Source organism: Pogona vitticeps, chromosome 1, assembly GCF_051106095.1.
Source record: "Pogona vitticeps strain Pit_001003342236 chromosome 1, PviZW2.1, whole genome shotgun sequence".
Classification (NCBI taxonomy): domain Eukaryota; kingdom Metazoa; phylum Chordata; class Lepidosauria; order Squamata; family Agamidae; genus Pogona; species Pogona vitticeps.
Genome location: NC_135783.1, coordinates 245,328,498 through 245,472,676, shown reverse-complemented (window position 1 = coordinate 245,472,676; position 144,179 = coordinate 245,328,498). Strand labels below are relative to the sequence as shown.

At 41.5% G+C, this 144,179-nt stretch overlaps 9 protein-coding genes and 2 pseudogenes across 12 annotated transcripts; 6 read left to right on the top strand and 5 right to left on the bottom strand.

Annotated features, from left to right (window-relative positions):
• Window positions 1-1,932: 1,932 nt before the first annotated feature.
• LOC110078306 (olfactory receptor 5G29-like) lies at window positions 1,933-3,331 on the bottom strand. Its single transcript, XM_020792308.3, has one exon. It carries the CDS (start codon window positions 2,827-2,829, stop codon window positions 1,933-1,935), a length of 897 nt encoding a protein of 298 aa, XP_020647967.3. The 5' UTR covers window positions 2,830-3,331.
• Window positions 3,332-3,405: 74 nt separating this feature from the next.
• Window positions 3,406-12,001, bottom strand: LOC110078305 (olfactory receptor 5AP2-like). The gene has a single exon (XM_078383511.1). The coding sequence runs from the start codon at window positions 11,622-11,624 to the stop codon at window positions 10,632-10,634; it is 993 nt and encodes a 330-aa protein (XP_078239637.1). The 5' UTR covers window positions 11,625-12,001; the 3' UTR covers window positions 3,406-10,631.
• Window positions 12,002-38,350: 26,349 nt separating this feature from the next.
• Window positions 38,351-42,572, bottom strand: LOC110078304 (olfactory receptor 9G19-like). The gene is made up of 2 exons (XM_078383509.1): window positions 41,821-42,572; window positions 38,351-40,443 (listed from the first exon to the last, which is right to left on the bottom strand). Exons 1-2 carry the CDS (start codon window positions 42,537-42,539, stop codon window positions 40,218-40,220), a joined length of 945 nt encoding a protein of 314 aa, XP_078239635.1. The 5' UTR covers window positions 42,540-42,572; the 3' UTR covers window positions 38,351-40,217.
• Window positions 42,573-45,679: 3,107 nt separating this feature from the next.
• LOC110078303 (olfactory receptor 2G3-like) lies at window positions 45,680-51,628 on the bottom strand. The gene has a single exon (XM_078383510.1). It carries the CDS (start codon window positions 47,674-47,676, stop codon window positions 46,738-46,740), a length of 939 nt encoding a protein of 312 aa, XP_078239636.1. The 5' UTR covers window positions 47,677-51,628; the 3' UTR covers window positions 45,680-46,737.
• Window positions 51,629-52,524: 896 nt separating this feature from the next.
• Window positions 52,525-57,284, top strand: LOC110078302 (olfactory receptor OR9H1-like). The gene has a single exon (XM_020792304.3). The coding sequence runs from the start codon at window positions 56,334-56,336 to the stop codon at window positions 57,282-57,284; it is 951 nt and encodes a 316-aa protein (XP_020647963.1). The 5' UTR covers window positions 52,525-56,333.
• Window positions 57,285-71,165: 13,881 nt separating this feature from the next.
• LOC110078340 (olfactory receptor 8U9) lies at window positions 71,166-75,884 on the top strand. 2 transcript variants are annotated; one of them, XM_020792368.3, is made up of 3 exons: window positions 71,166-72,446; window positions 72,832-72,895; window positions 74,901-75,884. In XM_020792368.3, the coding sequence occupies exon 3, from the start codon at window positions 74,917-74,919 to the stop codon at window positions 75,850-75,852; it is 936 nt and encodes a 311-aa protein (XP_020648027.3). In that variant the 5' UTR covers window positions 71,166-72,446; window positions 72,832-72,895; window positions 74,901-74,916; the 3' UTR covers window positions 75,853-75,884. The 2 variants fall into 2 exon arrangements, with proteins under 2 accessions (XP_020648027.3, XP_078239634.1); XM_078383508.1 differs by lacking the exon at window positions 71,166-72,446 and having other exon boundaries at window positions 72,461-72,895.
• Window positions 75,885-84,730: 8,846 nt separating this feature from the next.
• On the top strand, window positions 84,731-86,785 carry LOC110078301 (olfactory receptor 5T9-like; annotated as a pseudogene). Its single transcript, XR_013540687.1, has one exon. The product of XR_013540687.1 is annotated as an olfactory receptor 5T9-like (transcript).
• Window positions 86,786-87,487: 702 nt separating this feature from the next.
• On the top strand, window positions 87,488-93,284 carry LOC144586011 (olfactory receptor 5G3-like). Its single transcript, XM_078383507.1, has one exon. The coding sequence runs from the start codon at window positions 91,069-91,071 to the stop codon at window positions 92,029-92,031; it is 963 nt and encodes a 320-aa protein (XP_078239633.1). The 5' UTR covers window positions 87,488-91,068; the 3' UTR covers window positions 92,032-93,284.
• A 1,745-nt stretch (window positions 93,285-95,029) lies between these two features.
• On the top strand, window positions 95,030-104,225 carry LOC110071736 (olfactory receptor 5G9-like). The gene has a single exon (XM_078383506.1). The coding sequence runs from the start codon at window positions 102,272-102,274 to the stop codon at window positions 103,256-103,258; it is 987 nt and encodes a 328-aa protein (XP_078239632.1). The 5' UTR covers window positions 95,030-102,271; the 3' UTR covers window positions 103,259-104,225.
• A 10,425-nt stretch (window positions 104,226-114,650) lies between these two features.
• On the bottom strand, window positions 114,651-123,329 carry LOC110078343 (olfactory receptor 5L2). Of its 2 annotated transcripts, none has more exons than XM_078383505.1 (3): window positions 119,030-123,329; window positions 117,192-117,306; window positions 114,651-116,232 (listed from the first exon to the last, which is right to left on the bottom strand). In XM_078383505.1, the coding sequence occupies exon 3, from the start codon at window positions 116,201-116,203 to the stop codon at window positions 115,256-115,258; it is 948 nt and encodes a 315-aa protein (XP_078239631.1). In that variant the 5' UTR covers window positions 116,204-116,232; window positions 117,192-117,306; window positions 119,030-123,329; the 3' UTR covers window positions 114,651-115,255. The 2 variants fall into 2 exon arrangements, with proteins under 2 accessions (XP_078239631.1, XP_072841510.2); XM_072985409.2 differs by lacking the exon at window positions 119,030-123,329 and adding an exon at window positions 118,540-118,837.
• Window positions 123,330-132,007: 8,678 nt separating this feature from the next.
• LOC110078298 (olfactory receptor 5F1-like) lies at window positions 132,008-135,019 on the top strand (annotated as a pseudogene).
• Window positions 135,020-144,179: the final 9,160 nt, after the last annotated feature.

Here is a 144,179-nt window from a genome sequence, read left to right as displayed (position 1 = left end):
GGACTGTGACCCTGTTCCTGCATGTTGTCTGGCCATCCCAACACTGGATTTATGCCTATTCTCCTGTTTCTTAAATAAGTACTGTATTGATTGCTCTTGAACTTCCTGCCATCCATACAGAGTCAATAATCCTAGGACCCGATCATCCACATTTTACAATTTTATTCTAAGCATAGTCCTGTTTTGGGCTAAATTTTGGTGGTCTCTGAAGGGCCACTCTAAGAAAGGATCACAATAGCAGAATTTATGCTTCTTCCTGTAAAATTAAAATCACAGGAAATATCCTCCTTCTGATTCCTTGGAGCGGTAACTTTAGTCACTAGGTAATTCTATCCCATTTGGCCTTGGCTGCCACTTTGCTACTTTCTGTGACTTCTTAAATGTTAACATGAAGTCTGCCTAGCATGTGTCTGATCTCTTTGAAATGCAAGACTTTCAAAGAAGACATAGAGAGCCTAAAACTTAAACTGGACTTTATGTTGACAACACTGACAGGTCAAAACTCAAAACTTCTCTCCTTTTGGGGTTGTCAGTGAAATCACTGTCCACTTCCTGCTGCAATTCAACACTAGTACTTCAACTCAGGGCACAGTTACACTATAAAAATGAATTAATAGCTGGATTATAGTTTTTGAAATTGGCTTAAAGTCACACAATATTTGTGTGACATTTATGTCAGTGTGTGCATCCCCTTGAGACAACTTTTTATCTGGGTGTAAGATGTGTTGTATATCAATGGAGGGAGCTCCATTGGCTTTTAAAAATAATTGCATTTGAGACTTTGTCCTGTACCTAGCCACCCTCTCGCTGGCATGTGTGCTTGACTGTGAGATTTGTAGATACCAGGATCACGAGTGTTGGGCTAAAAGGAAACCTTGCAACTTCATCTGTTATATTTTTTCTATCTGTATTACTAAGCAACACTATCCTACTTTGAAAGGAATAGAATAATTAAAAATAACACTGGCAGTGGCAGTGGTGATGGTGAGTGGCATTGAGAGGCAGCCAGCATGAGGGAGGGCAGGTGCTGCAAATGTATTGCATTTGAGGTTTTATCCTGTACTCGCCTGTCAGCTCTCGCACTGGCTGCCTCTCACAGCCACTCACCACTACCAATGTTATCTTTAATTTTTCTTATTATTTCTTGAAAACTATGGCAGCACTCTTTAAATATTACAGATGGGAAAATTATAATAGTTTGGACTGCAAGTTTTCCCTGCAGCTCAAACCCATGATCCTGCTATCCATTACTTGATAAACCTCACAGACACAATTTACTCCAGCAGAGATGTTCTCAGATGCTGAAACCATTGAAAATAAGTTCACATTCAAGTTAAAACAATCTCCTCACTGCTGTTTTAAAATACCTTACAAAAACAAGAACAGAGATGACCATGTGGTCCAGAATAGAAGAGGTAATACCTTTATTTAGACGACTAATAATAAAACTTTTAAAGTAAGCTTTCATGAATGAAATTTACTTCTTCAGACATAAGGTAGAAGAATTATGAATGCAAGTTTCAAAAGGTTCATGGCAGAAATCTGTCAGGCATGCTGCTTGTTATTTAAGTTGAGCTGATATCTGACTTCAACTAGTTTGAGGGTGGATGTTTTGAGATGCCTTACCCCTGGTGCCATTTGGTTTAAGGAGGTTGGCTTAATAAAAGTAACACTATAAAATGAAATTTTGGTTTTTGGCCTCTTTCTAATCATTTCCAAAATGTATTTGCGAAGGCTTTCACGGCTGGTATCTAATGTTTGTTGTGGATTTTTTGGGCTCTTTGGCCGTGTTCTGAAGGTTGTTCTTCCTAACGTTTCGCCAGTCTCTGTGGCCGGCATCTTCAGAGGACAGCACTCTGTGCATTTCCAAAATCATTTCCAAGAGTCCTATCATGCAGGGCATGCCCCAAATAGAACTTGTGGATAATCTATTTACTGTCCTGCAGCAGAACAAGATATACACCAGAAGAAACGTTTCCTCCTGAACACTCGCTTTGCTGCATCCTTCACCTCCTTGTTTCTTAGGCTGTAGATCAAGGGGTTTAACATGGGAATCATCACAGTATAGAACAGGGAGACCATCTTGTCTTCATTTATTGCAGGAGCAGAGCTGGGTCGCACATAGATGAAGAAAAGAGTTCCAAAGAAAACAGAAACAGCAGTGAGGTGAGAAGAGCAAGTAGAGAAAGCTTTGCATCTTCCCTCTCTAGAGCGGATCCTGAGGGTGGCAATAAAAATGTAGATGTAAGAGATGATGACAATAGAGCTGCTAAGAGTACCAAGGGTACAGGAGAGACCCGAAAGCACAATCATGTTGAAGCTTGTGTCAGAACAGGAGAGTGATAGCACTGCAGGGATGTCACAGAAGAAATGATTGATTGTGGACTTGCAGAAAGTTGACTGGAAGGTTAAACTTGTGTGCAGAGTGCCATTTAGGAGCCCTACAAAATATGGTCCAATAATCAGTAAGGCACAAACTTTCTTAGACATAATGACTGTATAGAGAAGGGGCTTGGAGATGGCTACATACCGATCATAAGCCATTGCAGCCAAGAGGTAGCACTCTGTGGCAACAAATAGGCCAAAAAGCCACATCTGAGCTGCACATCCAGCCAAGGAAATAATGTTGCTTCCCACCAAAAAGCCCATTAACATTTTGGGTGTGATGACGGAAGAATAGCAGAGATCAACAAAGGACAGCTTGCAGAGGAAAAAGTACATGGGAGTATGAAGTTGAGAGTCACTCCAGATTAACAAGATCATTCCAAAGTTCCCCATAAGGGTGGTAAGGTAGACCACTAGGACACCGATGAAGAGCAGGAACTGCATCTCTGCTGAGTCAGTGAAGCCCAAAAGGACAAACTCATGCACTATAGTGTAGTTTCCCTTTGGTAGATCTCCTAGTTCTGCAGAGGAAATACAGACGGCATAATGTAAGGCATTACTGTAATGTAACTGTTAACACGGATTATATAAATCTTTGAGTGCTTCAGCCTATCATGACTAGTACAATGCCATACAAATATTACGTTGGGATATCTTCTAGAATGATAACTCATTCAGTACTTTAAATAGCCACCATAGGTCCCTTTCTGGGAGAGAGAATTATTGTAAATAACTTCTTACTTTGTTCCTTGGGGAAGATAGAGTTTCCTTTATCTGATACAGAACTCAGTCAATAAGGACATGCACTTACTTTTGACAAAGCGTGACATGAAATGACTCACTGTTGAGATTTTTGGACATAAGGGAACTGGATCTTTTCTGAAATAATATAAACTAGCAATCAGGCTTCTTGGAGTAATCACAGAGGGAGAAGGTAAATTTTTTGAAATGCAGCTCTGAGAACAGCACAGCCATCGTGGCTGATGGTGTAAATGGGAGTGCTTTATTACAGATTTCGATCATGGGTGGCTTTAAGTGATGTGGAACTCAGACATAGCCATGGTGACCAATAAACAAAGTTCATACAGTAGATTGTATAACCAAAATAGGCCAACTTTATTTTTTAAAAAGGTACAAAATTATGCAGGAGTCTCCATCCCTTCTTCAGGTATAGATTCATAAATGGTGGTAGGAGAAGAGAGGAATGGGGAAAGGGTTTCTAGTCATGATTGTTACATAAAGGATGAAAATGGTTTTTCAGGAAGAGCTAAATATCTAAGCTGTTGAGTCACGCACAGGCTTAAGGTTTCTTCCACAAAGTGGGTAATCCACTTCACTTCTTCCACTTAATCGGGAGAAAAACAGTTTTAATAGATGACCTGACTCTCAAGTTCGTCACACTTCCAGGTAATTGCTACTAATTACAAAGGGAAGTGATGAGTGCTAATAAGGTTGGGTTAATGAAAAACAGAATCAGCATTTCATCTTGAGAGGAATCTTGAGATATGCAGAAGTACAAATATGTATTTGAAGTGGGGGCAGGGAAATGCATACCCCCAATCAGCCCAAATTATTCTAATTGAAAATGGAATCCTGCTTAGAAGCAACCTGTTAGGAGACAAGGAGGATGCACTGCAACATTTTGTTGCAGACCCCCTCATGAATTTCTGTAGAGAAAGTACATCATATTCACCCATAGTACTCGAGCACCTTCCACATTCACTGCAACTACATGTTCACATCCTGAAAATTAATTTCTGCCCTCCACCTGGCAACTGCAGTACTACACAAAGTCCTTACTGCCCACATGCAGAACAAAGGAGACATTGTCTATAGCCTACCTAAGTTGTGATGGTTTTGCAATGTCATTTTTTGGCCCATCTTTTATTCCAAAGCTTTCCCATCATTGCATACAAAAAGTATGACATTCATGCTGAAACGTGGAAGTATGCTGCTGCTTTGTCACAGAAGAAGCATCCAGAAATGGCACAAGACTTGTGTTAAATATAAGCAATATCCATCCCTGGAGAGAGACGACCTGGGAATTTGCAAAGTGATCTCCAAAGGGTTGGAAACTTCTGTTGGAAACTGTAATCCTCAGTGCGTTTTATTACATGGCATAATGATACAAAAAAAGAGTTATCTTTTATTTCAACCTTGAAACATGCCAACAAGCAAATATATATTTGCCACCCTCTTCTCCTTGGCATGTTTCAAGGTTGAACACACACACTTTAGAAGAAATAAAAGATAACTCTTATATATATATATATCATAGTCATTTAGGTAGTTCCATGAAAATCTGATCTGCCACCTGAAAAACAATTATGAGAAGTGGCAATGAGCACAAGAGAGAGAACAAAACAAGATCAAAAACCTTGCCACTCTAACCTCCCTTAAATTTGGTCATGGTCAGTTTAGACTCTCCTTGAACTGCCCCATTATCTTCAGTTTCCAAATTATACTGCCCGAGAAACTTTTCAAGGACTAAGTTTTGGATCAGCTGAGATCAGTCTCTTTTTGACATTGAAAATAATTTATGGTGGGGGCAAGAGAAGAATCATAACAGTAAACACCACCCATGTATGTTCATTTGGTTCTCCTTCCATGCACATGGGACGTTCCTTTGATGAACTATTCTCAGAGCTAACATGAGTGGATATTCTGTGAAGCATGTTGTACACTAAGATGGCAGGGAGAGGATAGCGAAGTTATGACAAAGGCAGGAGCGAATATTTGTTCCTATGTGCTAAGCAAGGGTTAAAATGGGCATTGAGCATGAAATACATTTGATAGCTGGTCTGTTAGTTATTCTTTAATGTGTTTGGGGATGTACTAAAATGGTTATCAAAGAATGGCCAGTGAAATACATTGGTTCTTTCCCAGCGAGAGTCTATCATGGCTGATTCTGTCATAAGGTAGAGTCAGGGAGTGGTTCAGCACAACTCCTCCAATCTTCTCTGCTGCTGTTGGATGTTTGGTTCTTTGCTTTAGGCAGCAAAGAGTCTATGGCTGTTCTCTGAGTCTATCCTTCTTTCCCTTTGGAGGCAGAAAACACTTTTTACTCAAGAGACAAAGTCAGTGGAACTATGCATTCAGTTCTTTAATGATTAGCTCTTTATTAAAGAATTCTCTGTAGTTTAGAAAGGGGTGTTTGTTCCCAGGTGCCACTTGGACCTCTTTTGGAGTGGTCTACTGGTATTGGGCTTCCACTGTTTGGAGCTGGGCTGGAAGGGTTCCCAGGCAGATGGAAGGGTTGCTTTAAGGGAAATCGCTCTTGTTAAAGCAACCACACACACCCCTCCCTATTTCTGATATCAAAGGTCTAGTCAGCAAATCAGAAAACTGTTTAGGAGGTAAATCCTCCCTCATAATGACTATAAAATTGGATTTCAAAAGGATCAGCTACCTTGAGCCAAACAGACTGCTGGCCAAAAGAGCTTAAGCTTTAGATGTGAGCTAAAGAAGAAAGTGAAATAAGCTATTTGGATTTTCCAGCAATGTGCTCACTTAACAGATGCACTAAGATGACTTGCTGAGCCATACCAGAAGCTGAGGTTTGTCATAAGTGATGGCTTCTGGTTTGTTCTATGGTTTTTCCATTTGACCCTCAGCTCTTGACTCAAACCACTGCCCATAGCCTAGTTTACTCAGGCTATTGATAATGAGCAGGCCAACACAAAAATTTATCTAGATCTATAGGGTTCCATCCATGAAGATCCAAACTGTAGTCAGCCAGCATTACTGTTCCCTTCAGATGAAGCTCCTACGTATGTTTCTAAAGTTATGGGTCCCAGACTAATGCCAATGTCCAGCATGGCATTAGTCTGGGACATATATTGGCACCTAAAGGCTGAGACGCGTCCAATCAATTCTTAATAGCTCCCTTTAGTGTTCATTCCAAAAATGCCCAAAGAGGGTTAAAATGTTCATGGAGAATTTCTTTTGACAATAACATTTTTGTCCTATCAATCCCCAAACTGTAATGCAGCTCACTGATGTGCTGAATTAATTTAAAATCTAAATATGCTGCTCTGAAATATACGTCAGCCTCCTTCCTGATTCAACAGCTACCCTTTCCATTTCCTTTTGTATGGCAAGGCATTTTAATTAGCTGGTTCTGCCTGATCTATTGTGTCTGCTCTCCACTTTTGTTTTCATGATTTCCTTTTCCTTTTCTTCTGCTTTCACTTCATTTTTAGAACTTTGTTTGTTTTGCTTTAATTATATTTGTTTATGGCCTTTGTATGCATAGGGACAACAGACAATTTCAAATGTTTTAATAAATAGATACCTGATATAAATATGATATACAACAGAAACACACACTGTTTATTTGCAGACTGTTATCCTTGTCTGAAATCAAAGCACGCCTTGTGTTTTAACATGAAGGCTGATCTATTTATAGCCTCACTGTGAGCACCACCAGCCCCCCCATCCCCTGATGTTACTGGCTGCAGTGTCCCTCAGCAATAATTCCACCAACTCCAAGTTGTTAGTATAAGCAGTAACAATCTTTATTGGAGTGAGCTTCGGTTTTGTTACAGTAACTAGGTTTTCAGTCCCCTATGTGGGGTTTATTGGGGGCTTGAGTTCCCTGCATTAACTCCTCAACTAGTGTCTTTTAAAGAGGGACCCTAATTAATCTGGTGAACCTGGCATGGAGAAACAAGAGAGGAGTATGAGTCATGGACCAGGTTGCAGTCCTTTCAAGGATGGCTGATACAGTTGAGCTATAGACACCTGGCCACATTCCTTTGCTCATCCCTGAGTCTCCTCCGTCTCTCACACTGGCATTTGCTGCTCCAGTTGGCCAACTTGGACAACTGGAGGTTGTAGGTGATGATGGTACTTTTGAAGCAGAATGGACAGGAGCTCCTCTTCCAACCAGTATGGGTTCATAGAGTTCCTGCCTGGAGTCCTCTTCCCAGTCCCAGTCCATCTTCCCAGAGGTACAAAACAAGGGGTCCCAAGCTTCCAGTACTTCCCCCCCCCCAAGTTTCCTCCTTGCCCAAAGTTTCCACACCTGGTTCTGTTTCTCCCGGAGCCCTTATGACTCCTCCCATTCCCCCTCCTTCATTCCCTCAAATGCTCTCTCCTTCACCTTCTGCAGGTGCCTCCCATACGTTGGCTCTGGTTACTGGGTGCAGAAGGGAAAAACCAAAGGAAGGAGAAACTTCTGATATCCTCTGGCCACACGGATGTCTTTGCTGGGGTGAACATGCTCTCAGCCAAAGGTCTCTAGACACCTTTTTTGCCCTGGTTCTGAAAGTGAGAGCTAGGGCAGAACTGCAGGGGCTTATATTTTAAAGGTTTTTCAATGAAATCCACAGAAGTTGCTAGAATAGATACACTAGCAGGGAGAAGACGGCATAACAGTGTGTGAGGGGAATAGACACAAAATTATGTTCCCATCTAATGTGTGAACTCTCTCATTTCTGGAAAGTGGCGAGCCATGGGGCAAGAAATTCATTTCAGCTTATTAGCTGTTTCTAGCTGAGCTTTACCAGCTATTTGTAACCTATGCTAAAAGTAAGCCCATAACCCTTTTGAAGCCATAAATATTTGTGACATGTTCACCATGTACTTTCCAATTTCTCCCATGTATCTGCTTATTTTAAAATGCTATCTGTTTTGCTTCCAAGAGTTAATTCCTTCCTTGGTTTGGTGCAGGAATGGGAAACGTCTGGTCTCTGGACCAGTCTTGGTAAGCCAGCATGACTCATCTGGCCCATGAGGCCTTGAGAAGAAGGTCTTTTCTCACCCTGAATCTCTCTCCCCTCCCTCCCCAAAACCCACCCAAAGAAGAAGGGGCCAGAGTGCAACTACTCCGTTGCATTTAACCTCTCACCTTCAGTTTGGGCTTTGCCAGGTATAGTGCATCTTTCTCTTCAACACTCATATATACTTTCAAACAAAATGGCTTCTCACAAGCTTCTCATGAAAACAGTTTCTTTCTCATACTTATAATCTGGTTTATATGGATCAGCTAGGCTGAATGGCAGAAGAGAAGAGAAGTTCATTTTGCTTTTCTTCTTGGGAGGGAGAGCAGGAGAAAAGGATGATGGGAACAGGCAACGGATGTACATGCAAAGCATGGAGTTTTGGCAAGGTGATTTGTAATCTGTGATAAAATTTCATTTTAAAGCAAGATACTCTTTAACCTACCCTATTTCTATGACCTGTTATTACTTTTTCCTCTTCTGATTATTTTGAGTTTCTTGTCTTAGATTTGTTAGGACCAGTGCTTTTCTGTGGACGGGCTTGAAATTGACCCACCACTCTGTACTCCATTCAGCACCAAAGATGCAACTTCCAGTGATAACATGGAAAAGACAGCTAAATGACATAGCCACTTTGACACTTAAACGCTTTTGCCAAACTGCTTCTTGTGAGCAGCTTAAGCCTCCAAACTGTGCAGTTCAGAATGAATTTTACACAATAAATGTGGGACTATGGACACTGTCCTCCAAATGGATCAAACCTCAAGGCGGTTCCACTGAAATGTCATTTGATTCCCATTTCCAAAAAACAAAACAAAAATGAAACAAAAACAAAACACACATTTTTTTAAAAAATCCTGGATTATATATTTATTGATTGTGCCAATTATTAGTACGCCAACTTTTTTTAAAAAAAAAGGACCACATGATATGCAAGCTACACCTTAGTGAAGCATAGTGTTACACAAGCTGGCTTTTTAGTTGGTGATGGGTGTAGGGAGAGGATGAGGGAAAGGGGAGGTACATGCACATAACATTTTAACATCTTTATGTCCCCCATCATGTCTTAGTAGTTGTGGAGGGAGGAAAGGTCTTCAAATGTCATTGACTGATGGTTGAATTGCAGCAGGAAGTAGCTACTTTTAAAATTCAGGATTGAGGAGAATTTACGTTCTTCTCACAAACAGGCCAAATATCTTACTTAGATTTTTTTTTTTTTTTTTTTTTTTGGCAACAGTGGAGAATCTAAATTTTCTTCAGCTGTTCGGAGACATTCAAATAGGTGGAAGGTGGGTGGGGAGAGAGAGAGCATGGAAAATGGGCTAACAATATCAAAAAGCAGAGGTAGAGTAATACAGCAGAATGCAAATCTTGGAAAAGAAAGTGCAGGTTGCTTCACTGGAGCTGAATCAAAAATTAGCATGTGAATGGGACATGAATCAGCTTTTTTTTTTTAAAAAAAAAAGTTCCACAGTTATCTGACTGCCATATCTTAGGCCACTGAGATACAGTTCAAAACTGTAGGTCTAATCATAAGAAAACCAGGTAAGAGCACAAACCCACTACTTAATAGCCCTTATTTAAATCGAGTTTACCATGTTTTATATCAATTTAACTTCGGGTATCTACATGAAGTATGTGCATATACAAAGTAATGTGATGGGAAAGTTTTTCTACTCCTCCACTGGAGGTCTATATATTTTAAGGTGGATGTGGAATTGATTCATCAATTCCACTTATTTTAATGCCTCTTTGTCTGCGTTGTTGTTGTTTTTTTAAAAAATTCCTGCTATTTGATATAGCGCTATACTGGATAGCAATAATTTTAAAAAATAAAATAAAAACAATGCAGTCTGCTGTCCAAAGCCCCTGTCAGCTGACTGGCTTTGTTTGGATGCTGGGAAGAAGAAGGCAGTGGTGGCAGTGGCAGCAATGAGGATGCACACACCGACTCAGAAGTCACAAGATTTTACAGTGAATTCAAAAGCAACGACCCTTCTGAGTGATTTATTTATTTGTTTGTTTGTTTGTTTGTTTGTTTGTTTGTTTATTTATTTATTTATTTATTTATTTATTTATTTATTTATTTATTTATTTATTTACCCCGCCCCTCTAGACCATGTCTACTCGGGGCAGCTTATTTCATCAAGGGAACCAGGCCCTAAGTCACTATCAGGAACTGGTTGAAAGTAAGACAATCCCTGAAGAAGCTACTAGGAAAAGTAAAGGATGAGGATATTCTCATAGACAATTATTGTTTGCTGTAATCCTAGCCTTCTAAGAAAGTTCAGCCTTTCTTTTTTAAACAGCCAACATTACTTCTTTCAGGCTTGAATGCATACCAATGTTTGGATGTATATCAGGACTTTGCAAGTATTTGTAAAACATGGAATGGTGCTTGCGTAAGGAGTGAGAAATGGTCTTACAGATGTGTAAGTTCTTGAAAGCATGTCACACGGCTCAGGGCCCAGTAGAAATTATGACTGGAGAAGAATTACAATTCTTGTACAATAAACTCATACTTCACACACCCGTGGAACACCTCCTCCTCCTTATCATCCTGCTCAGGGCCTTTTTCACATCTTTATTCCTCAGACTGTAGATCAGAGGGTTTACCATGGGAATCACCATAGTATAGAAGACAGCAGCAACCTGGTCTTGTTCTTCAGAGGACCTAGAAGTGGGCTTCAGGTAGATGAAAAGAATAGTTGTATAGAATAAGGTGACAGCCATCAAATGGGAGGCACAGGTGGATAAGGTTTTCTTCTTTCCGTCAGATGAGCTGATCTTCTTGATGGCGACAAGGATGTAAATGTAAGAGATAAGGATGGTGAGGAACGAGCAGAGGCCTACCAGGGAAGAGATCACAAAAAGCAGGGTGCGGTTGAGCATGGTATTGGAGCAAGCAAGCTTTAGTATAAAGGGTACATCACAGAAGAAGTGGTCGACAACATTGGAGCTACAGAAGGGAAGGCGGAAGGTGGTGTGGGTGTGTATTGCACCGTTCACACATCCTGCCAGATACGAAGCCAGCACAAGCCCCAGACAGACTCTCTTCGACATGACAAGCGGATACAGCAGCGGATTGCAGATTGCTACATAACGATCATAGGCCATGGCAGCAAGTAGGAGGCACTCCACAGTGGCAAAGACAGCATAGAAATAAAACTGGGCAGCACACCCGGCAAATGAAATGGCTTTCTTCTCAGCCCAGAAGTTCACCAGTGTTTGGGGGACAATGACAGTGGAGTAGCAGATATCCGAGAAGGACAGGTTGCGGAGGAAAAAGTACATGGGGGTTTGAAGTTGTGAGTCAAGGCGAATCAATGCAATCATCCCCACATTTCCCAGAAGGGTGGTCACATAGATGGTCAGAAACACGACAAAAAGGGAAATGTGGAGCTGGGGATTGTCTGTGAATCCTGCAAGAATGAATTCTGACACGGTGGTCTGATTCCACTGGGTCATTGTCAGGGACCCTGGATCCTGTAGACAAAAGGGGAGAGAGAGGGACATGCATCTTGTCAATCCTTAAAGGTCAGTGATGTGTCACTCTTAAAATCATAAAATAATGAAGTTGGAAGGGGCCTATTGGTTCCAAACCGTGCTCAGTGCAGGAATACAAATTAAAGCAAATCTTCCAGGCAGTTGTCTATGTTTCTCTTGAATACCTCCAGTGTTGGAACACTCACAAACTCCTGAGGTAATTGTTTCCACTGTCTTACTGCTCTAACAGTTAGGAAGTTTTTCCTGATATTCAACCGAAATCTGGCTTCCTTTAACTTGAGCCCATTGTTGTGTGTTCTGCACTCTGGGATGATCGAGAAAAGATCTTGCCCTTCCTCTGTATGACAGCCTTTCAAGTATTTGAAAAGTGCTATCATATCACCCCCTCAGTCTTCTTTTCTCAAGGCTAAACATACCCAGTTCTTTCAGCCTTTCCTCCCAGGGCTTGGCTTCTAGGCCCCTGATTACCCTTGCTACCCTTCTCTGAACTTGTTCCAATTTGTCAGCATCCTTCTTGAAGTGCAGTGTCCAGAACTGGATGCAGAACTAACCAGTGAGGTCTAAAATGAGGCCTAGCCAGTGCCGAATTGAGGGGAACAAGTATCTTGTGGGATTTGGAGACCGTTAATGCAGCCTAAAACAGCATTTGCCTTTTTTTGTAGCAACATCACATTGTTGGCTCATATTCAGTTTATGATCTATGATGATTCCAAGATCCTTCTTGCTTGTAGTGTTGCTGAACCAGGTACCTCCCAATGTCCTGGATCAAAGTTCATGACACCCAAATACAGACTAAATAATACTCAAATACAGACTAAAATCTATAAATGTTATCTTTTTAGAGCAATTGTGGAAAATGCATCTGCAAGCCTTTGAAGTTTTGATCTTATTATGCACTTTAGATTGCCTTTGGATATGCAAAGCACAAATATGATCAGATACCAATTAGATAGAATTCTATTGATTATTTTAAACTAGCATAAGTTCAGTGATGTAAACTGACAAGGAATACAAGCATAAACAATGCTTGTGTTCCTTGTCACATGTCAAGTCACACAACTGGTGCACAAGGTTATAAGTGTGTGGGGTTTCCCCCCCTTTCTTTCTCTTCATGTATCTTTATGACATGTCAGTTATGTTCTGTTGATTTTGTTTGTTATAATGAAAAAAAATAACAACTGGTGCACAATGAGGAATCCAAGGGTGTCTTGTTAACTAGTAGCAATTCAGCACTATGACTTATATCACTGCATTTACACCAGCATAAATAACAAATAGTATTGAAGTGAGTGACTCAAAAAAGCATGACACAAAACTCTGAGAAGACTTTGTTGTTGTTGTTTAGTCGTTTAATCGTGTCCGACTCTTCATGACCCCGTGGACCAGAGCATGCCAGGCCGCCCTGTCCTCCACGGCCTCCCGGAGCTGGGCCAAATTCATGCTGGTCGCCTCGATGACAGTGTCCAACCATCTCATCCTCTGTCATCCCCTTCTCCTCTTGCCTCATACTTTCCTAACATCAGGGGCTTTTCCAGGGAGTCGTCTCTTCTCATGAGATGGCCAAAGTATTGGAGCCTCAGCTTCAGGATCTGTCCTTCCAGTGAGCACTCAGGTTTGATTTCCTTTAGAATGGATCGGTTTGTTCTCTTTGCAGTCCAGGGGACTCTCAAGAGTCTCCTCCAGCACCACAATTCAAAAGCAGTCAGCTTTCTTTATGGTTCTGTACATCACTACAGGAAAAACCATAGCTTTGACTATTCGGACCTTTGTTGGCAAGGTGATGTCTCTGCTTTTTAAGGTGCTGTCGAGGTTTGTCATAACTTTCCTCCAAAGAAGAAGGCGTCTTTTAATTTCAGGGCTGCTGTCACCATCTGCAGTGATCATGGAGCCCGAGAAAGTAAAATCTGTCACTACCTCCATATCTTCCCCTTCTATTTGCCAGGCGGTGATGGGACCAGTGGCCATGATCTTAGTTTTTTTGGTGTTGAGATTCAGATCATTTTTTGCGCTCTCCTCTTTCACCCTCATTACAAGGTTCCTTAATTCCTCTTCACTTTCTGCCATCAGAGAAGACTAGTGTATCTTTAAAGGTAGATGGATCAAAGGAATACACTTAGTATATACATTGAAAGAGTGAAGGCCTAACCTGAGGCGGTCAATTTTGGCTGGTCCAGTCTTGTTCAATATTAATAAGGCCAATCCATTTACTGTACCTTCCTAAATCTGTACTGCAAGAAGTCAGGAATACTAGAAACAAAATTAAGATGGCAATACATATTCAGATCTAAGAAGTCAGATTCAAGCATTTCTATATAATTTTTCCCAAGCAAACATAAGATAGAAGAATTGGCTTGACTTCTGCGTCCTGTTTTTCAATTATTTGTACCTCTAATGGGAAGGCTGTGCCCTTCCTAAGAGTGGGGTGTTACTTTTCACAATACGTTAAAATATCACATATGTTACTGTTTGGTGAACCACGTCTGAGAATCTTCTACCTGTAAAACACTGAAAAGGGTCACCACAAGTAAGGACTGACTTGATGGTGCAGTACTTTATTATTGTTCAAGAATACCAGGCACAGTCAATCAAAATTATAAAAACATTGACTGGTATTATATAGCAGATATATGTTTTAAGCAAAAACTGAAGTATCTGTTAAATATTGGCAAAGTATGTATACTGTTCCTGTTGTTGTTCCTGTTGTTGTTGTTTTACTCTAGACTAAGCACACATCACACCAATCCTAAATCCTAGCAGTGCAGGCAGGTGGGAGAAGTTTAAACCTTTTCACATTCTACTCTTATCTAGAAATGTGACATCTCTGCAACAGGTTTAAAAAGAAAAGGAGAGGGAAAGAAAACATCAGTTGGAAAACATCTAAACATTGGCTTAAAACTCTCTCATTCCTGTCTATTGGACATAAAGATGTTTAATTTTAGCTAGAGTATATCAATCCTAATTATTAATCATCCTGCACCATCAAGTCGATTCTGACTTATGGCAACCCTTTTCAGAGGTTTCCAAGTAAAGAATACTCAGAAGTAGTTTACGATACCCTTTTTCTGAGGGCATTTTGAAACTGTGCAGCTTGCCCAAGGCCGGCTCCACTTGCAGGAGGCAAAATGGGATTTGTACCCCCAACCTCCGGTCCCATAGTCAGATACCTAAACCATTAATCTATCCAACCAGTTCATCAATCCTAATTAAAGTTGCTTAAATAATCAGACATCCAGTGATAAACTGCACATGGACAGTTACCAGTATGGAAATTATGTCCGTAGCTTGAACCAATAGGAGCTTGTTTAGTCAAACTTTGGAATGACATTCTGGCCAAATTAAACCAGTTATATCAGTAAACATGAAATTCAGATGCAAATGACTTGGCTCGTACCCTGACCATAAAGTTGCTAGAAAAGACAAAATAAATATACATTGCTTAAGCTTGATTAGTTGCTAAAAGCATTATTTTAAAGCTGCGAAAGCTCAGATGCCCACCCACTTTAAGTTGGTAGGCTACCAAAGAACGTTTAAATTTGTCCTGTAAAGAAAGTATTATATAATAAGAAGCATTTCGACCAAATCTGAATAAATCTGGACATTATTGCTAGATTTATTTTGTGAATGAAGCTATTGCTATAAAAGATTCATGGCTATTTACAGGAGGCCTTCTATTTGGCAAATCTGGATTCAACCAGGGCCCCTGGGTTTATGTGATATAAAGAGGAAGCCACTGTCTTCTCTGCGCTACTATATGGATACATTTTTCCAAACTTTCTTTAATTCTAATATAAGGTTAAAGGTAAAGGTTCCCCTTGACATTTTAGTCAGTCGTGTTCGACTCTGGGGAGCGGTGCTCATCCCCGTTTACAAGCCGTAGAGCCAGCGTTTGTCCGAAGACAGTTTCTGTTGTCACGTGGCCAGTGTGGCTATACACGGAACGCTGTTTACCTTCCCACCGAGGTGGTACCTATTTATCTACTCGTATTTACATGCTTTTGAACTGCTAGGTTGGCGAAGAGCTGGGACAAAGTGACGGGAGCTCACTCCGTCGCATGGATTCGATCTTAAGACTGCTGGTCTTCTGACCCTGCAGCACACAAAGGCTTCTGCAGTTAAGCCCGCAGCGCCACCATGCCCCTAATTCTAATATACTGTACTACAAATGACAAATCTGTCACTATATTTCATGTTTCCCTTTTGAAACATTCTGTTTCATGTAAAACAACATCAACAATGGGCATATTCTCATTAAGCACTACTTATTACTTCCATCTATTATACCAGAATTGTTTAGGAAAAGTGCATTCTTAATCCATTGTCTTCAGCACACACACTCTTTCATGAGAGGAATTTATATGTCTGTTTTCTCCGACTGACTGCAGCCTCTTCACACTTACAGTACTTTGGAAGCAACACCCATTTATGGCTTAGTTCTGAATAAACAAGTGTAGATAAGATTTCACTTTTTGTTTTTTTCATTTCATGATCAAAGTATGTTAGCTTTGGTTGTTGTGGGTTTTTCGGGCTTCTTGGCCATGTTCTGAAAGTGGTTCTTCCTAACGTTTCACCAGTCTCTGTGGCCAGCATCTTCAGAGGACAGAAAACTGTCCTCTGAAGATGCCGGCCACAGAGACTGGCGAAATGTTAGGAAGAACCACTTTCAGAAGACGGCCAAGAAGCCCGAAAAACCCACAACAACCGTTAGATCCCGGCCGTGAAAGCCTTCGCGAATACATATGTTAGCTTTCCACGTTTTGTGTGTTTTATGATTTCTTGGCCTTTATTCAACGGCCTTGTTGGACATTCCTGATTGATTTCGTTGGACATCGGTGTTGGTTATTCCTGACAGATTTCAACAGAACTTTTAAAGATGAATTTTGAAATAGATGTATTCTAGGATTATGAAGTAGTTCTGGTATTCTCCCCACTAATATAAAGTGAGCATATGAAACTACTAAAAATCAGTATGATGAGAGTATACACGAAGGGGGAAAGAGGTGGTGGGGGCATAATATTTAATGATGTATCAAAGAGACCACAGCTAGAAAGTGTTGATCCGAAAAGGTGAGTGCCCCTGCTGTTCTCTGCATGGGAAGAAGAAAGTCTGAAAAGCGTACAATCCCCACTCTCCACAAAAATAGGAAATCTGATTTTTCAGCATTCTCAGCCATGCGGAGATGGGGCATACACAGCAGAGGCTTTCCTCTTCACACAGCCCTTCTCCCCTGTAGGGTGATTCTTGAATGTTCCCTAACCACACTTTCAAATTAACCTTTTTGGAAAGTGTGGTTAGGTCTTTTATTTATTTGTTTATTTAATTTTTTTCCACCCCACCTTTCTCCAAAGGAAGGACCCAAGGTGGCTTGCATCATTAAGACACAATATTAAAAACTAAAAACGGCAAGTTACTCAAATATTAAACTAATTAGTAACATTCCATTAAGAATGAGATTTTAGAGAGAAAATGTGGAAATGTGGAAAAGTACAAAGATTTTGGAAATTAATTTTTAAAGAATTAAATGGCATATGTGAAAAAAATATATAGAATTTAATCCTGAGATTGCTTTGCTATCAATATTTGAGAATGTGGAATATGATAAGATGACAAAGGAATTGATTACCAATTTATTAACAGCAGCTAGACTAGTGATAGCTAGGCAACGAAATCAAAATCTGAATTTCGAATGGACAAATGGTATAATGAAATATGGAACATAGCTATAAATGATAAGCTAACTTGTAATTTAATGGTTAAGAAAGGAGAGTTGAAAAAGAATACTTTTTATGGTATATGGGGCAGATTTTTGGAATATGTGTTAACGAGAGGAAAAGGGAAAGCTCCAAATCAAGAATCAATGCTGTTCTGGAAAAGAGGACAATAAAAGAAGAAGAAGAATATAGATGGAGGAAGAAGAAGATTATTGCAAGAGGTCCCATCTACGGTGGTGGGGACCACAGTCTATTTGTATTTTGGTTTATGTATTTTATGTTTATGTTTATGTTATAGTTAAAATATTTTTTTTAAAAAAAGAACAAGATTTTACAGTATATATGTTGTCTTATGTAAGAGAATATGCAAAAATGGTCAGTTCAGACTCGTATGTCCTTTTCTTTTCTTTTTTCTTATGAAAATGTCTCAGCTGCTTATATATTAAGCTGTCAAACATTAAGGAGAGTAAAGTAAATTTTCTTCCTTGTGACACTGGAAGAAAATTGTTCAAGACTAGCGCAACCAATGCTGGGATCTTGTATCCCCCTTTCACTGGGAAAAAAATCCCAGAAGACCACAGCAACAACTTTCTGAATTAATATACTTTTTTGCATTCAGTATTTGCCTAGACGATTTGCAAAGAGGGACCCTGATAGCATGTTTCAATTTATTCGTCCTCAAATTTTTCCGAAAAATGAAAGACAATAACACCCCCCAGAAAAATATGGTGAAATCTAATCAGGTGAACAAAAGCCCAGGAAGCCAATGCTCCTTTAATTGATGGGTTGATCAGAAGATGGACCCTCAGCATGTGTGGCTTTTCTCACCATTTTGTGAGAGCCTTAAATGTCATTTTCTGCAGAAGACCCACACGTTCCTTTCCATCAAGATATTTGAAATCCAAATCTTGTCTCAGATTTTCTGATAAAATAGTTTGGCCACATGAAACGAACATATACCTGTGTATACTGTATATGGCTTTGTAGTATTTCAGTGAAACCAACCAACCTGGGAAGTATTTCAACAACAGAGTGGGCATCTTTCTTCAAAATGATGCAAAGATGTATCAAAGCCTAGCCATGAACGAACCCTTAATCCTTAATTGCTAAAGATAGGTTTTAAAATAATAATAAAAAGGAGAGAATCTTGTTTATGTTATTGTTTTAGAGACAAGGTAGGGGATTTTTGTATACTTACTGGTTGCCTGAGGTGTTTTGTCCTTGTCTGCTTCTTGTACCTTTTTTTAATGCCTAGGTTTGTCACTTAAATACCCTGAATCTAGATTCTGGCATAAAATCTGTTCCATTCTGGTAGCAGGAGGGGATTCTATATCTCCCTACATGACTGTCCCTAAATTTTGACCTAGTTCTATCCCTGTGCAGAATTCTGCAGTCTCCCCATGCATGGTATAGATGTGCTTCTCTTTCCTCACGGAGCTGCATCATACAAAGAGGAATCTTTATACTAAGACATTAAGGCTTTCAGGCATGGTCTCTCAGGATTTTTTCACCTAAGCAGTACAGGAGTGGCAATCATGTATTAGTCTTGTTTGTTTGGTGATGGGAAAAAATAGAGACTAATTTCTGGACCCAAAGGAACATAAATTGTTAACTTCTCACAACTGCGGCCCATTGGCATTTGAGGGATGAGCTTACCCTTCAATGGTTGAATAGTTCCTAAATTGGTGTCTTTGTTAAGCTGTGTTCCTCAGGAGATGCAAACTTGAGCTACAAGAGTTTCAGTTATTGAGTGCTATAGAATTTTTTTTTAAAAAAATCTTTTCTATTCACAGTTGCATGACAGATAGCAAAATCATTAAGATGGACAGCAGAAACATTTTAATGCCACCTGGCTTTCAAAAGTACTTAACTATGATGAGGAATTTGTACCTATCCATGTTCTCAGGCTTCTTAATCAGTGCCTTTAATTCAATATAATATTGTTTTAGCTAAGTTACTGGCTTGGGCTGTATTGCAGATAGAGGGCCATATGCCATGATGCATGAACTCCTTTTTAGTCATGTGCAAGTGGCCACCCTACCCTTTCAAGTAAGCTTCCCTAGCTAAGGAGAGTCAATGGTGCTTTGATTGATATAGAATCATAGAATTATAGAATACAGTGGTGCCCCGCAAGATGATGTTAATTCGTTCCGTGAAAACTGCTGTTTTGTGAAAACATCATCTTGCAAAATGCGGTTCCCCATTGGAATGCATTGAAATCTATTTAATGCATTCCAATGGGGACAAATCATCGTCGTTTTGTGAAAATCGCCCATAGGAAAACCGTTTTGCGAAGCACAGATCAGCTGTTAAAATCGCTGTCGTGCGAAAATCGGTCCCAAAAAAAAGTCTTGCGAAGCACGGTCTGAAACACCGTATAGCGAAAATTGCCCATAGGAAACACTGTTTTGCGAAGCGCTATAGCGATCGCAAAAACTCATCATCTTGCAGATTTGTCGTTTTGCGAGGTAACTGTCTAGTGGGGCACCACTGTAATGGAACTTGAAGGGGCTTATTATGATAGGTAAGGTCCTAGCAAGAAAATGAGTCCAAGATGGTGGGAGTTTCTTTAAAAGGAAATTCTAAAGGCAATAAGCAATTTGAACAAGAAAAAAAAAGCCAAAAGAGAACAAAAAGGACCAATGTGGCTTCACAAAAAAGCCCAGAGAGGACCTGGAAAAAAGGACACATATAGGAAATGAAAGGAAGGTCAGGCCACAAAGGAAGTATTTAAACCAGCAGCAAAGAAGTGCAGGGATGGTGTCAAGAAGGCAAATGCTGAGAATGAGCTGAGATTAGAAAGAGATGCTAAAATCAACAAAAACCATCCTTCTGGTACATACATAGCAAAAGGCAGAGAAAAAAAATAGTGGTTCAGTTACTCAACTGGGATGAGAAAATGATAACTAATGACAAAGAAAAGGCAGATGAACAAGAATGTAAGACAAGAGGTAGTAGCCCTATAACATCAACATCCTCAGGCCTTATTAGCTATAACTGATCCTATGAAACCTGACTAGATGGTGTATTGGACATCTCAAAGTGATCTATTGGGATAAATAAGGAGTCACGGTCACAAGAGATGTCTTCAGTCTTAGATATGAAATGGGCTGCCTGTCAGTTGCATTTGCATCTGTCTGGTGTTTATAAGGCTGCAGACAACTTGGAAGGGTTCTGCCTGTTGGTTTCCAGCATTTATCAGTTTGATGTTATAGACCCTTCTTGATGCCTTATGTAAATTACAGGAGGACCTGTTATTTACCAGATCAGTATCCATGGATTCACTTATCCATGGTCTGAAAATATTAAAATAAAAAAATCCAGAAAAAAACACAATTTTTCATATGCATTACCAGAACTGGCTACTAGAGGGAACCAGAGACTTGTCAGTAAAAAATTACATAGCATGGTCTCTGCTACCCTCTAGTGGCCATTTCTGATAATGCACGTTCATAATATTGTTTTCTTTTATCCATGGTTTTCAGTATTCATGGGGGGGGGGGAGATGCTTGGAACTAATCCCCAGTGGATATGGGGGTCCTACTGTACAATATTTGCCAGACATCTTCTTGACTGCATCCAGATTACATTCAGAAGGAGCTTTCCTCCATCTGCTCTCTAAACATCTTGTTAAATGTTTAATTGCCCTCAGCTGTTCTGTAAACTACAGTGAAGGTCAGGCTCTGCAATGAAGAGGGGTTTTAGGAACAATCGTGTCTACTGACTGTGTCACTTCTGAATACCTGGCTTTCAACAGGAACACCAACTGGATCAGACAGAATCCCTCCCACCACCCTGGGGATATGGGAAACCAATAAATGTGTTCAGGGTGGACCATTCTATAGGGCTATCCAATATTTTAGGATGAAAGCAAGCCATGTGACCCTTGTAGTTGTGTTGTCCAGTAGAAGTATACCGTTTGCAGACCACTCCTGCTTCCCAGTACTTGCAGTCTGAGATAGCACCTCAGTCTGTCCTACAGGCAGACGCGTTGCCAACATACCCACATATACATAGAGCTTTTAAGTACTCAGAAAGGTAGGTGGGTGTAGAGGAAACTTGTTCTTGGTAAATCCCTGTCTTTATGTTTTGTCATTTGTTGCTCCTAAACAGATGCTTTACCCACATACCTTTTTGTGCAGCTTCACTATGTTTTGCATTGCCTTGTTTCAGACATTCAGCTATGATAGCCTAGCAACACTATAGTGTCACAGCAACGCAAACCCCATAGCTTAATGAATAATAAGATAATCCTTTATGGTTGAATCACAAGTGCATAAACAATTTGGAACTTTAATTTTTTTTAAAGGGTTCTGTTTTTCCTGTTTTATCTGTGCTGCATTGCCTTGTCCCTGATTTAATTTTTTCCCTATACTCATGGGTAACTCTACCATTAGGCAGAATGAAGCAGAAACCTCAGACAGCAATGACAGTCCTTCACTGATTCCTTGTGAAATCTCTGGTTGTTCTCCTCTGTTGTAGGACAAAGCTATTTTGAGCCCCCCTCCATGAGCCCACACTCTGAGGCTAAGCATATTATGTTGTCAGAAAAGGTGCTCTCCCAAGTAGAATATTTGTTTCTCACAGCTTTCTGTCTCTTCTGTATCTAACATGTAGTCTAACTTGTTTTATGATTGATCTTTGGGAGATAAACATGGGCTCCATTTTCAAGTCTGGTTCCTGAGGCATTTTGTCTGGGCATAGAGGAAGGTTGTGGTCACGAAGAATGGGCCATTATTTATGCCCAAAAGGACCCAAGGCAGCTTAGATCATTAAAACAAACGTCATTTTAAAAAGTTAAAAACAGTAAATATACAAATATTAAAAAAGGATTAAATAAGTATTATATTAAAATGGTAAATACTGTAAGGTCTATATCAAAACACATTCTAAATGGAGCTCAACAGCCCATTTAAAACCCCTCTCAGACCACCCATCATTAAGGAAAAGCCTGCCTGAAGAGAAAGGTCTTTGCCTGCTTGCGGAAGGACAGCGAAGATGAGGCCAACCTAGCTTCCTTTTGGGAGGGAGTTCCATAGTCCGGGAGCAGTGACAGAGAAGGGCCTCTCCTGTGTCCCCACCAAGTGCGCCTGTCAGCGTGGTAGGAGTGAGAGAAAGGTCTCCCCTGATTATCTTAATGCTCAGGCAGGCTCAAAGAGGGAGATGTGGTCCTTAGATAGCTCAGACCCAAGCTATTTAGGGCTTTGTAGGTTAAAACTAGCACTTTGAAATGTGCCTGCAAATGGATTGGCAGCCAGTAGAGCTGTTGTAACAGGGATGTTACATGTCCCCTGTAACCACCTCCAGTTAACAGTCCAAACACTTTCCAATGGCAGCCCCACATACAGCACGTTACAATAATTCACCCGAGGTGTAACTAGGGTGTGTGTCACAATGGCCAGATCAGATCTATCAGGAAATGGGTGTAGCTTGCACACTAGTTTTAATTGTGCAAATGCACTCCTGGCCACCCCTGAGATGTGGGCATCCAGGCTAAGAGATGAATCTAGAAACACCCAAGCTGTTCACCTGTTTCTTCTGTGGGAAGGTAATCCCATCCAGTACTGACTGCATTCCTATCCCTTGATCTGCCTTTCGACTGACCAGAAGCATCTCTGTCTTGCCTGGATCAAGTTTCAGTTTATTCACCCTCATCCAGCCCATTACTGACACCAGACACTGATTTAGAACCGAGACACCTTCCTTGGATTTAGATGGAAAGGAAAGATAGAGTTGGGGGTCATCAGTGTACTGGTGACACTGAACCCCAAACTCCTGACAGCCTCTCCCAGTGGTTTCATGTAAATGTTAAATATAGCATAGGGGATAGAAAAAAGTCCTTGAGGGACACCAGAGGCCAAAGGCCAGGGTGTCAAACAGGAGTCCCACAGCTCCACCTACTGGGTTTCCCCCTCCAGGAAAGACCGGAGCCACTGCAAAACAGTGCCTCCAAGTCCCATCCCAGGCTAGTAAGCAATTAAGATGGAATCCAGCATTTATCATTCTTGAACTATAACCTTGAAGTGGGCTTCTGGCAGACAAAACAGCAAGCTTCTTCCCAGGCTGGGTTCATCCACCTGTCCAAACTCTGAAAAACAAGTACAGTACTCCAAAAACCATCTCCTCACATGCACCAGTCAGGCACAACGTGAAACTGAAGCCAGAAGTTTTTAATTATCAGTAAGCCATCAGTGTGATGTCATGCCTACTGTACCAGTGGACGAGACTGGTCATTATGTTACAAAAAAGTTGTTTTGGTATTACACTTGTTTTAATTGTTTTGACTGTGCCCATGCTGGGAAAACATGTCATGGAAGATGCTGGATAACAAAGTAGTTTGGGAAACAAATGCCACAAAATAGTCTCTGTTGTGTTTTCTATTCGCATTGGGCAAATCTTTCAGATCATTGCAATTTGGTTCACATTATATTCATTGGGGAATTAATAGAAATCAATGCATGTGGGGGAGTGTACTAAGTACTTCAGGAGAAGATGCTAAAACTATAAGTTTCTCTAGCAAAATTGTTGTCTTCTTCATAACTTAAAGGGGAGTGAAGGAAACGTGGCTATTTGTTCAGACTATAGACAGCTTTTGAATTATCTGGAATTGGCTGGAATGGAAATACGAACGTGTTCACGCCGCTGGACGAACTTTTCTAGTAGAAGATTTCACACTGCAGCGGAAACTCAGAGTGAATGAAACAGAATGCTTCAGAAAGGACCGAGGTACAGTTGAGCTGAAAGAAAACAAGCAAGTTCAGGTGCCTTGAGCACATAGTGGTCACCAATTACAACTGCTAGGCTTCATTGCTTGCTTGAATGTGTTTTAGAAATAACCTGCTCTGGTTATCTGCACATACTGACAGGTGGAGTCGGTCTTGAACCCTCTGTGGAGGATAGCCTGGTCCATTTAGATATCTGGCTGGCTGGGAGTTTGCTTCCTACTGTGCCTCGATGATCCATAGGGTCTCTTCCAGCACTGCGGTTCTAAGATTATCATTGCATTATATTTTGGCCTGAATTTGAAGATATTAAGAAGGCAATCTATGTTGCCAGTTAATGTGATTCACTGCAGACTATCAGCTCAGTAGCACTGGTAAATCAGCAAAATCAGCAAAGACACACTAAAAACACTACAGTTGTCACGACTGTCATTAGGACTTCAGAAAATAAAGCTCTGTCCATCGTTATTGCGTGGGTGAGAAGATCAATTGCCTTATGTAAATATAAATATATTCTCCCAACTTTGCCTTTCCTTTCCTGATTGTAGCTTTCTTTTCGCTCCCCCCCTTTTAAAAAAGTCCCCAAATTATCTGGATAGAAAAAGGTGATCATCATCTCTATTTGATGTGTTTGCTAGCTGAGTATAATTGTTCTCATTTTAAGATTTTACTGAGACACGTTTGAAGCAATCACTCACTTTGCTTCCACTAATAACTTTCATCCATCTATTTGAGAAGCTAATTGTTGGGCCAGAATGCTCTGTAATTTCAAACAGGTAAATTACACTGATGAGTCTTTTTAGTCAGTTAATTGCCTTAGTCTTCCTCTCTGGTAAAACCCTCTGTTCAGACTCTCAGTCAAGACTGTAACAGATACCTCTGAGTCAAGGTTGGGCAAACTGTGCCCTGCAATTGTTTTGGATCAAGTCTTAAAAGCTAAAGAATAATGGGAATTGTAGTCCCAAACATTTGGTGAATCAAGATCCCCAGCTGTGCTTCGCAATTTTCCCTGAATAATATCTGATTTCTTGTAACAATAAAATGGGGCTACCCAATGTAGTGTAGTGGATAGAGTGATGGAGTACAACTCAAGAAATCTGGATTTGAATCCCTGCCCAGCTGTAGAAACTCACTGGGAGTGGTGGTGTACAACTGGTAAAGCTTAATTATCTCACCTTGAAAGCTTTATTAGGGTCACTAATTGCCACCTTATGTAGGGGTTAGAAATAATGCAGATGGTGACACAGCCTGATCAATGAACATTACAGAATGACTTAAGCCATTTTAAAGGAATTTTCCTAACCCACTTAGTTTTGATTGAAAGTTAGAAAGGAATTTACATTCATACTGCTGTCAGGCTACAAGTATGTGACTCCCTCAAAAAAAAGAAGAAACACTGACCTGTAAATTTCTCTTAACCTCAGTGTTGTGATGATTACAATGGGAAACAACACATTGGTGACTGAATTCTTCCTCACTGATTGACAGATCTTCCACACCTGCAGATTACCCTCTTTGTACTGTTCCTTGCTGCTTATGGCTTGACATTATTGGGGAATCTGGGTGTGATTCTGTTTGATCAGATGCAGTCCTCAACTCCACACTACAATGTACTTTTTCCTCAGCAATTTGTCTTTCTTGGACATCTGTTATGCATCAGTCATCATCCCGAAGTTCTTAACTGTTTTCTTAAATGAGAAGAATCTCTTTTGCTGGCTGTTTTATGCAGTTTTACTTTCTAGTTCCTCTGCCCCTTCGAAATCCAGTTTGTACTTCTGGGTGTTCTCGGTGCACATACTGCTGAAACCTACCTTGTAGGATTTTGAGCATAAGCTTGTTAGTGTGTGATACGAGTGCAATTGTATTGTAGTTGGAGCATTTTTTGGCACTGCCCTTCTTTGGGATTGGGATGTAGACTGATCTTTTCCAATCCTCTGGTCACTGCTGAATTTTCCAAAGTTGCTGGCATACTGAGTGTAGCACCTTAACAATGTCATCTTTTAAGATTTGAAATAGCTCCACTGGAATGTCATCACCTCCACTGGCCTTGTTGTTAGCCATGCTTTCTAAGGCCCACTTGACCTCACTCTCCAGGATGTCTGGCTCAAGGTCAGCAACCACACTATCTGGGTTGTCCGGGACATTCAGATCTTTCTGGTATAATTCCTCTGTGTATTCTTGCCACCTCTTCTTGATGTCTTCTGCTTCTGTAAGGTCCCTACCATTTTTGTGCTTTATCATGTCCATCTTTGCACAAAATCTTCCTTTAATATCTCCAATTTTCTTGAACAGATCTCTGGTTTTTTCCTTTCTATTATTTTTCTCTATTTCTTTGCACTGTTTGTTTAAGAAGGCCCTCTCCTTGATATTCTTTGGAAGTCTGCATTCAATTTTCTGTAACTTTCCCTGTCTCCCTTGCATTTTGTTTCCCTTCTCTTCTCTGCTATTTGTAAGGCCTCCTTGGAAAACTATGTGTGTTGTAATCTATTTGGAATGAAAAAAAATCCAAGAAGCCATGTGCTTTGACACAGGTGTTAGTGTGCTTTCTATTTACAGCTGCATATTATATGGTTTAAAATTCTTAAAACTCTCATTCAGATTACCTCATGAATCCTGGGGAGGAATTGCTGTACTATTTTTCAAACACAGAAAGAAAAATATTTACACAAATATATTTATATGGTGTTGTGTATAGACTGCAGCCCTGTGCTATATAATGCCATTTTTATTCATTTGATTTATGCCCACTTTCCCAGCTAATAATGTTAACAACAAATAGGAGAAATACAATTAAAACAGATAAAATCCACTGACTCCTAGCACCATATAATCCTGCCATTAATGGATGGATGGATGGTTGGATGGATGGATGGAAAATTGGACCCCAGATGACTTACAAAGTAGTTAAAGAACAGTACCACTGAAATACGATGGGCAGAATCCTGTTGCCTTAAGCAATTGCACAAGGAGAAGCATGCAGGTGGTTCTTCCTGTATTTTGTGGGCCACTTGTCACATGTGCCTGCATGCTTCATTTGAGCAAATTATTTTGTGTGTGCCTGCTTGCATGCCAGATAGCAAGTAGTGGGGGAGGATCACTGCACAACTCCTCTTTGCATGCATGATTTTCCAGAAGAGGATTTTGATCAATAACATTTGTGCACAACTACTCTGGAATTCAATCAGTCTTAGCAAACTTGAATGTTCTAAGTAACAGTTATTAAGATGACCCCCTACACAGAAATGCCCAACATACATTTTGCAAGGCTTCCATGGGGCCTGTTAGCTCTGGTCTTTCCATGTGTTAATTATATATCTGTGGTTTTGGTTGCTGCATATAGAAGATGTGGATGTGCTGAGATTTATCTAGCTGCATGCATAGGTTTGCCCAGGGAATGTGTGAGTTTGTACTGCACTTCCCCAGACACGAAAATCTTTCATTTGGTAGACTGGAAAATGCAACATGCCTCCTTACCATAATTCCCAGAAGCTGCTTCTAGATGGGAGACTCCTACTACTTACCAATTAAAAGGCCCTGTATAGCTATTAGATCTTTCCCTTCCTAGAGAATTTTCTGTGGCAAGAAAGAAGTAGGAGGAAGTGTTAGGAAAACACCAAGGGATGGACTTAGTAAGTGGAAGACAATGTAGTCTGAAAACCATTTAAAATTCTGGAAGTGAGAAAAATCTCATCTGGAAACACTGGATGCAAATATTTGTATTCCCCAATGCAACCACTGTGCGTATAGAGTATATTGATTCTTGTTTGTGTTCAATAAATTCTCTTGTTGAATAGCTCTGTGTGAATGTGATCTATTCATTAACTACTGTATTGCCATGGTTCAAAGATCCCTTATAGATATGTCTCAGAACATGTCTGAGATCATCCATGTGTTCTGACAGTATACAGGGTAACAGCCCAGAAAGTAACCACCCCTTTCTTCTGAAACAAATTATGCACTAGTTGCATCTCATCCAGATACACAGGCGTGAAGCCACTGAAAGTATTTAACTTTATAGATTGTCACTACTGTTCCATTGGCTTTCAGCTTGGCCAAAGACCTTGTTACCATAGCAACTCTGTATCTTTTTGCTCTTTCTATAATCTTCAGGAGAAGTTGGGGGACCCAGATCGTGCATGGCCTGATTTAAACCTGTGGGCCAGATGTTCCCCCTCCTTTGAAGGATATGTATGCAGTTTTAAATTATCTCTTACTGCTAAAGCTATACATTAATTTTATTGATGACCAATGTGTGATGCTTGATATTGTATGTTGCAACTTCTTAAAAATGCACGGACACTAGCATGCATGGTGGATAAAGTGCAAAATAAGTTTTGTAAGGAAATATATGTATGTCTGACTTAAGCAGTAGAACCATATATCTAAATTCAAATGTATCTTCATTTCCAAGATATGGAGGAAGGAAAACTAGAAACCTATGAATTAGAAATGTCAGGGAATGCCTTTCTATGTTCAAGTCAGGTATCTGGCATTGTGTAGCTCTTAGAAAAATGTGTCATATTGACTAAAGTTCTGCCCATTGAATCATTGGGGATTTGCTGAGTCAGCTCCTTCATACATTCCATTAATTATGTGGACCTACTCTACTTGCAACTTACTATGCCAAGCAACAGGATTTCATCCAACAAATTGAAACCTGTTTTTTACAGTTTTACGGTAAAATAATTTACAGTTTTCACACAGACACAGCCCACTCGCAGTCAAGCTCAACTCAAAGGAAACAGAAGGCTTCAAACAACTAGAGATGCAATTGAGCTTGGAATAAACTCAGAAGCATTTTTCAAGTGAAGAAATGTGAGTGGTTACTCCTATTACTGTTTCAGAATTTGCCCATTTCGTTCCTTGCTGGATTACATTTACACATCATACCTTCTGATTACAAGCTAATTTTTAATTTAGGAAAACAAGGAGCAAGGAGTTCTGCTTGGATCTTCAGAAAAGCATTGATGAAACCTCTTCGTGTTGGTGCATGGAAGGTTTTTGATAGAGGCCAGTTCCTGGGATTATAAACCATGAACTTCCTGTTCATTTAGGCTGTGTCTATTGTGAGCATACCCTCCAACTCCTTAGTTGCATCAAAATGTTCTGTTCCAGCCACTTTCTCCTGTACCTTATGGCCATTATACACTGTATAGACCTTTATTTTTCCTTGTACATACGCCTTCTACAGCAACCTAGACATGGGGCATTCACTTCACCTTTCTCTACCTGGTGTGTGTTGCCATGAACTGACAACCACCTCAGAACCCTTTCACTAAGTTTAAGGTTGCCATTTAATTTGTAAACAGGGACTTCTTCCCCAGAAATATCCTTTCCGCCAAACAAGGCAAACAGCCAGTATCCCCATTCCACAGCTGCTTGAATACTGCCATAAATAAGGACTGAATTTACACTACTCTTCTAAAGAGTAAGAACACGTACTGTTGAAACACATACACACAGCCTATGCTAGTTTAGTGACACAACCCTGACTATGTATCCCAGCACTGGCTAACAGTGTGAAAGGAACACTATCTTGTGACTGTCTTTTCAAAAAATAAGAAATAGCATTTGCAGATAAAAAAAGGTAAGTTTTATTAGCTGCACACACACAGAGAGAAATAAGGTTTCAATATTACAAGCTGCTATGTTCTTATATGACTGAATTCTCATCCACTATATTCGTCTCTTTCTTTAAAATGTAGAGTTTTAAAATATATTTTATACAAGTTCCAACAAAAGCATACTATATTTCTACCTGTTTTTCAGAAAGACAGATTTTTCGCAGCCCACTTCTTAACTCCCTCACATCTCCCTGTTAGACACAGAGTTCACTCTAGCCTAATAAAAACTTCTGCCATCAAAATGGCTGCTCCTAGCAAAGCTAACATGATATTGGTTTTGTCAAAGTCAGTGGATATCTGGTGCCCTAACGAGCCATAGCTTTCCTTCCCTATGAGATTCTATCTGACATGCTGGTTGCCTCCCTCGTGGGACACCCCCATACCCTGTCTCAGTTCTGTGACTCTGAGTCTATATATCATTCTGATTTTCATTTTTAAACAATTTTCCTGGCTATAATCCTAATGAAAATATGCTTCAGTTCCATTTATTTTGCTTAAGGATTATTCACATGAATGGATGTAACATATTTAGAAAATGATCTTGTAAGACATAATGATGCTGTAGAAGCATATGGGAGGGTTTTTTTTTTATGGCGGTAGGGAAGGGGACAATATTTAGCACTATATAAGCCACTTCTGAGGAGCAGTTACAGCTTGGATACATCTGCATATTCCCTTTCCCATACATTCAGAGAGGGACTGTGGCTTGCGAGTTTACATGGAAAAGCAATATAATATAGACTGTGGTATTCTTATAATAGGGACGTGCTGGCGCTGTGGGCTAAACCGCAGAAGCCTGTGCTGCAGGGTCAGAAGACCAAGCAGTCGTAAGATTGAATCCACGTGACGGAGTGAGCTCCCGTCTCTTGTCCCAGCTCCCGCCAACCTAGCGGTTCGAAAGCATGCAAATGCAAGTAGATAAATAGGGACCACCTCGGAGGGAAGGTAACAGCGTTCCGTGTCTAAGTCGCACTGGCCATGTGACCACGGAAGATTGTCTTCGGGCAAACGCTGGCTCTATGGCTTGGAAACGGGGATGAGCACCGCCCCCTAGAGTCGAACACGACTGGACAAAAATTGTCAAGGGGAACCTTTACCTTTACCTTTATTCTTATAATTCCCACAGTGTCACAGTAATGTGAATAGGAAACAACACATTTGAGACTGAATTCTTGCTTGATGGATTAATGGACGTATAGCAGACATTACACCAGAGCCTGGAAAAATTACCTTTTGAGATTATAATTACTAGCATCCCTTAGCCAATGGCCATGCTTCCTTGAGGATTTTGGGACCTGAAGTCCAAAAAGGAATTTTCCAAGTTTTCCATCACTTATATGCACAAAGGAACAAACTCTGGTGTGTTCTCTGCATTGTGCAGTTAATTGCCTGGTTTTAGGCCCTTGTTACATATTGACAGGCCTGATAATTGTTTCCATGAGTTTGAAAGTTTTATCTTCTTATGGCATTCTAATTGGCCCGTAAGGAGCTTGTTTATAAGAAAAGACTGAGAGAAAAAACACTGCTGCTAAGTTGGTCTCAAAGGCCACGATTCCAATTAACTAGGCCAAAATTAATATGGATGTCAACAGCCTCAGAAAGCCCTCGCTTTTGGCATGGCAAAAGAATGCCAAATTAGCTCCCTATCTCATTATATCTCTTGTCTAAGCGAATGTAATCATTTCATCACAGAATTTAGGATCCAAAAAGAAGCCAAGTGAGACCACAAATACACCTGCATTTCCTCACAGTGCACCCAGACTGTTTTTCACACTCCAGCTTAACCGTGCCTTGTAGGCCGCAAGCATTTGGAAATTCACAAGAGGATAAAAGAAGCCAGCTGTTATTTTAAAATAGGATTAACATGTTTGCTTCAAATAGAAAAAGGACTAGAAAGGGCCAGCCCACGCTTGCCTTTTGCAAGTGCAGAGAGCGGGGGCAGGATAACGGTTTGACTAAATTTAGTGGGAGTCATGGTATCGGGACCATGGACTGAAATAAGCACATGCACATGCACCACTTTCCCCTGTAATTTAAGTACTAATCCACAGCCTGTCTCTCAGCAAAAACGACAGCTCAGTTTCTTTCTGCATCCCAGTTTGAATGACTAGCATACATTCCATGAAAAGGAATGCTTTATTAGCTTTTCTTTGGAAAACAGAATTTACACTTTTGTAATCTTGGGGGAGAAACTACAGTCTCATTCCAGTGTGCTCTTCCTTCTGATATTATACTGTTTACAGAAGTAGGACACTAAGTTTTGCAGCTATTTGCAATAAATAGTCCACAGAATCAATACACAAGTGGGGAGTATGGCTCATGCAGATGAGGCCCATCCTTGATGCCACAAACTGCAGTTGCTTCTAACCTCTGAGAAATGTCCACTGAGAGGATGTCTGTAGGCACCCACTGGTATAAGCGAAACCCTCCACACAATGCGGAACTCTAATCTCATGAGATTTTAGATAAAATGAATTCCTTCACACTTTTACCAACAGCCCATGCTGTAAGTCAGAGGTGTCATCATTCCAGCAAAGCAGCGTCTCAGGTGAGAGCATATAAGATATGGCTGATTAGTGCTGCTGCTGGATTATGTTCAGGACCCTGGACAGTACCATAAATACTAACTCAGAGCCTTACTAGATGAGATACTGATTTGCATTCAGTGCATAGCAGAGATTGGTTCTACACCTAAAAGGAGACCAGGGTGCGTAAAATGTGGCAATTCAGATGTTGTTGGACTACCTCTCCCAGGGTTAGCTTTCCTAACCATTGGACCTGCTGCCTAGGATTGGTGGGAATGGCAGTCCAACAAAATCTGGAGAATCACATTTCGCTCACCTCTGCTTAAGAGGAAGACTCAATAAATGTTTGCCAAATCAGCTGGGTTTTTTTTAAAAAAATTTGGACAGTCAAGAGATAGTATAGCTATATTTATTAGTCTGATGTGTCAGGTGCCTAACACTGAAAGATTTGTGCTATCTGAAGAGATAATGTTGTAAGAGGAGGAAACATGAATTTGCTTTAACAGGCCTCTCTCTCTCTCTCTCTCTCTCTCTCTCTCTCTCTCTCTCTCTCTCACTCACTCACTCACACACACACACACACACACACACACACACACACACACACACACACACACACACACACACACACACACACACACACACACACACACACCCCACATGGCTAGTATTCCAACAACTATGAAATATAATATTAAGCAGGTGGTAACAACCTGGGTAAACAGACTAGGAAGTCATTGATAATTGAGATGCTGGAGGATTTGTGGGCATGGAAGTCGGCAGACCCACAGACCTGAATTGTGTGGTCCATGATGATTCCCAGGATTGTGTGGAGGGCCAACTGTCTTTCTCTTTACATTAAAAGTAAAAAGCAAAGCAAAAAGCGTGCTGCTTATATACCACCCCATAGCACTTCAAGCACTCTCTGGGTGATTGACAAGTTAATTATGCAGACTACACATTGCTTCCCCCCCAAGCAAGCTTGGTATTCATTTTACCGACCTCAGAAGGACAGAAGGCTGAGTCAACCTTGAGCCGGCTACCTGGGATTGAACCCTGGGCCATGAGCACAGTTTTGGCTGCAGTACAACAGTTTAACCACTGCACCACGAGGCTCTTTGTGACAAGGCTTGGAGAGCATAAACCAGGAAGTGTGTAGAATAGTGTGCAAAGAGTTGGGCTCTTTGATTGGACATCTGGAAATAAGTTTGCAATGGTCTGAGCTATTTAGAAATGATGGGCTCCATTTGTCAGACATGGATTTGGAGACTTTTTTGCAAGATCTCCAAAGGGGCCTGTGGTTAGAATTGGATATTATGGCAGGCAGGGGACACAGCTAAGCTAGTTCCCTGCAGTGTCAGGTAATGCTGAATGAAGATGTATTGGTGAGTTTCCCGTGGAGTTCAAGCAGAGTATAGCACGTCTGAACCCTCAGAGCCGCGGATGGTGAGATTATGGTCCAGCCGAGGATGACACTATGGGGACACCTCTGGACCAAAGGCTGCCAGGACTAGAGACCTGGGGGTGAACAAATCATGGCCGGCCACATGGCCATAGTTGCTATGCTACCTCAGGGCTGGACACTCACCCATTATTGTCAAGAAGGGGTCCTCTGAGACCTTCATTACCAGACCTTCATTCTGCACTACTGCAGGCCCCGTGTGCATCTTTGAAGGGGCTAAGAGTTGGAAAGTTATCTTTAATAAAGTGTGGCCCTGTTTTCATCCCATCATTTGAGTCTCGCCTCATTATTCTAGGGTGGGAGGGCAAAGCCATTCCATTGTTCTTAACATTTTACATTTATCATGTTTTAAAAGCTACTGTTGTACGTTTTTTTCCTGTTATAGCCATGTCTTGGCCAAGCTCTGCCAGTTAAGTTCTAAGGAGCTTGAATTTATTCTTAGAGCTACTTCTTGATAGTGCTTTTTAAGAAAACGAATATATAAGTGAATTGCTAATAAAATGCTTACTTTGAATCTGGTTAAGCCAAAATCTGATTGTGTGTGTATATGTATGTGAAGCAAACTATTCTTTTATCATCATTAGAGAAACTGGTTGTATCAGACACTATACACTGCAATGTTTCTTGTCTTCTAATCTGGAATAAACATAGCCAGAATCCATGGCCACCCATGCCCACCAGTCTTAGATCAACAGTATAAATCTGATTAATTGTGGCTAGTTAAAAAGTGTCTTGGAATGTAACAGCAAATGCCTACACTGACTTCTTAATTTGTAGACATTTGCTGTGGAAATTTACTCTGGCGTATTTATGCCGGTGTGAGTTTTCATGTGCATTCTGCCATACTTTCCTACCTACCATTCTGGGAACAACTGACAGTATTTCATCTATAGCTGCTCATGTGCCATGTTCCTGTGGTTTCACTGAGTAAAGTTACATTAGATGGAACTAGTGTAGGTCGTGCTGAGTCAACATGTCTGACTTCTGCAAGCTACGCAGGAACCTGCTAGTCCATGGTTCTGGTCAGTGTATGTGCAGATAGACTAGCAGTGATGAGTTTAGGAATAGCAGCAGTAGCACTGCCAAACCACCAATTTGTATAACTGTTGTTTTCTTTAAAAAGGTTTCTGACTCCAGTCGTAGTGAAGAAAAGCTAAAGAATGTATGAGGGGAGCAGATGAAATCTTAATAGCCACAGAGGGACACGGTGGTTCTTCCATTGCTGCCCCAACCCTGGAATAAAGACGTGAGACAAAATATTGGATAAAATATGGGCCACTTTATTGATAATGTCAAATAAACAGCAATCTTATGTCACAAAAAGGGGGCCAGCTGTAGTGCGGAAACAGCTGATCTGTAGGAGTATGCCTATACCCCTCTCTCAATAAATGGGCGAGTCCCCGGCTCCAAGTTCCAGCGGTCTCCAGACCGCAAGAACCCAGACAACTGCTAATAAACACCCCCAAGACCTCAAGCCATCATTGGCTGATGACTGTTGGTCCAGGAGTGGCCCAGCGCATCCTTCCGCCACAGACACTGTAATCGCACGATCCGCAGTGCTGGGAAGTCAGATGCGCTGTTGGCTTAAAAGATATTACCATTGGGACACACCAAAAATACCAGCTATTTCCGCACTACCCGCCCAAGTGACCAAAATGTTTTCCACCAAAATGCCAACAACCCTCATCCAGTGTGGGATAGGCGAAAAATCCCCCCATCCAAAAGCCAATCAGGATGAAGGTCAAAAATTCCTATCCGGCCCCAAAAGGCGACCAGAAAAACTCACACTAGAAAAAGGGAGGGCGGGTGGGAGCCCAAAAACGAAGGAACGCAGTGCAAGGCGGGCAAGCCCCTTAAATACCTGGGGCTTCCCGCCTTTTGCATGATTTTCTAGAAGCTGCGAGAACAGTCTCGCTCTAATCCCTGGTGGGCAGCAAACGACGATTGCGCCGGCCAATGCTATGCCTGGCCAGCGATCTCCCGCTTGGTAAAGCATTGTTTATTTATGCTCTTCATAGACTTTGACTGCTCCTTTAGTGCTGTTGTACTCTATCATCACAGCACAACTACGTCTCCTCTTCTTATCTTTATTTTCTTTTCTTTTTTTCTTACACGCTCCCTTGCTTTGGAAATCCATGCATATTTGAATTCCATGTATAATCAGAATTCTGGAAGCAGAAAAGAAATTTTAAAATAAAATGAAATATGTAGGTTGGTAGATTCTTGTCAGGCAACAGATTCCACACTGCAGAATATCTCTTTTCTTTGTACTGGGCTGGATCTGGAGTTTTTGTTTCATAGCAGGATTATTCCTGATCCAAGTTCTGTTCAGCATAGCTGAAGGTAAAGTGGAAAAGGGGGGGGGGAATCTTTCTTTTCCTTCACTACCCTCAGTGCTAACTTTATTACTCAAGTAGGGTCCACCAATTCTCCAGAATATGTATGTGTTTTTCTGTCTGTGTGAACATAGAGAATTGGAGAAGGGGAAGACTGATGAAGACCACATCCTTCTCATTAAGATAGTAAAAAATAATCCACTGGATGAAAAGCTTTTCTTTGATGGAAATAACTCTTCTGTCCACAAGATGCTTTTGCTGAATTTAATCTGCTCTTCCCAATATTTTATATTCCCTCTTTTACTAAAGACCATCGCCACCACGCAAAACTCTGTATAATTAATGAATGGAAAAATGCAGATGCCCTGCTTAAAGCGAAGAGGCTTGCAATGGGAAGGGTGAAAATAATGTTGCATGTATACCCTTTATATTGAAAGTGGAAGTGGGGGAGGAGGGAAAAATCTTTAGAATATCTGTGTCTCTGTGGATTTGTGTAATACCAGACCTTAAATCAAGTAAAGAAAAAAAAATCTTTATAGGGTAAATTCTAAGAGTCAGATTGCACCACTTTTGTAGCAAAAGCAGTAAACATGTAATCCTACAGCAGCATGGTCAAGAAAGCAAATGCTTGTGCCGCTGCTGAGCCAAGCTTCAGCAGCGCAGCTCGTCTTTGCCTCCTCCCTTCAGATAACATGAGACTCCATTCAGTTTATGAGATTGACATAGGAGGAGAGAGGCGAATGCTAGGTTATTTAAGGGACGTTCCCCCCTACCTCCCCCCTCTTCCTTTCTTGGCACCCACCTGCCCGCCCTATATTCTACTATGAGTTTATTTGGTCGCCTCTGGGGCCGGATAGGAATTTTTGACCCGCATCCTGATTGGCTTTGGAGGCAGGGATTTTTCGCCTATCCCACACTGGAACAGGTGCGCTGGCATGTTGGAGGTGGATATTCGGTCACACAGGCAGGTAGTGCGGATATAACAGGTTTTGGGTGAATCCCATTGCAATATCAGGTAAGCTATAGCCCATCTGACCTCCCAGCTCTGCGGATCGTGTGATTACAGTGCTTGGGGGGAAAGATGCGCTGGGGCCACACCCGGACCAACAGTCACTGAGGAGAAGCTGGCTTGAGGTCCAGGAGTGGTCAAACTGGGACCGGCTGGGTTCTTGCAGTCTTTAAGATCGCAAAAACGTAAGGCCAAGGACTCACCCATTTGTTGCTTAAGGGGTCTTTTGAGACCTCTTTGCTTAAACCTGTTTCCGCACTACAGCAGGGCCCCCCTTTGCCAAAGGATGACAACATTGATTATGCTTAATAAAGTATGGCCCATGTTTAAACCCATATTTCTTGTCTCACATCTTCATTCCGGGGTGGGAAGGGCAATGGATTGTATCATAAACCTTCAGTAGAGAGTGGACAATAAATGTTTTGCATTTTTTAAAAATCACACATTGTAATTTTTTTTATGTCTTAGGATAAGAGTTCACCTGAAGTATGGCAGACTGTTGTTTAAGATTTCTCAGATGCATAAATCCTGCTAGTTCTTTCTGCTGGCTCTCCAACACAGGAAGTGTTGGTTTAAAACCTCATTCAAAAAGGAATCAAAAACTGGCAAAAATCCTCTTTTGTAGATATGCAAATAGCATAACTCTGGGAGAGGATCTGAACTAAATTCAGAAATCACTGTATAACATTATGAACTGGACGCTGAGTCATAAAACTCAGTGTGCAGCTGATAATACCCATGGTGATTTCTTTGCCTGAAGTTAGGCTTCGTGCTGCACCAGCATAACTAGGTCAGAGGATCTGGGCCACTGAATACTTTGTGCCATTTCTTTAATCACAAGTATGATTTTTAATTTGCATATTAATTAATTATTAAACATGTTCTGTTTGCTTTTGTTATGACTTGGCCAGATAAAGATGAGGTAAAAATTTCCTCAATAAAGGAAGTTCTCAATGAACAAGAATACAGAATATCTGTGAGAAATTGTCTGTTTACACACATTTGGCAACATAATCATAAACACAAGTAACATGGGTTGAGATTTGCACAGTGTATCACGACAGAATGGATGTTGCTTGGAAAGAAAATGAGTAATGAAAAATAACCTAGGACAGTTTATTATAGAGATAAGCAGAATAAGTACATAAGTATAGCTTGAGGCAGATTGTGCATGACAGATACAGAAAATTCCTCTTGAAGCTTATATGGGATGGGAGTCTCTCTAAGAATGTCTAGGTTCCTTTGAACTCTTGAAAATGGTGAACAAACAGAGGGCAGTGGAGGAAAGGGGAATGGCTTTTGAGCTGAAAACCTTCCAATCTGAAAAAGGAGAAACAAATTCACTTGCTTTTAATTTCTTTCTTTCTTTCTTTCTTTCTTTCTTTCTTTCTTTCTTTCTTTCTTTCTTTCTTTCTTTCTTTCTTTCTTTCTTTCTTTCTTTCTTTCTTTCTTTCCTTCCTTCCTTCCTTCCTTCCTTCCTTCCTTCCTTCCTTCCTTCCTTCCTTCCTTCCTTCCTTCTTTCTTTCTTTCTTTCTTTCTTTCTTTCTTTCTTTCTTTCTTTCTTTCTTTATTTCTTTATTTATTTATTTATTTCTTTATTTATTTATTTATTTATTTATTAGATTTTTACCCCACTCCTCTAGACAATGTCTATTCGGGGCGGCTTACATAGATAAAACAGGGCAATATGACATATATAAAATCATAAAAATTTACAATTACAATTATAATTAGACATTTGGTTTTGGAGGAAGGGAAACTGCAAACACTAAAGGGGGGGCAGGGGGTTCGCGGGTGATGTTATTATTTCTTCCACCATATGGACTAGATGAAAATAAAAACCAAAACAAAACACAAACCCTGCCCTACCCACAACCCTCCCCCCAGACATGTATGCATGGAGAGAGAGGATGTTTAAATTGTTCCAAAATTCCCAAGAATAAGAGGTGGGAACAACACTCATAGTCCAGGCCAAGGGAAGATTTATATGCTTGCCACCTACTCTGCCATACCTGACCAATTCTATATTAACTCACATTCTGGGAGGAAAATGAAAGGTTTAGAAGCAGGATGCTGGGGTGGGGTGGGGAGATGAAAATGGCATGGAAAGTAGCTCCTTCATCACGGGGCACACAGCATCATAGACATGTTGTCTACTTTTCAAGACGGGCATGAACTGCCTATTTGGTGGCTCACCCCAGTTCATTAACCACCGCAACAGGTGTCTGGTGGTTCGGCAGAGCCCAGAGGAGGTGGGGCGGGAAGCTGGGACACTGTCTTCAAGTGGGCACCCACTGGCCGGAGTAGGGTGGCAAGCTGCTGAACACCTGTTGTGGTGGTAAATGAACTGGGATGAACCACCCAATAGGCAGTTCATGCCCATCTCTAATTACTTTACAAGTCAGAAATATGAACATATTGCACTCTAAAAGCAGAACATGAAACAATCAACTGAAGTTAGCAAGATCCATCAGCACTAGAGCTCAATAAGTCCTTCAAGATTTTCTATTGTTACTGTTTTATTAATTTTGCTCTGTGAGGAAGAAAAACTGTTCAGAAGTAACTTTTTTAAAATTAAAAGTGAAGGCACAAAGAAATCTGTGCTCAGATCCAATCATTCTCTATATATGGTAAAAAAATACTGCAGGCACAGATTAGATGTTCTACAGAAGAAACGCCTTGAAGGTCCTTGCTGTATTCAGGATAATAAGAATTCAATACTTTTGTCAGCACCAGATACTAAAGGAATCCTGAATGCATTTGCACAACCAATTTACAGATGCATTTTTAAAATATGTGTAACATATTATGTATGTGGAAATGGACACACCAAATGGAACATGGATAATGGGTCTGCCTTTGAAACACATGTGAATCACACCTACTTCAAAACACCACATGCAGTACTAGTTGAATGTTATCCCCTTCTGTCTATGGGTATCTGTAAAATGAGGGGGACTGCTGACAGGCTGCAGTCTTCAACACTCTTATGCTAAAGTCATCCCAGAAGCATCAGTTGACCTCATGATTCAGCACAGATGAATTTGAAATTGCAAACTAAATTACTTGCTGAATGTCCTTTCTGTTCCATAATTAGTGGGAAACTAGATAATTTAGAATCGAGAAGAAATTTTTCAGGGAAATGACAGAAGAAATTACATTTGAACTATAGGGCACATGCCCACAAAATGATGGAAATGAATGTATGTTTCATCTCAGGTTAAGAAAGAATTCCATGCCTGGCTGATGAGTTTTCTGAAAGCTTCTTTCACATCCCTGTTTCTCAGGCTGTAGATTAGCGGGTTGAGCATGGGGATCACTACTGTGTAGAATACAGATGCCCATTTGCCCTGGTCCAGGACATAGACAGAAGTAGGCCGTAGGTACATGAAAATCACAGTCCCATAGAACAAAGTGACACCTGTGAAGTGGGAACCACAGGTAGAGAATGCTCTGAGTCTTCCTGTTCATCCTCAAGACAGCTGCTAAGATGATGTAAGACACCAGGATGATAGAAAGGGAGCTCATCTCAACAATGGTAAGGTCTCCTCATCTCCCCTGTCCAGTCTGCTCCCTCTGAATAGGGGTCCCAGGTCCGGTGAACACCTCCTCCGGCAAGCCTTCTCCAGACGCCGTGCTCTCCTTTCCCTGTCCTCTCTCTCCACCTTCTTTTTTTCTTCCCTCAAACGCCTCCTCCATGCCTCTGATTCACCCCAGTATGATGGTCTGGGGGGCAAACCTCTTCTTCTGCTATAGTCTGCCTCCTCCCGAGGCACCCTGACCTTTTCACATCTCCCTGTCCAGGGATCTTCTACCCAGATTAAGTCCCAACCCCCGGGTATCTTATCTCTCTCCTCCCCCACCTCCCCATGCCCCGCCTCTATTAACGGTCTCGCTCCTACTCCGGTTCCTGCCTTTTCTGTCCTGGTCTGTGTAGCCACAGACATCTTTTATAAACCCTGTCCCAAATCCACAGTTCCACAAGAATTTTATTAAGGCCAACCTTAATCCCACAAAAGTGGGAAAATGTGAAAGCTAGCACACTTCTTCTGCCACCACTGCTACTTCACTAGTACTAGTAAACCTGAAGGGAACTGTGAATTCCAAGCAGAAGAACAATCCTTTGGAATAATAGCTTCCAACATTATTAACTACTTTCTATTGCAATTATTTGTACATGTGAACATAAGTAGTGCTAGTAGTTCCCTTGGATTTTTTACAATGGGATTTTAAATGCCATCCAGCTGTAACAATTCTATGCAAATATGTTTATATCTATCTTCAATTTTCCTTGTTTAATCTTCCGCTTGTTTTCTTTGGCACACAACAAGAAAAACTAGCACCAGCATCTTACGTGCCAGCAGTTCACCAGTGAAATTTATACGGCTGGAGTTAAGCCAGTGTGAGAGGATTTTAGCCAAAGGAAGCAATACAGAATGAATAGATATTATATAGAAGCCAAATGTAAATGTCAGTGTGATGACTCTCAAAGACTTTATCATGTAAAATAAATTTTGAGGGGAAATCCATATACTGATGCATGACAGTGGTCTAAGCTAGGGAAATGGAAACAACAGCCCATGCATCCAGTGGAGTTAATTCATGCTGCCGCAACATGTCGTAATCAGTTTCTTCAGAGCATTCTTTACCTCCTGGTTCCTGAGACTGTAGATGATGGGATTAAGCATTGGGATCACTACCGTGTAGAAGACAGACACTACTTTGTCCCGTTCCAAGGTATAGCTGGAGCTGGGGCGTGAATAGATGAAAAGGATGGAGCCATAGTACAAAGTGACAGCAGTCAGGTGAGCAGCACATGTGGAAAACGCTTTCAGTCTCCCTTCACTGGAACGGATCCTCAAAATGGCTGCCAGGATGAAGGCATAAGAAGCCAGGATAAGTGCTGAGGGGGTAATTACATTAGAGGCCAGAATGAAATACAACACAGAGTGATAATTCTTGGGCACCTTGCAGGACAACTTGACCAATGGGGGAAGGTCACAGAAGAAGTCATTAATGACGTTGTCATCACAAAAGCTCAAGGTGAAGGTTTCACTTGTGATTATGGTGGCATTGATGAAACCACACAGATAAGAGATGGTCACCAACCCTGCACATAGATTTTTGGACATAACTGTAGCATACATCATTGGGTTGGCAATAGCCACATAGCGATCGTAAGCCATAGCCGCAAGGAGATAGCATTCACTGTATGCAAGGCCAGCAGAGAAAAAGAATTGGGCAGCACAACCTTCAAAGGAAATGCTCTTGTCTTCAGAGATACAGTTCACTAGGATTTTAGGGGTATAGACAGATGAGTACCAGAGATCAAGGAAGGATAGGTTGCCAATGAAGAAATACATGGGTGTATGGAGACGAGAGCTGTTACAGATGAGTGCAATTAACGTGATGTTCCCTGCCAAGCTGGCTAGATATATTATTAGAAATACGGCAAACAGGGTCAGTTGTAGATTTTGGTCTGTTGTGAATCCCAGAAGAATGAATTTAGTTATTGTGGTGTGGTTTCCTTCTTCCATGAAATTATGAATGATCAGCCGCTAGAGAAACAAAGGTGTATGTTGCAGTTATTACATATCAAAGTAACATATAGCTCCTAATAAGCTATACGTTGAGAACTTTTAGCATACATAAATTGAGCATGCTCTGTCAATAACAAATAGCACACAAAACAAAATGGATGCCCTTCCTATGCAGCATTGTGATCTGACTAGACGTTCAGCCTATGGTAAATGGGAACACCGCCCTCAAAGTGCTGTGTTGTGACTGCCCATTTCCCTCCATAAGCTTATTAGGTGACAGTAGCAGGAAGCTGGGAAGCTGGCTTTTCACATTTCCCACAGTTCCGCAAAATGTCTGTCACATCATCACCTCAGGATAATTTTTTTAAACATTAAATGGCAGCTTCTGAAAACAAGCTTTCTGGCACGGTGGATGGAAATAAATGTAGTGGCACCTGTTGGAGTTTTGTGGCCCCAGCACTTGCACCCAGATGCTGTCCTGTAGCAAAAATTGTGGTCCAAGCTGTTTCACCATTAGAGTTGAAATGCAATAAATGTGTTTCATCTGATGAGGTGATTTAAAATTAGCCCCCACCAAGTACTAAAAGCTAAAAAGGAATGGAAATAAAACAGAGACAAAGGAGGTATGAAAAGTTCCTGCTGTGACTGTAGACATTTTCAGCACTTAAAGAGTTTTTTCTAATGAAAGGCGATCTACAGTATCTGGCACAATAGAGGGGGTGAAATTAGGCCAGAAGTGAAGGCACTCCTGATTTACGGCATCCTTAAGCCAGCAGTGTTTCAACTGGTCTAGTCTTCAGTTGACCTTTTTGCCATTTTCAGTTAGGACTGCTCCCCCTACATATTGTTGTAATCATTACCATCATGACAGAAATGATCACCATGCAAAAAAGGTTTGCCAGTGTATCTGAAAAAATTAATAGATAAATCAACTTACTTGTCTTTTCTCATAGTTTAGATTGTTTTTCTTTTTCTTCACGTCATATTTGTACTTTCAATTGGTGTGCTTAGCCTTGGGGTCAATACGGATGAACAGCAATTCAGCAATATAATAATCCATTAGTCAGTCAGTCTGTTGGCCAACAATGGCCTCAACTGGGACACCAAATTTCATGGAAAGTTGTGACTCTGATTGCCTTACCTTATTAACCCCAGGCTAATAGGTTTCTCATTGTTTTCATTTTTCCTAGCATTCCAGACAACATTCTGTGACCCCAACTGAAAGAGAAAGACGAAGTAAAAAGAAGAAATAAAATACCATTTTGAAAACTGGTTTGCAGAGACGGGTCTCTTCTGTCTATCAATGGCCTCTATGGGCTCTGTGGGGTTTAGTAAACAAGTTGATATCCATGAACATAAGGAGAAACAAAAGAAGTCTGCCTTGTGCCTACCTTATTAGATGGACCAGAATCAAGGAAGCTAGTCTGTCAAATGACAAATCTCTTAAAGAAAGATTTGTTCTCTGACTTCTGGTGGCAACCAGGATACAAGATTATGGTAACACCGCCTGTTGATAATTGTATATGTAAGACTGTTCCAAAACAAAAGACATGAGCTTATTGCAACCCAGAACTGATTTATCTAAATATGAGAAATAACAATTCATGGAAGCAGATGCTGATTAGAAAATGCTGGTAGGTATTTATTGAGAACTTTCTACTCTCTCTTAATGATGTTTTCCCATTGGCCTCTTTAATGGCAAAAAATATTTGCCTTCTGCTGGGATTAGAGGATTAAAAGTTACTTTTGTGCCTGTGGAGATACTGTTGGTATCAACAAACAAATTTATTAAAAAAAAATTATTCAGAATTTGTTTCCTAAATAAGAAAACTAATTTTGAGAGTCTGCTCAGAATATACTAGATATTTTAATTCTGTTAAAATAACCTAGTAGAAAAATCAGAATGGCTAGAGTTGATATGACAACTAAGAGATCTCATTCATTGCTGTGATGTGAGATACGTGATTACTGGTTGTTTTGTAAGATCTCTGTGGGGGATGTGCATTGTTTTTGGAGAAAGGTTGTAGAATGGACTGAGTTGAGTGTTTTAAGTACCTTCTTTGGCTGAAGACTGGACAAAGAAAGAGGCCCTCCTCAACTACTCCCCGAAGGCAGGCTAGCCAACCCAACAGGTCACAGAAGATCACTCCAGCAGTAATGGACTTCAAACAGTAGCACAAGGAAGGAACACCGGAGGGAAAAGAGATGAACAGCTGAATTGTCAGTGAAGCCCCAGAGCTTTAACCACTGGCAAGTCCAACCACTAAAATCTTTGAGAGAGCTGAGAGTGAGATTCCTGGAGTCTATATATCTCCCAATAGTTGCTTAGACAACCATTTCCCTTTTCTACTCTCTTCTTCTTCTCTTCTTGTTCGTGCCCTGCAAAGAAATAATCGTGCTTGGTGCTCCTGCAATCTGTGGTCAGCAGTAAGAAGATCTGAGGATTTCTTTGTTTACATCAGCCTTTTTCTCATGCTAGAGCTTTGGTGTGTTTTGTTGTGACATGGGACAACATCCTTTTGGTGTCCTGCCTGGACATATTTCTGGAAGCTAGGTGACTGGATTAATCACTGCAACTGATTTGCATTTAGAGTGGTCTGGCAGATTAGACCTCCCCTGGTACAAAATGCTGCTTTGGAGATGACTCTCCTCCCACATCTGAAAAAGTGCCTGACTATCTGAAATGTAAGCACCTCTATTTAGAGCCTACCATATTCAGATGGCTGAGTTATACACACACAGAGTCACCCCCTCAGGAAAGTTCCCCCCCAGGGACCTAGAGACATCAAAGTTACAAGGAGGCTTCTACTAACTCTAGTCTACAGTCCATCTAGCTTTGGTGAAGATTGGGTTTCCCCAAGCCAGCTGCTAAAGGCCACTTTCCTAGGGGGACTCACTTTGTGAGTGTCTAATGTGGATGTCTGAAACCCAATCTTCACCAAACATGGAGGGATTGTAGAAGAAAGTAAGCTTTCTGTGATTTTTCTATCTCTACATGCCTGGTGGAGCCGGGGGGGGGGGCTCCTTGTGGAACACAGATGTTCAAAATCCAAACTTCACTAAACCTGCAGGACTTGTAGAGGAGGGTCAGGGAAAGCTTGCCTGCAAATTTGGTGTCCCTAGGTGCTTGGGAGGTAATGTCGTAAACTCAAAAATGAATTGACAAATCAATTCATCAGAAAAAAAATCATAAATTCATAATTTGTGATTTGTCAGCCTTGACGAATCACAAATCAAAAACAAATCACAGTTTTTCTAATTTGTGCCAGTCTCAGAACTCCAATCTCAGTCAATCCATCCATCCATCCATCTTCTAGAGAACTCTGGTGTTCCTGCTCAGGGAAATGGATCTGAAGCAAGGGAGAGAATTCTAAGAATCTCACCAACTCTACAGGATGGAAGCATGACAGTTAAAGTGTGGTCAGAGTGGTACAACTATTAATATAGACATGCTGCTTGTATCATATGGACTCTGCCATTGATTTAGATCACCCACATATGCCCATTCTCATAATGCTCTAAAACAGTGATTTCCAACCTAGATGTTTTTGGGCTACAACTCCCAGAAATCCTAGCTGGCACAGCTAGTGCTGAAAGCTTCTGGGAGTGTAAATCCAGGAACATCTGGCAACCAACTGTTAGGAACCACTGCTCTAGAATCTAAAATATGAAACCAGGGATACCATGAAGCCTCAAAAATATGTGGAGTTCCATACACTGATTAACAGAGTGAAAAAGTTAGGCTGTGGCAGATAGTCTGTCATTCATAGAATCATAGGCTGAAATCTTGTTCCTTGATGTATTAAGTCACAACTCAGGCCCACTGAATCAGTGGTGAGTCAATTCCTCCATAAATTCCTCTGATTCAGTTGGCCTGTTCTAGTTGTTGCTTCATATGCCAAGCAACAAGATTTTGGCCACTGAATCAGAAAATGGTAGAGGTGAAAGGTACCCCAAAGATCATTGAGTCACTCCCCTATCAAAGCAGGAAATCGCAGCTATAATGTTTCCCCTACACTTATAAGAGTAATGTGGCATATCTGTTTCCTTGAATGGTAGTGAAAACTTTTCCATGTTGCCACAGGCCCATAGGACTGTTTGCTTATGACACATTTGCATTTATTTTATACATTTGTGAAATATATATGTTGCCAAAGATCAAAACTTTTTAATGGACAGCTTACACTCAAGAAATTCAGCATTTTATTAACACGTGTCGTTTCCTCAGAACATCCTTTACATCCTTGTTCCTCAGGCTGTATATCAGGGGGTTGAGCATTGGCATTATAATGGTATAAAACAAAGCAGTCACTTTGCCTCTGTCTTGTGAGTACTTCAACTTTGGCCGCCTGTACATGAATATGGCTGTCCCATAAAATATGGTCACTACAATAAGGTGGGATGCGCAGGTAGAGAATGCCTTGGTTCTTCCTTGGGCACTTTGTCTCTGCAGTACAGCAAAGAATATGAATGTATAAGAGACCATGATCAGCAAGAAGGGAATAAAAACGATGACGATGCTGAAAACAAACACAATCATTTCAATGAAAGAAGTGTCAGTGCAAGCCAAAGACAGCACAGCTGGCACCTCACAAAAATAATGGTTCAAGGTGTTAGGACCACAGAAAGGCAACTGGAAGGTGAAAACATTAATAGTCATGGAACTCAGTAAACCACTGCTCCAACAAAAGGCAGCCAGCCAAAAACACATCTCCCAGTTCATGGTGGCTGCATAATGCAGAGGCTGACAGATTGCCACATATCTATCGTAAGCCATGACTCCAAGCAGGAAGCATTCAGTCATGCCAAAAGCCAGGGAAAAATACATCTGGATCACACAACCCCAAAATGAGATTGTTCTCCTTCTGGTCACTAGGTTCATCAGCATCTGGGGAACATTGGTGGAGATGTAGTAAATGTCTAAGAGGGACAAATTGATAAGGAAAAAATACATGGGTGTGTGAAGCTGAGGGTCAGCTCTGATCACAGAGATGATGGTGATGTTCCCAAACATTGTGAGTAGGTAGCAAGTCAGAAAAGCCACAAAGAGAAGCACCTGGACCTTGGGCTGGCTGGAGAAACCCAGAAACACGAACTCTGTCACAAAGGTTTCGTTGATGTCAGCCATTTTCATCCGTGTTATGTCATCTGTGCAGATTTAAAAAAGCAGAGAATCAGGTGTATTGAAGAATTCACACCTATTCAAGTAACATATGCTGTTCCCACTGGTCACCCATCTTTTATGAAGCTAATTTTTAAAAACAAAAATTCATTCTACCCCTGTGAATATTTTTTGTGTTCTGTGGTTGAGGCAGAAAAGTCTGCTTTTTTGGTTGACATATAAAGCTATGCATTAGGATTTGGAATGGAAACAATGATTGGCTTGAGGGCTGAATTTATCTGGGTCTTGGCACTTGGCTCTTTTATTGCAAGGATTCATACCTAAAGGATTGAATAAGTGCAATGGATGAAATGCTATGCTGAACTTTCCTGATTAATGCCTGATTAATTCTTCCCAAATTCCAATGAATCCCATGTTACTATTTTTAATTTACTATCTGTACGATGGCCACTGCTCTGTGGTAAGCATAAATTGTACAAACACATGATATTCAAGGTAAATCGTTAAGACCTTCAGGGAGATTGGAGTGAGCAGATGAATTATGATGCTTTCCTCTGATCGTAAACTCTGTCTCTGCTGCAGAAAAACAGTTTTGGCAGGAACATGGTCTGCCTCAGTGATGGTTGCACCAAACACTCACAGCAAGGACACTTTCCTGTGGGAGGTGAAGGGCAAGATGCTGCAACCTTACTCTGTCCGTTGTGTGGAAGAAAACCAAACTAACGGTGCTAGTGATAGGAAAGTGTCCTCTCCTAACCCAGAGGAGAACAGGCTAGCTAAGAAGGTGGAGTGCAGGTTGCATGGCGCACATGCGCACACATTCAAGTCTGTTCTCCACCACCCCATTATTACTCCGTGTCCCTTGTCTTCTGCTACCTGAGCCTGTCACTTCACTCTTCCTAATGACAGGGCCAGAACTGCACACTGTTGCTGTCATTCCTGTTATCTGTCCAGACAAACTGCACTAACGGACAAAAGAGGGTATCAGTGTGCATGGGATGTGTGTCTTAAAGGTACAGATGCCAATGTAGAAATAATTAACATAATCTAAATGGGAATAGCATGCACATTAACAGAGGGGGAAACATGGTCGGTGTACCTGTTTGATCTAATTCTTTCTTTCTTTCTTTTTCTTTCTTTCTTTCTTTGTCTCAGAGCATTGCACATTTTAAAATTATGAACATATAGGAAATATAGGTTAAAATAAAAAATTAAAATGTCATTAGAAATTGTTGCCAATTGTGGTCTTAAAAAGGATGGGTCATCAGAAATTTTGCAGTGCAACACTTCAAGGATTGGCCGGCTGCACAGGGGGTCCCCGAGTGTACGAGTAGTTGCAATTGTTTTCTAGTCTTGGGAAGGCTCTCTCTTTATACCCCCTGTTTGGTCTAAGGTCCAGATGCTCTGTATTTCTGTGGTTCTCTAACTCTAAACAGAATCATCTCTAAACTATCTTCACATTGAATTCAAATAGAGGACTACATTCCAAAGTAGGCATCTGACCACCCTTCCAACTAAGATTTAAATCCATGTGTTAGTCCCACTTAGAACAGAACCACTAAATGAATGGAATTTGTTACGTCTCTTTGATTCTAGATGAGACTAAATGTTGGATTTATCCCAAAGCTAAATGCAGTCCATGGGGTCCTTCAGGTATTGTGAGACTGCAGCTCCCATCAGCCCCAGTCCCCCCAGTCAGCATAACCAGTGGTGAGAGATAATGGGAGTTGCAGTTTAACAACATCTGGAGGCCCACAAGTTGCTCACTCTTGACTTCACCCTTTGGGAGAGACTATCAGCAGTTTTCTTATTATCTTAAGCTGAATATTTGCACAGACTTTAGCATAGTTCCTAACTCCAGCTAATAATTCATTTAAATCCATTGCACTTCTGCTGTTGCATCCCATGTTTCCAATGAAGTATTATGATTATGAGCAAAAATGTCTCTCTGCTCCCTCCTCCAGCAGAGGTGTCCCTTTCTTGGAAGTTCATTCAGGGGAACATCCAAACCATTGCACAGTATATTTGCTACATTTGTACTGTGGAAAAGTTAATTTTTTTGAACTATAATGCTGCCCAATCCCAGAGCCAGCATGGGTAGCTCTGGTTAACAGTATACCCCACTGACCGACCTCTTTCTTCCCAAATGTCAGTAAGCAACTATTCAAAACTCCTTTGCCCTGAAGGTAGAAGAACTTTTTACATTTGTTTAAACATGTTTACATCACTTCCTGTCCAAAGCTCTCAGAGATTAATAGGCAATTAATAAAAATTTGCTTTCATAATTTTGGTATATTTATTATTGCTTTTTTGTTTTAATCACTTGAGGAACACTCTTGGTGATATTCACAAGAAAACCCGCATATACTTGAAACAAGCTAAGATTCAAGGAATTAGTGCTAACAAGGCATGTCGGCTCTGCCGGGAAAAAGATGAAACTGTGTCACGCCTCATCTGAGAATGTCCAAAGACTGCAGAGATTACAAAACCAGAGATGACAGACTGCCAAAATTAGTGCACTGGTCATATGCAAAAAATAAAACTATAACTTGCCAGCTTCCAAAAGCCCATGGGAACATCAGTTGGGGAAGATCTCAGAAAATGACAAAGTCAAGATTTTGTGGGACACCAGACATAGTAGTAACAGGACAAAGAAATGTCTGGATCATTGACATTGCAATTCTAGGGGATGCCAGAAATGAAAATAAAGAACTGGAGAAACTAACAAAATACAACTAACAAAAAACTAACAAAAAAGAATTGGAAAAACTAAAAATCTGGTGATCGAACCATCTTGCTTGTGGATGAAACACACTTCAGTGGTCTCTGTAGTCATCGGGCCTTTGGAAACAATATCAAGAAATTTCACCCAGCATTATATACTAAGCAGTTGCAGATCTCAGAGATAACACCATCAGAGCTAGAAAAAAAAGCAATATTAGGAACAGCATACATACTTTTCCAATATTTAACAGATACTTAGTTTTTTCGTTAAAACTTGTGTCTGTTACATAATACCAGCCAATGTTTTTATAATTTTGATTGACTATGTCTGGTATTTTTGAATTATCATCATCATCTTAGAACCGCAGAGCTAAAAGGCGACCCTATGGATTATCAAGTTCAGCCCCTGTCAAAGAGGTACAGTGCGAAACTGAGCTTCAACCTTTGGCTTCACAGTCAGATACCTAAACCACTGAGCTATCCAGCAGTTCATTGCCTACTCTTGCACATATATAATAGATTATAAATACATATATTATGCATATGAATGGCATTCTATTTTTAGCAAAGGAATAAATGGGGTGGAGAACACCCACTAAAACTCCCTCCCATGTTCTCAATTTAAAGGATACTGTATGAAGAGATGCATTTTACCTGTAGTCCTGCAATCGCTATTTTGCTTCCAAAAATAAAACCAGCCAGATCTGTCGCTGAACAATTATATTCCAAAGATTATTTTCTACTCTGTTGTTATTTTTTAAGAAGAGTGAGAGGGTGGGTTGGGTGGAGGGGAGAGGTAAGATTATAGAAAAACAGAAAGATTACTTGGGGATTTGGTGTCTCTAAAGGATCACCTCATTTTGTAGCAAACACAGACCAAAAAACACACACCCTCTTACAGTGTCTTGAAGGTAAACACTTTTATGGCATCATAATCTTTTACAGACCAGAATCCATTTCACTACAAAGTACTGTTCTATAGATAAAGAGGTAGACTGACAGACAGATGAAAAACAGTCTTATTCAGCCATTTTGTACCCACTGAATACTGGGTGAGCAAAGGGGCAATGGGTATATAAATCCCTAGCTGCGAAAATAACAATGCATGTGTTGACCACATACGCAAACTGGTGGCTGATTTGCTGAGACTGAAAGGGCCACTTTTTATGCACACAGTATTTCTAACAGAGTTATTGGAATCTTGGTCAACCAGGATTGCTGTCAATACAGAGGAGCCCCTATGTGCACAGAAGGCAGCACCCTTCACATTGAGGTGAAGCTGTACCAACCGAGGGATGATTGCAAGCATCATTATTGGGAGTGACAGGGCTAGCCCCCCCCCCATTTTTCTTGCTGACATATCCAACAATACTTATAGGTACTAAAGGTACGAATAATGTTGTTCACATAAAACCAGGTCATGCAATAGATCCTGCCTATGGCAATTTTGTAACTAGAAACAATTTGTCTCTAATAATTATGCCATTTTTGTTATGCCAAAGAAACCTGAATAGGATAGTGGTCATTGTAAATAGTGTGGCCAGAAAGCCATAGAATAAAACCTATAGCAGCAACAAAATTTTATTGAAGCTATAAACTTTAATAATGATGTTCTTCTGTAAATTAGACATAGAACAGTCACCTCAAAAGAACATGGTGTAGATCATGGGTCTCCAAACTACGGCCTGCGAGCCACATGCGGCATACTTTGCCTTTTTATCGAACCCGGTGGGCCGGCGGGTGCACTCGTGTGTCTGGGAGTGCGTGTGGATGGGTGGGCGGGCATGCATGCATGTGAGAGTGAGTGTGTGCATGCAGGAATGCAGGTGTGCTGACATGCATAATGCATGTGGGAATGCATGTGGGCAGGTGGGTGTGCATATGGCAGTGTGTGCAGGAGTGTGGGAGTGCGGGTGGGCATGGGGGGGTCGAGAGTGTGGGTGGACATGTGTGCATGTGGGAGTGCGGGCGTGTATGTGTGTGGGAGTGCGGGCGGGCAGGCTATAGGAATACAGGACAACATATATAATCATTTCATTTGCTGAATGTGAGGCCTGCTGCCCCCACCCCTGGTGGAACCAGCACCAGGTATTCCACAGCTCCAGGTTCCTGGTAAGGGTACTCTTTATTGGGTCAGTTGCTTTCAACAGCAATTCCCTCTCATACCCCAGAGGACTGAGTTTCCTGTCATTGAGGCCACTGAAGTTCTGGTGATGAACAAACCCCAGTCAAGGTTTGAGCTTGGAGCCCATTAACGAATGTCAGTAGAGGTGGCTGGCCATGAGTGTTGGCCACTTTCTTGCTCTCCCAGGATGGAAACCTCTGTGTTTTACAGGTGTTCAATGAAAAAAGAAGACAGGATGCAGTGGAGGGAAAACATGAGTGTTCATAAATGAAAAATGTTGTTTTGTGGGCTGCTCTTCTGTGCATGAGGCAGAGTGGTTACCCAACAAAATTTTCATCTTTTATGAGAGAGCTGCCTAAATAGGGAGGGAGGCAAATGGGGAGAGGGCTTTGCCAACTCTAGCCCACAATTCATTCATTCATTCTTTCTTTCTTTCTTTCTTTCTTTCTTTCTTTCTTTCTTTCTTTCTTTCTTTCTTTCTTTCTTTCTTTCTTTCTTTCTTTCTTTCTTTCTTTCTTTCTTTTTCTTTCTTTCTTTATTCATTCATTCATTCATTCATTCATTCATTCATTCATTCATTCATTGGAGTTCTATCCCGCCCATCTAGACCAAAGGTCTACTTTGGTCATCACCAGGTCTATTTTGCCCCAAATCTTGTCTGAAGTATTGGGGGACTCATCAGAAGGCAACAACTGAATCGCAGAGGATTGGCCAAGAATACCTCCCCCTTTTTGACCATGAAGTGTGTCATGAGCAGAGGTCCATTTGGTTTCATTGGTGCTTCCACTGGCAGAGTAAAACTCTACATTCATCCCATTGATTTCAAGCAGACTGACTTCACTTGGATCCATTTCTTTGGAGGCAGAAAAACTTGAATAATCGTGGTACTACTCCAAAAATGTTTGCTTTATTTCTACTCACCTGAAAAGAAAAAAAAGTGTTATCTTTGAGATGACCTCCTGGGCCAACCTTGGAGTATGAGGCCTAATCCCCTGCACCAAACCTCAGTGGTTGTTCCATTTTTGCAGCCAGAAATGACAGGATGTCATTTCAGGTTTTTGGCAAAAGGTCCTCTTCCTATTGCCTGCAGAGGCCTTCCTCGTTTGCCATTTTTACAGACACATTTTCTTTTCTTTTCTTTTCTTTCTTTCCATGGAAGGGATGGCCTATGGACCACAGTTTGCTCACCCTCACTTTACAGCAAGAAGACACTTTACAGCTACACATTACAATTACATAACAAGATTGATATGATAATAATATTTATGATGATGCTAATGGTCTATTGAGGCTGAGAGTTATGGGATATGCCAGCAAGGGAATTAAATCCTGGGATTTAATTAAAAAAAACATACCCCACATTTCTTTGAAACATTTATAGCCTCTGGAATCAATATTCTGTTTGGAAAAAGAAACTGTTTGACTACAAGAAAGGCTGGGTAAGTCCAAACTGATTATGGTCATATTTGTTTAGTTCTATGTGCAACCTTCACATAGAATCTTTCTCTCTCTCTAGTAAAAAGTAAGTGGTATAACAGACCCCGCATTGAATGTTTTCCTTAAAAAAAAATTGAGTATCTGTAAATGAGATTTCTTGATTTTTTTTTCTTCTTCGAGATTTAGTGCTTCGTAACTGACTGCTGCTGAATTTGGAAAATCACAAGTGGATGGGGTAATGTTTCATACAAACTCTGGGAGTTTTAGAGAAGGATATCTTCAAATGTCAGTGTGAGGTTTCCAGGTTTTACCCAACTGAGCTTAGAACCATTCCCACTGCACACAATGTATTATTTCTTATTAATATGAGAAGCACTACAATACAATTAATAGAATTCAATATAAAGTTAGGTAATAGCCTCTATATAAACACACATCATACAAAGTAGTTTGTAAAACTAAAAAAGTATGGCTTACATCATTATGTCAGATAATTTTTACCCAATAATGGGCACCATCAAAGGCATTTGGGAGAAGTGGGATTTTCACTCCCCCCCACCATGTTTTGTCCATCTAATGAAGATGAAACCAAGGTGGAGAATCTATCAGGGATCTCCCCTACCAACTCTCCTCAGACTGAAGAAGCTACTTGGATGAGTAGTGAAATGTTTCAACCTAAGAAGTCCAGTTGCCATGATTTGCCTTCCACATCTGGGGGAACTGACACCAAATCTTCCATGGTACACAGTGAGGGGCACAGAGCATAGTGACGCAGGTATGGAGCTGCCTGTTCTTCTCAGCACTTGCACAGAACTATGTAGGGGAGAAAACGCTATTTTCTTAGGTTCCCCTCCATTCCACCCACTCCACTCTGTAGCCAAATAAGTGAGTTCCACATAATCTTGTTCCCTGTGTGAGTAGAGGCTTCATTTTCTTAGGTTTCATTTCCCACCCATTTTAAGAGGTGATTGGTTCTTTCTTTGCACATTATATTTCTTACCTTTTCCGCTGTTCCTTCAAAATTCTCAAGTATTCTTTTAAAAAAATCTTGTGCTTGACTTTAGTCTGCAAAGGGCAGGATGGTAGCTGCAGAGTACAGTAGGTGCATTTGATGTAGACGTTTTTAGTTTTTCATTATTAGCTGCTGCCTCTCTGTCTATGTCATTTGGCACAATGACTGCTAGATAATTAATTTGATCAATAGGGGTTAGCTTCAGGCATCCAGTAATACCTTCTATAGCTTTCATTTAGTGCTTTCATTGAGCCCAGAAGCTTCAATATAAGGCAAGTGTATGAAAGAATTGTTTGGTTACTAGTGACTATGGATATTTCAAATCACCCTTTCGGTCTTTGAAATGATCCCCGTCCCTGCCCTTGTTGCCAGCTGATGTATAGAGAAAGGATGAAAAAGAACCAAGACCTTACCAGATCTATGGGCTTGTGTGGGAATGAGCAATCAAAATATCCAGTGAAACCCTAGTAGGATGGTTGGGGGAAGAACATTAGAGAAGATATGAAAAGGTCTCATATGTGCAACCTTTAATTGGTTTTGTGTTGGTGAACTTCAGTTGGCATTGAACTTAGAACAACTGGACCACTTCTGGTGTGCTCAAGCTTCTACTCAAAGGCACCAGGAGCAGGCAAGAATGCTGCCAGGCACAGTGCCATGGCCATAGGCAGACATGTGTAAAAGCAGCAGAGTGTGAACACAGTTTCATGTGTTAGCTCATAATTGGAGCTGGAAGCTTTGAAATGTTGGGGAGAGGTGACTCAGACAGTCTTTCAGGTTTGCAAATTCAACTTCAAAGGAATCCCATGCTTAGCCAAACTGGCACCCAAAAGGGGGGGGGGAGGGAAAGCCAATTTGAATATATGCCCAAGATGACAGAAAATCTTGCTGTGACACTTAGATGCTTTCATTAGTTAACATTTCCAATTTTTGAGCTATCCACAGCATCACTTTCCAACCTAAAATGAACTGAAAAGGGGAGATGGAGGAATCAAGGGGCAGGAGCCAGAAGATTCCATTTTTCATATTCTGCATTTATTAATTACATGATCAAAAAGTCAATGAACAGGTACAGGCTGCCACTACTGTACATGGAAATCCTGTGTGACTGAAGCGTTTTCTTTTAACTTGACTGTACGCTTTGCAAAATTGTCCTTGGAGCAGCCACAGGGTTGTCCCGATGCAAGAGTGATGTAGTGATTGCTGTGAAAGATTATTTTAAAAGCCAAATAAGTGAAAATGCTAAGTGTTTTTTTTAAAGATCCAAATGATTGATCTTGAACTACTCAGTTCTTCACTGTGCATTTAAATATGTCTAACTCAGTTCCTAATTTTAGCTCTTATTTCTGATTGAAGGTTCATTCTACTGGAGAAATGGAAGAGGTGAACGACACTCAAGTGTCTGATTTCATTCTCTTAGGATTCTCGGAATCTCCCAAAGTCAAGCTACTCTTGTTTGTGCTCTTCTTGCTGATTTACCTTCTGACCCTGACAGGAAACATGAGTATGATTGTGCTGATCCAGAGAAATGTCTTCCTGCAGTCTCCCATGTACTTTTTCCTCGGCAACCTTTCCTTCATTGATATCTGCTACTCTGCCATTATCATCCCCAGGCTGCTGTATGATCTCCTTACAGACAGCAAGTTGATCTCGTACACTGCCTGTGCAATTCAGATGTGGTGCTTCACCCTGTATGCCACCACAGAGTGCTACCTTCTAGCTGCCATGGCTTATGATCGCTTTGTTGCCATCTGTAACCCCCTGTTTTATCCTGTTGTCATGTCCAGAAAGGTCTGTCTACAGCTGGTGGCTGGGTGCTATCTGGTAGGCCTAGTGAATGCCTCTGTCCACGCCAGTGGCATATTTAGGCTGTCTTTCTGTGGCCCCAATGATATCAGCTCCTTTTTCTGTGACATCCCTCCTTTGCTGCGACTCTCCTGTTCAGACAACTATGTTTCCAAGGTGGTTCTCTTTGTTCTGTCCACTTTTGTCGTGGTTGCAAATGCAGTGATAGTTCTCATCTCCTATTCTTATATCATTTCCACCATTCTGAGGATGCAGTCCTCCACAGGTAGGCAGAAGACTTTCTCAACCTGCGCTTCGCACTTGGCTGCCGTTGTGTTGTACTATGGGTCCTTAACGTTCATGTATGTACAACCTGGAGGTCTTGAGGCTGTGGAACAGGATAAAATAGTGTCAGTCTTCTATACGATTGTGATACCCATGCTTAACCCTGTGATCTACAGTCTGAGGAATGAGGAGGTGAAAAAAGCCTTAAAGAAAAGGCTATGCAAGAGAAACTTTGTTCAGCAGCTGAAGTTGTGAGGATTTTTTTAAAATATGGTGGTGATTGTAAGGTTTCTTATCAATGACTCCTCAGTTAATGGAGCAGTCAAGATATAAGATAATGTCCTTTTATGGATTGGTTATAAGAAGAACTGAGAGAGTAGAACTAAATGATCAGCACTTGTAACAGGAGGGTACAACACGGAATTCTCTTAAGCATCAGTAACAGGAATACTGGTTTTTTTTTCACCTTGCTCATAAATGACTGAAAGTTGGGGTGAGCAGTGGGAAATGGAATGAAATGAAATAAATGTAGGTTTGCTTTTCACACTATAGATTGGGACTTTAATGCAGGGGGTACAGCTAAATCTTCCTGCTTGCAGTCTGCATTGTTCAGCATTCCAGCAAAACTAAGAGGAGGTGGAGTGGAAAGGGATGGCTACTCTAGGTTGCCATCTTTTCAATTATTAAAGAGCTGAGTGCAAATGTGTGACTGGGGCATACTGTAGTTTCTAGATAGCACCCAACTGTCCTTGCCCATGGGCATCCGACCACTCCTGGAAGACATGAGACTCACAAATGTTAAAGGGAGAGAGAGGCAAGTATCATTTCGATTCCCCCCCCCCATCCCTCAAAGCAAAGGCACAACACAGGGCCACAAGGCATCACTTGCAAGGTTAATTATGCGATTCATATATGTCCAGAGGCCATCTGTTCCAGCTCTAGAAGCTGTACTTCAGAATGTATCTGTTCTCCCCTCTGATGTTTAGAACTTCTAAGTGATCACGATGTGTGTCTGCACCTCTTCAATCAGTCTTCAAACAGAATTCTTTAAATTGAGAGCTAAGGGATTAATTGTAAGTCATCATCAAAGCAAGGAACTTCTACTTCAAGTAGACCTTTGGCTAAAAAAGAACAACAAAACTCTATGCACTTTCCTGTCTCTGTTCTCTAAGGCAGACATAGGCAACTATGGCAGGTGCAAAGGCTCATTTCCTAGCCCAAGGGCTCTCCAAGGGCTGTGCAAGCCACTAAAGATGCCCTAGAAATGCAAAACCAGAAAGTGGAAGGAGCTAGATGAGCACATTCAGTTTTACAAAAATGTTATTTTGTGGTAATAAATGGTGACAGGGAAAGGACTCTGTGACTTCAAGAAAAAAAAGGATTACCAGTTGTAGAGGTTTCAGAAGCGGCGCTTCATCTTTGTTTTACCAACAACCACAAAAAAGAGGAGATGTGGGCTGAGGAAGGGCAGGGGCACCTAAAACAGCTTGGTTGTTATATTTGTAAACAGTTTTCAAGAAGGAGACCTCTGTTAATTGGTTTCAGTAAAGACAAAAGCAACTGTGGAATCTTTAAGGATATCTGATGTATATGAATAATGTGTCCAACAGAAGAGGGTGACAGCTTTCGGGGGGGGGGGAGCCACAATTGGAGAAGACTTTGTTTCTACACTGAGCAGAAGGCCTCTTCAGAATGTTGAAGAAACGGACAATTTAGAAGGTCATCATCAACATGTGCTGTCAAGTCAACTTTGACTCATGGTGACCCTTTTCATGGTTTTTCAGGTAGAGCAGTGGTCCCCAACCTTGGGCCTCCAGATGTTCTTGGACTTCAATTCCCAGAAATCCTGGCCAGCAGAGGTGGTGGTGAAGACTTCTGGGAGTTGTAATCCAAGAACAACTGGAGGCTCAAGGTTGGGGACCAATGAGATAGAGGATACTCAGAGGTAGTTTACCATTCCCTTATTCTGGAGGTGCCCCAGGACTGTGCAGCTTGCCCAAGGCCATACTGGCTGGCTCTACTAAAAGGAGGAACAGTGGGTAATTCTGCTTCCAACCTCTGGCTCTGCAGCCAGTTACCTAAACCACAGTTATCCAATGAGTTATCCACCCAGCTTTTAGAAGATAAGAATATAGGAATAACAATAAAAGAGCAGATTGAAGTAGATTAAGATAAACATTTGGATGAGTTTGACATGGAAGCCAGAGCAGGAAAGCCTTAAAAGCCATGGTTCATCAGCACGGTAAAAGTAACAGATGACACTGGGGTAATGAAAGGTCAAGCAGAAGACTGATATAGTCTGAATCATGTCCTGAGGAAACCATATAAAGAAGGAGTTGATACCAGCCAAACACAAAGTTCCAGTGATATTTTTTGGTGGCATACATCAGTGGATTGCAGACAGCTGTGTATCTACCTTATGCCCCAGCAGTCTGATGTAGAATTCTATGAGAACTTGTGTATTCAAGAGATAGAATTGTATCAAGCATCCAGTGAAGGAAATGGCTTTATAGTCAATCTTGACAACATCCCATGCATCATGTTGGAGGGACAGCAATGACCAATAAAGAACATGTTTCTGTGGGGAAAATATGCATGGAGTTTGGAGTTTGGAGTCTGTCTTGATTAAAGTGATCACTCCGAGATTTCTCATCACAGTGATAATACTAGAAGGGACAACGCATAAGGGCAGAAGCTGCTATTCTGGATGATATACAAATTCTAAGAGAACAAATTCAGATAGGTATGTATGAGTCTCTTCAGCCATTTTTATGTGTTTTATGTGTTGGAGTAAAAAACAAAAAGCAGGGCATCTTACAAGTTTTGCTAGGAAACTGAAGCAATTCAGTTTCTATGTTTCTTCCTTTTCTTTCAAATGGAAATGATAAATACTATGTATATAAAGTCATATGTATGGAACTGAGTTGCTTCAGCTTGTGTGTGTATACATGCAGTATAAAAATACACACACATATAGCTGTCTCTGTGTGTGTGTGTGTGTGTGTGTGTGTGTACGTATGTATACACATACAGCACACGCACACACACCAACACACACACACCAACACAGGCATATGCAAAAATATAAATTTGTTAAATTACACAATATATATTAATTTTGTGGTAAATACCTAAAGCAAGAAAACATATTTTCCCCACTTGTTAAAGTTTATGATTCTTTTGGGATGGGGGTTCTGCCAAGATTTTGTTTCCTCTGAACAAAAACAACTATATTTTCACCCTGGAATCTATTCTGTTTAAAATACTATAAAACTGTGCCCATAAATATATCTGAGACTTCATGTTTATAGAGATATTTTCCCATAAACTAGCTGAAATACATTTCATCAAGTTTTATTCTTCAATTTTTACCAGAATGTTTAGCCTGACAAACGTTTATTAGGGTTAAAGTTCCCCCTTTCCTGACAAGTATATTCCTGCTGCTTCTTGCCTTTTCTATTCTACACTTCAAACCCATCTAATTGCAAATGAGTCTCGGGGCACAGTTATACTGTAGAAATAAACTGAACGCTGCTTCAGGTTTTTTGAAGTCCATTTATTGTCATGTGGTCTTTGTGTTGGTGTGTGCATCCTAATGGGGGAACTAGTACGTAGTTTGATGCAGTATATCAGTCCGGGATTTCAAATCATTTCATTTAGAAGCAAATTTGCAATTATGTGTTCCAGATGGGGGTGGGTGGGCATAAATACAAATGTTTCATTTTTTACTCCATCAAGTGAAATCTATAAAAGGGGCTGAAAAAGGACCCCAGGGAAAGAGTGGGAGAAAGGGAAGCAAAGGCAGAAAAGTGCCAAGGCCACTTGGAACCCCCCCCCCAACCTTTTGTTGTTGTTATTGTTATGATAGCTGTTTGGCTTGAGTGATCATCTGACAAGGGCTCCTCTCCTCTTACCTTGTCTAGCTCAGGTCACCAGTTTAGCTCCTTCCTCCTTTCACAAGAAGAGTAGGAGGTGGAAAGAAAAGTATTGGGGGAATGGGGAAATTGCATGTTAAAAAAGCAAAGGCAAGCAGTTGTCAGCTACATCTGAAGAGGAGATCCTCACCACTGCTGCCACCTTTAGACAAACAGATGGACATGTGCCCCCACACTGCATACTTTGTCACCAGTGTTTCTTGCCAAAGAAGAGTTGACTAGTCCCGTTAAGAGCCCGATGGAGTCTGTTTCCTCACGGTCCTCTTGGAGCCTCTGATTTCCTTCTCTGGCATTTCTCTCTCCTCCCTTCACGGAGCTCTTCATAAACTGAGTGGTTTTTATTGTTGTTGTTATTTTTGAACTGGCCTAATGCTAGATCACAGTTCCAGACTGAAAACAAAATTATAATGGATCAGACTGCAACGTCGCCCTGCATCCTGAAACATGTGATCCTCGGTTTCAACTCTGCTCTGGAACACAGTTCCATTGTGCTACTTACGAGAACTAAACAAACAACAACAAGAGAAAGATATGGAAATTGCCAATTAGCACTTTGTTAGCATCTTGAGATAGCTTTTGCTGTTGGCAGGCCTGAGGAGAGGGGGGTGCAGTTGGCACATTATTCCGGGGCCCATGGAGCCATGGAGCTCAAAAGGGGCCCATGAAGGGAGAAATGTTTTAAAATTTACGAAACCAAATTTCTAAAAAGAAAAACAATATTGGATATTGTGATGAAACCGTTATGTTTCATGTACTGTTTGATTTGTATTTTCTGTTTTAATTCAAAGGGCCTGTGTTAGAGGAGTCCTGGCTGGGAGGGGGGGGAGAGGAGTGACTGCCGGCCAATTGACAGTCTCCAGCTGGAGATAAGGGGATGGGCAGAGCCTCTCACTCTCTCTCTCTCTCTCTCTTGCCTGTGAGCTGTGCTGCTGGATGGGAGAGCTGCTCTGAGGAGGCAGAGACAGGAACCCAGAGATAGGTAGATAGCGTTAGGGGTTCTATTTTCTTTGAGTCTCTGTGTTCCCAGGCCAGGTGGTTTTAATTTCATTACTTATTTAAGTACTGTATGAATATATTTTATATTTCATTTCAGTTTATTAATGTTTATGAAATGTCATCTCAAAAATCTGGAGCTCAAAAATGCAAGGAAAAATAGAAACGTGATGATATTAATAAAAAGGGATGACAAATGCGTTTCCAATTTGGCGTTAAATGCAAAACAAGCAAAACTAACCAAAAGGAAATTTTAAATTCAGAACAATGTGAGACAAGTGCAGAACTGAAACAAAGGTCAAAATCTCACAGTTTGTATTTTCAAGAGACATCAAATCAAGTAAATTCTCAATTTAAAGATTTAGAGAAACAATTGAATGTTAGTGATGAGAGTACTTCACCGTCTACAGATTCTGGCCATGGAAGACATAGTGAAGAGAAGAGTAGGTCAAATACTGGAAATAATATTGGACTTCTTATAACAGAGGTGCCTTCTCAATTGGATGTAGAAACTATGTTATTAAAGGTCATATTGGCTTTCCTAAAACATTTCCCAAAGATATAGATATAGATAAACAGATTTTTCTCCAAAGTATTCTAATATGTCGAAGTTTAAATGGTGAAAAACATGACCCAGATTGGCTTGTCTGGAGCAAAGTTAAACAAGCATCATTTTGCTTTCCTCATCAATTACTGTATTTTGGAACAACATTTGTTGCAGCATTAGTTCAGCAGCTAAGTCTATGCTTGCATCAACAAAAGGATGGTCAGCAGCTAAAAAGTGGCCAAAATTATGTATTTGCATCCAAGAACATAAGAGAAGCAATATTCATAGGCAGTGCTATCTGACTTGGCGAGAACTAGAAAAACACCTGTCATCTGGCAAATGCATTGGTAGTCTATTGGAAGCATCAATTGAAACAGAATCTGTCAACTGGTACAACATTATGAACCTATTAATTGATGTGAATGGGGGCTTGCTTTCTGTGGCAGTTCCCAGCGCATTGGTCAAAAAAATAATGGAAATTTTCTGGGATTCATAGAGTTGTTGTCTCATTGGGATCCAGTTCTAAAAGAACATGTATTGCAAGTTAAAGAGTCAAGGGAGAATGACTTCAAATACATTATTTCAGTGCTGATTCCCAAAACAAGTTAATTGTTGAATGTTCCTCACTTATAAAGCAACACACGTTGGAGGACAAGAAAACTGCAAAGTAAGGTAAAGGTAAAGGTTCCCCTTGACAATTTGTCCATTCCACCCCAGATTCATCCCATGTTGAACAAACAACATTTCTTTTGCGTTATGTAATACCATATGAAAACTCCTATGACATTGTAGTAAGATTTTTACAGTTTGTTGACACAAGCCATAAAACGGGATATGACATAGCACAGATGATATTAGAAACATTAAAAGAACATGATATACCACTGTCGGATTGTCGTGCACAGGGCTACGACCATGCAGCCAACATGGCAGGGAAATATAAAGGTGCACAAGCAAGAATACTTCAGCAATGTGAAACAGCTTTATTTTCACCATGTGGATGCCACACACTTAATCTGTGTGGAAATGATGTGGCAGAATGCATTCCTGAAGCCATAACATACTTTGGAACTGTGCAAGCTGTTTACAACTTGTTTAATTCTAGTCCACAGTGATGGGCAATCTTGCAGAAGTGTATTGGCTCTTCTCTTCATGACATGCCTAACACACAGTTGTCAGACTGTGTTGATAGTATAAAGCCGTTTGTAGCCCACCTGCCAGGCATCAAATTAGCATTAGAATCCAGTGGTCAGGGAACAGGGGTAAATTACCCCAATTGGGGTAAAAATGAAAATCCTGGGGGTAATGAGGGCACAACCCTAACCCCCTTCCCTCCTCCTCCTCTTCCTCTGCCCAGAGGGGGGTCCCCGGCTGCCTGATCGCCCCCTTCCCACCCCCTTCTCCGGCCCAGCTGCAACCAAACCACGGGGGCTGGCGGTGGGCTCTGTCTGGCAGCGTACAGCAGCAGGGCCAGCCATGGTGGAGGGTGAGGTCAGGGTGAGTGGCCAGAGTGCCCCAGCCAGGAGGAGCCTCTCCTTCCAGGGCCTGGAGAGGTGGATTGTGACAGAGGGCACAGCTATGACTGCAGCCCGGAGAGGCTCAGCCTCCCAGCACCGGGCTGCCCCTGCCCCATGCCCCGTCCCCATTACCATTCCCAGAGGAGCCCATCGGGCAGCAGCGGCACTAGCCTGACCGCACGGCTTCCTTTGGTGGCACCTCTGTGCTGCCGGCTGGGCCTGGCAGAGCCTCTTGCCCTTCATGTGGTAGCTGTCACGCCACTTCAACAACGAGGCCCGCCGGAGCCTTGACGCCGATGCCCGACACAGCCACCCCCGCGAGCAGCCACCGGAGCCATTGCTGGTGCCAGAGTGGGAGGCGGTGTCAGGTGCACCCAGCAGGTGAGCCACCTGCTGCTCTTCAACAGCCGCCCAGGAGCCACCTGCCGGCAGAAAGGTAGCCGCCTCCGGGGGGCCAAGGACTGAGCGTGGCCCCATCAGTTGGTGGCAGAGGAGAAGGCGTTGGCCTGGGGCAGCCTGGGCATGGGCGGTGGCGCTCAACTGGCCATGTGTGACCGAGATCCTTCCTTTCAAATCAAGGGGGTAATGTCAGCGTATATAAATTTTTTAGGGGGTAAAAGGTGAAAAAGTTCCCTGACCCCTTCATTAGAAAAACTTTTGGAGTTGAACCTAACTGCCAAAACAAGAACAGAGGTTATTGGAGCTTTGTCTTATGTCACATCTTTCATTTGTGTGATAATGTCTGTTGTATGGTACACAGTTTTAATTCCAGTTGATATCTGTAATCAAGGTTATTCAGTCCAGAAATACAGCACAGGATGTCAAAGTGTCCCAACTTAAAAAGCTTGATTTCAGAACTGACAAATCTTCGGAACAGCTAGAAAAGTATGTGGAGCGAAGCTAAGCATGTTGCTTCTAATTTATGCATAGAAGTGAAACTCTCTGGAACTCGGAGTCAGGGTGAAGCAAAATGCAAAATGGATGAATCCCCTGAAGAAGCATATTTCAGAAAGTCTGCCTTCTGTGTAATATTGGATAATGTTATTGGTGGACTGACTGACTGTTTCAATGCTGCAGTGAACATTTCTGAGAAGTTCAACTTCTTCTGGAAGTGCCTATCAGTTCCTCAAGATGAAGTGAAAGAAAAATCAAAATTACTGGCAGATCAATATCCCGCTGATATCAGTGAAGATCTTGTAATGGAGATAAGTCATTTGCCATCTGTTCATCAAGCAAATTTGGAGAGGGCCAAGTGAGTCCATTGGAGCTATTTATTTATTTTTATTTATTTATTTGTTCCATTTTTACCCCACCCATCTCAGTTCAGAAATCTACTCTGGGCGGTTACAGAATACAAAGATAAAAACAGCATTAAAATAACTTTGATCATAAGAGTAGAAAGATCAATAAAGAAAACAGGATCCAAGATGGGATAATGAAGCTATGTAATGGGAGGAGGGGAAGGCCTGCCGGAAGAACCAAGTCTTCAACTTCTTTTTAAAAATTCCCAGCGAAGGTGCCAGTTGAATCTCCGGGGTTAAGGTGTTCCAAAGATGAACTACTGAATTGCTTGAAAAGATACAAACTGGAAGGACTCTTTCCAAAATATGTGTCTGCCTCCATATTCTGTTAACAATTCCTGCCACTGTTGCCTCTGCAGAGTGCTCATTCAGCAAACTAAAGCTGATTTAAAAAAATTATCTACGTTTGACTATGTCACAGGGGCGACTGGTAGATTTGGCAAGACTCAGTATTGAATCTGATCTTGCAAAAACAATTGATCTTGATGATGTGATTTGCAATTTTGCCAGGGAAAAGGCTAGGAAAGCACCTTTGTTTAGCAGAATATAAATATCATTTATGTTCAACAACATCTCAACTATAATAACCGTTATGAGCTTGTAAAGTAGTATTAAATTCATTACTTGTGTATATGGTTTCATTATTGTTTATATACTAATATGTATTATTGTTTTTATTATCTTTTACAAAAGTACCTGTCCTCTTTTTAATATATTTGCAAGAAAAGTTTGAATGTAATTAATAAATGTACAATTATGACTTTATTGATTTATGTGTCCATGTGTAGGTGAGGGGGCCCATATATTAGTCTTGTTCCACACTTGATAATAATCCTCTCGGTGGCCCTGGCTGTTGGAGCTCTGTTCAGGAATTGCTGTCTGGCTCTGCCTCTGTCCTGCTGACTCCTGCAAATTGTCATCTGGACCACTACAATGATTCACCTGGAACAACCCAATTTGGTAAACTGGAAACAGACAGGGAATCAAATGGTATTTCCCAACTATGCATTCATACCCTGACTTTACTTGCCCAGGAAGTTTCCTTTAGTACCATGCCTGACTCCTCCCCAAACTCTGGGATGCAGGCTATCATTCTTTCTTTCTTTCTACAGAAGATAAAGAACAACAACATGCACTGGGCTATGAGAAGGCATAAGCACTTAGTTCTTCCATCCCTCATCTACTGAATCTTATTAGAGTAGTCCTAGATCAAGCTGGAATTTTTAGCATGTATACATTACTGAAACAGCGATGGCTACATTGGCTTGGGTATGTTATGAGAATGGCTGACAGATTCCAAAAGATCTCCTGTATGGAGAATTAGTGCAGGGAAATCGCCCCAGAGGGAGACCGCAGCTGCGATACAAAGATATCTGCAAGCAGGATTTGAAGGCCTTGGAAATGGACCTCAACAGGTGGGAAACCCTGACATCGGAGCATTTAGCCTGGAGGCAGGCATTGCATCACGGCCTCCCCCATTTTGAAGAGACCCTTGTCCAGCAGGCTGAGGCAAAGAGGCAGTCGCGAAAGCAGCAAAATCAGGGAGCTAGACGGGGTACAGATTGTATTTGTCTTCAGCGTGGAAGGGATTGTCACTCTCGAATTGGCCTTCTCAGCCACACTAGATGCTGTTCCAAGTCCTCCATGCAGAGCACGATACCATAGTCTCTTGAGACTGAAGGATGCCTAATCTAAATTGGGTTAAAATAATGAAGTAAATATTAAGCATCATGAAGGGGAGAGTGGATATCACAGACTAATTCCCCACAATTTCTAGAGATCCCTAAATTTTTAATAGTAAGTTATTCTTGAGGGATTGACATTTTCCTGGCCTCACAAGATAAAGCCTTCTGCTTTGTTTGGCAGCCAGTGTTCTCAGGATCTCTGTGAATTTGCCTCCCCCTTCACTGCAGTAGGTTTAAAGAACCTTAAATAGCTATTAGAGGCAAAACATCTTTTATCAGTGCAAGCTTTCAACCTAACACTAATTCAGCTCTCCTACAATGCTATTTCTGTGCCACTGTGGGTTGATTAAAACTGCAAATATGCAGTGTGATTCTTTTCATTTTTGGAACAGTGGCATTAGCTAAACCAGACTGTACTTTTCAGCATCTTCCACACTAGAAACATTTCTGTTAACCTGTGATGTTGCTGAACCTTGCGAGGATGGCTGAGAGACTGTGGTAGCTGCAGTTGGGGGCTGGATATGTTATTTTTTGGAGCTGTGCTCCCAGTGTCTCTCAGCCACAGTGGCCTGGGGATTCTGGGAGTTGTAGTCCAAAGAAATGCCTCCAAGTTTTGGTTGTAGTGCAAAACCGTGACATTTTTTCCAATTCTGCTTAAATATATAATTGATCAGAAACACCACAGTTGAAAATTCTTTCTTCAATAAATACTTCTAGTTTTGGGGATCTCTTCCTGCTCTGGAAATCCTGGTATTGATGCTTGGATGAAGCTTTAGCTGCCATTAATTTGATCACAGTATGCTAGAAGGAGCCACTTGGTACAGACATTCCTACATCTTCATCTAAGCATAGCCTAGAAACCCTCGTAGATCCCCATTGGTACATTTGCCATGATGGTTTAGAAGAAACATCACTGTATTGGTTGTTGTGGGTTTTTTTGGGCTCTTTGGCCATGTTCTAAAGGTTGTTCTTCCTAACGTTTCGCCAGTCTCTGTGGCCGGCATCTTCAGAGGTGCTGTCCTCTGAAGATGCTGGCCACAGAGACTGGCGAAATGTCAGGAAGAACAACCTTCAGAACACGGCCAAAGAGCCCGAAAAACCCACAACAACCATTAGGTCCCGGCCGTGAAAGCCTTCACGAATACAAACATCACTGTAGTTTGGCCACCTTTGTTTAGAAGTGCTAGAAACAGGAAGAAACACATCTCTGGTGACCAGATGCTGGGAACGGCACAATACAGGAAAGCTGTCACTCATATACAGTAGTTTACTTGGGAACTTTTAGAGGCTTCTACTTTTGTTATTTGGAGAAAGAGAATGCTCAATACAAGGATTCTTTGTTTTAATTCAAACCCAGGGCACTGAGTGCTCTTATTCTCTGTGCAATCTCCATTTGCCCATATTAAAAACTCAGACTTGCTTACTGTAGGCATCCTTCAGTCTCAAGAGACTGGTAACGTGCTCTGAATTGAGGTCTTGGAATAGCATCTAGTGTGACTGAGAAGGCCAATTCGAGAGTGATGATCCCTTTCACACCGAAGACAAATACAATCTGTCCCTTATCCAGCTCCGTGGTTTTGGTGGTTTCAGGAGTGCCTCTTTGCCTCGGCCTGTTGGACAAGGGTCTCTTCAAATTGGGAGAGGCCATGATGCACTGCCTGCCTCCAGGCTGTACGCTCAGATGTCAACTTACTTATATAAAGTGTCAACTTACACAAGATGTCAGCTTACTTACATAAGATGTCAACTTACTTACTTACATAAATATGTATATTTTGTATTCTCTGATTTGTGAGGATGACTATATTGACAATTACTGTGAATTTACTTCCTATTTACTCATTCACTTAAATATGCAATATAGTAATAATGATACTAATAATATTTGTGGGGAAAATACTTATGCTTCCTGGGAGAATTCAGGTGTGTACACAGTTGCATGCATGTACAAGTATACATGTGCATGTGCACAAATGCAGAAAATACAGAAAGAATTTTAAAAAGTCTTAAGAAGAAAGGAAATTAAACACTTCACAACTAAGGCCAATAGCATGGGTTAAAAATGGGATAGGTTTCGCTATATAAAATGCACACAGATTTATACAACAGAAACAAATTTTACCAATCGATTTTTTAAAAATTAGAAAAATAAAAGGAGGATTAGGAAAAAGACTACTGGAGACATATTAGCAAAACCAACATGACAAAAGAATGATGAAGATTTGGGTGAAATAACTGAATATATAGCTTTATTGACCTCACACAATCTTTCCATAGCAGCTATTTAATTGGAAAGTGGTGGTGATATTCTTGCCTGAGGGTGTGATTCCCCCAGACAAAAAAAGAAAGATAAAAAGCTCTTGAATCATGTTCTGTTTTTTTTTTTTAAAAAAAAACAACAACAATTTAAATTAAGGTATCTCCTTGACCTAAAAAGAAATATAGATTACTTTGCCAGGGAAGCATGCTTTCTGGTTGACAGGCGACATAAAATTCTGTTCCACCAGAAGGTCATTTATTTTAGCACGCATATAAATTTCTGATTTATTTCAATTGATTCTGCATATCTAACCACCTCTGTTGCTACAAATTGATTTTTTGGGTAACCATCAGATTTGCGGGGAGGTGGCGGCAGCAGCAAGCACCACGGGAAGACAGGCACTAGGAAGCCCGAAAGAAAAGGGAGAACATAGCTAGTCCAGTGCAGGTTTGGAAGACAGAAGAGCTTGTCTTTGGGCAAAATAAAATAAAATAAAAATGGATCTGTGGTTTGCAGATGATCACACTTTGAAATCTTGTGGGTTCAGGATGATCCACACTTGGATCAGTGTTTTTGCACCACTGCAAATCTAGGCACCCTTCATTTCTGTGGTGTATTCTGTAGGTTCAAATGGGCACAGCTGGAGCAATCTTGACGGGGCAGAAGCAGCCAAGCCTTCTAAAGGGACAAGCAGCTTTGCAATCCCTCCCTCACTTCACCACAGCAGCTGGGACGAGTGGCCAGCATGAGCACAGAGTGGGCAAGCTTCAAATGGAATGATTTAAAAAAAAAAAACCTCAATGGAGAGACAACACAGCTTTAAAACATATTAAAGGTTTTCCCAAGAGGACGCACACTCAGCAGTCTAAAAATGCAACCTCTTGACCACTGTCTGAAGGAGATGCCGGCAGCGATTCACATACCATGTGAACTCCCCAGAGTGGCCTTGTAGCCAGATGAGTGGTATAGAAATTGAAGAAACAAACAAATAAATGTGACTGTCACATGACTTTAAATCACAGCAAAAACCTTCTATGCATTCGTTCGTTTAGTCGTTTAGTCGTGTCCGACTCTTCATGACCCCATGGACCAGAGCACGCCAGGCCCTCCTATCTTCCACTGCCTCCCGGAGATGTGTCAAATTCATGTTGGTTGCTTCGCAGACACTGTCCAGCCATCTCATCCTCGGTCGTCCCCTTCTCCTCTTGCCGTCGCACTTTCCTAACATCAAGGTTTTTTCCAAGGAGTCTTCTCATGAGATGGCCAAAGTACTGGAACCTCAGCTTCAGGATCTGTCCTTCCAGTGAGCACTCAGGGTTGATTTCCTTTATGCATATCACCGAGTTAATCAGTAATGTAGATAAGGCCTTTGATTACATATGTCATTGAACAAAACCAGCTACCTTCCCTTTCCTGATCACTTCACATTGCTGGAGATGCACTGTCTTGTTCTTCTCTGCTCACTTTAAACATCCAAATCTCTGGATCTGTCCAAAATGCTCCAGACCCTTTCACTTTACCTGGGAACTAGATAGGATCATTTTGCTTTGATCTAGACCAGAAATTTAAGCCAGCACAGGTGGTGGTGAAGGCTTTTGGCAACTGCAGTCCAAGAACACCTGGGTTACTCAAGGTTGGGAACTACTGATTTAAACTCAATCTTGGGTTCCCAGACGTGTTTGTACTAACATTCCCAGAAGCCTTCACCACTAGCTGTACTGGCCAGGATTTCTGGGATTTGCAGTCCATCTGGGACCCAGTGTTGGGAACCACTGATCTAGACCTCACACAAATATGTTCAAATCAGTCCTAGTCAGTTCAGATTTCAGATATTGATTGAATTCGATGCATAGTTTTTGCTAAAAGCACATGCGGCATACCAAAGACACGGAGGAGCTTGGATTAGCTGTGGCACCCTAATGAGCACATGTTTACTGGCAAAATTAGATTTGCTGAGCCGTAAAGTGTGACATGAGCCTCAGCAGCACTGCAAATTTGACAAGTTACAGAAGATAAGAACACATTCCATGTGGAGAACAGTGAATTCCCTAACAAAAACAACTTGTCATTTTCAGCTCATATAGAGTAGCCTTCTCTGATCTAGTAATCTCCAGATGTGATGGGCTACAATGCCCATCCTCTCCAGCTGTAATCAAGTAGCAATTCTGCCAAGTAGCAGGGAGAATGATCCATCCTTTTAAAATTATATATCACCTGTACTGCAAGCAGGCCCAGCACAGCCCTATCCATGCTAGAGACAGCTGTGTTCATTGAATTTGGCTGGTGCAGAGGGAGGACGGGTTCAGTTCAGGTCAGGTCAGTTTTTTTTTTTTTTTTTTTTTTTTTGAGAATTCATCAACTTTTTCCCATTTCCGGGTTCAGTTCAGGTCAGGTCAGTTTTTTTTTGTTTTTTTTTTTGAGAATTCATCAACTTTTTTCCAAACTTGGCGAGGTATCCAATTTACAATTGCAGCACTCTGGGGATACCTTCCATCCCCTGCCATCACCATGTAGCAGCAATCACTGGGCCAGGGAGGAAGAGAAAGCTGGCACTCTTTCCCTCAGATTGCCATTGGCCCCTCTACATAGCTCCGTCGCTTCCTGTCTGGTTGTGTGGATAATGCCTGAGCTTTGGAGGTCTTTGGATGCAAGGCATTATGGGAAGGGTGGCTGAGGTGATTTTTCACAATTTAAGCAAAACACCTTGGCTTTGAGAAACTCTAAAATCAGGCATCATCTCATAACCAGTCGAGAAGCAGCCACACTATGGAGGGGAACCCATGGGTATTCCAGAAAAGCCCAACCACGTGGACAATGGACAGCTGCACAGATGATGCAGGCAAACAGGACACTGGCCCAGGTGTTTTTAAGAATTACTGTACAGTAAAACTGGCACGTCTTACTATTCTTCACCCCATTCCTCTGGGTCATATCTGACACAAGGTCTAGAAGTTCCCTATCCATGGTACAAAAATGGCAGGCATTCTGAGATTAGTGGATTTAATTTCTTTACAGCAGCAAATATGTCAAGAACACGGAACCATTAAGGGAGACTTTCCCCATGGGGATAAGAGCAGAAATAAATACAGCCCAACAACCTCTTATGAACTGCAGTCTTCTGACTCACCTGATGCTCCAGTCCACAAGAACTGCAGAATTCTTGATGCAGCTTTACAGAGGTAACTGGTGGAAATCAAGGGGATTTTATTCACTTTTATTTGTGACTGAGAATTAACTATGAAAAGCAGAAATCTGGGTAACTGACTGTGAAATAATCTTCCTGGGAAGAAAAAGTGCTGGGCACAGCTGAAGGTTTTTGTTGTTGTTGTTGTTGTTGGTTTTTTTTTAGCTTCCAGTTTTCTTTGAAGCATGGAAAACCTTCAAGGAAGAATAACTCTTCAAATGAGCTTCTTTGGAAAGGTCTTTGACTGTAGGGAAGTAAATGTGTGGATTAGCAGGACATGAGCTTAACTCTACTCTCCTCTGCATCTTTTGTACTTCTTTTTTTTATATTTATTTTTTATTTTCCCCTACATACATCTTTTGTACTTCTTTGACTTGCAGGGGCATTGCTGGGCATCAAACATTCAAGAGACAGACCCACATGCCCTTCCCCAAGAAGATTCAGGTATGTGTCAGAGTAAACCTTCTGTATCAATGAGCCTCCTCTACATACACACACTACCTTAGATACCTCTGTTCCTTCTAGCCTAGCCCGAGTGCCTTAATTCTCCATGTATTCTCCATCCCTGCTACATCTCAAAATGACTCCCATTGCGTTATTGCATGGTATAGCTCAGTGGGTTGGAGCAGCTGGCTGTAGGACTGAGAGTTTTAATCATCACTGCCTCTCTCAGGAGCAGCCAAGATCATACTTTGCCATCTCTGTAGCCTTGGGGAATTTGCACAGTCTCAGAATAATGCCATCAAAATGAGGGACTACAAAACTACAGTGGGATATCTTATATTTAGAAAAATGTGGGAGGATCACACTTAAGTCAGAATCTACCTGACAGCATGTAATTATTAAGGGTTCTGAGGAGTGACTGCAGTCTTACTTGGAGGTAAGCCCCATTATAAAATAGTAACTTCCTTGTAAATGCATGCTAGGCTACTGCACCCACACACAACTGCAGCTCCTTAGTATTTACTATTTCCCTCTTGGTCTAGCTCAGCTGTGCATACCAGATATCCCTGGGATGGTGTGGATCATGATAGCTTCAGGAGGGACCAAAAGTGAAGCAAGCTTAGAAGCACAGCAATCAGATAGCTATTTGTCTTGTGTGAGAGCAGTTGCAAGAGGGGAGGCCTTGGACATGAAGGTAGACAGGCAGCCGTTTCCTGCATGCTGCCTTTGCCAAGCTATGTCTGGTGCATGGGGATCAACAGGAGTGGCATCTAGCATAATAGGTGGCTAAAAGCAGCTGGTGACACTGCTGCTGCTAAGTGTGGAATGCCACAGGAAGCTCCAGCTGTGGTGTTGGCCGGCTGCTCTGCACACACCTCTCCATCCATTTAGCACACAACGTCTCCACTTTCGTGCAACTCTCCTCTCTCTTTCTCCCTGAGAGGTAGCAGGTGGTTGAGATGCTGGGCTCTGACAAATAGAATTGAGGTTCTAGACCCATGCATCCATAGGAAGCAACAGCCCGGTTTGGCTGATTGCTGTCATCCTTAATAAGATGATGTAGGATTATACAACTCATAGGGTTATGTTCCAAGTGATCCTTGTCACTCCAAAGTAGTAACAGAAATACCTAGAGGTATTTCTCTAGGTTCGAAAGTGGGATCAACGGTATATTGAAGTCAAGGGAATAACGTACAACAGGGATGAAATGACAAAGAAAAGAGGTAATAAATTGGACAGAAATTGTATCTGTGTTGGAAGGAAGACACTGAAAAATCTGAGTTTCTTCGTGCCTTCTGAGGATACAGCTCCAACACACTCACTTGGATTAGCATGAAACAGAAAAGATGTGTCACCTGAGGTATTTGAAAGAATGGCAAATAAAAATGTTATCAAAGAACAGAGATGGACACAGCTACTTTGGAAAGATAAAATCCTTGAAAAGTATTTTCCTAGTAACATGTTTTTCCTTCAATGTAGTGTGTTTCTTAGATACATTATTGGTTAGAAATGCCCTGCTCACAGTCATAGAAACATTTTGGCAGAATTCAGTTGACCTCTGCAAATGCAGGTGTGATCAGAGGGTGATATAAGAAAGGATAACTTTATTGGGTGCAATATCCTTTAAAACAACCCTTCTGTGTATACAGTCCTGATTGCTCCAGCCCAGCTCCAAAAAATAAAAATAAAGTGGACCTGCCAATGGAGTAAAAAGGTCCTGATTGGGCATGGGGGAGGGGCAGGGGTAGGTTGGTTAGTGATCACTTGTATGACATCTGGTCATCAAAAAAATGCATCGAACCAGACCATGCTATAGGTGGTCCAAAAGGTAGCTAAATTGCCATCTGATTGCATTCTGAATTGAAGGTAGAATTAATTTCCTACCCCACCATACTCTATGTACCAGTATCCTACACATCTCTTCCTACTTGGACTCCTGCTGTATGTATGCAACAGCCTATTTGTTTTATTTGTAAAATAAAATAATTTATTTTTTCACTTCTAGCCAGAAGATCTGATTGATGGGAGCAGCTTTGTCCAATTGTACCAGAGTCCCTGACTTTATTCTTTCTGGAATCACAGACAGAACAGAACTGAAGTTCCCCTTATTCACTGTCTTTCTAGCTGTTTATATTATTACTATGGCTGGGAATCTAGGGATTATCTTTCTAAAAACAATTGATGCAAGGCTTCACACTCCCATGTACTTCTTTCTTAGCAATTTGGCTTTTGTGGACACCAGTTATTCCTCAGCCATTACTCCAAAAATATTGGCAGATTTGTTAGCAGAGAGGAAAAGCATTGGCTGCTCTGGATGTGTTACTCAGTTGTTTTTGTGTTGCATATGTGGAACTTCCGAATGCCTCCTCTTGGCTCTGATGGCTTATGATCGGTATGAGGCTATCTGCAATCCTCTCCATTACTCCACCATCATGTCAGGAAAAGTGTGTGTTTGCCTTGTAACTGGCTGCTATATAATGGGCATTTTCTGTTCAGTTGTACTTACTGTGTGTGTCTTTACTTCATCCTTCTGTGGGCCAAATGTCATCAATCATTTTTATTGTGACATCCCCCCTCTGTTACAAATTTCATGCTCCAGATCTCATATCAGTGAAATAGTGATATTTGCACAAGTTGGAATACTTTGTATAAGTACTACAATGATTGTTCTAATCTCTTATATCTGTATCTTGTCCACCATTTTGAAGATCTGTTTCTCTGAGAGAAGGCAAAAGGCCTTTTCTACTTGCTCTTCCCACCTGATGGTTGTTTGCTTATTCTACGGGACAGTCTTCTACATGTATTTACAGCCTAGTTCTTCACATTCTTTGGGACAAGACAAAATTGCTTCTTTGTTCTACTCAGTAATGATTCCCATGTTGAACCCTCTCATTTATAGCTACAGGAATAAGGAGGTGAAAGATGCTTTCTGGAGAGTGCTTAGGAAGACAGTGTAATTAAAAATAAAATTTTCGGATATGAAACAAAACTACTGTGGACTATTACGTTCAGTATTGATTCTCCACAATAATATTCTTCATGAGCTAAACTACAAAACAGGGACTGCAAATGCATCTCTTGTTGGAGTCTTCCACTCATTAAATGTGTGTTCCAGTGCTCCCGCCATACAAAGGAATTAGATGTAAAGAAAATGAGACTCTTGTGAAGAAGCATCCTGAATCACCTGTAAGACAGTGCTTTGATATTGTTTTAATACTTTCAAAATACTTTGAGATTCTTCAGCTACAGTTGTGAGTGGCTCATATTCAAGAAAATGCTGAGACATGATGCTCTGCAACATGCACCTCTTAACTTAAAACGTGGTTCTAACAAATATTTAGTCATTTAGACCAGTAGTTCTTAACCTTGGGTTATTCAGGTGTTTTTGGACTGCAACTCCCAGAAGCCTTCACCACCAGCTGTGCTGGCTGCGGTTTCTGGGAGTTGCAGTTCAAAAACACCTGAGTAACCCAAGGTTAAGAACCACTGATTTAGACCATCCCTTCTCAATGTGGGCCATATGGTCCCCTGGGGGGCCCTTGCACATTTGAAGAGTGTCACAGACTGGAAACGATTCGTCACACACCACCTTATTAGGTTTGTTATGTGACTTCATTCAACCTATATTCCCATCATGTTGTGTTTATGGCCACAGCCAAACAAACAAACAAAAATTTCACCTGGGATCACAAATATCAGGATGCATGCCTGGGCTGGAAAACCCTTTGTTCTATATAGTAATTCTTATCCATCCCTCACCCTAGGCTCCCTCCCTCCCTCCCTCCTTCAAGAGCCCCAAGAAAACTACCTCCCTACCTAAAACAATAGAGTATGAACCAGTAACAACTAAAAAGTATAAAGATCCATCTAGTGAGAGAACTTATGTTTTGAGTGAAATGATCAATTTTCCTCCTCACCGTTTGGTGTTTTTTTAATTATTATTTTTACTTCTGTATTTTGGGAGGTTGGGTGAGAATAAGGATAAAAAGAGCTGCTGGTCTTTCAGACCAGTGGCTTCTGCACTATATGTGCAGGCCAAAGAGATAACAGCCACTGTTAAAAATGCCCCCAAAGGAGTTTTAAGCTCTTGTTTGAGCTTTTCAGTTTACAGAGTCTGACAAAATCTGTCTACATTAATCAAAGCATGAAAATGCAAGATTTAGATGGAAGCTTGTAATTTGGTTGTACATATAATTTTGCATACAAAACCAGTTTCCTTTTCTGCCACATACTATACAATTACAGTACAGTACAGTATTTTCATGCATATAATGTGCACATTATAATTTTTTTCAAGCCATGGGTCCTGCTATGTGTTATATTTGCAGAGAGTAGTACATCACGGCCTCTCCCAATTTGAAGAGACCCTTGTCCAGCAGGCTGAGGCAAAGAGGAAGTCACAAAGGAAGCAAAACCAGGGAGCTAGACAGGGGACAGATTGGATTTGTCTCCAGTGTGGAAGGGATTGTCACTCTCGAATTGGCCTCCTCAGCCACACTAGACGCTGTTCCAAGTCCTCCATACAGAGCACAATACCATAGTCTTTCGAGACTGAAGGATGCCTACTACTACTATACTGTAATCTTCTCAGAGCTTAGGACCTCTAAAGATCTTAATCTGGTCCTATCAAGGGCACATAGCAGAGTAAAAACAACCACTGATGCCTCAGTGGGGCACTATAGTATGTTCTTTGTCTTATCTCAAAACATGCATTGATCTCCAGTTGCTCTCACTTATTCCCTGGGAAAAGGTGGCAGCAGGTCTAGTGATAAACTTAGAAATGCAAAAGGAGAATGTGTTTGGCTTACAGGCAGCTATATCATAAAGGGCATCTGATGCTCCGTAGTGACTACCAGCTGCTGGGCTAAATGGGCCTAAAGTCTGATCCAACAGGGCTTTTCCTGTGTTCTTAAAGTGGATAGCCATATTAGCACAAACTTTTACAGACTCCACAGCCCTCTTCTTCAGATGCAGCTAATGGACTGAGCTCTGTGCCCAAGAAGGGTCATGCTACAATCAAGCTGTTAGTCTTAAGCATACTTTGAGGAAGTTTTGTCATCAGAAAACACATCAACACATTTTCTAATAATGTTCTGTGTTATGCTGCTGGGACCAGATTCAAGCAGCACTGGCAGGCAGTGAAGAACTACAGAGAGACAGGGAGCACTGGCCTTGTTAGCTTGACAATAGGGATGCACTATCTCTCTCTCTCTCTCTCTCTCTCTCTCTCTCTCTCTCTCTCTCTCACACACACACACACACACACACACACACACACACACACACACACACACACACACACACACACACACACACACACCTTAGAGTAAGAGCAATGGGAGGTTGTTATCTACTCACATATTCTCATATGCTCACAATTGTTTATGTGACATCTGGCCCCTGGGGCATTCCAACACACTGAGCTATACTAGTTGCCCCAAGGGCACAGAAGGAATAAATTGGCACCAATGGAGTGGTGCCAATTTGGCACTCCTTTGGTGCCAATTTCCTCCTCACAAGGCTGGGGAGGGAACGGAAAAACATGCACTTAGACCTTACACAACAGATGAGGAAAGGCTTCCCTGATGCGCTCATTAGCAGGGCAGCTATACAGTTAGACCAATTCCCTTTCTCCTTCCATCAAGGACTGGAGGGATTCCTTCTCAGTGCAAATTTCAGGTTTTGGCAAAGTTACTTTTCAGAATGGCAACTTTCAAAAATCCCGCCTGCAGACAGCATGGCTTTGGCAAATGTCATGAATACAGTCACTTTTCACCAGGGGTGCTGCCAACTTTATACCCTTAATCCTCTCCTCAGTGGGAAAGGATGTTGTGCCCAGAAGGTGGCAGGCCTAGTGCCACTTTCTCTACTGCTGTCTTCATCAACTAGTAAAATAATTGCCTGAAGGCTAGACTGAATAGGTCCTGTCTGTAGTCTATTTACAGCAAACCATGACTTACAATTTCCAAGAGTCCCACATATTGGATATAGCTTGTACATCCTCCCAGTGTTGTCTGCATCGTCCGGACAGTGCACCCTGCAGCGCTGGTTGCATCTCTGTGTAGAATCCCTCAGGCACAAGATTGTTATGTGGAACACAAATCAACTGAACATTCAAACTTTGATCAGAGTATCAAAAGAGACCAAGCTGCCATCAGTCACTCCTGGTCTTCCATGAAACGAGCAATATTGGCACTTCTGCTTCAATATCCAAATGAGCCCCAATATTCTGCACTTTGCACTTCATGGACTGTTGCCTGCTTTTGGAGAAGACCGGCTCTCTGCTGCCTTGCCTCTGCTTTTTTTTAGCAGTCTCAAAAGGTTCTTTAGGGCTTTTGGAGTACCTAGGAAACAGGGTACAATAAGGAAAGTGTGGGCTTTCCTCAGTGAACCCTAAGGTTTCACTAGCATTTACCTACAGTTAAAGGAATGTATTTCGACAGCAACAAACAAGAACTCACTAAGACCAGCACTTTCCGGTGCTTTGGCATACATGCCAGCTTGTATGAGAATGCCATCTGCAATATTTTCCCTCTTAGGCATCCTTGCCAGTGTACTTTGGCAAGCCATAATAAGAGATAAGCAGATGCTTTCATTTGGGAACTTGTCTGCTTAGCTATCATGGCAGAGATTCTGGTCAGAAGCACAAGTTAGACCTACAAAACAAAAGCAACTTCTTGATACTCCACACAAGAGCATGTATGCAGAAAGTAGAGAGAGGAAGGGGTGTGCAAAAGAGACTTGGGTTCTTGCCTTTCCATTTCAGGTCGCAAACCTTCCTGTTCCAGAAGGCTGTTAATTGAAATAACATCAACTGTGGGTCCTGATGGCAATTTTAATTGTATTTTATTTGTATTTTAATCATTTTAAATTTTTTATTGAATTTTAATTGAATTTTAATTGTTGTGAGCTGCCCAGAGACCTTTGGATAGAATGGGCGACATATGTTAAATAAATAAATAAATAAATAAATAAATAAATAAATAAATAAATAAATAAATAAATAAATAAATAAATAAATAAATAAATAAATAAGAGAACTTATGCCATTTCTGCTTGACTACAATTCCCATCATTCCTTGTTACAACAACCAGTGGTGAGGGATGATGCACACTGCAGTGTGACAAGATCGTTAGGACCACATGTTGTCCACTCCTTTAAAATGCAGTTATCCTGTGTGCAATTTAAAATTTCCAGACTAGGACAAGGGTAGGCACAATAGTGCAAAGAACATGACCAGTAATGTAGCTTTTAAATTAACATTACAAATCCACCTGAATCAAGAGCCACTTTAAGCCTCATGCGTCAAAGCATCCTTGGATATTTACCACAGTTTAACATATCTTCATTAGTGAATACTGTACAGAGTGATCTACCTATTTTAGAAATAAATTCCAGAAAGGTTTATAGCCTAGTAATTATGATCTGTCAATATCCCAATAGTCAGTATAGGCAGAATATTTACAAACAGGCAATTTCTGTGATAATCAGTTTTATTAGAGACTCACTGAATTTATGGGGGAAAGGCTTGCAATGCAAATCTAATTTAAAGGAAGGTGACTTGATATTTTCTAGAGGGAAGGCCAAGTGTTAGCCTGCCGTAACAGAAAGAAAGATGCCAAGGTTCTGTCTATGGCTCTTCAACATCTTCATAAATGACCTGGATGAGGGGATTGAAGGAGCACTCATCAAATTTGCCGATGACACAAAGCAGGGGAGAATTGCATTGGGCCCTACCTAATAAGATGCAGTTCAGTGGTTGGAAAAGTAAGGTCCTGCACTTAGGCAGGATAAATCAGGTGCACAGGTACAGAATAGGTGGTATCTGGCTTGACAGTAGTACCTGTGAAAGGGATTTAGGTGTCCTGGTGATTCAGCAGTGTGCTGCAGCTGCCAAGAAAGCCAATGCAGTCCTAGGCTACATCAGCAGGGGGATAGCATCAAGATCACGGGAAGTGGTAGTACCACTCTATACCACGCTGGTGAGACCGCACTTAGAGTGCTGTGTCCAGTTCTGATCACCACAATACAAAAAAGACGCTGAAGCACTGGAAGGGGTATAGAGAAGAGCAACAAAGATGATTAGGGGACCGGAGGCTAAATCCTATGAAAAATGACTAAAAGAACTAGGTATGCTTACCTTAATAAAGAGAAGACTGAGGGAACACATGATAGTAGTCTTCCAATATCTGAAGGGTTGCCACAGGGAAGAGGGCATCAATTTATTCTCCATTGTACTTGAGGATAGGACAAGAACCAATGGGTGGAAACTCGTCAGAGGCAGATCCAACCTGGAAATAAAGAGGAATTTCCTGATGATGAGAACCATTAAGCAGTGGAATAGTTTGCCTCCCGATGTTGTGGGTGCCCCATAGCTGGAGGTTTTCAAGAAAAGATTGGACAGCCATCTGTCCAGGATGGTATGAGGTCTCCTGCCTTTGGCAGAGGGTCAGATTAGAAGACCTACAAGGTCCCTTCCAACCCTACAATCATTCTATGAAGGGTCTCTCATAAACTTTAAACCTATGTGAAGACCACCTCCCTGACTTCTTAATTTGCTCTTCGCCATAGCCCAAGGCAGCAGCAGTAGACACTGCACCAATGTGGAATGAATGAGTTCCAAATTTCCATCCTACAATACCTGCTTCACGAAGGCCTCATGAAGTGATTGCCCAAAATGAATCCTTGTGAGGGGAGAACCATCGCTGTGATGAAATAAATCACCAGTGGATTCCCCTCTCAGCCAAACAAACCCAGTGAGGGCTTTAACTGGGCAGAGCTCCTTTACATAACAAGGCCCCAGCCTTATAATTTGACCTTTTCCAAAATGGTCAGGTTTTGATCGGCAGAGATGCAACAAGACCCAGTCTTCGGAGACTAGCAGGTCCTCCATCTGCAACGCCAAACATGAACTATCTAATTTTGATGCCCTCACCAACTCACTAATCTGGAAAGCCCCAAAGAATGCACATAATGTAGCTGCCTTGAATAAAATCTCCTAGAATTGGTCTGCGCAGACAGCTTTCCAAACCTGGCTTAACCGGACAAGTATCCTGAGGGACATGGGGGTGCGCACATCTTTGCTCCTACCCCTCTCTTTAGACCAACCTTTTTGGCAGAAGAGGGAGCTGAGAGAGAATAGCTGAGCTATTACTACATAGTGCAGTAAGTCACAACTAGAGTAGGCCTATTGAATCAGTGGGAATTGGTTGAGTCAACTCCCCTGGTAAGTTCCATTGATTCACATCGGCCAACTCTAGTTGTGACTTACTTTGCTAAGCAACAGGATTTCAGCCACAGGGTTGTGTTTTAGTACAGAGCTAGGCAAAAACTGTAGGATAATTGGTTCTTCGTTTGTACTATATATAAGCATTATGAGCAAGACAAATTTCTGTTTTGAACCAGGTAATTACAAACAGGGATTACAGCTCTCTGTGAGATTGTCCAAACCTCCTTCCATCCAAAGTCTGCATACAGCTTTGCATATAGATCAGCTCGCTAGGTCCCTGTGGCTTGAGGTTGTGACCCAAGAAACAGAAATCAAGCTATGATATTAACCTTAGTATTTAATGTCTCAAATGCAGGAAGGATGAACTGGATAATGATAGATATTCAGGTCAGGCCCCATAGATATAGTTGATATCATTTATTCTTCAGAATGCTTTTGAGTCATGGAACTGTGGAATGTTTCAGGGACTCAGTTTCAACAGGCTTCTGAACAAACAAAGCAACAGGGAGATGTTAGGCTGAAGTGGAAAGCATACAGAGTTTTCAGCAATGTGTTCCACAGGTGAGGCTGACAGATTTTTATAAATGAGAGTTGCACCCATTTTGGGGAAAATATGACTGCAGAACTAAAATAACGATAAACTAACTTGGCAGTGGGCTTTTAAAAAGCTTGTTATTGAGCTGTAGAACCTATGACTCATTCAGCCATAGTTCATTGTGGTGGCTATCCAGAGCTCAACAGTGCCTGGTAGGCTGTGCTCTTTAATGATGCTTAGTTGTGTACATAACATACATAATGCATAAGAGATCAAAAGAGATCAATCCATATGAGTTAATTGAAGTAGAAAGGGCAACTAATGTCAATTTCTCCAGGGTCAGAGGATGCATTCTTGGCTCGAAATTAAGACAGAATAGAAAAGGACTGAGAAGATGTGTGGTTTGTATTTGTACTTTTATTTGTATTTTACTTTTCCAGATATCATCTAGAACAGTGGTTCTTAACGTGGGCGACAATGCCCTCCAGGGGGCGATTTCATTTTTCAGGGGGGCGGTAAAACGAAAAGGGGCGGTGTGGGGGCGCTGGAGCAGAAGGGGGGTGGTAGGGGGGCGCTGGAGCAAGCCAAACCTGTGAAGATGGCTGCAGCCTTTTTACAGTGTGCATGAATATATATTTTCTTCCAATCTTAATTTAGTTTCAGAGTTTTCGTCTTGAAATTTTTAGTTCCTGCATCGCAGTTTGTTTTTATGCCCTTTTAATATTTTGTGTCTTAAAATTCACTTGCAATTAAATGTTACTTTTTGGGGGCATTTCATTTTCTTGGAATTGAATTTTGTTTTCAGGGGTCATTGGATTTAATTTTATTTATTTATTTATTTATTTATTTAAATAAATAAATAAATAAATAAATAAATAAATAAATAAATAAATAAATAAATAAATAAATAAATAAATAAATAAATAAATAATAAGATATCAGTGTGGGGAGGGGGGCGATGATAACTTCCTCAATGGCTCAAGGGGGCGTTTCTTTCAAAAAGGTTAAGAACCACTGATCTAGAAGTAGAGGTTTGTACAAGAAAAAAATAGGTGCCATGATTTAAAGAGGAAATTAAAGATCTGCATGCCTGTGTTATTTTTCCACACATATATTTAAAACTTTGTTATCAGTCTCCATCTAGTGATGAATGTTATTCTTCCATGTCAATATATGGCATTCACTCAGGATTATTTTATTTCCCAAGGCTAGGGTTACAAATGTTTTGATATTGTACTGATTTTTAATGAAGTTTAAAAGGAATGTTTCCACATATTTCAACCCTAATCAGAAAATGGAATTGATACATAGATTCTTTTCAAAGCAGATACAACTGAGGGGGTCACTACACTATTTGTCCCACTCTTTGGACCACTGTGGGGATGGGCAGGTTCACTTATTTTCTGGCGATCAGGTAATATAAGTGCCAGCATGAACAAGTCAATTCCCAGAGCATGCACCTGTCAGGGGCTACTATTTTTAGGTAAGGTTGCTCCATTTTGGTTCATTTCCAGCAAGTGTGACTGCTGGGATTGAACCAAAACAGAACTTTCTCTGTTAAATTCCCCTTTCAATTTCCCTGTATTGTTAACTAGATTAAGAAAACATAGCCACTTCATGATACTGGAAAATTAAAAACTTCTTCTGGTCCTCTGTGGGATGGTTAGGGGAAGGAAAATTTATAAAATGAAAGCTTTCTTCCAGAAGGAGGAGGGGGCAGTAGGGATTAAAGAGAGGGAGGCAGGTCACTTGAACTGCATATGCTCTGTGGATGCAAAGATCAAAAATGAATGGCATACTGGGCCTCTACCTGACCTTAAGTGATCCTATTAGCTCACTTCAGCCTGCTCCAATTGAACCATCTAGCCAAGCCCTGACTTTCAAAAGAAGTAACTGTTCTTTTCTATTTTTTTTAAAAGGAAATGGAGTTCCAGTTTTCAATACACATGTCCGCATTTCTATTTTTCCTTTGGAGATGAAAATAAGATAATCGTCAGCATCTTCCAGGATAATATATCCTATGGTTTTTGTAATGAAATCTGTTCTCTAAGGTAATGCACTTTGGATGGAATGTTGGAAGGAAATAAAACAGTAAAAATGGCCGAGTTCATTTTTGTAGGTTTAACAGATGACCCTGTGCTCCAGCTCGTCCTCTTTGTGTTGTTTCTTGTCATCTACATCACCAGCTTGTTGCGGAACATGGCAATGATTATATTAAACAGGGCCTGTTCCCATCTTCACAACCCAATGTAGTTCTTCCTCAGCAACTTATCTTTCTTGGACATCTGCTATTCCTCAGTAGTTGCTCCCTAAACACTTGCCAGTACCATAGCAAATAAAAAAATCAATTTCAATGGCTAGATGTGCAACACAAATGTACTTTTTCATAGCTTTAGGAACCACAGAGTGCTGTCTCCTGGCTGTGATGGCGTATGATCGATATGTGGCTGTATGTAATCCACTGCTATACCCAGTTCTGATGTCTCCTAGGATCTGTATCCCTCTTGTGGTTGGGTCATGCATAGTTGGGCTTTCCCATTCTCTTGTTCACACTGTCTTCACATTTCAATTATCTTTCTGTGGATCTAATGAGATCAATCATTTCTACTGTGACATCACACTGCTCTTGTCCATCTCCTGTTCCAGCACAAAGGTCAATGTAATTCTTGTGTTCAGTCTCGTCAGAGCCCTTCAAATCATTACCATCTTGCCTGTTGTGATCTCCTATACCTATATCCTTAGCACTATCTTAAGAATCCACTCCACCCATGGGAGACAAAAAGTCTTTTCCACCTGTGCTTCCCACTTTACAGGTGTCACTATTTTCCATGGAACCATCCTCTTTATGTATTTGCGACCTGTCTCAAGCTACTCCTCAGACACAGACAAAATTCTTGCCATCTTCTATACGCTGGTGATTCCTTTGCTGAAACCATTGATATATAGCTTGAGGAACAAAGATGTAAAGGTGCCTTGCAGGACTTATTTTAAAATAATGTCTCACAACATACCATTACTGGTATGATTACTGACATTTGGAAGAAGTAGTAAAATATAGCCAGGTTAGAAACGATGTGCTCTGTTTTTTGACCTATGTGTAGTCCTCCATGTCTTATTATCATAGATGGAAATTAGCATTATGTTTATATAGAACAACCATATATACAAATGTTGAATAAAGACTGTTGTTGTTGTTTTTAAAGTGGAAGTACAAAAAGGATGTCACTTGAAGAATTAATTTACAGTTAACTTTCTGATCATGGTGTGGGAGGGGAGCTGGGTCAGGGGCTTCACTCTTTTCAAGGATAGGCTTTGTATAAGGGACATCATATTGCTGCATAATCTCCACCTGCTAGTGCGGAGAAATCCCTGGGGCAGTGCTATCCAGATATGGCTTCTCTTGGAGGAAACGCTACTGAAGACTCTGAGGGTTTTTTTTTAATAACAGATGGTAATTAATATAGATGGAGACAAGTAGAATGTGGGCTTCTGACAGACACTAGCAATGCTACCCGAAATGAGAACAAGAAAGAAGATATTCAGTCGCACTTTAATATGCTTCCATCGTTCACCTAACCTAATATTTGTGGTTCTGAGTATCATGCTCAAACTGCTGTTTCTTTGTACTTTTTAGTCCACAAAAGCTTGTTATAATAAACCTTACATTCTAAGTTTTAAAAGTTTCACAAGATTCTTTCTTGGTTTTGTTGAGTGACATGTGTTGGTGACTCTCTGCTAATGAATGTGATACATTCCAGACTCTGGTAGCTTTCCCATTCAAAACATCCCAGAGAGCGTTCTTTATCACACAGATGGAGGTTGAAACTACACCACTGCAATGAACCAGGGCAAGTGTAGTTGCTGTTATCTGCAGACAGGTGCATCGCCACTTGTAACACACAAACAGGTCCCAGCATTTATGTTCTTAGATTCAACCCAACAGATTGAGAGACATGGCGGGAGATACTACAGTGTGGGTGGGTGAGCAAACTGTCACCGTAGATGTGTCAGGGACTGAGCACAGCATCGTGTGATGTGAACATTGGGTTCCCCACCCATCTGTTTTTTTTAAAGGTATTTAGGTGCACCTGCAGATGTTCAGTCACCACATACCTCCCTTTGCCCTAAGCCTGTGTTGTTGACTGTACATTCAACTAGTTTAAAATTAATAAATGAATTTAGGATGAGGCACAGCATCCTCTTTCCAACCCTAGCAGAAACCATGTATATACCCCACAAGAGACAAGGAGGCCATTCTCTTTGCAGCTATTTCCATTATTTGTTTTTACAGAAATACTTTTTTAAAAAAATACCAAATCTAATTCTGATCTTTCCTTTTTTTAGGCCACATTGTAGGAAAATCATTTTGTAAAACTATAAAATGTCTAAATCTTCAGATGTGCAATTTGAAATACAGGTTAGAAAAAAGGGGATCAGCCCTTTGTATTTATGAGTAGAGGCTCAAAGGAGGGGGAAAATTCAAAAACACCGCAGCAGAAACTGACATATAGGGCAGTTGAAGGGGGAGCAAGGGGCACCTGGATAATGGAGGATGAGGAAGGAGTGGGCAGACCAATCGACAAAAAAGCAGGTGGCCATGCACCTCCTAAAAACATGGTGTATCTGTAAAAACCAGAGCAGGGAAAAATGGGGCACTCTTCTGGTGAATATTGTAAGCCGCCCAGAGACCTCAGGGTAGTGTGGGCGGCATATAAATTGAATAAATAAATAAATAAATAAATAAATAAATAAATAAATAAATAAATAAATAAATAAATAAATAAATAAATAAATAAATAAATAAATAAATATGGTTTCTGCCAGAGAGTTCTTGAGCTGCACTGGACCTTCAGCTGAACCATGATAAATCTCCCCCACCCACCCACATGTACTTTTTCATCATTAGGTTATTAGGACCCCACTCCCCCCCCCGATTTTCCCCTTGGTAGAAAATGAATGGATGAATGAATGAATGAATGAATGAATGAATGAATGAATGAATATTTGGTCCACCTCCCTTAAAAAGAAAAAGAAAATAAACCACTAACCCCACCTTGTCCCCTATTGCTTCCTTCTCCTTCTGGGTGGAAGTTTTTAACTATAATTTTTTTCAAAAATATACACTGTATCGGGCAGGGATGTGGTGGCGCTGTAGGTTAAACCGCAGAAGCCTCTGTGTTGCAAGGTCAGAAAACCAGTTGTCGTAAGATCGAATCCACATGACGGAGTGAGCTCCCGTCGCTTGATCCAGCTCCTGCCAACCTAGCACTTCGAAAGCATGCAAATGCAAATAGATAAATAGGTACCACCTCGGTGGGAAGGTAACAGCGTTCCGTGTCTAAGTCGCACTGGCCATGTGACCATGGGAACTGTCTACGGACAAACGCTGGCTCTACGGCTTCTAAATGGGGATGAGCACCGCCCCCTAGATTCAGACATGACTGGACAATTTATCAAGGGGAACCTTTACCTTTACCTTACATTGTATCAATGCTACCCTAATTGACTCTTCTTTCCTCTGTCCCTCCAAAGAGGAGCAGAGGAAGTTTTTTATTTCTTAGTATTCTAAAGTGGCTGAGCTGTCTTCTTAAGCCACTTAATGATATTGGGAAATGAGAAATTTAAAGCTACTGGTTCCACTTTGATTTGATTGCCTATGCTGGAAACAGATCAAAACAGAGCAATCCTACTTGCATGCAAAAACAAAACAGACCAAACAGCAGCTCCTGACAGAGACCCAGAAAGGTGAAGATAGTAATATTTGGTGGATGGGCTGGGTCACTCTAGCAATTGCATCATCTGATCACTGGCAAAGAAAGAAAACCCACCGATCCCCACCCTGGACCAAACAGTGGGACACATTCCTGTTCAATCACACACTTACTGAGGATTGTTAATATTCTAAAATGAGTGTAATGTCCCACAACAAGAGTTGTGGAACATTACACTGTGTTGGCAGTCACAGGCAGGTTAGGAAGGAGGCTACATATTTGCTGCTACTTCTCCAGTTTTCTTGAGAGGACTCTTTGGGTATGGTAGGCTGTTTTTGCAGGTGAAACTGAAGCCAGTACATGTCCACTGCCCACTAGCTCAAACTGACAAGAGTATGAATGCTTGGCAGAACTCAGAGAATGAAGTTACAATGTTCTCACCCAAAGGATGGGGCCAGTCTATGTCCAGCAACTGGCAGCCAAAGTAGCAGGACTATAAAGAAGTCGGAGGGGCAGACATGGCCCTGATCCAGACTGGGACCTTTGCATGGCTGTGGGGGCAGGTTAAACTCCTCCCCAACTTTTCTTACTTCATATCCCCCAGTGGCTTCATGGCACACTGCTTATTTAAAACAGCAAGTAGCTTCTGAATTCAGATAGAATTTACAGTACAACGAAGGTGGGGACGGGGGCACTTCCCAGCCACGTATCTAAAACCAGCCAATCAACAGTGAGATTGCACCAAGCAATCCTCTATCGATCTTGATCAAAGCAGACTTTCTAGTCAACTTTAGAATTCTGAGCAAGAGGGGGAAATAGAGAGCTGTTGGGAACAGAAGATAGCAGTTGAGAAAAAAAAGCTAAAGACCCAGTTCTCAGAAAATGTGTGAAGAGGAAAGTAGAGAAGAATAGCTTTTATTTCCAATAAATCAAGGGATGTGCAATCCAGCTGAGGATTTTGTTTATATTACTATCAACATGATCTAAATTTGACACAAAAACTCTTCTCCTGTGTATGTGCCAACTAAGCAAGGGACTAGGAAATGGAGTGTCCAAATAATTTCACTGGTCCCTGGTGCTCTCTCTGAAATGGAAAGTGAGTACCATCGCTACTGATCTGGAAGATGCATCACCATTATTTCTCAAGGTACGTGAAAGTCCAGTTTTTGCTGTTCTTGTTTATGTTGGTGTAGTTGAGTCAGAAATGCAGTTCAAAGCACATGTCTTTAGGCATTATCTCCAAGGCAATGCAGTGACTCTTTATCTGACAGGTACTCATAGCACAGTTATTCACTGACAGTTTAACTCTATGTACCTTTACACGGATGCTACTGTGTTCATCGGTATACATCCTAAATAAATAAGAATAAGACTGGAGACTTAGCTAAACAGAATTGTAGGAGAAACTTTTGATACAAACTCTAGTTAGTGGAATTAGCCTGCAACAACTGCTTTCTTCCCCATTTGTCCTCAGAACATAAGGGATGTCCGCCATGTCAGGAGGAGCACTTTGAAAGTTATCTATGCTTTTAATTGGCATAGATACACTGTCCCAATCCTTGCCTCATCAAAACCTCCTATTCAGTTCAGCATCTAGACTCCAATACTGCTAGATCAATGCTGTTGGGGGATTTTGTCCCCCTCACCCCAGAAAACATTAGTGGAGTGACCCTTCCCCTTACACGAGCATTTGATAACCTGGCATAGACCACTGTAACTAATGTAAGCAAAGACTTAGAGGGAGTGCAAGACCCCCAATGGACCCTATTAATCTCTCTCCCCCCCTCTCTGTGCAAAAGAAATGCTTTAAACCTGCGTGGTACCTATGTAGATCTGATATTCCACATATGCCGTTATGATTGCCACAAAATGATTTACTAGTTTCAGTCTACATGTATAGTAAAATTTAACATACCATCTATTTTGACACCCTCCCCCCAGGTTAGCGATTGATAATACAATCCTCTGCACATTTGTCATAACTTTTGCTCAGCTGGATTTGTTTCCATAGAAATTTGGACAGCAGAACAGTCTAAAGTTGGCGCATGGCATATCAGTACATGTAATTGGTCACATCATTTCCTCCCCCCCCCCCGCTTTCCTTCCCTTTTTCAAGTTGTTTGCAAAATAAATCTCAACTGCTAAATCTCCTACTTCTTTCATTCTTGTTCTGACCTTTAAAATCTAGGGTACCTTTAAGTTTCTTGTTTCGGACTAATAGCAGTCTTAATGCAACATAACTGGCCTTGAACCTATATATGGTATTCAGCATTTGGAAAAGTAACTTTGTAGAATAAAAAGATAGCATACCCAAGATTAAGAGAGAGCTTCCAAAATATGACACGACTTAGGAGCAGATACATTTTATGACACATTTATAATAACCACATTGTGAAAACAGAATGGCAGCTCTAAAGCATTACAAAGCTGCTAGCTGCTATGAAGCTCTCAAGTTTGCTGCAAGTCTGCAATCAACATGGTGAGTGAACTTCTGAGGAATTCTGAAATGTTTATCCCTCAAGGATTGGTCTATTCTTTTGAAGCCAGGCAAAGTTGTGGTTACCTCCCCCCCCCCCCCCCGCTGATAGAAATGCATTCCATACATTACTAATCCGCGTGCTATGTGAAGAAACTGTGCTATAACCTCTGTCACACTCCGGTGTTTTGCAGGTCTTAGGAGAAGAAAACCCAGCCATCATGTCTGGAAAAAACGCCACCACGGGAGGCAAGGACTTTGTGTTTGTAGAGTTGGCAAGCAGTCCTACTGTACGGATACTCCTCTTTTTTGTGTTCCTAGCTATTTATATCACTACTTTGGTGGAGAATCTTGGAATGGTTACCTTAATAAGGGCCAGTCCCCGGCTCCATACGCCAATGTACTTCTTTCTCAGCAACCTCTCCTTCCTAGATGTGTGCTTCTCTTCTGTGTTCGTTCCAAAGACGCTAATCAACTTCTTAGCAGAGAAAAAGTCTATTTCCTTTGTTGGATGTTTAATGCAAATGTTCTTTTCTATAGGTCTGGGGAGCAGTGAGTGCTTTCTCTTGGCTGTAATGGCATACGACCGCTATGTGGCAATCTGTAAACCACTGCTGTACCCAGCCCTCATGTCTCCCAGAGTCTGTAATTTTTTGGTGGTCGGGTCATATGTTCTTGGGCTTTCGCATTCTCTCATTCATACAATTTTCACTGTCAGAGTGTCTTTCTGTGGGTCTAATGTGATCAATCATTTTTTCTGTGACATCACGGCACTTCTTTTAATTGCTTCATCCGACACCGATGTCAATGAACTCCTCATTTATTACCTTGCTGGAACTGTAGAATTAATCACCGTAATGAGTGTTATGGTTTCTTATACGTATATTCTCAAGCACACGATGAGAATTAGCACAGCAGCCGGCAGGCTCAAAACCTTCTCGACTTGCACCTCACATCTGACTGTAGTCTCGATTTTCCACGGAGCAATACTTATTTTGCATTTCAGGCCCAAGGTGAGCAGTGGATCATTTGTCCAAGACATGAGTGACAAAGTCCTCTCTGTCTTCTACACAATTGTCATCCCGCTGCTGAACCCCTTGATTTACAGCCTGAGAAACAAGGAGGTCAAGGATGCTTTCAGAGGTGTCCAGAGGAAGGGGTGTGGCAACATAATTAGGTTGTGAATCTTTCCATATGACATATATGTGACTTAAAATTTTAAAAAACCTACAAAGTTTCAAATGAAGAATTGTAACCATCAAAAAAAAGCTTACTAAATTCTATATCTTTCCTTTTAAAATGCATATATGTGTTGAATCGTGTCTTTGGGGAGATATATATAGTATGAAGGATATAGTATACACATGCTACATATGAAATTTAAGAGATGTGATGATATGCCATACTAATTGAAGAAACTGGACTGCATCCCGATTGCCTCAACCCCTTGTTCATCCCACTGGAAAGAATAGAGGGGAAAAATAGATTATGAAAAAAAATTAAATAATAAAAGTGTCATGAAAATGGTACTTTGTAAATTTTCAAATTTGACATTGTGGAGGAGAATAAATATAATGGCATTCTTTGGTTTATCACGTAGTTGATTTTCCCCCTGTTTAACCCCTCCCCGTTTTTCATGCACTGAGAAAAACAGAGGGATGTTACATTCTTAGAGTGTGGTTTCTGATTGCTCTATTTTTAGTAATGATTAAAAGTTTAAAATTAAGTAATTGTAGCCTCAATGTATTTTTTTAAAAGAATAAAACCAATTTTTTGAGCAAACCAGTGTATACCTAATTCACTGTACATTCCTAAAGTAAGAAGCTGATTAATAAATACAGCATTGTCTTTCCTAAAATAACAAACTGACTTCAAAAATATAAAGAGCATTAACAAATACTGCATTTTTCCACTTTCTCTGAATTTCTGTTACATGAATATGTAGTCATTTTCCTCACAGCTTCATGTTGTCTACAGATGTTACACTTCTACGGTTTACCTCTAGTTTATTAACAATTCTCTTTTATTTAGCCAAGCTTTTACCTGGCTTGAAAGATCAGTGAGTTAGGTGTATATGTCAGGAGTTTGAGTCCCCTCTGTGTCTCCTGGGAAAAGAGCGAGTCTGTGTAGCTTTGGGCAAGCAGTAGAGTCCCAGTGTGTCTCCAGAATAAGGAACTGGTGAACCACTTCTGAGTACTCTATACCTAGAAAACCTTTGGAAAAGTTGCCAGAAATCAGAATGACTTGATGACACATAATGGTCATGGTCATGATTATATTCACACTTAATGAAGTTTGTCAGTAATCAACATCTGTGAACAATACCAACTAATGATGTGAATTTAGAATCAAAATATAGGACTGTGACAGCCTCCTCACACGTCACAAAGGAGGTGCCACGTCACTCTCACACACTCACTCTATTCACGCTGCCACCAACCATTCCCTCAAATGACTCTTCAGACTAATAAATGATTTTGAAAATAAAAACTTGTGTTTATTGGTTACAACAAAAGGAATGGTAAATCACTTTAATAAATCAAATAATAAGGTAATAACTAATAAAGTACCACACACTCACACACTCTCTCACAGACCCTCACTATATAGCACAGTTCTCCACAATATGAACAAACCCTAACACCCTAACCGGTCCCTAACCAGTCCCTATCTGGTCCCTATCTAAAGCACTCAAACCCATTCACTCCCCTTACAAACATTGGCTCCACCCCTTATGTCCCACCTTCCGTCACGCTATTGGCAGATGACATGCCGCTACAGCAATGACGGACAGGTGGCTTCTAAGCTACCGTAACATTACCTCCCCCCTTATAAAAGTTGTTTTGTGGGGGAAAGCTAAGATGCTTTTCACCCAAAACAACTGAACACAGCATTAAACAATACAGTGGTGCCTCGCATAGCGAGGTTAATCCGTTCCGGATTAACCTTCGCTATGCTGAAGCATCGTTGAACGGGGCAGGGAATTCCATTGGAACGCATTAAACATGGCTTAATGCGTTCCAAATGGGCCGAATACTCACCGTTCAGCGATGCTTCTTAATGGCCGGCAGCCATTTTTGCGCCCTCGCCTCGCTTAACGAGGGCGTGAAAACACTGTGCGCGGCCATTTTGGGCCATTTCCAGGCTTCCGGCGGCCAAAATGGCCGCCGAACAGCTGATCATCGGGCTTCGTTTTGCGAAGATCGGTAAGTGAAACGCTTACCGGTCTTCGCAAAGCGAATTTTACCCTATTAAAAAAACGTTGAGCGATCGCATTAGCAATTCGAAAAAACGGATCGCTATGCGATTTCGTCGTTATACGGTGCGCTCGTTAAGCGAGGCACCACTGTACATTTCCCATATTATAACACTTACCAATAAAATATTATACAACGTTACACAATTATATCATTTTAAATATACTTACAATTAGGTAATTAATTGCATATACATACACAAAAACATTACTTTAATAACTATATGCTTTTACAACCATATTAAACTTCTTTATAAATTTCAGGAGTCCAAATTAGATCATCCGTCGTCTTCTGGTCTTCCGGATAAGGCGTCATCGACACAGTTCATAGTCCCTTTGACTACCTTAACCTCAAAATCATAGTCCTGCAAAAGAAGAGCCCACCTCATTAGTTTACTGTTCTGGGCTTTCATTGTCTTTAGCCACATTAGAGGTGAGTGGTCCGTACACAAAATGAAGTGTCTTCCCCAGTTGTAAGGCTTCAGTTTCTGGATTGCGAATACGATGCCCCAACACTCTTTTTCGATGGTAGACATGTGCTTCTCACCCTTTTGGAGTTTCTTGCTCAGGTACAACATGGGATGCTGGTCTCCGTGGTCATCACACTGGCACAGCACGGCTCCTACCCCGGCGTTAGAGGCATCGGTGTAGATGATGAATTCTCTGTTGAAGTCTGGAGCATGCAACACAGGGTGGTTGGTTAAAGCTTCCTTTAGCTTCCCAAAAGTCACCTCGCAGTCCTCGGACCATGGGATGCGGTCATCACTCCTTTTCTTTGTCAGCTCGGTTAAAGGCGCTGCAATTTCACTAAATCTGGAGATACATTTTCTTTAATATCCCACTAAACCCAGAAAGGATCTTATCTTCTTTTTAGTATTGGGTCTAGGCCACTTAAGTATGGCTTCTACTTTGGCCTCTAGGGGTTTGATTATACCTCCCCCTACCATATGACCCAAGTACTTCATCTCGGGGCTTCCTAGTTGACATTTGCTGGCTTTTACAGTTAACCCCGCTTCTTTCAACCGCTGCAGTACTATTTCCAGGTGACATAGGTGATCCTGCCAGGTGTTGCTAAAGATCCCTATATCGTCTATGTAAGCCACTGTAAATGCACGGAGCCCTTGCAGAGTTTTGTCCATCAGCCTTTGGAATGTAGCTGGGGAATTCCTAAGGCCAAAACTGAGGACCCGAAACTCAAACAATCTGAAAGGGCTACAAAATGCAGTTTTTTCCTGGTCCCTAGGGTCTATTCTCACTTGCCAGAAACCTTTAGTTAGGTCCAAACAGGAAATGAATCGACAACCCCCAATGGTCTCAATCAGGTTGTCAAGTCTAGGCATGGGGTAAGCATCTGGTTTGGTCACTGCATTTAATTTTTGATAGTCTACACAGAACCTGATGCTTCCATCCGGTTTATCCACTAAAACTATTGGAGCCGACCAAGCGCTAGACGATGGTACTATAATGTCATCTTTTAGCATAGCATCTAACTCTTGGCGCACTTTATTTACATAAGGTCCAGTTACTCTATATGGGGTTACAGCTTGCGGGGGTGCGTTACCTGTCTCTATTCTATGCAACACTCCTTTGGCTACACCAGGTTTGCTTGAGAAAACCTGTTGATACTTAGTAACCAGTGCTTTTAGATCACTCTGCTGTTCTATAGTTAGAGCAGGGCTGATCTTCACGTCCCCTGGATTAAACTTAGTTTCACCCCTTCCTTCCCAGAATGGTAAATCATGTTCTTCTTTCTCAGCTGCTTTCATTGCAAAAAGCACATTTTTTCTTCTCTATAATATGGCTTAAGGGCATTTACATGAACCACCCTCCGGCCTAGGTGTTCACCTCCTTTGATAATGTAATTAAGGTCACTCATTTTGTAAATGACCCTGTAAGGTCCATCCCAATTTAATTGTAGCTTATTTCCCTTGATGGGTCTCAACATCAGTACCTCATCTCCAGGGTTAAACTGTCTTTCTCGAGCCTTTCTATCATACCAAACTTTCTGCTTGACTTTTTCTGCTTTTAAATTTTCAGCAGCCAATTCTAGATTTCTTTTGAGGCTGTTCATCAATGTGTCTATATAGGTGACTACATTTTGAGGATCTTCCTCTACCACCTGTTCCCAATTTTGCTTAATTAGATCAAGTGGACCTCTCACTTTTCTCCCAAATAGTAATTCAAAAGGGCTGAACCCGGTACTCTCTTGTGGGACTGATCTGTAGGCATATAAAAGTAATTGTAATTTCTGGTCCCTGTTATTAGGGTTCTCAGCTAAATATGCTTTAATCATTCTCATAAGGGTCCCACTGAATTTCTCTGTTAACCCATTCATTTGAGGATGATAGGGAGAAGTTTCTAAATGTTTAATGCCACAAATCTGCCACAATTTCTTCATCAGTTTGGATGTAAATGATGTTCCTAAATCTGTTATAATCTCTGAAGGAAAACCCACCCTACTCATATAGTTTACCAGTGCATCAGCTACAGTATGGGTCTCAATGTTTCTTAAAGGAATGGCTTCAGGGTATCTTGTGGCATGATCAATAATGGTAAGAATAAACCTGTTTCCCCTTTTCGTAACTTTAGGTAATGGTCCAATAATGTCTACTCCAATACATTTAAAAGGTGTGGAGATAACTGGTAAAGGGCATAGCTTAGCTTTAGTCCTGTCACGGTTATGACCCTGTTTTTGGCACACATCACATCTCTGACAGAAATTTCTAATTTGTTTTCCTATTTCAGGCCAGTAAAAGTTCTGAGTTATTCTCTGTTTGGTCTTATTTATACCTAAATGTGAAGCAAATATGTCTGAATGTCCCCTTTCTAAAATCATTGAGCAATATTTGTCTGGTACAACTAACTGGCTTCTAATCTCATGACTCCCTTTAGAAATATTCATCAGTGTTTCTCTGTACAGCAAACCATGTTTGATAAGGAATCGATCAGGGGATTCAGGGGATAATTCTCTGCTAGGCACTTTATCAAAACAACATTTTAAAGTGGGATCTGCTTGCTGCTCTTGGGAAAATATATTTTTCTGTGGTATTTCTAGTGAAAATGCCTCAGCTTGGGGTATATTTTCATCTCCCCCTTGGCAGTCAGTAACGTTTTCAGCTGCCTCAGTTTGTTCTTGATGTGATCGAGTAATTACTAATGCACTCTTAACGTGTTTTGCGAGGTCTGTCCCTATAAGTACTGCTGCAGGAATTTGCGAGGAAATTCCAACGCGCCAATTTCCTTGCCATCCTCGATAACGAATTAAAACTTCTGCTACAGGCAAAACTACCACTTCTTTTCCAATCCCTTTGATTGTCATATGTTCATTAGGAATAATGTGCCTCTGAGGTATAATATCAGGGTGACAGAGGGTAACTTGTGAGCACGTGTCTCTTAAAGCTAAATAGTTGTTTTCAAATATTCCTATATTATCACCAGCTGATTCAAATAAGTGGGAATCAGTTCTTATATATAGGCAGTGTCTTATTTCAGCAGTAGGAAGATTATCGTCATAACTTGAGACCTCTCCACTAAAAGTATCAATTGTAGAGCCCTCTGCTGGTGTTTCCATGACAACAGGCTCCTCTCTAGGGGAAGCTATCTGATCATTCTGAATACAGTAAACAGATTTGGCCTTGTTTAAATTCATTTTCTGAGGTAAAATTTCTTTATTTTCTTTTGTTTTATGACATTGGGAAGCAATATGGCCCTTCTCATGGCAGTGGAAGCAAATTCGGTCGCTCCATGAGCTTTTTCCAGCCACTTTATCTTTTCCTTCCAAAATCTGGCTGTTGGCTTGGCCCTGTTCTGAAGGTTTTCCAACAAAATGGCCACCCAATTTCTTCTGGCTCTTAACTTGCCCTTTGACATATTTAGTGTTGTCCTCCCATGTTTTCCTCATGTTTTTTCCCTCAGAATACATAGGCTTTCTAATTTGGGAAATGAAATCTGCAATCTCAGCTGTTTGTTTAACATCTGACGGTCGTTTGTCTTTCACCAAGTATTTTATTTCACCATGTAAAAGGGAATAGAATTGTTCCAACCCTATATTTTTAAATTGTTGAATTGTCTGCACACCCTCTTGCGCTAACCACTTATTCAAACACTTAACTACATTGGCACCAAACTGTGTGTAAGATTCATCTGGTTTCTTTGACAGTGTTCTGAATTTCTGTCTCAGCTGTTCTGCATTTATGCCAAACCTAGCAAACACCATCTTTTTAAATTTTGAATAATTTTTAATCATATCGATTGGCATGTCAGCGTAGACTTCAGTCAGACACCCACTAATTTGAGATCTTAAAATTATCATTTTCTCTGACTCTCTGACAGAGAAATCTGCACATGCCCTTTCAAAAAGAGTTTAAAATGCTTCGGGACAGTCTCCCTGTTTATAAGAAGGGAATTTCTTTAAATCTGATTTTGACAACTGCCCTTCTTCAGAATTGGAATTTCTGTTATTGTTGTTATTGTTCTGGTTCATTAGTTCCAATCTCCTAATTTCAAAAGACATTCTCTGTCTCTCTACGGCAATTTTCTCTCTTTCTAATCTTTCCTCCTTCTCTAGCTATTTCATTCTGAATTCATGTGCTTGTGCTAATTCCAATTTTCTTAGGTCTGTTAAAGGTTCACTAGAGGACTCTTCCTCTTGTGCTGAGGAAAATCTTTCCCCTTCACCATTAAATTCCTCATCCGAACTAGCCACCATCTCAGCAGATCTTGGTTCAAATTCAGTTTTTCTACTACGGGTTAAGGGCATTTTATTCACACAAAAGGCTCTTCTCTCTATTTTCCAAGCCTCTGTTTAAAGTGACTTTTTTTTCTGTGCGATGGTCTGTGATAATTAGTTGCAGTGTTCACCAGCACACAGCTAGTAACAGTAACTAAGATTCTTTGGCTTCTGCCCTTTTACACAGGGCCCCTTGCCAAACTAAGGATACTTTATTATTTTGCCTTTGGCACCACTCTAAATTTAATACAGCTCTACCCACTCCTAGGTTTTGCTGTTTAAATGGAGATCCCTCAGCTTTTAGCTGCCCTTGGTCTTCGCGATGTCCCCTCAGAGTTACCCTAACTCAGGACACGCTGACCAAATCACCACAGCCTTTGCCTTGGGTCACTCTCCCTCACAAAATGGACACCACAGAGCTGGACAAGGACACTCTCAGTTTACACACTGAAGTTATAGCGCACATCTACTAGATTTGCTCCCTGTGAGCCAAATCCTAGAAGGTAACCCACGCTTTCCATTTCAGGTGCCTTTGCTCTGGTCACTTTGGCCAAGGCTTTACTGGACAACTCGTATCCTGCCGCTGGACACCAGTTTTATTGTGACAGCCTCCTCACACGTCACAAAGGAGGTGCCACGTCACTCTCACACACTCACTCTATTCACGCTGCCACCAACCATTCCCTCAAATGACTCTTCAGACTAATAAATGATTTTGAAAATAAAAACTTGTGTTTATTGGTTACAACAAAAGAAATGGTAAATCACTTTAATAAATCAAATAATAAGGCAATAACTAATAAAGTACCACACACTCACACACTCTCTCACAGACCCTCACTATATAGCACAGTTCTTCACAATAGGAACAAACCCTAACACCCTAACCAGTCCCTATCTAAAGCACTCACACCCATTCACTCCCCTTATATACATTGGCTCCACCCCTTAAGTCCCACCTTCCGTCATGCTATTGGCAGATGACATGCCTCTACAGCAATGATGGACAGGTGGCTTCCAAGCTACCGTAACAAGGACTTTGCCTGAAACCTCCACTTTTCAAACAACTGCTCCTGTTCAGGATAATACAAGCCTTCTTTTCCAAAAGATCAGCCTATGCTTTATAGACTATAGCAAGGCCTTTGATAGTGTCAGATCTTGCTAGGAGGCAAACTATATATTCTAAATATTGTCTATTTAACTTGCTAGGAAGCACTGCTAACCCCCACTTCTAAGTGATGGTTGTTGCCGTTTAGCAGTGGCTTTGTTTACTTTATCGCCTTGGTTTTACCTATAAGCAAAAATATAAACAAAAGACGCTAACTAGACTATCCCCAACCCAGACCACATTGCAGGAGAAGCTCCTGTCTAATCACAGCCTTAGTTCTAGTGCTGATACCAAGTTTTAAAATAAGAGAAAGAAAGAAAGAGCTCGCTTCTTGAATTCTGGGAGCTGCAGTCTAAATTCCGAGAATAAGGCCCCAAACTAGCTCAGATGAACATCTAAACATCTAGCCTCCAAAATTCCTAATTTGTCAGTAAAGGTGAGCAACTCATTGCACAATGGCAGAAGCTGTGTTGATGGAGAGGCTACTAGCTTTAATCTCAGGGATATCCAAGAAGACTGGAAAAGATTCTTATTTGAAATTCTGGTGAATGACTGCCAGTTATGAGGGTGATACTGAAACTGAAGTATAGATAGTACAGCTTTGCTTAAAGCCATGCCCTTTGTTATTGGTATTTCTGTGTGTAGCAACAAGGTTCATTCTATTTTGTATGACAACTTTCTGGCTTATTACAGCTGTGATAACAAGCAAGCTTCCTTTTGGTAACAGGTTTGGCCACTTCTATTATTTTTACAGGATTACGTTATTTCCTAATAATAATAGTAATAGCAGCTGTGCATAAAAGACATAGGAGTCTTTGAGAGTGTATCAGTTTCCCAAGAGATGGATGAAGGATCCTGAGAAGCTCCCTAAGGCCATAGAGGTTGGAGAAATGCCGTCTGTGTTGCCAAGGAAAACAGCTCCATAAATGTGTGTATAGTATATATTTATATGGTACCATCTTATTTATCTCATAATGGTACATGCTTGTTTGAGTGAATGCAATGATAAATGTGTTAGCTCTCATATGACTTCTTTTTTTTCTGGAATTCAGCCTTGCTGGTGGAATTTCCTTTGACACTGGCAGCTAGCACCCAGTTTCCCATTAAGAGTAAGTACAGATACCTACAGGGGGGAGCTAGCATGTGGCTGTTACTTGGCAGAATGGGGATAGGGAGAAGGTCCTCTTCTTGGGCAGTTAATGCTGATTTTGAAACCAATTGACCCCTCCCATTCCTCTGACAGGCTATCCACCTTTTTCAGATTTCATCTTAATGTGGCATTTATAAATTTACATAGAATCTGCAGGAAAGCATTCGCATTTCTGTGATAATTCAGTACCTAATGGTTTTTGTTAGTTTATTCATAAGCTGAGCAACTGCTTTGAGGAGAGAAGGCAAAGGTCTTGAGCCAATCTGCACTTGGGTGTCCAGTGCCCTACTGTCTGAAAGGGAGTCCTCTCTTTGAAGGGCTGTCCCATCCAAGTCCCATTTTAAGATGAACAACAAAGAGAAGGAGGAGCAGACAAGGGCTTTGTAACCATAAGCATCAAGACAGCAGATTGCAGGCATACAGGTCATGAGATCCATGCCTCCTCTTGTGGTGAAATACATCATACTTCTATTGAAGCTATTTCTATGCTCGCCCATCTATGCACCTATTAACTTTTTGCCCTCTTTCTTGGTGATGCATGACTGCTCACCCTGTTTTCTGGTGTATCTCCCCTTATCAGGTGCTGGGGTTAACACATAGGCTTTCTGTTGGGTGTTCGATGACTTGTAGTCTTTCTATTCTCATTACTTTGCAGGCTTGGGGAAAAAAACCAGATGGGAGAAAGCAGCCCTTCTTCTTTACCCCTAGATTCTGTCAGTGGGAGGGATACCTTTTATACGATGTAGTGTTGGTTGGATAGCCAAACAATTTCCTCTGATTCCTTTGTTGGCTGGTTGGTTGGTTAACTTGTCAATTAGTTATATTGTAGGTTTATATTAGCTACATTTCTCCCCTCGCTAAAATTCAAGGTGTAGCATATTGATCTCCTTCCTCCTGCTGTATCTTCACAATACCCTGTGAGGTGAGTGAGGCTGAAACAGTACTTAGTTCAAGGTCACCAAGAAAATTTCACAGCTCCATGATGACAAGAATATTGATGTACCTAAGTCTCAGTCCAATACTCCTTCCTGTTTATTGGTTCCCAGATACCTTTCATAAATTTGTGTAGTGTTTCAGCAAAGGAACATCCTCATAGCCACTGGTCATGAAGACCATAGGTTGGTGATGTGTGTTTTGGAGAATCCACTGGTCTAACTTTCTCACCTCTTTGGGTTGCAGGAATGGGAAGAAGGAGTGTCCTGGGTGCAACGACACAAGGAAACAGCAGCACCATCATCAATGAGTTTGTATTTGTACATTTAACAAACAGTTTTGTACTGCAAATCATCCTCTTTCTAGTGTTCTTGACTTTCTACATTGCCACTTTGGTGGGAAATCTTGGAATGATCACTTTAATCATGATCAGTCCCCATCTCCACACCCCAATGTACTTCTTTCTCAGCAATCTCTCCCTGCTGGATGTTTGCTTCTCCTCTGTGGTGACCTCTAAGTCCTTGGCAAACCTTGTATCAGAGACACAGACTATTTCCCTTATGGGGTGTGCAATGCAAATGTATTTTGTAATAGGTCTAGGAAGTGCAGAGTGCTTTCTCCTTGCTGCAATGGCATATGACCGCTACACAGCTATCTGTAAACCACTGCTCTACCCAGTCCTCATGTCCCCCAAAGTCTGTATTCTTCTGGTGGTAGGTTCCTACATTCTTGGGCTTCTGCATTCTCTTCTCCACACTGTCTTCACGTTCCAATTGCCATTTTGCCAGTCCAATGTGATCAATCATTTATACTGTGACATCACAGCTCTTCTATCACTGTCCTGTTCTGATATCTATATGAATGAACTCCTGATTTTTTATGTTGCGGGACTTGTAGAAGCCACCACTTTGTTGAGTGTCCTGGTTTCTTATGTATCTATTCTTGTCAACTTTGTGAAGATCAGCCCAACCACAGGAAGACTCAAAGCCTTCTCCACTTGTACCTCACATTTGACGGCTGTTACAATCTTCCATGGTTCTATCCTCATTTTGCATTTCCGGCCTAAGCCTACGAATGGATCATTTATTGAAGATGTGAGTGACAAAATTCTCTCTGTCTTTTACACAATTGTCATTCCCCTGCTGAACCCCTTGATATACAGCCTGAGAAATAAGGAGGTGAAGGATGCCTTGGGAGTTGTCCAGAGGAAAGTGTGTAGCAATATAATGAGGTAGTTAGCAGTCAGTGAACCACAGGATACTGTGGTTATGAAAGGGGAAAGGGATTCATCTATCCTGCTGTTTCTCATTCCCAAAATGCAAGAATCATGGCCAAAATCCTAATTTTCATCTGAACCTGAGTAAACCAGTTGAATCAATGGAACTTATTTAAGTGTTGTCTCACCAAGTCCGTGTTCATCCCGTGGGTCTCCTCTAGTGAAAATTAGAATTGTTTCTAATTGAGAGGAGTAACTGAATTTAGGGCATTTTTTTGCCATTGTTTTATGTGATATCCTTTTGAAAAATATGCATTGAAAAACAGCTGTAACTTTGTTCCACATGCTGTAGCTATATACAAAATTGCATACAAACACTTCAATGAAAATGATTCTAAATTTGTCGTGAGTAATTGTGGAGGGCACCTCTCCACCCACCAGGACATTCAACTTCTGCTCCCAGTGGCACTCTGAGGGATCAAGATGTCACTCTAAAACCTTTTAGTCATTAGTACTGTGAGGTGTGAAAGAGAACTCTGACACTTTATGAATACAACTATGTGCAGGGATTGCAAGGCAAATGATTGTGGTTCCTTCAGCAGATGTGTACATATAGAACATAAAAAAAAACATTTTTAAAAACCCAGGTGTAGAGTATTGGATATGGGTTCAAACTGCTTTAACATGAATTGTGCCAGACAATGTGGGACTTAACAGCTCCCAAACATGACCTGGAGGATTCCTGTGAAACTAAACTGGGTAAAATGGAAACCTCCCCAATTCTGAAGACTTCATTCCATGTTCAGATCTGCTTCAATGCCAAAGGAAAAAAAAATCTAATGAGTTTGGTTTAAGGGTTAAATTTTTCCATTGAAGAAGGTCACTCTTTTTCTTTCTTTCCTTGAAATATTTTAGTCTACTTTTCACCTTAAAAGGGACCCAAGGTGGCTTACATCATTGAAAAGACAATATTTAAAAGCTAAAAACAGTAAGAATACAAATATTAAAAAGTACATTAAATAAATATTACATTAAAAGGAGTAGGTAAAATCAATACTACGCACATTTAAAACCACAGAGCACAACAATCCATTTAAAAACCTTTCTTTTGAAACAGGTGTAACGTTTATTAGGATGTTTAACAAATTACCAGTATCAACAAAATTAATCCAACATTTTTCTCCTTCTGACAATGGGTCAGTAAGGGGTTTCCAATCTTCATTCAGAAAGGGGTTTCCTTCACCCGAGTTCCATGGTCCTGGCCAGTCCAAAGATATGTTCGGGTTCAGTGCCTGTCCTGCTTCGCTCTCCAACAGGGGCACAGTGTCATCATAGTGGATTTCCATCCACAAGGAGTCCCAGGAGGGTGGGTGTGCCTTTTAGGGTCCCCTTGGAATCCCCTCATCCTCATTTCTCTCAACCTCCATTTGAGTCTCTCTCTTCGTTCTCTCTCTACCTTCTCCTTCTCCTCTCTTAATCTTCTCCTCGACTCCCTAGCTTCAGCCTCTTCTCAATACGAGGGTCAGGGTGGTATCTCTTTTCTCCTCCTGTAATCTGCTTCCTCTTTCGGAACCCTTAGTCTCTCCCATGCTCTGGTCCAGGGGTCCTCCATCCAGACCCACTCCCAGCCTGGTGGCCACTGTTCTTCCCCCCTTCTTATATCTGCTACCCCCACCTCTATCTCCACCCTCGGCTTCCGCTCTATTCCTGCTGTTTTTTCTCCAGTTCTTTCAACTGTCAGCTTTCATATTCCTTTCTCTACTTTTCCTGGTTCTGTCTCTGGCTGCTTCATTTTCTTAGGGGGAGAGATGGGCATGAACTGTATCTCATTTTCTTCGGTGAGGGGGATGGATGGCAATCCAGCAAAAAGAGTACTGCTCTTACCCCCAGTCTCTCTCACACACACCCATCTGAGATGGCCATCCATTCCTCCTCTCTCATTGCCCAGGGACCCTGCCGGGAGAAATACTTCACATTAGAATGTTCTTTCCCCTTCTGAAACTGAACCGTGAAGGCAAAGGGCTGAAGGGCTAAGTACCATCGAGTGAGTCTGGGGTTAGTGTCTTTCATCTGCACTAGCCATTGTAATGGTTCATGGTTGGTTATCAGGGTGAAGGGAGCTCCCAATAGGCAGTGGTGCCTTGCTAGACAATGATAATCCATTTTGCTGTTTAGCAAAATCATTGTCTAGCAAATAGCATTTCCCCATTGGAATGCATTGAAACCTGTTTAAAGCATTCCAATGGGGAAGAATCGTTGTTGTCTAGCGAAGATCGGCAATAGGAAAGCCGCTTTGTGAACCGCCGACCAGATGTTTAAATCACTGTCTTGCGAAGCTTAGGTCCCGAAAACACCTGTTCTGCGAGTGCAGAGGAAGCTGTCAAAATCGTTGTCTAGCAAAAAACGGTTTATTTATTTATTTATTTATTTATTTATTTTTGGACTTATATACCGCCCCATAGTGCTACAAGCACTCTCCGGGCGGTTTACAGTTTCATTATACAGCCTACACATTGCCCCCCCAGCAAGCTGGGTACTCATTTTACTGACCTCGGAAGGATGGAAGGCTGAGTCAACCTTGAGCCGGCTACCTGGGATTTGAACCCCAGGTCGTGAGCACAGTTTTAGCTGCAGTACAGCGTTTTAACCACTGCGCCACGAGGTTTGTGAAGCAGGGACCAAACATTGTCCAGCGAAATTCCCCCATAGGAATCACTGTTTTGCGAATCGCTATAGCAATCGCAAAAAGTCAATGTCTAGCGAAAAAACTGTCATGCGGGGTAACTGTCTAGCGAGGCACCACTGTATCTTAAAGGCTGAGTAGCCCATCAAATCACCAAAGACTCTTTCTCGATAACTGCATATTTTTGCTCCCTCACCGTCAATTTCCTACTCAGGTAGAGGACAGGATACTCTACCCCATTACGCACCTGTGCTAATACCGTACCCAGCCCTTGATTGGAAGCATCTGTGAACAACACGAAGGGCAGGTTAAAATCTGGGGCAAACCTTGTTGATAGTTCACATAACACTGATCTGAGCATCCAAAATGCTTTCTCCTGGGCTTCACCCCATTGTACCCAGCGTTCCGCCCTTTTTCTAGTAAGATCAGTTAAGGGTGCAGCTATGGTGGAGAATTAGGGTACGAATTGGCGGTAATGCCCGACTAGCCCCAAAATTGCCGAACCTCCTTCTTAGTACGAGGTCAGTACCATTGGGTCATCTTAGTGACTTTTTCTTCCTGAGGTTGAATCTCACCTCTCCCTAAGGTGAATCACAAATATTCTACTTTGGGGGGGGGACTATCATTCATTTATGAGGGTTGGCAGTCAATCCGGCCCTCCTCAACTCCTCTAAAACTCTGTGCAAGTGTTCTAAGTGTTCATCCCAAGAAGAACTGTATCTAATGATGTTGTTTATGTAGATGGCCACAGAGTCCTGTACTGGTGCCAATACTCGATCCATGAGACCCTGGAATGTGACAGCTGCCCCATGCAGCCTGAAAAGCATTTTTGTGAATTGGAAAAGACCCTTGAGGGTAAAGAAAGCAGGTTTTTCTTTATCCTGGTCCCTTAAAGTGATCTGTCAGTATCCCTAGATTAGGTCTAAAGATGAGATACCAGGCACCTCCCAGCTTTTCTACGAAGTCTCCCACCTTTGGCATTGGGTACACTTCGAATTGGGGAGCACATTGACTTTCCAATGCAGAACCTCACTGACCCATCTAGCTTAGGCACAACAACCGGGTAGCTACGCCAGGGTCTTCTAGCTGGCTTGATGACCCCTAAGCTTAGCTTCTCAGCTACTTCTTGTTCAATTACATGAGTCAACTGCCATGTCCGGGACCGTCTGGTTGTTCTTACTACCATCCCAGGTGTGGTTTCAATGCTATGTTCAACCCAGTGTGTACACCCAGGTTTGGAGGAGAATACATTTGAGATTTCCTTCTCTAATTGACATATTTGGTTCACTTGCTGGGGTTCTATGCTGTTGTTGATAAGCACCTATGATTCTTTCTTTCCCTCCTCACTTCGCATCTCGGGTCGCAGTTCTTCTTCACAATCCCCATAAACTGATTCCCTGTCTACCCAAGGTTTCAGCAAATTCACGTGAAGTACTTGTAGTTTCTTTTTCTTATCCAACATATTCACCTCATAATCTACCTCGCTAATTTTCCTGGTCACCTCGTAAGGCCCCTGCCATTTAGCAAACAATTTAGCCAATTCTGTGGGGAACAAGACCAGAACCTTCTGACCTGGTTCAAATTCCCAGGGTTTTATTTGTTTGTCATACCTGCTTTTCTTACCCTCTTGCACTTCTTCTAGCGCTTCCTTTGCTAGATCCCAAGCAGTGTGCAAACTCTCCCTCAGATCCATGATCTGTTGCAACACTGGCTTGGAGAGGTCTGTTCCTTCCTCCCACTTCTCCCTAAGGAGATCTAAAAGCTCTCTGGGGTTCCTCCCATACAGTAACACAAAAAGTGAGACCCCTGCTGACAATTGTGGGCTTTCCCTCACTGCGAACATCATTGGGGCCAGAAACATAAGCCACTGCTTGGGCTTCTCTTGGACCAGTTTTCGGAGCATCCCCTTCAGGGTCCTATTGAATCTTTCCACTAAGCCGCTCATTTGTGAATGATAGATAGAGGTCTTGATCTGCTTTACTCCTAACAACTCCCACATTTGCTTAAAAGTTAAGCTCATGAAATTTGATCCTCCTGGGGAATCCCGTTCTGGAAAATATCCAGTTCTTTGGCCAACACTTTTGCTGTTGTGGTGCGTAAGGGGATGGCCTCAGGGTACCATGTGGCATAGTCAATTATCACTAGAATGTACAGATGCCCCCCTGCCAATTTCACCAGCGGTCCCAATATGTCCAAAGCAATCTGGTCAAACCTTCTGTCTACCAGAGACATAGGTATCAACTCTCCCCCACCTCTGGGTTTCTGTTGAATAATTTGACACTCGGGGCATGAACAATAGTCCTCCACTTCTTTAGCCACGAGTTGCCAGAAAAATCTTTGTCGCTCCCTGGCTAAAGCCTTTCCACAGCCAAATGTCCAGCTAGTGGCACATTGTAGGCGAGCTCTATAATTAGTCCCTTGAGCCTCTCAGGCATCACCAGTTGCGTCTCCTCCCCCCATTCTGTTTGTTTCACTCAATTCAATATTCGATCTCTCAGCTCAAAGTTCATTTCTCCCTCATTGGTGGTTCCTTCAGGAACCGTCTTAAGCCAAATCTCCTCCAGTCTCATGTCTTCCTGCTGCCAGTTCCTTAATTGATCTTTGGATAATTTTAACATTTCTTCTTCTAGCATACAGTCTTCTGCTTCCCCCGTTGTGTGCTTCGGCTATTGTTTGTGTTAGTTCCTCCACACCATGCCAGTCTCTTTCTAATAACATCTCTGTCCCTAATCTAGGGACCAGAAATACTTCTAATTATCTTTTCTGAACCCATATCTCTATTTGTGCTAACACCACTCCATAGGGTTTAACGTCTCCATTCACACATTTGATATACATCTGTTTGGGCAACTTGTTGCCCTGTATGTCTCTTATGAGGGTTTTACTGCAACCTATACTGATGAGTGCCCTTTCCCACACTACATTCACCTTTGCTTTAACTACCCACCCCGGGTGGTCTTCTGCACCAACCTTGGCTGACAAGGCATATATGTTAGTCCAGTGGTTCTTAACCTTTGTTACTTGGATGCTTTTGAACTGCAACTCCCAGAAACCCCAGTCAGGACAGCTGGTGATGAAGGCTTCTGGGAGTTGCAGTCCAAAACTCCTGAGTAACCCAAGGTTAAGAACCAGTGTGTTACTCCACACACGCTCCTTGGCTGAGCAATGCTTTTTGATATGTCCATATTGCCCACATCCATAGCACACTGCCATGCACTCTCTCAGCACATTCCAGGTCACCACTTGCTTCATCTGTGTCTGTTCTGCTGTGATGGTGTGTCTGGGTACTCGGCTATCAGTCAGGTTGATGAATTCTACTGGTCTGGTCTGGTTCTCCTCATGTTTATGTTGTACAGACCTTATGTGTTGGCACCTCCTGTTGGCTCTGCCACCTTCTCCTTGTTTCTAGATTTTTCTGCCTGTGTCATTATCTTATTTGACCATGGCTCTTCTGCTTCTAAATAATCCTCTAACAGTGTTACAGCACCCTCTAGGTTGGTGGGCTTGTTCTTCATTACCCAGTTTCTGGGTCCTGCTCCTAAAGTGAACACGAGTTGCTCCATGATAATTATCTCCAGCACCTGCTCAGCAGTTTTCCCTTTGGGTTTCACCCACCTTGTAGTGTCAACTCTCATTTTTTGTGCTAGAGTTTGCGGGTGTATCCCTGGATGTAGTCTTAGGTTTCTGAACCATCACCGATATGCCTCTTATCGGTGCAGGCAGATGAGGAGGCAGGCAGGAGTTCAAAAGTTCTTTGCCTGCTGGTCTGACTTGATCCAGCAGGCAGGCAGGAGTTCAACAGTTCTTGGCCTGCCTATCTGACTTGATCCAGCAGGCAGACCAGGCAGATGTTCAAGATTTCTTGGTCTGCTGGTCTGACTTGATCCGGCAGGCAGGCAGGCAGGAGTTGAAAAGTTCTGGGCCTGCTGATCTGACTTGATCCAACAGGCAGGGAGGGAGGCAGGAGTTCAATAATTCTTCGTCTGCTGGTCTGACTTGATCCAGCAGGCAGGCAGGCAGGAGTTCAAGAGTTCTCAGCCTGCTGGTCTGACTTCATCCAGCAGCCAGGCAGGAAGGGGTTTAACAGTTCTTGGCCTCCTGGTCTAACTTAATCCAGCAGGCAGGCACGACTTGGTTGGAACTTGGCCCGAGGAGGTGACTGGAATCGGCAGCTGGAGTTCTGACTGAGTGGCAGGTTTACAGGCCAGCAAGCAAGTAGGCAGGTGTGTTTTTTCAAGAGGATTGGAGGGTGGGCAGGTGGGCGGGCAGATGGGCGGTGTGTTAAGGGAGAGACTGTCATTGGAACCCTACCTCTTTGAGTTCCGCGAGGGGAAGCCCAACAAGAGAAGTCTCTCCACATAAATGGGATCCAAACACAAGCGGCGTGGTCTGAGTATGTCTCTAAGATGGGAAAAGATGCACTCGCTCTGGATGCTGATGGGGGTGGTGGAAAGGATGTCCATGGCCACATTGGACAACTCTGGCCATAGGACTAGTTTCCTAGCCCAGTAATGGAGAAGATCTGACTGGTAGGGCTGAAGGGGCTTAGCTGGATATTCCCGCACCATTATCTCTGCCAAATCCTGCTCAGCCAGTTGTCTTTCCTCTGAGGCAAGTGCCAAGGTCACCACAGAGCTCCAGTAATGTTGGTGGCGAATGGAGCCTTCACCAGGTGAAGTCCTTCCCTGTGGTTCGAGCACCCTGCCCCTTATGGTCGGACATTCCTGTCATCCCATGCAAACATTGTGCCCCCAATGCCCTGGAGACCTCAGTGGAGAGCTCCATTATCTACTCATGGAGGTCTGAGGTGCATGCTGCCAAGACCCCTAGACTCAAGGATCACACAGGGAGGCCATGCGGTAAGACCTGTCACTGTAGACAGGATGGAGTCGCTTCTGCACACCTGCCTGCAACCTCTTCACCAAAGCCCTGGTCTGTGGAAGGAGGGAGGATCCTGGTATCACAGCAGTCTCCAGGGTCCGATCGAGGGCATGAATCAGGGGGTTGATCTTCCTCAGGCTTGCCATATAACCACACAAGATGGGCTTAAGGAAGGGCTTGAGCATCTCCACCATCTGGGAATGGGCCAGCCAATCTGTGGCACTGATGCCCACCTCTCTCCCCCCAGGCAGAATGGGCAAGGAAGACATGATGTCCTCCAAAATGGCCTTCTGCTCCACCAGGTGGGACATCATGGTGTAGGTGGAGTTCCACCTGGTGGGCAGGTCTGTCATGAGAACGTGGGTCTGCTGGCCCAACTCCTCCTGCCTCTCATGAAGCTGGCAGGCAGCTTTCAGGCTGTGGGAGAAGTGGCCCACCAGTTGGTGGCATTGCTCCAGGAGTCCCCACGTCTCCCAGGTGCCTGCGTCCCACTCGGGCTTGACATGGCTGCCCAGGCCAAGGGCATTGCACACCACAAGGTGTAATTTGTGTGCCATGCATACGGTGCCCTCAAATCCCACTGCATTCAACGCCACCAACATGTTATGCCCAGCATCTGTGACCATGTGGCCATGGGTCACCTCCCCCTCCGGTGCCCACTCCTGCAGTGCAGACAGGAACTCATCGGCAATGTTCCTTCCTGTAGCCTGAGCTTTCATGTGCCACACCTGCAGCAGAACAGACATGTAGCCTGGAGGCAGGGCAAGGGCCTCCCCCTGTGGCTCTGCCGTGCTGACCTCCACTCCACAGGTCCGCTGTGAAGTGCACCTTGTGCCCCCCTAGCTGTGAAAAATGGTCACGGACCACCTCCCTCACAGAGTCATAGAGCGAGGGCAGCACTCTAGAACTGAGAGTTCTCTGTGAGGGGAAGTCATACCAGGGGGGCAAAAAAATGCAGCAAGCAGCGGAAGGCTTGGGATTCCACAGTGGAGAGTGGAAGTCCAAGTGGGGCAATCATCTCGGCAATGAGACAAGTGGCTGCCTGCTGGGTCTTGCCCTTTGATTGCCAGCTGAGGGTCATGGCGTACTCAATGAATGCCATTTCGTGGAGCTTGGCCTGCCTCATGCTCCCATCCCCAGAAACCCCCGTGTCTGCCCTTTTGAAAGGAGGCGCCTCCTCCTGCCTCCCTTTTGCCTCCCCTGGAGCTGCTCTTTTCCCTCTCCCAGACGGCATGGACAAAGTGCCTTCCCTGGACAGGAGCCTTGGGTGGTGCCTCTCCAGATGTTGGTGGAAGGTGGTGGAGGACAGGTGCCTGGGATCTGACCCCCTCCGGACCACCCCAAGGCAGGTATTGCAGCATGCCAGCCGTGGGTCATCACTGAGTGCCGTGAAATGATCCCACATGGCCCTTCTGCCATGTTTGTCCAAATGAGGACCCACTTCCTGTCCCTGACTACTGGCTGGGAAGAGCTCTGTGTCCCAGGGGTGCTGGTGGTCTGGAAGCAGGGAGCAGATGACTCTGGGAACTGGGGGGGGGGGGCGCTGTGAAGCCTTTTCTGCCATTGCTGGTTCCAACTTGGACTGGGTATCTTTGGAAACCATTAACTCATCAGACTCCTCTAGGAAGAGGAACGGCAGTTTTTTGGCACCTCTGGAAGCTTTGGTTCCCTGCCTGCCTACAAGGACATCAGAGGAGGGACAGTGGCAGCACTGGTGGTTATCATAGATGTGATTGTGCACATGGTAATCATGATGACGGTGCTGCTACCTAGCCTGCATAGCTTCACAGCCTTCTTCCCCTTGGATTGCCTCTCAAGAAATCCCTTCGTTTTCTATTGCCTGCCTAACAAACCAACTAAACAAATAAAGCAATGGAGATTGAGGAAGAAAACTAATAGAGGGTGTTGTGTAAATTTTATTTTTAGAATGATGGTGGTGTAATTCTTTTACTAAAATGTGAGCTGCCTGCCTAAACAAAGCCCCCGCCCAATATAATGTAATTAGGAAAATTTACTCCACCAACTCACTGTGGCAGAGAAACCAAAAAAGTCCAGAAAGGAAATCCGTGCCAGCTAAGTCTGTCTCTCTCTCTCTCTCTCTCTCTCACACTCTCTCTCTCTCTCTCACACACACACACACACACACACAAATAGATTTTAGAAGAAAAAGGAGTGATGGATCCAGCCACCCACCAAATTCCCCGAGAGACACAAGCCTTTCTAAAATGAACTTTTGAAAACTGAATAATCCTCCCACCTAGACATGCACACGCAACCAATTTGGGGAAAGGAAAAAATGATTCTCCTAAAATAAAGTTTTGAAAACTGAAAAAGGAAAAGAAATTCCAGTGTCACATGACGACAGTTCCCCCCCCCCGGACGATACACACACACACACACACACACACATAAGCCTCCAGGAAAAAAAAGGTTTAATTGATTTTAATTTGAAATCAAATTAAGCCCTTCCGAAGAAGTAGCCTAAACTACCTGGAATCCCCCAAATTCCCAGTAAAGTTGATGATGATGGATGAATGATGATGAAAAAGAAAAATATAAGTCTTTGCTGCCACAAAAACGAAACTGCAGGAACACCAGCAAGCCAGCGAGCAGCAACTATTCTCACTCGGGAGAGCAGGAAAAGAAGTAGGGAACAGCCAGACAGGAAAAGCTTATATGAAGTGTCTGTAAAAGTACTGTAGATACTACCTTTCAGCAGCTCTATTTGCTGCTGAACATGCCAATCCAGGATCTCTGTTCTGATTGGCCGGAGCTTTGAATTGGTGCTAGCAAGCTCAGAGGGGCCCCCCAAAAGGAGTAACGAATATAGATGAATATGAATGGATGGGCAAATAAAATATTTATCAAGCCATATTCATCCCGATTTAAAATTTTACAAATATGAATCAATGAATATATGATGAATTGGCTATATTCATCAGAAAAACTGATCTGTTTTTATATTAGTCCCCATCTCTAGTGATAATACAATGTTCGGGAGTGGCTTGGTTTTGATCGGGGAATTAAGGGCCCATTAGCTTTACAAAGGACCTGCAAATAAAATACAAAACACATAGGCGGGATGTGGATCAACACAGTTGCCCGCTCATTTGTACTTCCCATGGAGGTATTCTTATGAGGTCTTCCAAATAAGCACATGCACTTCAAAATGTATTACTATTCCCTGCCTAGTTCATGCTGTGCCATTTAGGTGGCAGTGATGCCATGCATACACTCCAAGAGAAACAGAAAGATAGGAGTAACTAGGGGGTGAAAGTAGATAAATGTGCAAATTTGCTTCTACAATCAATTGCATGTCATGTGGGGCAAGGACAAAGGTTGTTAGGGTTCCCTGTGGGTATTCTTTACTTCTAATTGTCTGTTTTGTTGCTTATCGCCTATATAGTAAATAGGAACAGGAAAATCTTCATGATTGTGTGAGAATATCATCACAGAAAAAAAGTTCTTGTCAAAGCAAATTAGTTTGTATTCTTGAAGGCTTTCACGGCCGGGATCTGATGGTTGTTGTGGGTTTTTCGGGCTCTTTGGCCATGTTCTGAAGGTTGTTCTTCCTGACGTTTCACCAGTCTCTGTGGCTGGCATCTCCTGAAAAAAAAGATAAAAGCTGTTCCCACTATCCAACAAACAGCAACAGTGCATGAACAGAGTTCCTACTCCAGTCCTCTGAAGATGCCGGCCACAGAGGCTGGCAAAACGTCAGGAAGAACAACCTTCAGAACACGGTCAAAGAACTCAACCCACAATAATCATCAAATTAGTTTGCTTTGTTTTGTGACCAAACCTAAGCACAAGAATCCTTTGAAGCTTTATTTGCAGCTCAGGGTATTGGGGCGTTCTGTGTTAAATATCCCTTCAAAATAAGAATAGCACATGAGCAAGGCTTTATGAACTCCATTGCATGTAACCTTATGTTGAAAACATTGATTTACTTGGGATGGGTGGGCTATATTTTCTTTTTGGATATACAAAGATTGCTTTCTAAATACATATGCACACATGCAGAAATTTTAGCAGCTAAGAACCAGTAACAATGGAGGGATCATTTTATAAAAACTCTGGTTATTTACTTTCATTAATTTACTAAACCGGTTTTATGGTTTTTCTGATGAAAATATTTCTGATTTTATTTTATAATGCTCTGAAATTATAATGCTCTCTGCTGAATATATTCTAGATTTAGATGTGTAAATACCCTAGGTTCTCTTGAAATTTCCAATCTAACTTGTGGGCCAAGAAATCAGGGGACCATTTCACCAAATTTCTCCAGGAGGAAGTACTGTCCAGAATTCACCATTTTTGTCTCCAGCACCATCCTTAGAAGCAAGTTTTCCTTTTGTGTGTGCAAAGAACATTTTTATGACAATATAATTTTTTATGACAATACACGGCCGGGCTTCCTCCACATCACAATTGCTTATATCAGAACCTTGTTCAACTGGTGGACCTGGAGACAAATTTCCTGCCCACTAGTCTTTTCAGGGCATCCTTCACTTCGCTGTTCCTCAAGCTATAGATTAGTGGGTTTAGCATAGGAATCACCATTGTGTAAAATACGGATGCAACTCTGTCCATATCCCCTGACAGTCTCTGAGTAGGCTGACAATATATAATCAGAAGGGTAGCATGGAATATGGTGAAGGCTGTGAAGTGTGAGGCACAAGTGGAGAAGGCTTTGTATTTCCCTTTGTTGGTCCGGATCCCTGATACACAAATAATAATGAAAATGTAAGACATGAGAATGATTGTTATGGTGCTGGTTTCCACAAAGGTAGCAAAAATGAAGATCAGAATCTTGTTGATTTGGGTGTCAGAGCAGGAAAGAGCTATCACAGGTGAAATATCACAAAAGAAGTGATGGATGGCATTGGGCCCACAGAAGGCAATCCTAAAAGCAGAATGAGTGTGAACAAAGGCACAAACAACACCCCACATATAAGAACCAGCTACTAGTTGGACACAGAGTTTTCTTGACATGATCCCCAGGTACAATAAGGGATTACAAATGGCCACATAGCGATCGTATGCCATTGCAGCCAAGAGAAAAGACTCAGCCACAACAAAAGTGACAAACAGGTACATCTGCACAGCACAAGCAAAGAAAGAGATTTCTTTTGCCTCATAGATGATGCCCATGAGCAGTCTGGGTGTGACAGATGAAGAATAGCAAAGGTCAACAAAGGACAGATGGCTGAGGAAGAAGTACATTGGGGCATGCAGTCTAGACTCAAGTCTGATTAACAAGATGATCCCAAGGTTCCCCACCAAGGTGACAATATAGATCACGAGGAATACCAAGAACAGGAAGATCTGGAGCTCTGGGTAGTCTGAGAATCCCAGGAGGATGAACTCTGTGACTGGAGTGCAATTTTCTCTCTCCATTTCTTCAGATCATATCTTGGGTGTCAGAACTGAGAAGAAAGATGGTAGTTCCTAGACAGCGAAAAGACTGACCCAGCTATAGAATATAATTAGCTGTGGATCCTTTATTTCTTCAGAGAAGAGCACTGTGGAAGACAGAATCAAAATTCAAAAAGATCTTGATAGACTCAAGCCCTGGGCTGAAAACAACAGAATAAAATTTAGCAGTGCAAAGTCCTGCACCTAGGAGGTGGGTGGGAGAAAAGCAAACACACAGTTACTAGATGGGGGACAGTAATGCCTCAGTAATACTACATGAAAGAGGGATCTTGAAATTGTTGTAGATCACAAGCTGAATATGATCCAACAGTGCGATGTGGCTGCAAAAAAAAAAAAACAAAAAACAGCAAATGCTATTTTAGGCTGCATTAACACTAGTCTCCGAATCTCATGAAGTACTAGTTCCCCTCTATTCAGCACAGGTTAGACCTCATCTTGAGTACTGTGTCTGGTTCTGGACATGACATTTTAAAAAGGATTCAGACAAACCAGAACAATTTCAAAGGAGGGCAATAAGGATGATCAGGGGACTGGAAACCAAGCTCCATGAGGAAAGACTGAAAGAACTCAGCATGGTTAGCCTTAAGAAACCTGAGGGGGAGGTGTGACAGCACTCTTCAAATACTCTGAAGATTGTCATACGGAGGAGAGGCAGAACTATTCTCAATCATCCCACTATGCAGGACACATAATAATGGTCTCAAGTTACAAGAAGCCAAATTTTGGTTGAATATCAGGGGGCAAAATCCTACCTGGTTGAGCAGTATGATAATGGAACCAATTCTCTCAGGAGGTGGTGAGGCATTCATGAAAAAGTTAGACAACCATATGTCAGATCTGCTTTGATTTGTATTCGTGCATTGATAGCCTTATAGCCCCCTTCCAACTCCATTTTTCTATGATTCCATGAGATCTGAAGATAGAAAGATTACAAGGGGAACAGTCCTACCTTTGCTGGTCTCTCCAATTCTTCTGGAGGCCTGGTATCAGCAGCTGCTCGCTGTCTGAGTACTTCTTATGGGCTTCTCAGTGTTACATGGAAATGAGAAGCAGTCTCTGAGAACCTGTAAGTCAAATCAACACAACACTCAGATAGAGCCCCACAGCTAATTTTTGGGAGAGTGGCTGAGAATGACCGACACTTGAGGAGGAACCTTTGGACAGCCAGATATTTTAAACTACAATTTTCATAATGACTTACCACTGAGTAGTTCATGGGGAGAGGAAAAGGTTCTTTGCCTCTAACCTGAACAACTAGAATTCCTCCTCATATAGTTGCAGTTGCATCAAGCATCACAATTGAGAAACAACTTTTCATGATGACACATTGTTTAGGGTAAGACTGCAACCTTTAGACCATAAATGGTAAGAAAAGGTGGAGTTTCAATATGTTTCTATGTTTAAAAAACAAACAAACAAAACCAGATTTAAAGCTGTATTAAAAGACTGGCTGAACTCCTGTTTAAGTTCTATGGTAAAGAACTGCTGAATAATTCAATGGTTTAGGTATCTGGCTACACAACCAGAGGTTACAAGCAATTCCCCAGTGGGCCTCCTTGACAAGGGCTGGACCTGATGATCCATAGGGTCCCTTTCAGCTCTACAGTTCTAAGTGGAGGAGGAGGAGGAGGAGGCTGGAAGAGCTTTCATGCAACGTTTTTCCATCATAGGCAAGACACCTGTCTGCTCTAGTCTTTTCAATATCCACATATTGCTCACATTGTAGACGAGTGAGTAAAAATGGTGCAAAGTAGCAATCTGTGTTGATCGTGTCAAAATGGACATATAATGCAAAAACAAAACTAAAATTCTAACCAAACAGAAAGGTGGAGGAAGGAAAGAGAAGAAAGGAGGAAGGAGGGCTTTTTTTTTCCCCTGTCCTACTAAGAAGACTTTTCCTACAGAACTGGTCAACATTTTCTATGCCTACCTATAACCTGTTCTTCTTACCTGGAGAAGTATTTTCCAGGGAAGAAGTAGGAGAAGCCCAGGACCACATGCAGAAGGAGAGACCACTGAACCTTGGATTTAGAAGCAGAAACTCCTAGTATGGGGGCTTCTGGTTCGAGGAAGGAACAGTGTTTGTGCTGAGTTCCACTCCCTTTTTAATCTCTAATCTTTCAAACTTTTTATAAAGAAGCTTTATTGTTCACTCCTTTTACAAATTGGTAAGAGAAGAGTTTGAATTTTAAAAGGGAAGGAAGTTAACACTGGGCTTCCTTCCAGAAGACGCAAACAACGAAGAAAACTAAGAACTGAGAACAACTCAAATGCTGACTCCCCCACCAACTACCTACCATAAATCCTCAAAACAACTCCGTAGTAATGACCTGTTGAATGCTGGAAACATAACTGAACTCTTTCCTCTTGCCGAAAGCAGATCTGGCCTGCTGGAGCTGCTGGAAGAAGCAAACTATCCCAGCTCCTCTGCTGCACAGTCTCCCAAAGAGCAAGAGGAGCCTTCAGATAGTAAAGGAAGAGAGGTGTTATTTTCCAACTTGGAGCCCACTGCAGACACCAACTCTCCCAATCCTACCACTGCAGAGAGCGTGGGAGGAATCTTAAGTGCAAATTTAGATAAAATGGTAGGAGAGCAATGCCTGAGGTTGAGACAGTTGCAGCCAGAGTCTACGTGTAAAAAGGAGGCAACTCTCCCTGCAACACAAAAAAGGGACCTCAACTAGTGTTTCTCATCCAAAGCCGAGTGTAAGGACCACTGATATGCCCAACACAGAGGGGAGCCTGCAATGGGGAAAAACCCGAAATTGCACTAGAAATAATACATACCCTGGTGAACACAGGCCTCTGGAGAAACAGGCAGGCAGTTATACTCTCTTTAAGCCTTCTTCTTTGGTGAGAAGCCAATGACAACAATCTTGAGGACTATGAGAGACTCCCAGATTCCTTCCAAAAATGGAGGCAAGTACTGACATTCCGACAATCTACCATCCCACTGATGTTACTTAAAATGAGAGGCGTTCTAGCCACCTTTGGCATACATCCAACCAGAGTCTTTCAAGATGAGAGCAAGAAACTGCTCAGGCAAAGGAAACCCAGATGTTTCTTGTTGGATGAGGGCTCCTTAAAGACACGGAAGCACCTGTGTAGAGACACTGATTTTGTGTCTGGAAAGGAAAGATCTACATATAAATATTAAATCTGGAGCTGATGCCCCGGTGACTTGATTAAAGAGATGCGGCAATCGGCATGGTTACTACTAGATAAAGCCAAACCCCTCAAGGATTTTATCAACTCTAACCCAATGACAAACACCTCCCTGACCAAGTGGGACAATCCCCTTTACACTAGAGAGACAAAGGAAAGCTATAATGACAAAACATGGCTCCTATGGACTATTATTCCCCTTCGCTGCTTGAATCCTCTAAAGATTGTCATTTACTAGATGTGAGCCACTTTGCATTGGGGGTGAGAACAGCAATGGAGGAAAGGAAAGGAATCTCATTGAACTATTATCCTCTGCCAGTGGAGAGGAAACAATCCCGAGGTCAGATGGAATAAAAGACCAAGAAAGCAATGGGAGATCAGATATAATAGTGTGATGGTGCAATTCTGAAAACAACCAGAAATCATCCACCTCAATTGAGCTGCTATCATGGAATGTGGCAGGCTAAGCACAATATATTGCTCATATTCCTGACATCCCCTTCTTTCACTGTAAATATGACATTATTCTCATATAAGAAACTTGGTCTGATGCAGATCTAGTACTAGATGGTTTAACTAATTTAAGGTGAATGCAGCCCCAGGGTGGGGACTGGGAAGATTGAAAGGGGGCTGGGTATTCTTATAGTTATTTATTTATTTATTTATTTATTTTATTTTATTTACAATATTTTAGCCACACCATTAGCAGTGGTCTCTGGGTGGTGTACAACAATATTAAAAATTTAAAAACATTGAAATAGACAATACTATAAAACTGTCCTATATTGAAAACAATTATTACAATAATAATATTAATAAGTCCTGCTGATAATTAAAGGTATATTTACTCCCAACTTGTAGAAACACAGAATTTGAGGAAAACTGGATATCCCTAGAAAACTATGTAAGGGCTCTTATCTTGGAACATCCAGATGCCCTGATCCTGCTAGGTGGTGACCTAAATTCTTTTATAGGTTCAAATGATGATTTTCTGGCATCTAAATTTACGATGATACTTAGCACAACAAATGAAAAGCTAGAGTGCCTTAAATAAGAGAGGACATCTAAACTTCCAAGTGCTTCCATGTTTAGAGGGGAATCCTTTTCGCCTATTCCTATGTATGTGGTTAGATTGCAGAAACCAACATCTAGAATCCAGATATTATACTATGATTTCACCATTGGAAATGGATGGTTGCTGGGTAAGATGGTCCTTCAAACTGGCACAAAGCCTGAAGCAGATTCTAACTCAGAAAAAATCTGATGGATTATCTTGGTCCATCAGGAAGCTAGGTTGACCTACGTAGATCCTATAGCCATCTCTGAAAACTTCATACAAAAGCTTAATGTATATCTTGTTCACTCACATAATGAAAAACTCCATAAATTATGTAACCACTCCAAACAATGGTTTAACCATAGCTGTATGGTAGCAAAAACAGCAGCAACAGCAACACTAAACTGGTGTTACCAGCAATATTTGAGATCAAAAGACCAGGCTAAAAAAGACACCCTCTCAAAACTGCTGATGCAAAAAAAGAGACTACGAACGGTTGATACAATGTAACAAGTAAGATCACACTAGAGCAGTGGTCCCCAACCTTGGGCCTCCAGATGTTCTTGGACTACAACTCCCAGAAGCCTTCACCACCACCTCTGCTGGCCAGGATTTCTGGGAGTTGAAGTCCAAGAACCTCTGGAGGCCCAAGGTTGGGGACCACTGCACTAGAGAACTATGGAGGAAGCTGTTAGAAGCAGCAAATGAGAACAACCCATCCCCTTTTTGGAAATTAATCTCAGGCATACTTTTGTTGTTGTTGTTTAGTCGTTAAGTCGTGTCCGACTCTTTGTGACCCCATGGACCAGAGCACGCCAGGCCCTCTTGTCTTCCACTGCCTCCTGGAGTTGGGTCAAATAGGCAGACTAGCAGAGGCCACATCTCCAATATCCTCATGCATTCCACCAGACAAATGGTTACCCTTTTTCATAAAACTATATGAGGACGTTATCCGACCTCTCCCTTCAATGATGCTAGAATGCATTTTCAGATGATCCCCTGTAACTCCAGATGAGATCAGATCCCATATATAGACCAAATGAAAAATGCTAAAGCCCCTGGCCATGAAGGTAATCCACCAGAATTTCTAAACGAGAATAAGATGTGGTGGGCCTCCCTTCTGGCACCTCTCTTTACACATATTGATCACACTAGCCATGTTCCCAAATCATGGGAAATGGACAAAGTAGTTCCATTTTACAAAAAAGGTAAAAGAGAGGATCTATCAAATTATAGGCCAATTAGTTTACTGAATATTATAAGTAAGCTGTATGCAAGGCACCTCCTGGACAAACTCTTGGACTGATTTGAACAAGAAAACATTACTGGAGTGGAACAGGAGAGTTTTAGGCCAGGGAGATCTACGATAGATCAGTGCCTAACTGTTCAACAACTTACTGAGAAATATTTTTCTAAGGGAACAACTTCCCTCTACGCAATCTTTGTTGACTTCAAATTGGCATTTGACTCTATATCTAGAACATGACTCTGGGACAAACTACAAAAATCTTCTATTGGTAGAAGACTTCTGTATCTCATAAGGGCCCTACATGGGCCCGAGACTCAGATGCAGTAGACAAGGGCATCTTACTGAATCCATTCAGAAACACAGAGGCATTAGGCAAAGCTGCTTACTGGCACCAGCTATTCATTTTGTATAGAAATAATCTATCCAACTGGCTTACTACCCCTGATCTCCACCTTCCCAAACTTGATAACAGGATGGTTTCAGGGCTACTATACACTGATGATACAGTGATACTCTCCAGAACCCCTGTTGGGTTGAGGATGGCTCTTGGGAAGGTCTCCTCATACTGTGAAGATGAGGCCTTAACAATCAACTACCAGAAAACTAAGATAGTTGCCTTTGGGCACAGAGCAAAAGTTCTGTCCTGGTGGATTAATGGCCACCACATCAAGCAAGTTAACAACTTTAAATATCTTGGGATAGTTTTCCAGGTTTCAGGTTCCAGGCTTCAATACAGTAAATATACAGGAGATCAAGGAGAAAGATCTACAAATAGAACAGCAAAATTCCATCACTCTCAAGGAGAGTTCTTTGTTCCAGCAGCTCTCAAACTTTATAAAGCCAGTTAGCCCAACTGTTATATGGTTCATTCCTGAGGCCACCTAGCTCCCATTTTGCACCACAGAAAACGATCTTATAGTTCCCTTGATGTGTGTCAAATGCCTGGGTAAGATTGGAGACAGGTTGGCAAAAAGTTGAAGCTCAATCAGCATCTTATAGATATATATACATATGAGTAAGGACTTATATATATATATACACACACTTGTACTTGCATGTTTTCAAACTGCTAGGTTGGCAGGAACTGGGACAAGCGACGGGAGCTCACTCCGTTGCGTAGATGCAATCTTACGACTGATGGTCTTCTTACCTTGCAGCACAGAGGCTTCTGCAGTTGAACCCACAACGCCACCACATCCCCTATATGACTAAAGGGATATCTAAATCCAGAAGGTCTATTTCCTTCAATATTTTATGACAACTTCCAGTTCAACAGGGTCAAGTCTGTCCAGAGCTACTTGTTCAAAACTGGCCTTTCCCTTCAGGTGCTTTTATCTTATGGAACAGTTCAGGCAAAAAATACTAGTAAAACACAACATTGAAGACCTAGAACATAAAACTGACTTTTCTAGCAAACAAAATACTCCGGTGAGGGAGCCAGCAAATTATTTTTTTTAACATCTCTGGAAGTAAAAGGGTTTAGAAGAAAAGCCTTCACCTTGGCAAGGTGCTCGGCCCTCCCTTCCACTATACCTGAAGGGAAGTACAAGGATACCCCTTAAAGGAGGTTGAGACCACACAGCACAGGTTCTTCACATGACCACATTATGAGGTGACCCATAAGGAGATCATCACCCCACTGATCAAAGAAAAAATAGACTTGAGTTTCTTGATATAGACTCCAAGATTACTTATCAAATTGCCAGATTTTGAAATTCAGGTCTTGGAAATTCCATGGTAACTAGATACTAGATTTTAAATTGTGTTTTAAATGCCAATTTCTTTTTTTTAACAAAGTACCTAAAATTCCAAAATATTATGGTAACTAGACACTAGATTTTAAATGGACTTTTAATGTGAAATGTTTTTTTTTATTTTATTTTTTTTATTTAGGAACAGGGATAGAGGGTACAAAAAGAAAGAGGGGATAGGAAAGGAAAAATGGTTTTGGGGGATAGGAGAGCATAAAGTATAACATCATCCGATCAATTCATATTACTAATACATATCAACTTTTTGCTTTTTCACAGTTTGATTACCCTCTTGCTTTTAGCTTATCATTTAATTTTAATTTTATTCTATGTTATTCCAACATTGTCTGGTAGCTGCTGCCATTTATACAATACATCCTATCGTTCAGTTTCTTTTTGAATTGAACAGTCTTTCAGCCCATCTGACAGAATATCCATTTTTTTCACTTCCCATATTTTCACCATAAAATTGTCTGGTTTCAGTATCTCTGCCTCCTTAAGATTTTTGTCATAATGCTTTTTAATTTTGGAAGCTGCATGGGTCACTGGATAACTCTCTACTGCATTCATATTACCTGGTGTCATGTCTAATACAGACGATTCTAAAGTCTGTACAACTTCATTTAAGTTTTGTTTGGCATCTACTGTCCCCTCTTTCGTCCCTTTCATCAGATCTTCTATTTTGCTAAGACCTGCATTCACTTGCTGGAACCCTGTTAATATTAGCCTTTGTATATTAATCTGCCATTCCTTTTCTATTTCTTGCACCACTATTCCAGAACTTTGGGATTGAACAGACCAAGTCTCCATTTGTTCTTTTGAATTTTTGGGGTCCATCTCAGGTTGTGGGGTTTGTATAAATACCACAATAATCACTCCCTAGAAATCCTTCCACAGTTTCCACAATTTTATCAACAATTCAAACCCCTCATCATAAACCTCCCCTTAGATCTCCCTCCAGTCTTTGTCCAAATATTGTAGTATAAAAATCAACTTTTAGCCCAGCAAATACAATATCAATTAGAACCGTGACGCAGTTATTTCTTCTTCTCCTGAGTTCAGCAAGCTTCTATTATTAGACTCACACGCGGTCACAAACAAAACAACAGTCACAGAGTCTCAAACTGTCCAGTAGATTGTCCTTGGAGCTCGTCTTGTGATCTTCATTAACCCCTTAATGCTCCTTAGTCCAGTCGGCCACGTCAGCTCCTTCTCCCGAAAACCACCAGATTCTATTATTTATAGTTCACAAAGTCCAGAGAAGGCAAAGAGTAACGTATCCCAGCCACACTGCATCCACCAAAGTCTCTTAAATCCAGTCAGACGGTGTTGCTGTCTGGGATTCTTCTCCAGAAACATAAGATTTATTTTTCCATCTCAGACTCTCGGCTTTAGAATCAGCCTGGTGTTTTAATAGTTCACTTGGAGAAGCTTAGTTTCGCTTTTGAGTCAGACTGATAAGATAAACCCGCCGCTGCATTTATTCTTTCAGCCAAATATTTTCATTCTTATTTCAGCTTAATGAGGCTGTTTCATAAATCCGAGGCTTCGGCTTACTTACTTGTTATATATTATTAGTTTATATTGATTGCTCTCCTCTCCCCCGGTAAAGGGTTCCTCGCGGCTCAGTGCCAAAAAATGGCGCCCGCTCCAGTCCGTGCACGGTGATTTCTTCAGAAGAAAAAAGTCCGGGTCTGCCTCCCTTTCTTCTCCTTCTGCTGCTCACCATCTGCTTCAGAGAGACTTCTTCTAGACTCTCCTTTGATCCCCATTCCAAAAGGGGATCCCGGACCGGAGGGTTCCAACTTTTTCCAGAGAGCTCCTCTCTGGAGTTGCTGGCAGCACCGCAACAAAGCCCCGCCTCCTAATGTGAAATGTTTTACAAGGTATCTGGAATTTTTAGATAATCTTGGGGAGGGGGCAGAGCTATAAACTATAAACAGGAATTTTTAAATGTCTGTGTTTCCTCCCCTGTATGATTGGTCTAAAGACTGTAACAATAAACTGTACAGCACTGTATACTAAGATCATAACCACTGGTCCCATCACCTCCTGGGAAATAGAAGGGGAAGATATGGAGGCAGTGACAGATTTTACTTTCTTGGGCTCTATGATCACTGCAGATGGAGACAGCACCCCCGAAATTAAAAGATGCCTGCTTCTTGGGAGGAAAGCAATGACAAACCTAGACAGCATCCTAAAAAGCAGAGACATCACCTTGCCAACAAAAGTCCGCATAGTCAATGCTATGGTTTTTCCTGTAGTGATGTATGGAAGTGGGAGCTGGACCATTAAGAAAGCTGGCCGCTGAAGAATTGATGCCTTTGAATTGTGGTGCTGGAGGAGGCTCTTGAGAGTCCCCTGGACTACAAGTAGAACAAACCTATCCATTCTAAAGGAAATTAAACCTGAGTGCTCACTGGAAGGACAGATCCTGAAGCTGAAGCTCCAGTACTTTGGCCATCTCATGAGAAGAGTAGACTCCTTGGAAAAGACCCTGATGTTAGGAAAGTGTGATGGCAAGAGGAGAAGGGGACGACAGAGGATGAGATGGCTGGACAGTGTCACCGAAGTGACCAACATGAATTTGACCCAACTCCGGGAGGCAGTGGAAGACAGGAGGGCCTGGCGTGCTCTGGTCCATGGGGTCACGAAGAGTTGAACATGACTAAATGACTAAACGATGACTGTATACTTGTAGTATCTCTAAGAGGAAGCTCTATTCCATTCACTTCTATAGCCTTGGGGATCTCTTACTGAAGCATTTTGAGAATACCTTGTGCCAAGGGGGAAACATGCATCATAAGGGGAAATGTCGCAACAAGTATGAAATAGGTGCACTTGAAAGAGAGAAAGAGAGAAAGAGAGAAAGAGAGAAAGAGAGAAAGAAAGAAAGAAAGAACAATATCATGCCTTGTCTTATCAGAAATCACTCAGGGTTTATGTGGCAGAGGTTCAGGATTCTGAAATACAATGGGGTCTTCCCAAAACACAGGAGTTCTAACTGAATCTGGGTCTCCATTTCTTATTTTCCTTTTCTGCAGAAGGTTTCACAATCACCAAAAATATCTCATTGCTCTCATTGTAAACCACTCTGGGTGGTTTACAGCATAATAAAGCATAATAAAGCAATAACACAAAAAAAACCCAAACATAATGCATGGGTGATCATGGAACAAAGGAAGGCTAATTGCCTTAGAGAAAGAACAAAGGAGTCGACAATAGATGTCCAAGCCAGTGAAGCCTACAGGCAATGCCCTGAGAGCTCTTTTATTTACTTAGCATGATTACATAGTATGTTGTTAGAATTCTAGTTACCTAATCATAACCAGATTTGGCTGAAATAACCCTTTGATATGCTCTACCTCTAAGCGAAAGGGCAGAATAAGGGGTTACCCCGCCTCCTGGCAGCTGCCCCTTCCTGCTAGGAGTGTATGCACGTCACTGGAACAGAATGCAGCTACAACCTTCAAGCAGAAGTTTCCTACAAGAGTGGTTATGCAAAAATCAAAATCAAAATTACAATATACAATCACTAATAACCAAAACAACATCAACATAAATATCATGGTTTTTGGTCTCATTTGCCACTTATTTCAAGAAAGTATTTGTACATGTCTTCTACTATCAGTGTTGTCACCTGGTCAAGGGGGGAAAAAAGGCCGGTGTGAAGGAAATCAAGGAACGGTCTGATGGAAATGGCTCCTCAGGAACAGAGCTGAGAGACTGACTAGTGTTGTCCTTTATGATGCTGATGGTCATTTGATGTTTTTACTATGGTTGAGAATCATGTGTATTAATCAGAACAGACTCTTGACTTCCTTGTCATCACTCTCCCTTAGAGTCAGATCACACATTAAGGGAAAAGCATGTTTCCACCTCTTACGCTATTTCCCCCCCATGTAATATACCTTTTTCAGTCCAGCATGTCTGAGACTATCTCAGTGCACTATCTCCCACTTGACCCATTACAAAGCAGAACCAAGCTAATTTTCCATATGCAAGTTGAGGAAAGCTTGTATTTTAAATGGATTTTTTTTCCAGATTGTGCCTCCTACTTACCCTCTATTACATTGTTCTAGGAGAATTCCTCTTCAGTTCCCTAACCTTGTCCAAATTATGCCCAGGATGAAGACAAAGTGGAATCAGTGCTTCAGTCAATCACTCTTTCCATGTTGAACCCTCTCATGGACATCATGGAGAACAAAGTGAGGGATGCCTTCAAGAAAGCAAAAACCATTTCCATAACATATGGCAGAGAGAAGCCACTTCCTCAGGTGGCAACTACTAGGCCCTGGGAGTCGTGATGAAATATTAGAGATCATAGATGTGTGTGCCATTTAACCCATCCAGCCAGTGCTGTCTAAGTAAGAATCATCTACCTGTCGGTAGATGGAACTGGACAGGGTGCCACATTGCCCTTTGCCTCAAGCAGCAAAACATCTTGTGCTGACCGTTTTCAGATCTGCTTTCAGTTACGAATTTCTGTGAAATTTATTGTTGGTTCAAGTTGTACAAGGTCTCCACTTCCACTTACATAACAGAGTATTCTCCAGTGACATGGGGTAGCATCTGTGTGCTACAGAGACAGACAGAATTTCGATGAATGCCTGCCATGGAGGTCATCCAAAATGAACAGAATTCTAAGCTTTATTTTTATTTGACGATAAGTGGACTTATCAAGAGGATAGCAAAAGTGGAACAGGAGAAGTCTGGGGAATTTTTGTCAGCATGGAACAGCTCTCTGGTTTTAAGATGATGGTGATGATGATATATGCCCAGAATATGAAATCTCAGAGTCAAATATGAAAATTTAAACAGATGGTTTATTAGAATGTATACTGGCCTTTATCTCAGTCACCATATTTTACTTTCTCTGTGTAGGGCAGTATATCTCACTGCCACAAATCAAAGCTAATGCCTGGCTACTACAGTAATTACAATATTTTATTAGTAAAAAGGCCACTAATCCATCTTCTTTTTCTCTTGTTGTCAGTGGTATTTTCAAATTGATATTCTATTGCATTTTAATGTTAAATAGTATCATATTGTTGTCATGGTAAAGTATTTTTCTAAAATTATAAACTACGGATTTGTTCTGTTTTGTTTACAAAACACAGATTCCTTTCCTTTGAGATGACAATAAAACAAGTAGAAGAGATACAACAGTTGGGAGTATTGTAACTCCCACAATCCCCCAGCCAGTGTGTTCAGTTTCTATGCTGGCTGGGAAATTCATGGTATTGTTATCTACAAAACGAAACTTGTCAAAGCTTTGTGCTAACATTAAGACATGTACACGGCTTAAACCAAAGGAAACATCTGTGCTTCAGGTCATTTTTCCCAAACATTTTTAATGATCTAAAGAATCCCTGTTATTTTCTAAAGGGACTCTGGAGTGTTGATATTTCCTGCAATTTAGCTTTGTCCTGCTTATCCTCTTCCCTGTAATCTGCAGTTTCCTACCCTACTGTTTCTTTTCTGTATATGTCTTACAAGTACTGTGTTCCTCTGCTGGCATCTAGTTAGTTGTTTTTGTGATCAAGAGCTATTAATAGATGAGAGATCCTTCATGAATGGAGGAAATAGCCTTTGAATTCCTGTTTCTGGGAGAAAGATAGAGCCAAGGGAGTTTTATTGTCTCTGATCCCAACTTTATATTGTCCTGATAGGCTTCTGTTGACTCCTGCTGGAAATAGGTTCCTAATTAGATGACTTGTTCATTATTCACTGATTATTTATTTGCTATATTTTGTGGGGGATCCCTTCTCCTACTTGTCCTACATGGTCATGAGCTATCTATCTTGTATTTATAAAAAATTTATACCTTGCAGTTCCCTCACTTGGGACTCCCCTGCTTTCTAAGTGCTGCTAGAACATTATTTCTTAAAAAGTTCAACCAAGCAGAAGAAAACAATAGGTTGTAAGGGGTGAATTATTTTCGAACAAATTGCTAGCAGTGCTGCTTGGCTCCAAGGAACTGAATAGACTATTGACAGTAATCAGGCAGAGCAGTCCTTTCAGCTCTCTTGCCCATCCTGTCCTGATATGAACGTCCCTGAGGAACACATCCAGATTGCAGATGTAATCAGCATGGACAGGGCCAGAGTTGCAGATGTGCAAAAGATCCAAGAGAGAGAGGTCAGAAGACTGTCCCATGTCCAGTTAGAATGATGCAAACCATTGGACTGGGGTGATGGAGGGGTCAGTAGGATTGGAGGCTAATGGGATAGTAGAATGGGGCCTATCAGGGCTGAAAGGGGATGCTTAGCCCTCCCCTGTTTACACAAAGCATTAACCAACCTCTGCATCTGGGCTTTTTCCTACTCAGTGTTACAGTTTGCAAAGTTCAAACCTTTAAATGGCGGTTTCAAAATTTCCATGGTTGGTTGCGAATTGTTCTTTCCAGGTTTACATTTTTCAAAAAACTTTTTTTTCGTACTGTAGCACTTTAAAATTGTGCACCATTTTGGATCTGCTTTATTAAGTAAACATGGGATATACATATTTAGAAACTATTGAAAGGATAAGGGCCATTTTGCCTTGGCCAAACGCACAGAAAAGTCTCAGTGTTAGTATTATATAAATACTGGATAAAAACCTACTTTGGAATGGGAAATGATTAGCAACATGAGGTCTGCTAAAATAATTGCAGCAATGTGTCACGTTCCTGGGGGTTACAATAGCCGAAGTCCGATAAACCAGTCCAGGGTCAGAGATATCAAGAATGCAAAGCCAAAGTCCAGAAACCAACTCACAGAATGAAGTCCAGTGTCAAAGTCCAGAGTCTGATACACAGTGTAGCCCAGAGTCAGAGTCCGAAGTCCAATACCGGTGTAGTTCAAGGGCAGAGTTCAGGATCAGGAACACGATACAAGAAACGTGGATGCAAGCCAAGGTTTTGACTCCTTGCTTCCACGAAGTTTCTGGCTTCACTGGAAGCTGTTTTATAATGAAACAGCTCCTTGAGCTGCTGGAAAGCTTTCTATCCTGCTAATACTCAGGACTAGATGAACGTAGGTCTCTGTGGAAAGCCTCTGAGCGATCCTCTGATCTTCTTGTCCTGAGACTTTCCCGAAGCCTGCCCCGAAGCCTGTCTGCTGTGGAGGGAGAATCTGGAGGCGGTTCAGGTGTTTCTGATCTCTCCACATTCTCTTCAGCCACAGTTAACCCTTCTGGGTCCAGGTCTTCGGAAGCACTCATGACACAATGTTGTCTTTAAAATAATGGCAAAAGGACTGTGGGGAGAATAGACTGGTCGATTAGGTTATTTTGTCTGGCTTGGCTTTTGGCAGGTACATCCTCGTGGACCACTTCCTACTTAGATCAATCCCCTTTCTTTAAAGAATAATTTATTACTTCTTAATTTTAAAGAAGAGGGGGGAGGGACATCGTTTTCTGTGGATTTGGCTGTGGGCAGTTTCTTGACAGGGCCTTGTTTTTCTGTTTCTGTTTTTAAAGCAATGTAGTGCCTCAGCAATATTCTAGCATAGAATTTAACTTCTTCCCCTCCACTGAAGAGCAGGAGAAGTATTCAATTTGCCAACATCTCGAAGTGGCTTGCTTATTGAGTCACTTCATGATATTGGAAAGAGCCAGACCAATTAGGGTTGTTTGAACTATGATATGCCATTTGGATGCAAAGATCACAACAAATCTCATAATGCACCTCCACTTGACCCCAAATTTTAATTTAGCCCACCCCAGCCTGCTTCACAAGAGTGAATGCAGACAAGCCCTAACCACCATACATTCCCAACAGGTGAACCTCTTGTGCTCTGTTTTCTGTTTTGGAACCTATTAGCCCTGAAGGAGATGTTATTTCAGGAACTGGGACATTGGATAATGTGCAGTATATAATCATTTCAGTCCTGAAGCCATGTTCCAATTTTATTGGTCAAGCCTGCAAAAGTATTTTGACTACCCATAAGCCTTCCTGTGTTGCTTCTTCTGGCAGCTTTGGCAATAAAGGAACAAGATAAACCAGCAAACCCTGGAGTCTTCCTCTTCTTCTGCGATCCAGCCTCTTGTATGGTGTTGCCATATGAATATCTGCAACAGTAAAAGAAAAGAGTTAGCATAATGACAGAAAGAAATCGCTCTTTTAACATCAGTGAAATCAGTGGGGCCCAGGTGTGAATAAACCAGCAACAAAAGTTAGGACTATTGGACTATCTCACGGTCTTAAGTGTGTACTGTAAGACCACCGCTGAGGCTTTAAAAAAAAGAAAGAGAAAAGTTAGGCCGAAAATACTGCAGGGCTTTTCAACTTTTCTGTGCCTTGCTTCCTGACCAAACAGATGGCTAATTTATGATCACATCAGGTCAGATTAATTCTCTTATTTTTCCTTCGTTGCATGTATGTGTTCATTCAATGCATATTAAATGGATATGTGAACAGTGTATGTATAAAATAACGAAACAGAGCAACAACCCACTGATCTGTGAATTCATTCAGTTACTTAAGTAACTTCTCTGCTTCTTTGTCTCTGAGACATTCATGTACTGATAAACAGCAAAATGTATCCTGTACTTTATACCTTATGCAGATTGCCATGCTGAGTGCTGTTGGATGTATATAGGGAACAATTTTACACATAGGCCTCTGCATCCTTTTGCAAATGTTTTCATATAAGAATGAGCGAAGAATCCCACCTGCACACCAACAGACCTTCATGCATATAGTACAGACTGAATTAAAGTGGAATGGATTCAGAGCTGGGAAAAATATTTTTTAAAATTGCATTTCCCACAGTCTCCAGTGGCCAGGCTAGCTCTCTCTCTCCCTCTCTCTCCCCCCTCTCTCTCTGAGCCTGTTCACACAGCCAGAAAACCTGGGATTTGACCTGTGTTAAAAACCATGCTGAGATTCACATTCACACAATAAATTCAAACGTGTGTATTTATTTTCCTCTGACTCGCATTTTCTTAGGAAGTGAGTTAAAATAAATGGCTACCAGAGAGTCATTGGTTTTTAGCATGCTGTCTTCTTAACCACCTTAAGCCCATTGTGAACCACAGAGCCAGGAAAATTTAAGTTACTCATAGGAATTCAGGAACCGACTCAAAAGCCACATGACTTGAGTCAGCTAACATATTTTGGGTTTTTTTAAAAAAATATAGACTCTCTCTCTCTCTCTCTCTCTCTCTCTCTCTCACACACACACACACACACACACACACACACACACACACACACACACACACTTACTTCTACACACACATATATATGTCTGTATATGTGTGCAGACAGATGCATAAATAACAGGTAGGTCCACACTCTGTGGTGATCCAGGAGAGTACATGAGGAAGCAGAAAATTGTGTACATACTTATGAGAGACAGAAGCTATTTGCTACTCCCCTCCACTCTTCAGAAATCACATTCATTGTTTAGAATAATACATTTTCAGATTCATTTATCATGGATACACAACACATTGATGCCACACAGTGCTAAGATACATCTTTTTGTGGAAAGAAGCTCTCTAGATCCACCTTTCCTCCACAGGATCTTGAAAAAGCCTGCTTGACTTGATAGTAGCCAGTAGTTTACTCAGGTAACTGAGTATTGGAGCATATAGTTTTCTCTCTATTAATCATTAGAAATTTCCTTCATTAAACATTATGTATAAATCCAAAGATGCCCACAGATCTTGTTATGTGTTATGTGCCATCAAGTTCCTTCCAACTTATTGCAACGCTATGAATTGATGACCTTCAGAAGGTCCTGTCATTAACAACACTACTTAGGTCTCGCAGGTGATTGCATTTGTCACCCAGCAAGGTGCCAACTTTACATTCTTAGCTCTAATGCCACATGGATCATCTTTTTCTAGGGGGAAATAGGAGCTGGATGAACAACTGCCCATTGAAGGCTGCTCAGGTAATTCCTATAACCGAAAGAGTCAGGGATAAACTTGATTCCCTCTCTAGCAGAAGATACACACTGCTCAACCATATTTCCTGCATTTGTAACCCTTCTTTTAACTGAATTAGAAGTGTATAAATATTCAAAAGTATATAATAATGTTTACAAATATATTTTAGAATATATAATCAGCATAAGGATTAACTCACCTATGTAAAATGTTAGTAAAATTGTAGAAATAGGCACATGATTATAATAGCCCTGGACTTCATAATGAGCTTTGTTTTATTATATTTGCAGACTGCTGAGAAAAGGGAAAAAGAACCTTTTTGATTTATAAGCTTAAGGAAGAAAAGTGGGAAAAAATACTGATAGTTCGTTCGTTAGGCATCCTTCAGTCTCGAAAGACTATGGTAACGTGCTCTGTATGGAGGACTTGGAACAGCGCCTAGTGTGGCTGAGAAGACCAATTCGAGAGTGACAATCTCTTCCACACTGAAGACAAATCCAATCTGTCCCCTGTCTGGCTCCCTGGTTTTGTTGCTTTTGTGACTTCCTCTTTGCCTCGGCCTGTTGGGCAAGGGTCTCTTCAAATTGGGAGAGGCCGTGATGCAGTGCCTGCCTACAGGCTGAACGCTCAGATGTCAGGGTTTCCCATCTGTTGAGGTCTATTCCTAAGGCCTTCAGATCTCTGATAGTAAATTATCCATTACTAAGAAAGAACTCAGGAGATTTTTGGTTATTACTTCTGAGAATTTGAGACAATCTGCACTTGTTCATCATACAGATCATAAGTTCCTGGGACTTGCCAATCAGCCAGAACTAAAGATTGCCATTTTCACATTGTTGTTGCTCATCTATGCTATCACTGTGTTGGGCAACCTAGGATTGGTTTTGCTAATCAGAATAAACCTTCAGCTTCATACTCCGATGTACTTTTTCCTTGGTAGTTTGGCTGTTCTGGATTTTTGCTACTCTTCCAACATCACTCCCCAAACTTTGGAAAATTTCCTGTCAGAAAAGAAAACCATTTCCTTTCAGGGGTACTTCATCCAGATGCATTTCTTCATTGCTCTGGCAAGCACAGAGTGTCTCCTTTTGGGGCTGATGGGATATGACCACTATGTGGCCATCTGTAGCCCTTTACTGTACATCGCCATCATGTCCCAGAGCTGATGCATCAAGATGGCAGGTGGAGCATTCACAGCTGGCTTCTTGAACTCAGTTATTCATACTACTTTGATAAGCACTTTGTCTTTTTGCCAGTCCAATGAAATCAACCATTTCTTTTGAGACATCCCCCCACTTCTCAAGCTCTCGTGTTCTGATATGTTTGTAACAGAAACACTTGTTTTCATTTGCGCTGGAACTACCATACTGGGTTCTCTATTGGTAGTACTAACCTCTTACACTTACATCCTCTCAACAGTGCTGAAGATGAACTCAGCCAAAAGCCGCCAAAAATGTATCTCCCACTTAATGGTTGTGATCTTATTCTATGGAACTGGCCTGTTTGTATATTTACAACCTAGTTCTAACTATGCAGAGTCTCTGAATATAACTGCATCTCTGTTTTACACTTTTATTACCCCAATGCTTAACCCCATAATTTATAGCCTGAGGAACAAAGAAGTGAAAGCAGCATTGAGGAGACTAATATATAAAACAATTTTTTCACAAACATAATATAATCCTATATTTGTATTTTTTAAAAAAACATGTATATCTGTAGGTATCCATATATCAGGCCCCTAGTAGTAGTAGGCATCCTTCAGTCTCGAGAAACTATGGAAACATGCTCTGAATAGAGGTCTTGGAACAATGTCTAGTGTGGCTGAGAAGGCCAATTCAGGAGTGACAATTCCTTCCACACTGAGGACAAATACAATCTGTCCTGTCCAACTCCCTGATTTTGCTGGTTTCAGGACTGTGTTTGTTTTGTGTGTGTGTCAGCCTGCTAAACAAGGGTCTCTTCAAAATGGGAGAGGCCATGATGCACTGCCTGCCTCCAGGCTGAATGCTCAAATGTCAGGGTTTCCCATCTGTTGAGGTCCATTCCTAAGGCCTTCAGATCCCGCTTGCAGATATCCTTGTATCGCAGCTGTGGTCTCCCTCTGGGGCACTTTCCCTGCACTAATTCTCCATACAGGAGAGCTTTTGGAATCCTACCATCAGCCATTCTCATGACATGCCCAAGCCAACGTAGACGTCACTGTTTCAGTAATGTATTGTAATGGTAATATGGGTCTTGTTACTCTGAAGGATTGAAGTTAGGCAGTCTAGCTCAGCTACATTGCTTTCTTTCTGTTGTTAACAAAGCTTCATCCAGGGGTGGCTCACAGAATGGGAGGGGGCACCCAAAATGTGGGTGGAGCCTTCCTGTCCCAGTCCTGAAATGTTCCCATAGCCCATATTATATACAAAGGGAGAGGGACTAAAACAAATTGTGTGGCATGGGCCCATAGATCTTTGAAGTTTTTTTTTAAAAAAATGAATGAGGAACAACTGGCTTTGATTTGGAGAAAACAAGTTAAAACACTCATTCTCTAAAAGGTTCCAATGCATGAGCAGAAATCTCATTATCATTATTGAATAAACTCATCAAATTAATTGCTGAATGATGAGACTTATGTAAATCCTATTGATTCGTGGAATTTCTTCTAACTGGAACCGTTAGTTGGACTCAGGCTTTATTCATTACAAACTGCTGCAATCAGAACCTCTCGTGCACATATTTGGGACAAAAAAAGAGGGAGACGCAGGAACAACACACAGCTCCTTAGCTTAGGGAAGAACGGACAGACCTCTCTAATGAAAAACAAAGATGCAGAGGTAGGAGGAGGTCTTGCTTAATGCACAAAATAGGAAACTGGTGCAAGGAAAACAGCTAAAGTAAGGACTGGAGACAACTATGGGAGCTTTAAGTGTTGGTAAGACAATGGACCATAAAGGCAGATGTGAAGAAATGTATGAGGAAAAGAAAAGAGTTACAGCCAGGGAATGGCTGTTTTGGAGTGATGAGAAGCCAGACTGGGGCTTTTCCAGATGTGTGTCCAAAAGTTAGAGGGTTGAGGAGAGGACATCATTTGCCCTGACTCAAGAAAAACCCAGTTGGAAATGGGGCTTTGACATTCCACTGAAAAAAAAATGGAGGTGGAGTTATCCCAAGTTCTTGCTGCCTGTTTGTTGCTAACACAACATTTTGTCTATGACGGAGATATTGTGGAGAGGCTGAACCATGATTAGGCATGTGGGAGCCAAAATATTTCTCTTAAAATTGATTTGGAAGAAGAGCCTTGGCAACTGGATTTCACTTCAAAGAACAGAGTTCATGAGAGCCAAGGATTCAAAGGGAAAAGATCACACAAGCTGAAGTCTTTAGTAGCCAATTTTGTGCTACCTAGGAGGCCTTTTAGTTGCCCAAAAGGGCTGAAACTTTTCTGGGCTCAGAGGACAGCAATCTGTGTGCAAGCAAGCTTACTTTAGTTTATGATTGATCTTGGGCTTCATATTGAGCAGCATCCCTAGAGCAGACAGGCGCTTGACCAGCAGAAGAAGGTTTCTGTTCCCTCTCTGTATGGGGTTATATAGGGGGTTTCAAGCAAGGGAAAGGGGAAAGAATCTGGCTTTAAGGAACAGCACTAGAGCAGAATTTAAAAAAAAATGTGTCAGAAAGGTTCATCAGAAACAATGTGACTGGCTTTTAGATCTGTAGATTGAGCATACTGAGGAAACGAATAGGATAAACAAGCTGATGGCTAAGCTGCTGCCAAGTTATAATTTCTTGAGCAAAGACACTGGAAGTGTAGCTCCAGGGGAAGACTTGACAGTGAATCAGGTTGAAGAGAACAAAGGGCCATTTGCAACCAATGAATGCAACCAATATATGCCGTTTTTCTCTTGGAATGGGGGCTCAAGGTAGCTTGCGATACAATTAAAAACAAGAGGAAATTAAACTACAATCAAATAGAACTAAATTATCATGTTATTATCATGTAAAGTTTAAAAACTTCAAATTCACATAATTAAAATACTAATCATAGTAACTTCATATTGGCAGTTTGTCTGCAGTATTTTTGACATGTGAAGTCTCTAAACATTCTTCAATGACAGGCCAATATTGAGCATATTACAGCAATCCAGCTTGGATGTTACAAAGACTTGTGTCAGCCAAGGAAGACATTTCCTGGAATAAATAAAATTGGCACACCATCTCTAAGTGTACAGATGCACTCCTGGCCACCAAGAAGAGCTGAACATCCAAGCTCACGAATGTTTCCAAGAGCACATCAAAACTGCAAATCTGATTCCCGCCCCCACCCGGGGAGGTGCAGCTGTATGCAGTATAGGCTAAACCCCTATTCCCTGAGCAGTCGGTTGACTAAGAGCACCTCTGCCTTGCCTGTACTGACTTTCAAGTAGTTCTCCTTCATCCAGTAACACATCCAGTCTAGTTTCGGCAATGGATGGATGTAGAAATCAATGGACTTAGAACTGAAACAGCTTCCTTAGATGTAAATGGAAAGGAGAGATAGAGTTAGGTGTCACCGGCGTATCAGTGGCACGAAACTCCAGAACCCCAGATAGCCTCTCCCAGAAATTGGGGTATATACTAAATATAAAAGAGGAAAAGGCAGAACCCCAAGGGATACCATAGTCTAATGGCCAAGATGTGAAACAGGAGTCTACAGCATCATCTTTTGAGATCAACTCTTCAGGAAGGATTGGAGTCTCAAAAAAAAATAGCTACCACCAAGTTCCATGGCACAGACGTGACCCAGAATGATGCCATTGCTGATGGTATTGAAAGCTATTGAGAAGTCCAGCAGAATTAACAGGGACATGTTTTCCCTGTCCAGTTCCTAGCATAGGTCATCCACCAAGCTGATCAAAGTTGTTTCTATCCCAAACCCTAGTCAGAAGCCCAACTGAAATGTATTTAGTTAATTCCATTTCATCCAGGATACTCTTGAGTTGATGGTTCACTGCATGTCCATGCACCTTGCACAAGAACACTGGAATCTCCCAGTAGGTACCCAGCATTGGGGGGGAGGAGGTGAGTTACTCTTTAGAACTACAGGTGCCATGTTGCATAGTCATGGTGGACTGGGATCTTTGGAGATGTAATTCAAAAAGTACATTTTCCAAGCTCTGTATTTTTTACAGCTGGGAAATACTATCTCTATTGTGATGTTCAATTTATTGGCAACTGTGCCAATGAGTTTTCTTCCTCCTCCCCACTAATTTTCTTTCTAACTTTACCTGCTCTGATGGTTTTCCAGTTCTTATCAATCTGTAAGACAAGTTCGGTTTAAACTGTTTACACCACAACAGTGTGGATCTTGACTAGTTTCACTCAGAATCAGGGAGAAAATGCTGCGCATCTTCAAAGGAACCACCAATCCATCACAACGTTTGGGGCAAAAGCTGTCTGCTGGATTGCACTAGTTTGTTTCATCTTCAAACAAGGCATCCATCGAACACTATACAGATTTTTCTATAGGAACAGAGATGTAGAAAAGGGATCTCTTTTGTCAGGTGAGCTTGATAAGATGAGTACTTCATTCTGAAGCTCTCTAACCTTGAAGATGAGACCACTCTGGGAACTAAGAATTGTCTTGATATGTAAGTGGTCCATTGGTCCAGATAGGCGGGGTACAAATCAAATCAAATCAAATCAAATCAAATCAAATCAAATCAAATAAATAAATAAATAAATAAATAAATAAATAAATAAATAAAGATGATGATGATGATGATGATGATGATGATGATGATGATGATAATAATAATAATAATAATAATAATAATAATAATAATAATAATAATAATAATAATAATAATAATAATAATAATAATAATAATAATAATAATAATAATAATAATATGCTCTGGCTTGCTCTGGCCAGATATTGATCTGACAAGGATAATGGACTTGATCTGCTGAGTACCTCAGGTCAGGGCATTAAGGCAGCCTTTGAAGTGAGGAGAGCATGTCCACAGCTGGGCTGGAATGGTGATGTCTACATCCAGCACTGAACTGGAATTGGCGAATAGTGAAGGACAGAAACACTCTGATTTTCTTTGGGGATTTGGCAGGTTGTGTGCAATGAGACACATGTAATGTAAACAGCAATCTGTCACTGTTGGAAGTAGCCCTCTCTTGGAGCTATGTTCCATCCCTTGCAATTCTGAATAATACTTTTGTAATTGGGGGTAATCCAGAATCCTTCGCAGTCTCCTGATATTTCTAACAACATGGAAATAAGATGAACGGCTGACTTTTTATTCCTTAGAGATCAAATCCCTTAATCCAAGATACAGTGAATTAGGTTTGTTCTCCCACTGTGTATCTTTGCACTGAGATTTGGGAGAACCAAGAGACAAAAAGGAGAAGCTCTTCTGTTAGCTCTATTTGTTGGGGTTTAGGCATACATAGTGTTGGACAGAACTCAGATGTGGAAGCTCACTGGCAATGGTGAAGCACTCCGTGAACATCTCACATACACTGCTGGGGTTGTCATAATTTGGAAATGACCTAATGGTGCATAACGACTAAGAAAGACTGACAACTAAGAGCAGCCATATAAAGCTGTCATGACTGGTATTATTCGAAGATGAACAGAATGCATCAAGCGGGCAGTTACAATAACTACAACAAGTGACCTCAAGTGATTTCTTCCTTGCTATACAGGTAGGTATACATTATCATATCTGCTCAGATGATTATGCATATAAGGTCTTTCCCTTATGTTTTACTTTGGTCTTGATGGGCGGGATAAAAATCCAATAAATAAAATAAAAATAAATAAGTGTGTGAGAGAGAGGGGGAGAGAGGGAGAGAGAGAGGGAGGGAGAGAAGGAAAATGTGGATGTGGGTGGTATTTTTGACTGGTGCAAATGAGTTGTCATGAAGTCTAAGTTAAGTATATAACTGGATAGTGAATGAGATTTTGCCATGTGAATGTGATATTTCATTATAAAGTTCTACGTGTTTTGTGTGTGTATGCCAGAGAGACAGACTGAGAGAGAGACAGCCAATTTGAACCCAATTCTTTTTTTAAAAAAAACCCCTCTAGTTTATGAATGTGGAATATTGTGGTTCTGTACCTACAATTCAAAATGCTAGGAAATGGCCCAATATTGCTGCATGATATCATGCCCATGTTGCCAGCAGGAAAGAGGATACCAAACTTTACATAGCAAAGGGCAGCCTGAATGTTGACACCAATGGCAGCAGTCAAGATGATCTATAGGATACCCTCTTCTGCTCACTACCACTCATGAAGGGACACCAAGCAATGGAAGAATGCCAGAAATTGATTCAGTTTTCATTAGTTAAACACTTCTCACCCAAACACAAAGCAATGGTCAGGGCTCTTTTTTTTTGACAAACATGAATGGTCTGTCCCCATATTTGGAATTGCTTTGTATAATGTTAATTTCCTCTGCTGCACATTAACATGATAATATGGTGTGTGTGAAAGACAACTGTGAGGTCTGTATCTGTGAAATGAGAATTACAGTGAAAGCACAGACAATTTTAACTTCTTTAAAGATTTTTTTTCTTTTGATTCGTAAAAAGGTTTATGCCAACCAACAATGCAAGGATTATACTTCATCTTAATGGAAGTTGTTTGTTATTTAGTCGTTAAGTCATGTCCGACTCTTCGTGACCCCATGGACCAGAGCACGCCAGGCCCTCCTGTCTTCCACTGCCTCCTAGAGTGGGGTCAATTTCATGTTGGTAGCTTCAATGACACTGTCCAACCATCTCGTCCTTTGTCGTCCCCTTCTCCTCTTGCCTTTACACTTTTCCAACATCAGGGGCTTTTCCAGAGAAAAGTGAAGAGTGAGGAAAAGTGAGGTTTAATGTTTAAGAGTGAGGTCTTAATGAAAGAGTGATGTTTTAATGTTCCTTCTGTGTGCCCTTGTATATGTAGACAAGGGATGTGAACATCTGCCAGTTTTTCAGACAAGAAAAAAAAACTAAACTGAGAGAGAGAGAGAGAGAGAGAGAGAGAGAGAGAGAGAGAGAGAGAGAGAGAGAAGAAAATTGTGACACCTTAAAGACTAAGGTGAGCTTTCATGGATCAAGCTTACTTGTTTCAGTTGTGTTTCTCAGAGACTCACGGACATTTTTATCCTGGTATTTTAATTTTATCCTGGTAATACAGATAGTTATTCAGCTGTTAGACTTTCTTCCCTGTATAGAGGTTCATATTTTTATGCATGTTTTCCCTAGTGTTTATTTTTCGGTACACAGTTTTCTTAATGCATACATTTTTATGCTTTTTCCTCATTGAATGAAGCATATTTATGTGCAGGTTTTCCATTCATTTTTTTTCCTTTATGGAGATGCAACATGTACTTTTTTTTCACTGCCAGTACGGAGAGATGTAAAATTAATAGTATGGTAGGGCAATTTAAAGCCAATAATTTATTTATTTTTTAAAATAGTTGTTTGTTTGTTTGTTGCTTCTCCTGATACATGCAATTATGCATCCAAATGTTTCTGTTCTTTGGGGCACATTCATCACCTTGGAAACGAATAGTGACATCCTACAGGCACAGCAGCATTTTCACCCATGTTATGCAGTCCGAGTTTGCATCTTCTCTCGTATATTAAAAGCACTAGGTGTTAATAAATTATATTCTGTCTTTTGTGAGACATCCTGCAAACAAATTCAACATGTAGAAGCTCTTTGAAATGCAGGTAGCAGCAGCTCACGTAAATGAACCCAGCAGCACCTTTTGTGTACTCATTACTTCACAAATACACACAAAACAGAAACAGCAACAGCTCTCTGTGTAATCACATAGAAGCAGCTCTCATAGACACAGCAGCAGTTCTCTCTCACACACACACACGGACGCACACAAAGACACACACACACACACACACACACACACACACACACACACACACACACACACACACACACACACACACACACACACAGAGAGAGAGAGAGAGAGAGAGAGAGAGAGAGAGAAAGCAGGAACTCAGTCAAATAGATACAATATTACCACTCACAAGCATAGAACACAATAATTATTTCAGAGAGAGGAGGGGCAGGACCCCAGAGCACAGGACACACAACAAGGGGCTAAAGCTACAGGAAGCCAGATTTAGGCTAAATATCAGGAAAAACTTCCATTCTGTTAAAGCATTACAACAATGGAACCAATTACCTTGTGAGGTGGTGAGCACTCCAAAGCTGGAGGCATTCAAGAGAAAATTGGACAATCATATACCAGTACTGTGGTGCTGGAGGAGGCTCCTGAGAGTCCCCTGGACTGCAAAGAGAACAAACCCATCCATTTTGAAAGAAATCAACCCTGAGTGCTCACTGGAAGGACAGATCCTGAAGCCATTTCATGACAAGAGAAGACTCCCTGGAAAAGACCCTGATGTTGGGAAAGTGTGAAGGCAAGAGGAGAAGGGAACGACAGAGGACAAGATGGTTGGACAATGTCATCGAAGCGACCAACATGAATTTGACCAAACTCCGGGAGGCAGTGGAAGACAGGAGGGCCTGGCGTGCTCTGGTCCATGGGGTCGCAAAGAGTCGGACATGACTAAACGATTAAACAACAACAACATAGCAGATCTCCTTTGATTTGGATTCCTGCATTTTGCAGGGGGTTGGACTCAATGGTCTTATAGGCCCCTTCCAACTCAATTATTCTGATTCTATGATTCTAAGTCTGCTCAAGCAGCAGCTCTTATGTCATCTTGGCAGCAGACTTCCATTCAGGTTTGCATAGCATTTCACTGTCTGCCTTCCTCTCACTCGTGTCTTTGGGTCCTGTTTGAGAGAGCTGGTGTACTTTACTCCTTATTATTTCATTTCTCGTTTAAAACAGGACTCTGATGCAGCAGCTTCAACAAATTTGGCAATATACAAGATGTGTTCACCAAACCAAAGACAAGGTGAGCCTTATCGTATGATTGAATTTTGACACAATATCAGCCATTCAAAGAAGAAATCCAACCTATTAACGTGAGACTCTTCTCGGCTTTGTGTGAATACAGCTGCCAGTGTAGACTGCATTGAAACCATACTTTGCCTGAGCTTCAGATTTTTTTTGGGGGGGGGAGAGAATGTTAATATTCCAGCAGTGTATGTTTTCATGGGAACTAAGTACTGTATTAGATCATTTTGTTTTTCTGGTTGGTGTGTATTTGCTCTACAAAGCTATAGCAGCTTAATATGTCTTAACAGTCATGGCTCCATTCTTCAGAACCCCGTCATCTGCGTATACTGTGGTGAGGTACATAGATTTCTGTTCTGGTGAGATTTAGTGTACTGCCCTGAACTACAGTGTTAAAATTCTCTAATGGATAGCATTGCCATAGTACTTCATTGATTGTGTTTGGATTGTAGACATGCCCACTTGGTGCCCAGTTAGCCTACCAGCTGGCCAAGATCCTGCTGTCACGGTTGTTGTGGGTTTTTCAGGCTCTTTGGCCATGTTCTGAAGGTTGTTCTTCCTAACATTTTGCCAGTCTCTGTGGCCGGCATCTTCAGAGTGCTGTCCTCTGAAGATGCCGGCCACAGAGACTGGCGAAACATCAGGAAGAACAACCTTCAGAACACGGCCAAAGAGCCCGAAAAACCCACAACAACCATTAGATCCCGGCCGTGAAAGCCTTTGCAAATACATTCTGCTGTCATCTTTTTTTTTTAAGAGTACATTTCTAGGTATTATAGAACTGGAGATGTATGGTAAAATATCCCATCATTGTTTGGACCAAACGTTTGGCAGGAAACAAGCTCTTGTTGTCTACGATGAGCCAATAAGCAAACCCATGCACAGTGTAACAGGAGCTCATAGACTT

Coding starts and splice junctions, on each gene's coding strand:
- LOC144586011 (XM_078383507.1), top strand. CDS start 91,069: ATGTCTGGAAAAAACGCCACCACGGGAGGCAAGGACTTTGTGTTTGTA.
- LOC110078305 (XM_078383511.1), bottom strand. CDS start 11,624: ATGTCCCTCTCTCTCCCCTTTTGTCTACAGGATCCAGGGTCCCTGACA.
- LOC110078303 (XM_078383510.1), bottom strand. CDS start 47,676: ATGAAAATGGCTGACATCAACGAAACCTTTGTGACAGAGTTCGTGTTT.
- LOC110071736 (XM_078383506.1), top strand. CDS start 102,272: ATGGGAAGAAGGAGTGTCCTGGGTGCAACGACACAAGGAAACAGCAGC.
- LOC110078304 (XM_078383509.1), bottom strand. CDS start 42,539: ATGGAAGAAGGAAACCACACCACAATAACTAAATTCATTCTTCTGGGA. Junction 40,444..41,820: donor AGACTGAAAGCGTTTTCCAC/ATGTGCTGCTCA, acceptor AGCATTCTCTAC/CTGTGGTTCCCACTTCACAG.
- LOC110078302 (XM_020792304.3), top strand. CDS start 56,334: ATGGAAGAGGTGAACGACACTCAAGTGTCTGATTTCATTCTCTTAGGA.
- LOC110078343 (XM_078383505.1), bottom strand. CDS start 116,203: ATGGAGAGAGAAAATTGCACTCCAGTCACAGAGTTCATCCTCCTGGGA.
- LOC110078340 (XM_020792368.3), top strand. CDS start 74,917: ATGGGAGCAGCTTTGTCCAATTGTACCAGAGTCCCTGACTTTATTCTT.
- LOC110078306 (XM_020792308.3), bottom strand. CDS start 2,829: ATGCAGTTCCTGCTCTTCATCGGTGTCCTAGTGGTCTACCTTACCACC.